At 33.4% G+C, this 135366-nt stretch overlaps 18 protein-coding genes across 22 annotated transcripts; 3 read left to right on the forward strand and 15 right to left on the reverse strand.

Moving 5' to 3' along the window:
- Positions 1-19206: 19206 nt before the first annotated feature.
- On the forward strand, positions 19207-23139 carry LOC121223528 (putative disease resistance RPP13-like protein 1). The gene has a single exon (XM_041105139.1). The coding sequence runs from the start codon at positions 19542-19544 to the stop codon at positions 23079-23081; it is 3540 nt and encodes a 1179-aa protein (XP_040961073.1). The 5' UTR covers positions 19207-19541; the 3' UTR covers positions 23082-23139.
- Positions 23140-35856: 12717 nt separating this feature from the next.
- Positions 35857-38594, forward strand: LOC107925805 (putative disease resistance RPP13-like protein 1). The gene is made up of 3 exons (XM_041104473.1): positions 35857-36719; positions 37191-38312; positions 38585-38594. The coding sequence occupies exons 1-3, from the start codon at positions 35908-35910 to the stop codon at positions 38592-38594; spliced, it is 1944 nt and encodes a 647-aa protein (XP_040960407.1). The 5' UTR covers positions 35857-35907.
- A 90-nt stretch (positions 38595-38684) lies between these two features.
- Positions 38685-43897, reverse strand: LOC107925866 (AP2-like ethylene-responsive transcription factor At1g16060). The gene is made up of 9 exons (XM_041105140.1): positions 43502-43897; positions 43168-43251; positions 42337-42401; positions 41769-41777; positions 41571-41659; positions 40930-41003; positions 40724-40774; positions 40414-40490; positions 38685-39699 (listed from the first exon to the last, which is right to left on the reverse strand). Exons 1-9 carry the CDS (start codon positions 43873-43875, stop codon positions 38894-38896), a joined length of 1629 nt encoding a protein of 542 aa, XP_040961074.1. The 5' UTR covers positions 43876-43897; the 3' UTR covers positions 38685-38893.
- A 4347-nt stretch (positions 43898-48244) lies between these two features.
- Positions 48245-49168, forward strand: LOC107925855 (protein DOG1-like 3). The gene has a single exon (XM_016856586.2). The coding sequence runs from the start codon at positions 48347-48349 to the stop codon at positions 49166-49168; it is 822 nt and encodes a 273-aa protein (XP_016712075.2). The 5' UTR covers positions 48245-48346.
- Positions 49169-50447: 1279 nt separating this feature from the next.
- Positions 50448-52713, reverse strand: LOC107925912 (zinc finger A20 and AN1 domain-containing stress-associated protein 8). 4 transcript variants are annotated; one of them, XM_016856666.2, is made up of 3 exons: positions 52539-52713; positions 52334-52384; positions 50448-51225 (listed from the first exon to the last, which is right to left on the reverse strand). In XM_016856666.2, the coding sequence occupies exon 3, from the start codon at positions 51210-51212 to the stop codon at positions 50694-50696; it is 519 nt and encodes a 172-aa protein (XP_016712155.1). In that variant the 5' UTR covers positions 51213-51225; positions 52334-52384; positions 52539-52713; the 3' UTR covers positions 50448-50693. The 4 variants fall into 4 exon arrangements, with proteins under 4 accessions (XP_016712155.1, XP_040961075.1, XP_016712156.1 ...); XM_041105141.1 differs by having other exon boundaries at positions 50448-51236; positions 52539-52696; XM_016856667.2 differs by lacking the exon at positions 52334-52384 and having other exon boundaries at positions 52539-52695.
- Positions 52714-53090: 377 nt separating this feature from the next.
- LOC107925853 (arabinogalactan protein 23) lies at positions 53091-53617 on the reverse strand. The gene has a single exon (XM_016856583.2). It carries the CDS (start codon positions 53501-53503, stop codon positions 53267-53269), a length of 237 nt encoding a protein of 78 aa, XP_016712072.1. The 5' UTR covers positions 53504-53617; the 3' UTR covers positions 53091-53266.
- A 1589-nt stretch (positions 53618-55206) lies between these two features.
- Positions 55207-55619, reverse strand: LOC107925757 (arabinogalactan protein 23). The gene has a single exon (XM_016856481.2). The coding sequence runs from the start codon at positions 55511-55513 to the stop codon at positions 55280-55282; it is 234 nt and encodes a 77-aa protein (XP_016711970.1). The 5' UTR covers positions 55514-55619; the 3' UTR covers positions 55207-55279.
- A 1672-nt stretch (positions 55620-57291) lies between these two features.
- Positions 57292-57749, reverse strand: LOC107925756 (arabinogalactan protein 23). The gene has a single exon (XM_016856480.2). The coding sequence runs from the start codon at positions 57623-57625 to the stop codon at positions 57389-57391; it is 237 nt and encodes a 78-aa protein (XP_016711969.2). The 5' UTR covers positions 57626-57749; the 3' UTR covers positions 57292-57388.
- Positions 57750-63581: 5832 nt separating this feature from the next.
- Positions 63582-64039, reverse strand: LOC121223529 (arabinogalactan protein 23). The gene has a single exon (XM_041105143.1). It carries the CDS (start codon positions 63927-63929, stop codon positions 63693-63695), a length of 237 nt encoding a protein of 78 aa, XP_040961077.1. The 5' UTR covers positions 63930-64039; the 3' UTR covers positions 63582-63692.
- Positions 64040-66323: 2284 nt separating this feature from the next.
- LOC107925743 (arabinogalactan protein 23) lies at positions 66324-66784 on the reverse strand. Its single transcript, XM_016856466.2, has one exon. It carries the CDS (start codon positions 66669-66671, stop codon positions 66435-66437), a length of 237 nt encoding a protein of 78 aa, XP_016711955.1. The 5' UTR covers positions 66672-66784; the 3' UTR covers positions 66324-66434.
- Positions 66785-68291: 1507 nt separating this feature from the next.
- Positions 68292-68751, reverse strand: LOC121223530 (arabinogalactan protein 23). Its single transcript, XM_041105144.1, has one exon. It carries the CDS (start codon positions 68631-68633, stop codon positions 68394-68396), a length of 240 nt encoding a protein of 79 aa, XP_040961078.1. The 5' UTR covers positions 68634-68751; the 3' UTR covers positions 68292-68393.
- A 1608-nt stretch (positions 68752-70359) lies between these two features.
- LOC107925745 (arabinogalactan protein 23) lies at positions 70360-70845 on the reverse strand. The gene has a single exon (XM_016856468.2). The coding sequence runs from the start codon at positions 70704-70706 to the stop codon at positions 70470-70472; it is 237 nt and encodes a 78-aa protein (XP_016711957.1). The 5' UTR covers positions 70707-70845; the 3' UTR covers positions 70360-70469.
- Positions 70846-77070: 6225 nt separating this feature from the next.
- On the reverse strand, positions 77071-77538 carry LOC107925744 (arabinogalactan protein 23). Its single transcript, XM_016856467.2, has one exon. It carries the CDS (start codon positions 77416-77418, stop codon positions 77182-77184), a length of 237 nt encoding a protein of 78 aa, XP_016711956.2. The 5' UTR covers positions 77419-77538; the 3' UTR covers positions 77071-77181.
- A 1712-nt stretch (positions 77539-79250) lies between these two features.
- LOC107925742 (arabinogalactan protein 23) lies at positions 79251-79712 on the reverse strand. The gene has a single exon (XM_016856465.2). It carries the CDS (start codon positions 79590-79592, stop codon positions 79353-79355), a length of 240 nt encoding a protein of 79 aa, XP_016711954.2. The 5' UTR covers positions 79593-79712; the 3' UTR covers positions 79251-79352.
- Positions 79713-82484: 2772 nt separating this feature from the next.
- On the reverse strand, positions 82485-82932 carry LOC107925741 (arabinogalactan protein 23). The gene has a single exon (XM_016856464.2). It carries the CDS (start codon positions 82819-82821, stop codon positions 82582-82584), a length of 240 nt encoding a protein of 79 aa, XP_016711953.1. The 5' UTR covers positions 82822-82932; the 3' UTR covers positions 82485-82581.
- Positions 82933-86464: 3532 nt separating this feature from the next.
- On the reverse strand, positions 86465-86913 carry LOC107925740 (arabinogalactan protein 23). Its single transcript, XM_016856462.2, has one exon. It carries the CDS (start codon positions 86798-86800, stop codon positions 86561-86563), a length of 240 nt encoding a protein of 79 aa, XP_016711951.1. The 5' UTR covers positions 86801-86913; the 3' UTR covers positions 86465-86560.
- Positions 86914-96682: 9769 nt separating this feature from the next.
- Positions 96683-97702, reverse strand: LOC107925847 (dehydration-responsive element-binding protein 2F). Its single transcript, XM_016856577.2, has one exon. It carries the CDS (start codon positions 97661-97663, stop codon positions 96812-96814), a length of 852 nt encoding a protein of 283 aa, XP_016712066.1. The 5' UTR covers positions 97664-97702; the 3' UTR covers positions 96683-96811.
- Positions 97703-110793: 13091 nt separating this feature from the next.
- LOC107925755 (uncharacterized) lies at positions 110794-113620 on the reverse strand. 2 transcript variants are annotated; one of them, XM_016856479.2, is made up of 3 exons: positions 113170-113620; positions 111150-111603; positions 110794-111021 (listed from the first exon to the last, which is right to left on the reverse strand). In XM_016856479.2, the coding sequence occupies exons 1-3, from the start codon at positions 113585-113587 to the stop codon at positions 111018-111020; spliced, it is 876 nt and encodes a 291-aa protein (XP_016711968.2). In that variant the 5' UTR covers positions 113588-113620; the 3' UTR covers positions 110794-111017. The 2 variants fall into 2 exon arrangements, with proteins under 2 accessions (XP_016711968.2, XP_016711967.2); XM_016856478.2 differs by having other exon boundaries at positions 110814-111603.
- Positions 113621-135366: the final 21746 nt, after the last annotated feature.

The following is a 135366-nucleotide window of genomic DNA, read 5'->3' on the forward strand; positions in this document are numbered from 1 at the left end:
CCCAATTGTGAAGCTTATGCCTTACCTTATCAACCACAAAACTCAAGGTATTTTTAGTTACTCTATGATAAGTTATAAAAGTAATATATTTTAATCTAATTCTTAGCATGTTTTTGGATGATTAATGATGTAAATTAGTGAATTTGATGCTCCTAATCCTTTAAATTCATGTTTCTATACTTAGGAGAGCATTGGGGAGTGAAAGGAGCAAAAAACGAGCCAAAATTGGACGAATAGTGCTATTTTCAGGATCCACATGGCCTGGCCACACGGTCTGGCCACATGCCCATGTGCTAGCCCGTGTCGATATTGCACCTTGTTTCCTAAACACGCGAAAAAACCCAATTTTTAAGTTTTCTAAGAATTCTAAATTCTATAATTATCAATTAGAAGAAAATCTAACGGGGCATTTAGAGAAGATTGAAGAAAAGACTCGAAGAATGCCATCAGAATCAACTCAGAAGCGAATCTCATTCAAGATTGAAGATCTCCAATTAATTTCCTTGAAGTTTTATTGAGTTTATTTATGTCTTGTTGTTATCCTAACTTTTAAATGTTTCTATTTAGGATTATGAACTAAATTCCCTAGATACCAAGGGAAGATGAAACCTATGATGAATCTTATTATTTAATTTTTATTTTTACGCGATAAATAATTGATTCTTTTTCTCAATTATGTATGCTTATTTCATGTTTTAATATTTTTAAGATATTAGTTCATGTTTAATGTGCTTATTTCAGTAGAGCAAAAGTCCCTTTTTAAGAGTAGATCTAGCGCAATTGAGTGGAATTGCATGCAATCCTAGAAATAGGATGACATAAATCTATCGGATTAGAGTCAAATCTAATAGGGAAATCCATAGATCGAGTTAATGTGACAATAGGGGTTTTAATTAGAAAGAGATTTCAATTAATCAACCTAGAGTTAGTTGTTCTTACTCTCAAAAGAGATATTAACATAATTTAGGAATTTCTACGGATCAAGACACGAGTGAATAAATCGTTTAAATTTAGATTCATAATAATAAGTGAAGCCTAGGTGGATTCTTTCCCGGGTATTGTCTATCTCATTGGTATCTTTGGTTATTTTCCTATTTTATTCTCTGTTGTGTTCTTAGTTAAATTAGTTTAGTAATTTTAGATTAAAAATAATCACTCTAATTTATCGACTAAACAATAGAAAAACAATAATTACTAGTACTTTTAGTCCTCGTGGATACAATATTCCTTACTCACCATAGCTATGCTATTGTTTGATAGGTGTGCTTGCCTTAGTCGTATTTATAGTTAGTTTAGTGACCATCACTCTATTATGAAGAAGAGAGACACCTAAATAAGTGCTAAGATTCTAACCTGAAATCTCGCAAAACCGATTTAGAATGTTCTTCAATAAACGCGCTTGATCAAATTGAGCTTTGCAAAAGATCATCAAATCATCGAGAAAGAACAGATAGGAGATTGTTGTACCTGTTCTTGAAAGCTGAATAGGTTCCCACCTACCAATATCAATATCCGACCGAATAATATGCTCCAACCAATCCATGCACAACATAAAAATATAAGGTGATAAATGATACCCTTGACGAATTCCTCTAGCTGGCTTAAACTTCTAGGTTGGCACGCCATTCCAAAGTATTTGCATAGAAGAGGAAGATATAGCAGACATTATCACTTTCCGCAAGAATTCAGGTATCCCAACAGCCATCAAAGAAGCACATATAAAGTTTCAACTAACTCTGTGATATGCTTTCTCCAAATCCAACTTAATAGCCATCCAAATTTTCCCATTTCACTTGTAGCGCATAGAATGTATGACTTCTTGGGCTAAAATGATATTATCAGATATGTTCCGACCAGCTATGAATCCAGCATGTTCCTAGAAAATAAGGTTGGGGAAAACCAACTTAAATCGGTTAGCAAACACTTTCACACCAATTTATACAGCACAAAACACAAACTAATAGCACGAAATTGACTGAAATCATCGGGGCAATCCTTTTTGGGGAATAGAACAATTAGAGTATTATTCAAATCCTACTCAACCGGTTGTCCAACAAAAACTCCCTTAACCCAATTGCAAATATCATTACCAAGAATATCCCATTGGCTTTGAAAGAAATGAGCATGATAGCCATCACTTTCGGGAGCTTTTAAAGGCACCATGTCAAATAAAGCCCTTTTGATCTCTTCATTTGTGATTGACTCCTTCAAGAAAGCAATCTCTGAAGGGTTCAAACGTGGAAAGCTACTATTTTCCGCTTTTAAAAGGTAAAAAGAACTGGTTAACACAACAGGTATATATATAATAAGCATATTTAATAAAAATTTATATAAGAAATTAAATAATAAAGTTTTAATTGAAATTATTAAAATTCCCTGTATCTTATGTTCAAGTCTCCTTATAAATTTTAATATAATGGAGGTATTAATACAATATATTTAATTAACACGAAAGTAAGGTAATAAATGCCCTATAAAATGTTTAAATATGAGATGAGTAGTAACACTTGTCTACTCGAGCACATAGAAAATAATCGACTGTCCATCTCTAATATGGTTATCATCAAGGGGCAATCTATGCAATCAACTTCAACATCTCAAAATTGAAAGGTGTTCGAAGCTAAGTGGCTTATTTTTAAAAGCCAAATTACCAGTAATGCTTGAACATCTAGTTATTTCGGGTTTTCCTGTGTTGGAGCCCAAGATTTCCATGGAACAGTTGATCTCAAAAGTATTAGAATTTCAAATGCTGAAAATATTAAATCATTACCAAGAGGATTGGACAAGCTCAGCCATCTTCAAGAGATTGAAGTTAATGGGTGCCCAAGTCTGGTTTCATTTGAAGAAAGTGGGTTGTCCACCACAAATCTCAAAGTTCTCTCAATCCAGTATGGTGAAAATTTTAGAGCCCTTCCCAAGTGCATCAACAACTTCACCTCCCTTGGAGAATTGAAGGTGGTTTATTGTTCGGATGACATATCCTTTCCAGAAGAGGGTTTCCCTACCAACCTCACATCACTTGAAATCTCAAACGCACCCAAAATTTATACATCACTTGTTGAATGGGGATTTAACAGACTCGCCTCTCTTCAACAACTGGATATCAGCGGTGAAGGATGCTCAAACGTGGTGTCATTTCCAGAAGAAAGCATAGGAATGACGCTGCCTCCTCCTCTCACATCTATCCGCATTCGAAATTTTAAGAATTTGGAATTCATGTGCTCCAAGGGCATTCAACACCTCACCGCTCTTCAAGATTTAGCGTTCATTAATTGTCCTAAGCTCACATCTCTTCCGGAAAAGGATATGCTTCTCTCGCTTGAGCGTCTATGTATTTGGGGTAGCCCGTTGCTAGAAGAAGGGTGCCCACATACCTTATGTTAAAATTGATTTTAAAGTAGTCATCCCGAGGGATTGAAATTTAAGCAGCAAAATCTGGCATCGATGTCTCCACACTCAAACCACAGGTGTGGAACCGTTTTAAACATTTATCAAATTTATAGTTTTTTTGTTCGATAATAGCAATCAGTCTTATATATTTTGTATTCAATTTTGACGGCATTGAAAGCTAATTGAGGGGAAACAGTGGAGAAACTCAATTTATTTAATAAAGCGGTTAGTTAATTCGCTGCAACATTTATTCAGCAAACTGAGTGTTCTGTTTTCATTTGCATCTTCTAATTTCTAAGTTTCTATATGTTTGCTCTCGTCCTCATCCTTAAGGATTTTAAGTTTGGAGCAATTGTTCAACTGCAATTGTATATGGGAATGGGATTTTATTTAAAACTATTTGACATTTCATTGTACTATTGAAGGATGTTAGGATGGCTTTCCTCTGTTTTCCTTCTTAAAAGGAAGTGGAGGAGCCAAATATGTTATTTATCCAGCCTTCTACATTCATTCAGCTTTGAGAACCATGGAATTTGCAGGGTCTTGGTTAAGGAGGCGCACCTTCGAGTGGCAAAATTTTATGGAGCCTGTGGACATCTAACGAGGACAATACCAACTTATGGGCACGACACAGGGTGGTGGCAAAAGGAATGGAGTGGTAAGTTAATTTTATATTGCTTTTAGTATCATTTGTTACTATCTACAATTCAAGATGTTGTTTCCAATTTCATCAGTGTCTCCACACTTTGTCTACATTTCATTACAGTGCATCACAAATAAAAAGTTCAGCCTCTCTTAAGTCTCCATTGATGATTTATAGTATGCTAGGATATTAATGCAGTATTGTTTTTGACATTTTAAGATAGAAAAAAAATGTTGGTCATTGATGACCATTTAGAACCTTCCTCAAAGTTTGTGGATAATTATTGTGACTAGATACTTTATTTTATGATGCAAGCCCATTGAAATCTCCATTCTTTAATAGTGAATGTCATTTTTGGTTCAACTCTTGGATGTAAGGAATATTCCCAAACCACGTATATCATTGTGTTCTCTTTTTCTACTTGCTTTTCTTGTTTAAATTTTGTTTTGTTTTTTTTTTTGCTAAATCCAAAACTTCTATACTTGTATGCTAAAGTAAACCCAAAAGAATCTTCCTCATGCTAGGGATGTCAATTGGGCGGGGCGAGTGCGGCATCCCCGTCCTGCAACCCGCTGCAGGTACAAAACCCAAAACCATCCCCGCTTTGCGACCCGCAAGACTAAAACCATCTCCGTCCCACCACCCATGCAGGTTCCTAGACCCACCTAATCCCTGCTATACCAGCCCCACAACCCTCTTCATATAATATATATAAGTATTAATTAAATAAATATAAACTAAATTTTTTCTGAAAAATGTATGAAATACCTATCCTCCGGACTCCCACAACATATGAAGCATTATTCCAATTGGGTGCAAAAGTGGGACGGGACCCAGCGAAACTTGTCCTACTTATGCTCCTACTGACACATGACACATATCCACCATGCTTTTTTTTTCTTCTTTTACATTTGATAAAAGTGATTAATTTTCAGTTTCAATCTTTATAATATATTTAAAGTTGACATTTAATTCTTATACTTTAATTTCTAACACAATTTAATCTTTATATTTTTATAATGTTATTAATTAGTTTAATATTTTTATAATGTAATTAATTAGTTCAAATAGTTAATATCGTTAACTTTTCAATTAAAATATTATGTGGTTATATATAATTTGAAAGTAGATTTATAAATCCAAATGTACGAAGCGTAGAGACGAATCATGATTGTTTGAACCGGACTGCAAACCAATATAGATTAGTTGAACCAAGCAAAAAGAAATCAATTGAGTTGTTTTTTTTGTTTTTTATTGATTTATTCAATCAAACAATACAAATTCTAATGGCTTGACCAATTCAACCACCAATCCGATTCTGAAAATCTTGCTTAAGATATATCTTAATTTTCAAAATTTTACTTTGCAATTTGATATAAACAAATCATCAATTTAATGCGAAGCGTGGAAAAACCATACTAGTAATTTTATTATTGAAAGGACCACAATTAGTGCATAACAAATCATAACAAACTCATTCTCCTTCATAATTAGATGAAAATTTGTAATTAAAAAGATCTGTCAAAAACCCTCAAATGGATAGATATTACACCTTTTAATGGATGATTCTTTTATATAAATAATTATTATATCATAAAAGTGTTCAAAATCATTTTAAAATACTTTTATGACTATAATTACAATTATTATGAGGTGCAGCATTAAAAAATCATTAGCAGAAAGATTAGATAATTATTATATTTAGCTTGTGATGAAGATCATAAACAGAAGATTCATACTTGTACATTATTAAGAAAAAAAAAAAACTTTATCCCACTTCAGTCCAATAAAAGCTGCATAAATTATGAACAAAATAAAATAAAATAAACGGTACACGTATAAATGCAGGCAGATGAGAAATGCGAGGGTGCTATAATTTCCTCATCAATATGATGCTAGCCTCCAACCACCACTTGGGGTCCGCCTCCAACCACCACTTGGGGTCCATCTTCTTCATCAATATTCATTGACTTCCAACTCATTGTCTCATAGTCTGAATAATTAGATGCTTAAAAGACAGTGCCAAGTTCTTCAACTTTCACTGATTATACAGTATTCCCATCTCCACTTCTTTCAGCTTTTTGGGCCCTGAATTCCATTTTGCTTGTCCTGTTGGGGATTTTGTAGGAGCAAAGGAAGAAAAACAGGACACAAGACAAGGCAACAAGATGCAATAAAATTTTTTTACTTGCTCACAAATGTGCAGCAAGAGAGCTTATGGCTGATAGCTTATTTTTGCTCACTTATTCAATAAGAAAACAATATCTTTATAATCAAAATGTTGAGCAATGGACTGCAATGCAACAAGTAACCAACATGACGCAGTTACAGCAAGCAGCTTTGGAGCAGAACCAGAAGCTGTCCATGTTAACACAATGGCAGCAACAACTAAACAAATGAAGCATCAAAGAGCATGAGCTCTCAAACAGCAAACAAAAACGAGAAAGAAAACAAAACAGAAAACTCAAAACAGCATGTAACCGAATGGAATACATTTACTTTTTCATTTCATTTGAAATATAAAGTGTTACAAAATTAGTATGACAGTTACCTAAACTTGTAACTGCTCCCATCAGTTTTGGCAAGTTGCAATACAAAATAATACAAATTGAAAAGCTGAATAATTCAGCCATTACATCTATCAAATTCAAATCCTAACAACTCTAAAAGTCTAGTTACATTTTAGCTTGGATAGCATTACAAAATGATCAAAAATAAGCAAAATGAATAAGCAACTTCTGGTCCTGCTCGAATGCTGGTATGCTACCGTTGCTGGTGTGCTTCATGGTCTTTTATTGCATTGCAGTCCATGCTCAACACTCCTCCTTGGACTGTAGGCAACAAACACCAATCGAATCCCTTAGGAATTCAAACCTGATAGTACCAAGAGGCTTTGTCAAAATGTCAGCCAATTGGTCTTGTGAGCTACAATGTGCAAGACTTATATCTTTGGATTGCACAGTCTCTCGAACAAAGAAAAATTTGAGCTTAAAATGTTTTGTTTTGCCATGAAAAACAAGATTTTTGGAAATAGCTATTGCTGACTGATTGTCCACCATGATTTCAGTAGGCTCAAGTTGTTCTTCATTTAAATCACATAACAACTTCCTAAGCCAAATAGCTTGACTTACTGCTCCAGCTGCTGCTATGTATTCAGCTTCAGCAGTTGATTGAGCAACTGTTTGTTGCTTCTTTGAGTTCCAACAAAAAATTCCAGAACCAAGTGTAAAACAATAACCTGAAGTACTTCTCATGTCATCGACCGATCCACCCCAGTCACTGTCTGAGTAGCTAGTTAATTTTAGCTCACTCCCTGACTTGAACATCACACCAAACTTCAAAGTTCCTTTGACATACCTGAGTATTCTTTTTGCTGCTTTCAAATGAGATGTATTGCAGCTGTGCATGAATCTAGACAATAGATTGACTGAATGCATAAGATCAGGCCTAGTTGCTGTTAAGTAAAGCAAATAGCCAATTAAACTTCTATACTCCCTTTCATCCACCTTTTCTTCATTTCCAAAACTGCTTAGTTTCTCTCCTATGACCAAAGGTGTGCTCACTGATTTGCAGTTTTCCATGTGGAATTTAGTGGGTATTTTCAAGGCAAATGCATGTTGACTGATGAAAATGCCCTGATCAAACTGGTTTATCTCCATACCAAGGAAATAAGTCATAATTCCCAAGTCTGTCATATCGAACATGACTTGCATTTTCTCTTTGAATTCTTGAATCAGCTCAAACTTGCTTTCAGTCACCAACATATCATCCACATATATTGACACGATCAGAAAAGTCTCATCTTTGGACTTCTTCACAAACAGAGTTGGCTCATTCAAACTCTTCTCGAAATTTAGCTTAGACAGATATTCATCTATTCTGTCATACCAGACTCGAGGAGCCTATTTTAGTCCATAAAATGCCTTCTTCAGCTTCTAAACCTTGTCCTCCTTCCCTTGAACTTTAAATCCATCAGGCTGTTCAACATAAATTTCCTCTTTAAGGAAACCATTGAGGAAAGCTGACTTGACATTAAGCTGGTGAACCTTCCACTGCTTCTGTACAGCAAGGCAAACAGAAACTTTATGGTGTCCAGCCTTGCTACTGGGGCAAATGTCTCTTCAAAGTCAATGCCAAACTATTGGCTATACCCTTTCACCACAAGCCTTGCCTTGTGCTTGCTCAGAGAGCCATCTGCATTGAATTTGACCTTGTAAACCTACTTGACACCAATTACTTTCTTCTGATCAGGTCTGTCCACTAGATCCCAAGTGTCATTCTAGTGGATCATGTCAATTTTAGCCTCCATGGCCTTCTTCCAACTCTTGCTTCTAGCAGCTTCTTCATAGCTTGAGGGTTTAACAATAGCTACATTGCATCTCTGGTAGATATCAGCAATGGACCTGGTCCCTCTCACAGGTGCATCATCAACATTGGCATTACTGACTTCATTTTCTGCCAATTCCAGATTGCTGTCAACTTGTTCTTCTTCAAACTGACTTGTGTTTGAGCCATATAGACTCCAAAACCTTGTTTCATCAAATTTAACATCCCTACTTACCAAAATCTTCTTGGTTGAGGGATCAAATATCTTGTAGCCCTTCTTACATTTACTGTAGCCAACAAATATGCTTGGTACAGACCTTTTCTCAAGCTTGGTTCTTCTTTCTGCTGGTACAAGAACATAACACATGCAACCAAATATTTTTAAGTGAAAAACAATAGGTTTTAGACCATACCAAACCTCAAAAGGGGTTTCTTGTCCTTCACAGTATGTGTTGGCAGCCTATTGAGCAAGTATACTGAGGTATTGACACCTTCAGCCCAAAAGATGCTTAGAAGCCTGCTTTGAAACAACAAACACCTGGCCATGTTCATCACTGTTCTATTCTTCCTCTCACTCACTCCATTTTGCTGAGGAGTGTACACTGTGGTCAACTGATGATGGATCCCAGCCTGCTCACATAGCTTCTGAAACCTTTCAAACAAATATTCAGAACCATTGTCTGTCCTTAAGGCCTTAATTCTGCAGCCTGTTTGATTTTTTGCCAAGGCCTTAAACTTTCCAAACACTTCTGACTTCTGTTTCATAAAATAAACCCAGAAAAATCTAGTCAGATCATCTATAAACAGTATAAAATACTTACTGCCATTCAATGAAGGGGTCTTCAATGGTCCACAGACATCTGAGTGCACCAGCTCAAGTCTGTCTCGAGCCCTCCATTCTTGGTTAGCTGGAAAAGGCAATCTAGCCTGTTTACCAAGTTGGCACACCTCACAAACTGACTCACTTGCTTTAACCTTAACCATGTCTTCTGTCATACTCATTTGTGCAGCAAATCGAGTGACCTGAGATTTACATGGCCAAACCTTTTATGCCAAAGATCAGTATTGTCAACTGAACTTGTATAGGCACTTTTCTCAAGCTGACTTACATCCAGTATGAAACATTTGTCTCCCATAGGTGCTGAGACAATCTCCCTACCATGAGCATCACTTATAACACAAGAATCATTCTTGAAAACCAGAGAATAACCTTTCTTGACTAACTGACCTACACTGAGTAGGTTCTGATCTATTTCAGGCACATAGAGAACATCTGAAATAACCTTGTTACCTGAATCAGTGTTGATCACAACATTTCATCTGCCCTTAGCTTCAATCAAATTTCCATTACCTATCCTGACCTTTGAGACATAACTTCTGTCAAGATCCTTGAATAAGCTCTCATCAGCAGCCATGTGGTGTGAGCAACCACTGTCCACAAGCTAACTACACTTGCTGTTGACTGCAAAACATGAAGTAGTGAATACATGCTCTTCCTGAGCTTGTAGATCCTTAGCAGTCTTGGCTTATATTGGTTGAGCTTGTGCCTTTTCATGATTTCTACAATTTTTCTCATGGTGGCCATACTACTTATAGCTTTTACATTGGATATCTGGTTTGTTCCAACAAAATTTCTCTAAGTGATTGGTCTTCTTGCAGTGAATGCATGGTGGAAACCTCCTTCTGCCTGCTTCTTTCTTTGCTTTGTCCATTCTTTCAAACCAAGGTTTCTTAGCTTTCTGATTTGAGCTAGAACCTTCTCTGACTTTTGCTTGAAAGGCTCCTTCAGGATTCTCCTCCTGTCTGCTAGCCCTCCTCTGTTCGAGTGCATAGAGAGAATTAACTAACTCAGACAAGAAAATGGTTGTGAGGTCCATCGAGTTCTCCAGTGAGGAGATTTTTTATTCAAATCTCTCTGGAAGAGTGGTAATCACCTTCTCAACCACTCTGTTGTCACTGAAATCCTCTCCTAGGAGTCTAATGTTGTTGACAGTAGCCATGATTCTATCAGAATACTGCTTGATAGTTTCTGACTCTTTCATTTTTAGATTTTCAAACTCCCTTCTCAGGTTGATGACTTGTTGCTGCCTAGTCTTGTCTGATCTCATGAGCTCCTCTTTTAGCCTGTCCCAAGATTACTTAGGAGAGTCACAGGCCATGATGCGAGTGAAGATCACATCAGGCACACCATTCTGTAGACAGGCCATGGCTTTGTACTTCTTGGCTCGTTCCTCACCATGCTGCCTAATATGAGTAATAGTAGGATTTGCTCTTAGTGGTGGTGGCTCGACATCATTTTCAACTGCACTCCCCAGATCAAGTGCTTGGAGATAAGTCTTCATTTTGACTACCCAAATGTGGTAGTTATCTCCAGCAAAAACTGGTGGTGGAGGAGGAGCAAAGCTCATGTTGCTGAAACTGGTTTTACAAACACGATTTTGAGTTTGTTTTAAAACAGAAACTTAAACAACAGAGGTCCTCAAAGACAAGAGGCTCTTATTACCATTTTTTAACACAATGACAGCAGCAACTAAACAAATGAAGCATCAAAGAGCATGAGCTCTCAAACAGCAAACAAAAACGAGAAAGAAAACAAAACAGAAAACTCAAAACAGCATGTAACCGAATGGAATACATTTACTTTTTCATTTCATTTGAAATATAAAGTGTTACAAAATTACCTAAACTTGTAACTGCTCCCATCAGTTTTGGCAAGTTGCAATACAAAATAATACAAATTGAAAAGCTGAATAATTCAACCATTACATCTATCAAATTCAAATCCTAACAACTCTAAAAGTCTAGTTACATTTTAGCTTGGATAACATTACAAAATGATCAAAAATAAGCAAAATGAATAAGCAACTTCTGGTCCTGCTCGAATGTTGGTCTGCTACCGCTGCTGGTGTGCTTCATGGTCTTTTGTTACATTGCAGTCCATGCTCAACAGTCCATTTCTTTTGTTTTCTTTTTGTTCTTTTGTAATGTGATCAAGTTGGTTTGTAACTTGATATCAAATTTTAGTAGATCTTTTAATTATGATGGATGTAATGGCTGCTGATTTTTAGCTTACTTTTATGTACTAATTAAGTTGAAATTTAGTCAATTAGTGGGAGTAGTTAATTGTTTAGGTAACTGTCAAGCAAGAATTGTAACTTCAATATATTTTTCAATTTGAATACAAGAAAGGAGATGAACTTTCAGTTACATTCTCTCCAATGTTTTTCTTTTGCTGTTCTTGCTCCTGCTTGTTTGTGTTTTGCTGCTTTATGTTTTGCCTGATATGCTGCCATTGTTCCAACAAACGGTAATCAGAGCCTCTTGTCTTTGAGGACCTCTGTTGTTGTTTAAGTTTTTCCTTTTATTTGAAACAAACTTAAAAAAAAGCATCCGAGTTTGTCAAACTTGTTTTTAGCAGCATGAGCTTTGCACCTCCTCCACCACCAGTGTTTGTTGGAGAAAACTACCACATTTAGGTAGTTAAAATGAAAAATTACCTCTAAGCACATGATCTGTAGAGTGCAGTTGAGAATGATGTTGAGCCACCACCATTGAGAGCAAATCCAACCATTGCTCAGATAAGGCAGCATGGTGAGGAGCGAGCCAAGAAGCACAAAGCCATGGCCTGCCTAAAGAATGGTGTGTCTGATGTGATTTTTACTCGCATCATGGCCTGTGACTCACCTAAGCAAGCATGGGACAGGCTAAAAGAGGAGTTCATGGGATCAGATAAGACTAGGCAGCAACAAGTTATCAACCTTAGAAGGGAATTTAAAAATCTAAAAATGAAGGAGTCAGAATCTATCAAGCAATATTCTGATAGAATCATGGCTACTGTCAACAACATCAGACTCCTTGGAGAGGATTTCAGTGATAGCAGGGTTGTTGAGAAGGTGATCACCACTCTTCCTGAGAGATTTGAATAAAAAATCTCCTCACTAGAGGACTCGAGGGGCCTCACAACCATTTTTTTTTGTCTGAGTTGGTCAACTCACTTTATGCACTCGAGAAAAGGAGGGCTAGCAGGCAGGGGGAGAATCTTGAAGGTGCTTTTCAAGTAAAGGTTAGAGAAGGCTCTAGCTCAAGTCAGAAAGCTAAGAAGCCTTGTTCTGAAAGGAGGGACAGAGCAAAGAAAAATGTAGGCAGAATGAGGTTTCCACCATGCACTCACTGCAAGAAGACTAATCATTTGGAGAAGTATTACTGGAACAGGCCAGACATCCAGTGCAAGAGTTGTAAACAGCATGGCCATAATGAGAAGATTTGCAGAAATCATGAAAAGGCACAAGCTCAGCCAATACAAGCCAAGACTGCCGATGATCTTCAAGCTCAAGAGGAGCATGTCTTCACAGCCTCTTGCTTTGCAGACACAAGTAAATGCAGTTGGCTTGTGGACAGTGGCTGCTCACATCACATGGCAGCTGATGAAAGCCTGTTCAAAGATCTTGACAGGAGCTTTACCTCGATAGTCAGGATAGACAATGGGAACCTGATTGAAGCAAAGGGCAGAGGTAATGTTGTGATCAACATTGGATCAGGTAACAAGGTTATCTCAGATGTGCTCTATGTGCCTGAAATTGATCAGAGCCTACTTAGTGTAGGTCAGTTGGTTAAGAAAGGCTACTCTCTAGTTTTCAAGAATGATTCTTGTGTTATTCATGATGTTCATGGCAGAGAGATTGTCTCAGCACCTATGGCAGATAAATGTTTCATGCTAGATGTAAGTAAGCTTGAGAAAAATGCCTACACAAGTTTAACTGACAGTACTGATCTATGGCATAAAAGGTTAGGCCATGTCAACTTCAAGTCACTTGATTTGTTGCACAAAATGAGTTTGACTGAGGACAAGATCCAAGTTGAGGCTAGTGAGTTTGTTTGTGAAGTGTGCCAGCTTGGTAAGCAGGCTAGGTTGCCCTTTCCAGTAAACCAAGTATGGAGGGCTTGAAAAAGGCTTGAGTTGGTGCACTCAGATGTCTGTGGACCAAGAAAGACCCCTTCTTTATATGGCAGTAAGTATTTTATACTATTTATTGATGATCTGACCAGATTTTGCTGGGTTTATTTCATGAAACAGAAGTCAGAAGTGTTTGAAGTCTTTGGAAAGTTCAAGGCTTTGGCAGAAAATCAAACAGGCTGCAGGATTAAGGCCTTGAGGACTGACAATGGTTCTGAATACTTGTCTGAAAGATTTCAGAAGCTATGTGACCAGGCTGGAATTCATCATTAATTGACCACTGTGTACACTCCTCAGCAAAATAGAGTGTGTGAGAGGAAGAACAGAATAGTGATGAATATGGTCAGGTGTTTGTTGTTTCAAAGCAACCTTCCAAGCATTTTTTGCGCTGAAGGTGTCAACACCTCAATCTACTTGCTCAATAGGCTGCCAACACATGCTGTGAAAGATAAAACTCCTTTTGAAGCATGGTATGATCTTAAACCAACTGTTTCCCATTTGAAAGTATTTGGCTGCATATGTTATATACTTGTACCTGCAGAAAGAAGAACCAAGCTCTAGAAGAGGTCAGTTCCAGGCATATTTGTTGGTTACAGTAGCAGCAAAAAGGGCTACAGAGTATCTGATCCCTCAACCAAGAAGATTTTGGTAAGTAGGGACGTCAAATTTGATGAAGAAATGTTTTGGAGTCTAATTGGCTCTCACTTAAGTCAGTTTGAAGAAGAGCATATTGACAGCAACTTAGAATTGGCAGAAAGTGAGCTCAGTAATGCCAATGTTGATGACTCTCCTATGAGAGGGACTAGGTCCATTGCTGACATCTACCAAAGATGTAATGTAGCCATTGTTGAGCCTTCAAACTATGAAGAAGCTGCAAGAAACAAGAGTTGGAAGAAGGCTATGGAGGTTGAAATTGATATGATCAACAAAAATGACACCTGGTCTCTAGTAGACAGACCTGATCAGAAGAAGGTCATAGGTGTCAAGTGGGTTTTCAGAGCCAAATTCAATGTTGATGGCTCTTTGAACAAACACAAGGCAAGGCTTGTGGTGAAAGGGTATAGCCAACAGTTTGGCATTGATTTTGAGGAGACATTTGCTTTAGTGGCAAGGCTGGATACCATAAAGCTTCTGCTTACCTTGGCTGCACAGAAGCAATAGAGGGTTTATCAACTTGATGTCAAGTCAGCTTTCTTGAATGGCCTTCTTAAGGAAGAAATATATGTTGAATAGCCTGATGGCTTTAGAGTCCAAGGAAAGGAGGACAAACTTTATAGGCTAAAGAAGGCTCTTTATGGACTGAAACAAGCACCTCGAGCCTGGTATGACAGGATAGATGCTTACCTGTCTAGGCTCAATTTTGACTAAAGTCTGAGTGAGCCAACTCTATTTGTAAAAAGGTCTAAAGATGAGACTTTACTGATTGTCTCAATCTATGTGGATGATCTATTGGTGACTGGTAGCAGGGTCGATTTGATTCAGGAGTTCAAAGAAAAATGCAAGACATGTTTGATATGATAGACTTGGGAATCATGACTTAATTCCTTGGTATGAAAGTAAACGAGTCTGATCAAGGCATTTTTATCAGCCAACATGCATTTGCTTTGAAAATTCTCACTAAATTTCATATGGAAAACTGCAAACCAGTGAGCACACCATTAGCTATGGGGGATAAACTGACCAGCTTTGGAAATTAAGAAAAGGTTGATGAAAGGGAGTATAGAAGCTTGACTGGTTGCTTGCTTTACCTAACAGCAACCAAACCTGACCTTATGCATGCTGTTAGCCTACTATCTAGATTCATGCACAGCTGCAATATAACTCATTTGAAGGCAGCTAAGAGGATACTCAGGTATGTCAAAGGCACTTTGAAGTTTGGAGTTATGTTCAAAAGAGGAAGTGAGCTGAAATTAACTGGTTACTCAGATAGTGACTGGGGTGGATCGATTGATGATATGAAAAGTACCTCGGGCTACTTCTTTCCACTTGGTTCGGGAGTTTTCTATTGGAGCTCAAAGAAGCAGCAGACAGCAGTCAACTACTGAAGCTGAATACATAGCAGCAGCTACAGCAGTGAGTCAAGCCATTTGGGTTAGAAAGTTACTTTGTGATTTGAATGAAGAGCAACTTGAGCCTACTGAGATTATGGTGGACAACTAATCAGCAATTGCCATTTCTAAAAATCCTGTTTTTCATGGCAAAACAAAACATTTTAAGCTTAAGTATCATTTTGTTCGAGAAGCTGTACAATCCAATGAAGTATTTCTTATACATTGCAGCTCACAAAACCAATTGGCTGATATTTTGACAAAGCTTTTTTGGTACAACAAGGTTTGAATTCTTGAGAAAATCAATTGGTGTTTATTGCCTACAGTCCAAGGAGAAGTGTTGAGCAATGGACTGCAATACAACAAGTAACCAACATGAAGTAGTTACAGCAAGCAGCTTTGGAGCAGAACCAGAAGCTGTCCATTTCTTTTGTTTTCTTTTTGTTCTTTTGTAATGTGACCAAGTTGGTTTGTAACTTGATATCAAATTTTAGTAGATCTTTTGATTATGATGGATGTAATGGCTGCTGATTTTTAGCTTACTTTTATGTACTAATTAAGTTCAAATTTAGTCAATTAGTGGGAGTAGTTAATTGTTTAGGTAACTGTCAAGCAAGCATTGTATCTTCAATATATTTTTCAATTTGAATACAAGAAAGGAGATGAACTTTTCAGTTACATTCTCTCCAACGTTTTTCTTTTGCTGTTCTTGCTCCTGCTTGTTTATGTTTTGTTGCTTTATGTTTTGCTTGAGATGCTGCCATTGTTCCAACACAAAATACATTACCAAATACTACCTGCTACCACTAAGGCTTAGTTTGGATAGACGGTGTGTTTAGCTTCGGTGATGTTAAAAACAGCGGTGGCGGTGAGATTAGTTACTGTAACGGTGAGATTGGATACTGTAGCAGTGAGATTAGAAACAATGGTGGAGTGTGTGTTTGGATTCAAACGCAGCTGTAGCAGTGATGTGAGAATAAAAAATGACTATTAAGGACATCATATTAGAATTGATATATAATAGAAGTTTTTAAATTATTTTACTTTTATAAAATTATTAAAATATGTGAATTTATAAATTAATTTAATAAAATATTAAAATATATCTTCCAATATTTTATTATAAATATTATAATAAATTATATAATAAATTTAAATTATTTAATAGATAAAATATATTAAAATTGTATTTATATTAAGAAATTGTTAAAAATTATATTTATATTGATTAATAAAACATATTAATATTAATATATGATTAAAATAATAATAAATTAAAATTAACATATATAATTTTTTTTAAAAGGATTGCAGGGGCAAAAAGGGGATTACCCCTTCCACTGGTTGCCCAGTTCACCCATTGCCCTAGTTAACTTCAGTTCAAAATTGAGGAGACAGTGTGGTGAGATGGTGGAGATGCACCTCACCATTAATAATCCAAACAACAAAAAGGGTACAGTGAAAAGGCATATGCTTTAAGATTCCATCTCACTGATGGTAGTTGTAAATCCAAATGGAGCCTAAGTAGGCTAGTAACTTGATAAACATTGCTTGTACTCATAAACAAGCCACTTAAACTAGTCATTCAACATCTAATGTATCAAGTTGTCATCAACTTGTTCATTTTCAACTAGTTTGATTACAATGAAACTAAAGAGAAAACCTTGCTGTTACAACAAGCATACATGCTGCAGCATGTTTACAAGCTGCATGCACTTCAACCAAAAATATTACAGTAGCATGGTTGGCCAATTTTCAACACTTCTCCTTGGACTCCATGTTGCAAATACCAATCATTCATCAAGTTTTTTTTGACTTGGTAGTCCTTAGATGCTTTATTTCAAGCTGAACCTGCGCAAGTAGTACATTTTCAACCTTGGCCTCATTTTCAACCAAATTTTGACTCACACAATTGACCATACAGTCTTTTGTGCCAAGGATTTGTTCATCAAAGGGAGTATTCTCCTCCTTCATAGCCTTAGTTGACAACACATCTTGCTTTGTTCCCTTGTTCATTACAATCCTATTTCTTTTTGCATATACAGTTTGAGTATAGTTTGCTTGCCTTTAGTCTGCCATTTTGGCTTGCACCCACTTGAGCTTGCATTTAGACCGTCTGCCATTTCGGCTTGCACCCATTCAGGTTAGCATTTAGACTGTCCGCCACTTCGGCTTGCAATTCGACAAGCTCAGACTTTGATAGGCTCGCACTTTGCTTACTGTCTTCAACAGGCTTGCAACTATACAAGGCTCTCACCTTTAGATGAGCTCGCACCATTTGCTGAGCTTATAGCTTGCACTTTTCGCTAAGCTCACAGCTTGAGCTTGCGGCTTGCACATTCTTGCTGAGCTTACACATTGGAAAGCTCACATACTTTCCTTGAAACTCCTCATTCAACTTATTTAAGCTTGTTTGGGAGTCTCACAGGGTTGAGCTGTTGTTTTCTTCTCCACAAGCAATCTTAAATCACATGCTTTGGCAACTTCTTTCTTTTTAACAAGCAACGAAAGAAAAATCAATGGCCCTCAAAGACTTAGGCTCTGATACCAATTATTAGAGATTTTGTAGGAACAGAGGAAGAAAAATAAGACACAAGACAAGGCAGCAAGATGTAAGAAAAAAATTTTACTTGCTCACAAATGTGCATCAAGGGAGCTTATGGCTGATAGCTTATTTTTGCTCACTTATTCAATAAGAAAACAATACATTTATAATCAAAATACATCACCAAATACTACCTACTACCACTGAGTATGCTAGTAACTTGATAAACATTGCTTGTACACATAAACAAGCCACCTAAACTAGTCATTCAACACCTAATGTATCAAGTTGTCACGAACTTGTTCATTTTCAACTACTTTGGTTACAATGAAACTAAAGAGAAAACCTTGCTGTTATAGCAAGCATACGTGCTGCAGCATGTTTACAAGCCGCATGCACTTCAACCAAAAATATCACAGCAGCATGGTTGGCTAATTTTTAACATATTTGTTTCTCTTTATCTTCTTTTACATAATTCCACCATGTCTACCATTGGGGAGGCTGCCCTTCATGGTTTTTGGAGCTGTTGTGGGGCAGGTTGCTCGACTCTGCACTCAAATTTGTTGCTGATCACAAGCAACTCCAGCAGCCAAGCCAGTGGCAGTCCATATTTCCTGATATCTAAGCAGTGATGGATGATGCCGAGGAGAAGTAGATCAAGAACAAGGGTGTGAAGAATTGGTTGGAGGATCTCCAAGACTTGGCTTACGATGTGGATGACATCATGGATGAATTCACTTATGAAGAGTTATATCTCAAGCTCCAAAAAACTCAAGCTCAAGCCAGCACTAGTAAGATACAGAAACTCATTCCTACCTGTTTTACTGGTACTATTTTCAATCCCAAGGTGAGTTCTTTTCTGTTTAAGAATACCATGATTCCTAAGGTGAAGTAGGTTTTGGTCTGGGTACCAAATTGAGCATTAAATCAAATTCAAGTACGTATTGATATATTAACCTTTTATATTTAACAAAGGCTTTCAAGCTTGAAGTGGCAATTGAAGGTTTAAGATACTGCTATTTCATGATAAAATCAAATTAGAATGGATTTTAATTTAAGTAAATTAGAAATTTATTTTCAAATTTGTATCAAAACTTCCGAATCTAGATATACCAAATAATATGAAAAATTTGAATTTTTTTTTAAAAAAATTGGGATGAATATGTTTTCATTCCCCATAACAAAGTAAGACATGTGATTGTTATATTTCCTGTCAATTAATCAAGATATTTACTTGGAATGTGTTACTTTGGTCACAAAGTTATGGGAAACGATATTTGTTTTATATTTAATTATATTGCAAATATGGGCATTGGATGCCATTGGCATGGAGCTCAACCTTCATTTACTTGGAAATTGGGATAATGGAGAAGAGAAGAGCATCAAAATTCATAAACAATATGGGTGGGTGGCTCAGCTTTTGTCTTTAATCGTTTCACATCAAAAGCAGCCACCCAACAACCACTTGGCCTCTATTTTCTTTATCAGACTTCCACCTCACTGCCTCCTTATCTGAATTAGTCAACATTCACTGTTATACACAATCTCCATCTCCGTTCCTTTCATTTTTGTTCCCTGAATTTCAAGTTTTGGCTTCTTCATTTCTCTCTTCTCCTTCCTTCTCATAATTTCACCATGTCTGTCATTGGAGAGGCTGCTCTGTCTGCGTTTTTGGAGCTGTTGGGGCGCAAGTTGCTCGACTCTGCGCTCAACTTTGTTGCTGATCATAAGCAACTCCACCCGCAGCTCAAGCAGTGGCAGTCCATATTGCCCGATATCCAAGCAGTGTTGGACGATGCAGAGGAGAAGCAGATCAAGAACGAGGGCGTGAAGAAATGGTTGGAGGATCTCCAGGACTTGGCTTACGATGTGGATGACACCTTGGATGAGTTCGCTTATGAAGAGTTACGTCTCAAGCTCAATAAATCGCAAGCACAAGCCAGCACTGGAAAGGTACGGAAACTCATTCCTACCTGCTTTACTGGTACTAGTTTGACTCCCACTTCTTTCCTGTTTAAGAATTCCATGATTCCCAAGGTCAAAGAGATCACTGATAGACTGAATAGTTTGACAACTCGAAGAAGCAGTTTGGGGTTGACTGAGATCTTGTCTCAAGCTCCAACCTCCAAGGGAAAGCAACCCAGGCTGCAACCAACTTCCATACTGGATGGAGTTATGGAGTATGTTGGTAGACACAAGGAGAAGACAGAAATGATTGAGTTGCTCAAAGGTGATAACTCCAGAGGAGTTTCAGTCCTTTCCATCGTGGGCATGGGAGGGATGGGTAAAACAACTCTTGCTCAGCTTGTTTACAATGATGCCACCATCAACCAGTCTTTTGACCACAAGGCCTGGGTATGCGTTTCTGATAATTTTGATGCAGTTAATATAACCAGGACAATTTTAAAATCCATCGATCCTAACTCTAGTGATGAGAATGACTTGAATTTACTTCAAGTTAAGTTGAAGGAGAAGTTGTCTGGGAAAAGATTCTTGCTTGTTTTAGATGACATTTGGAACGAGAATTACGATGATTGGACCATCTTACGGTCTCCGTTTGGAGCAAGGACCAAAATCATTGTAACCACTCGTCTTCAAATTGTTTCATCTATTGTGGATTCACTCAAAGTTTTTCATTTGGATAAACTATCGGATGATGATTGTTTATCCATATTTACACAACATGCATTAAAAGCAAGAAATTTCGGTGGACATCTCCCATTTAAAGAAATTGGAGGGAAAATTGTTAGAAGGTGCAATGGCTTACCTTTGGCCGCAAAAGCCGTTGGAAGCTTGCTACGCACAGTTAAGTATCATCAAGAATGGGAAAAAATATATGAGAGCGAGATATGGGACTTACCAGAAGACCGGTGTGGCATAATTCCAGCTTTGCGATTAAGCTACCATCACCTTCCATCGCATTTGAAACGATGCTTTGCATATTGCTCTATACTTCCTAAAGATTATGAATTTGAGGAAGAAGAAATGATCTTGCTATGGAGGGCAGAGGGTTTCTTGCAACAAGAAGTTAAACTTCGAACTAAAGATCTTGGAAATCAATATTTTCAAGATCTAGTGTCGAGGTCATTTTTTCAGATATCTAATAAAGATAAATCCCGATTTGTAATGCATGACCTTATCAATGATTTAGCTCAACTAGTTGCAGGAGAGGTATGCTCCAAATTGGAGGGTGACAGGAAATGGAAGTTCTCAATTCGCACTCGGCATTCTTCTTATGTTGCCAGCGAGTATGAGACAGTGAAAAAGTTTGAAGCATTTGATAAAGTGAATTCTTTACGCACTTTTCTACCTTTTGTGTTTTCAAGTTATTATCAGGAGTTTTATTTAACTGATGTTATGCTGGTTGATTTGTTGCCAAGACTTGGGTACTTAAGAGTGCTTTCTTTGTGTGGGTATCACATCACTGAATTGCCTGATGTTTTAGAAAAATTAAAGCAGCTTCGCTACTTAAATTTTTCTTACACCAAAATCAAATGTCTACCTGATTCTTTGTGTACTCTTTACCATTTGGAAACTTTATTATTAAAAAATTGTTACAAGCTTCAAACGCTACCCTCGAAGATGGAAAATCTTGTCAACTTGCAATATCTTGATATCAGCGGTGCTAGCTTAATAGAAAGGATGCCTGTTGGAATTGGTTCGCTAATTAATCTTCAAAGGTTATCTGATTTCGTTATAGGGGAAGGTGATGGACACCATATCGGAGAATTAAAATATTTGCTAAGCCTCGGAGGTAGTTTTCGTCTTTCTGGATTGGAGAACGTTAATGGTGAAGATGCAGTGGATGCCAAGTTAAATGAGAAACAAGGGATTGATCGGTTGGTACTGCAATGGGGTACAGACTTTAAGAAAGATACAAGGATCAATGAAATTGAAGAATGGGTGTTAAACTCTCTTTGTCCTTCGAAAAAGCTTGAGCATCTTGTAATTCAGAATTATGGTGGTGCAAAATTCTGTACTTGGATAACAGATTCTTCCTTCAAGAATATGTTGTCATTGGAGATTCGCAACTGTAAAAATTGCAAATCAGTACCAGCAATCGGAAGGTTGCCATTCTTGAAAGATCTTTTAATTGGTGGTTTGGATGAGGTAAACAATATTGGAGTTGAGTTGTTCGGAGAAAATCAATCGAATGCATTTCCATCATTAGAGACCCTGTGTTTTGAGGGTATGTCAAATTTGGAGGAGTGGGACCCATGTGAAGATGATGAGCAAGCTTCGAAATTCCCCAACCTTCATAAGCTTTCAATCAGAGAATGTCCTCAATTGTTGGGAAGGTTGCCAACCATTCTTCAATCCTTGCAGAAGCTTGAAATCCGTAAGTGCAGGAGACTGATTGTTTCGATTTCAAGTTTTCCTTTGCTGCTTGAATTAAGAGTTGAAGGGTGTGGAGAATTGATTGATGAAGGTTCTTCTACAGAGGAGGTTACCTCTTTAAAAAGTGTGTCTCTTTCAGACATTTCAAAGTTTAATATTTCAACAGAGAGGATGATGTTGAGATTTGCAAACTCAGAAGACTTTAACATCTTTGGTTGGAAGAAGCTGGAATCTTTATCACAAAATGGGTTAGGATTAGTGGGGCATCGTTTCATTGAAATTTATGATTGTCCCCAACTGGTCTGTCTGGAAACAGAGGATGAGAGATTGCAACTTGACAAGATACCGGATGTTGAATCTCTGAGCATAAGAAAATGTAAAAGGCTCAAGAGACTACCAAAAGTCTTGCATGCTTTCACATATCTTACAAGAATGAGACTTGAGAGGTGTTCAAGCTTTGTTTCTTTTGGAGAGAGTAACTTCCCCCCTGCTTTAAAAAAGCTAGAGATTTGGGGGTGCATGAATTTGCAATATTTAGTTGATAAAAAAGAAAATAATAAGAGTATGAGCAGTGACACTTGTCTTCTTGAGCACTTAGACATACTATTCTGCCCATCTCTGATATGGTTATCATCAAGGGGTGATATATGCAATCGGCTTCAACATCTGGAAGTTAGCAGTTGTTCAAAGCTAAGTAGCTTATTTTTTAATGCCAAGTTACCCGTTATGCTTAAACATTTACATATTTGGAAGTGTCCAATGTTGGAATGCATAGCCCAAGACTTCCATGAAACTACTGATCTCGAAAGCATTTTTATCTGGGGTGGTCAATGTTGAATATTGGCAATATCCCACATTAGGAAAAGATAGAAAGGGAGGGGGTTTGGTTTGTTATATATAGAACCCCTCCCCCTTTGGTTGTATCATCCCAAAATCTTCTCCTTTGTAATATTTCTAGAGGAAATATTAATTTGGTAGTGTCCGAGGACGTAAGCTAAATTGGCCGAACCTCGTTAAAACTCTGGTATTTTATTTCTTATTTGTTTGCTTTTATTTAATAGCTTTATGTTGGTTATATTTATTTAGTTATTATTGCTATAAATATCTAAGTGAGTTCTGTCTAGTTGTTGGGTTTTAAGCGGGACCATTGTGACCCCTCCAATTTAACTGGGAATTTTCTTAGTATAATTGTTGGCATAATAATTATCTAAATATTTCTGATAATATTGTTATTAATATTATCGTCGCTTCCGCAACAATTGGTATCAGAGCCAAGGTTTTGTAGTATGCTCTGTGTTTGCAGCTTAGTCTGATCTTACACATCAGAAACATTTCCTAAAGCTTGTGGGTATTCTGCATTTGGTGGCTATTAAGTAGAAGCTATGGCAAAAATGACAGAAGAAAAACCATCCATATCAACAACTTCCACTTCGTACATTTTGCCGAGGATTGGAACTGCAAATACGAGATTTGTAGTGGAAATTTTTGATGGAACAGGTCATTTCGGCATGTGGCAAAGTGAGCTTCTAGATGCCCTCTTTCAACAGGGTCTAGATATTGCCATTGAGGAAGAAAAACCAGAAGGGGTTGATGATAAAGAATGGAAGACCATCAACCGATTGGCATGTGGTACAATTCGATCATGTCTTTCCAGAGAGCAGAAGTATACATTCAGTAAAGAGACTTCTGCAAGTAAATTGTGGAAAGCATTGGAGGAGAAATTTCTGAAGAAGAACAGTCAAAATAAGTTACATATGAAGAAAAGACTGTTTCGTTTCAGTTATGTTCCTGGTACCACGATGAACGAGCACATTACCAATTTTAATCAGCTGGTGGCTGATTTGTTGAATTTGGATGTGACTTTTGAAGACGAAGACTTGGCGTTAATGTTGTTGGGATCGCTTCCTGAGAAGTTTGAGTACCTTGAAACTACTCTACTTCATGGAAAATCGGAAGTAACTTTCAATGAAGTAACTGCTGCATTGTATAGCTATGAACTACGCCGAAAGGATAAGTTGAAAGGTTCAGGTGAAGCAGCAGTGGAAGCATTGGTAACAAGAGGTCGTCAGCAAAGTCAGTCTAAGGGGAAGAGAAGAAAGTCCAAAGGTCGAGCTGTTGCCAAAGATGAATGTTCTTTTTGCAAAGAAAAAGGACATTGGAAGAAAGATTGTCCAAAATTGAAGAAAAAAGGGAAGACTCCGCAAGATGCAAATGTTGCAGAATGCAATAGTGAAGCAGAGTCAGACTTTTCTCTTAGTATGACATCTTCAACATTATATGCAGATGAGTGGATCATGGATTCTGGTTGTTCCTATCATATGTGTCCCATTCGGGAATGGTTCTTTGAATTTCAAAAACTAGATGAAGGGGTTGTTTACATGGGTAATGATAACACATGTAAAATAGCCGGGATAGGTTCAATTAAACTGAGGAGTCATGATGGATCTACTAGAATTTTGCGGGATGTACGATATGTCCCAAAGTTGAAGAAGAATCTCATCTCTTTGGGGTCGTTAGAATCTAAAGGCCTAGTTGTGACAATACGAGATGGAGTTCTTAAAGCAACTTCAGGAGCATTGGTGATGTTGAACGGCATAAGAAAGAACAATCTGTATTACTACCAAGGTAGTACAGTGGTCGGGACAACAGCAGCAGCAATTACGAGTACCAAGAAGGACGCTGAGGCAACACAGCTGTGGCATATGCGTTTGGGCCATGCTGGTGAAAAATCCTTGCAAACTCTAGCCAAGCAAGGATTATTGAAAGGTACAAAGACTTGCAAACTTGAATTTTGCGAGCATTGTGTTCTGGGAAAACAACGAAGGGTGAAATTTGGCATTGGGATTCACAATACTAAAGGTATTCTGGATTATGTGCATTCTGATGTATGGGGACCGTCCAAGACTCCATCACTTGGAGGAAGACGTTATTTTGTCACCTTTATTGATGATTTTTCCAGACGAGTTTGGGTGTTCCCTATGAAGAACAAAGATGAGGTGCTTGAAGTTTTCCTTAAGTGGAAAACTAAAGTTGAAAATCAGACAGGAAGGAAGATTAAGGTTCTCCGATCAGACAACGGTGGAGAATATAAAAGCGATCCTTTCCTGAAGATATGCCAAGATTGTGGCATAGTAAGGCACTTCACCGTAGGTGGAACACCGCAACAGAATGGGGTGGCAGAGCGTATGAATCGAACGCTTGTGGAGAAAGTTCGATGTATGTTATCTAATGCTGGATTAGATAGAAAGTTTTGGGCTGAGGCTGTGACGTACGCTCAACATCTCATCAATCATTTGCCATCATCTGCTATAAATGGCAAGACTCCTTTGGAGAAATGGTATGGAAAACCTGCTACTGATTATGACACCTTGCGCATTTTTGGTTCTATTGCATATTATCATGTGAAAGAATCAAAGTTAGATCCAAGAGCAAAGAAGGCTCTATTCATGGGCTTCAATGCTGGTGTTAAGGGATATCGTTTGTGGTGTCTAGAGGCAAAGAAGACGATAATCAGTAGGGATGTTACCTTTCATGAATCTGCCATGTTGAATAAGGTAAATCCAGAAGGAGTGAGTAGTACTTCACAGCAGGTGGAGTGTACTCCGCAGCAGGTGGAGTTTGAGCAGAGTGTGGTAATTCCAGCAAAAGGTACCACTAGTGATTCTTCATTGGCAGATGCAGAGTCAGATGAGGAAGAGGTTTCTACCCAAGAACCTCAACAGCAATCAGAGCCAATTGCAGTCAGAAGGCAGAGACGAGAAATTCAGAAACCTGCTCGTTTCACTGACATGGTAGCTTATGCACTTCCAGTTGTTGATAATATTCCATCCACTTACACCGAAGCCATTCAGAGTTTAGAGAATAATAGATGGTTAGGTGCAATGGAAGAGGAAATGCAATCTCTAGAGAAAAACAAGACGTGGAAGCTGGCACAACTACCAAAAGGGAAGAAGGCGATTGGTTGCAAATTTGAAGACACTATTGAAGTTTGTGTTATGAGAAGATGTTCGAAGATGTGGAATATCGCCAAGGTGGAGATTTGTTGAATATTGGCAATATCCCACATTAGGAAAAGATAGAAAGGGAGGGGGTTTGGTTTGTTATATATAGAACCCCTCCCCCTTTGGTTGTATCATCCCAAAATCTTCTCCTTTGTAATATTTCTAGAGGAAATATTAATTTGGTAGTGTCCGAGGACGTAAGCTAAATTGGCCGAACCTCGTTAAAACTCTGGTATTTTATTTCTTATTTGTTTGCTTTTATTTAATAGCTTTATGTTGGTTATATTTATTTAGTTATTATTGCTATAAATATCTAAGTGAGTTCTGTCTAGTTGTTGGGTTTTAAGCGGGACCATTGTGACCCCTCCAATTTAACTGGGAATTTTCTTAGTATAATTGTTGGCATAATAATTATCTAAATATTTCTGATAATATTGTTATTAATATTATCGTCGCTTCCGCAACAGTCAAAATATTAAATCTTTACCGCAAGGATTAGACAAGCTCACCCATCTTGAGAAGATTCAACTTGATGGTTTTTCAAGTCTGGTTTCATTTGAAGAAAGTGGGTTGCCCACCACAAATCTCAAAGCTTTCTCGATTTCCAATTGTGAAAATTTTAAAGCACTTCCCGACTGCATCAATAATTTCCCCTTCCTTCAGAAATTAAAGGTGTGTGAGTGTTCGGCTGACATACCCTTTCCAGAAAAGGGTTTCCCTACTAACCTCACATCACTTGAAATCTCAAACGCACCCAAAATTTTTACATCACTTGTTGGATGGGGATTAAATAGACTCTCCTCTCTTCAACAACTCACCATCAGTGGTGCTGGATGCCCAAATGTGGTATCATTTCCAGAGGAAGGGATGGGAAAGGCGCTGCCTCCTTCTCTCACCTTTATCTGCATCCGCGAGTTTGAGAATCTGGAATTCATGTGCTCCGAGGGATTTCACCACCTCACCTCTCTTCAAGAATTACAGTTCAGTAATTGTCCTAAGCTCGCATCTCTTCCGGAAAAAGATAAGCTTCTCTCTCTTGAGCGGCTGTATATTTGGGGTTGCCCGTTGCTAGAAGAAGGGTGCGGTAGGGGTAAAGGACGAGAGTGGTCCAAGATTTCCCACATACCTTTTGTGTTTATTCAGTATAAAACAGTCATCCCAAGGCAATTAGATTGAAATTTCAGCAGCAAAATCCGGCACTGATTTCTCCACTTTCATACAAAAGGTGTGGAACCATTTTAAACATTGATCAATATCATAGCTTTTTTAGTTTGATTTATGTGATTGTCCTCAGGTGCAAGATGATAAAAGCAACCAGACTTGTACATATTTTGTATTCAATTTTTGCAGGCATTTAAAGCTAAATTGGCGAAAAATAGTGGATAAATGCAACTGACATGCTTTAGCAACCATTATTCAGCAAATTGAATGTTCTGTTTTCATCCGCATGTTCTAATTTCTAAGCTTCCTTTGTAAATTTGTTTGAACTGGTCTACGCAGATTATATATATATATTCAATTTTTGTATCTCTTAATTATGCAAGGCTTTCCCCATGCATGAGATACCAATATAACGAAGGAAGTTCCATCTTATTTACTGCATCGTACAAAGAAAGTACGCTGTTTTTCTATCACTCTTTATATGAAGTTCCACTACTTTGAAAAGCTTCACCTTCCCACTCCTCCTGCACTTACAGTGATGTTATCAATGTTTATGATAGATCGATACATAAAAGGGCTATAGGATGTAAGGAGAATTTGTTCTTCTGGTATTCCTTTCCACACTCAAACCACAGGTATGAAACCGTTGTAAACATTGAGCAATTTCATAGCTTTTTAGTTTGATATACGTGATTGTCTTTAGGAACGTGATGACAATAGCTATCAGTATGATAAATTTTGTATTGATTTTTGTAGGCATTGGAAGCAAAATTGGTGACACAGTGTTCCCTTCAAAAGATTCTTTCATGAAAGATAGTGGAGAAATTCAACTGATCCTTCGATTGAAAAAGCTTGAGGAGTTGATTGGGCATCCAAAGTGGACAATGCCAACTTATTGGCACCACAAAGTATTTGCCACATTTTGCCTATATTACATTAAAGGTGCATCTCCATTGGTGATTGATAGATGCTAGGATTTCAATGCACTATTGCTTTTGACATTTTGAGATTGAGACATGTCATTTATTATGGCCATGAATTTCATTTCTAGTTCATAGATGTAGAGAATATTCTTAAACCTGTTAAAGATTTGACACTAAATTTCAAACCTTATAATTTATTAGATTAAATTGGATCGGTTATGGTTTGTGGGGTTGGGGCTGGCTGCAGCAGATCCAGTTACTATATCCATAGGAAGAAGCAACAGATCAAATACCATTACTGCAAGCCTAGGAAGTATGCTTAATTCTGGAAATAAGAAAAAAAAAAGGAATTAATATAAAGGGTCATTTCTTTTGGAAGAAAAATGCTTCCTCTGTTGGACTCTTCCTTGACCACTTGGAGGTTATTTAAGATTTCTGGAAATACAGATATTTCATTAGGTTTTCTGATTCACTGCTTTTGGTAATTGCAGCTAATATTAATCTTTGGTATGGTGGCAAAAGACTGCAACCTAAATTTTTATACTTGCAACAAAATGTTCTTACCACTAAATCAAGATGATGTTGAATTAACACTACACTTGGATTGCATTAAATCTTTAGAGTTTAATTTTCGTTGTTTTCCCTTTTAAGTTGTTTGGTTTGGGGGAAAAGTTAGGTGAAAAAAGTGATATTACTTTTAAGATGTGAAGTTACATTGTTATCTTATTAATATTTTTACTTAAGTTATTTTACAACAGGGCATAATTGGAGGGGTAGCTAGGGGACTTGTAGGGCCACTGAACCTCCCTAAAATAGAAAATTTTTTATTTAGGTCCTTTAAAAATTTAAATTAATAAAAGTAAAATTTCACTTTAACCCCATAAAATGATAAAAAATTAATTTAACCCTTTAAAAATTATAAATATATAGACTATTAAAAATGATGAAATTGTATTTTTATTATCGTAAAAATTATAATTTAATTTCGACCACCTAAATATTTTCTGGCTTCGCTACTTGGCTGGAAAAAAAATCATTATAATCAATCATTTTCTTTACTTTTCACAATTTAACCAAACAAAGATAATTCCTTTATTTTACTTTCATTTACTATTTTTATCTATCTAAACAAAATAAATATTTATACTATAATAAAATATGTGATTAAGTTTGGTACCTCAAGTCAAGTGCACTATAATATGAAGTTATTGTTTTGTAATTTATATAAAATTAAATTAAATATATAATGTTATAATGTAAAAATAAAAAGATACATTTAAAATTTAATAAAGAAATTCACAAAAAAATAATAAAAGAAAATATTAAATTAAAAACAATATATATTTTAAAAAGAATTAAAATTTCTTTGTATCAATAATTAATCATTTAATTTTTTTTTGGGTTTTTTTATTGAATCAAATTAGTTCATATTTTAATTCAAGTGGCTTAGGAATTTGTTTTCAAATTTGCATCCCAACTCACAAATTTAGATAACCAAATAACATGAAAATTTGGAATTTTTTTGTTTTCATTCCCAAAAACAAAGACTGACATTTTATTTTGGAAATATTAAATTGAGCCAAAACTGCAATAGGTTATTTTGGCTATGGGAAATAATATTATTGATCTTAAATTGAATTACAAATATGGGCATTGGATGCCATTGGCATGGAGCTCAACCTTCATTTACTTGGAAATTGGGATAATGGAGAAAAGCAAGAGAAGAGGAGCATCAAAATTCATAAACAATATGGGTGGGTGGCTCAGCCTTTGTCTTTTTTCCGCCTTCTTTATTCGTTTCACATCAAAAGCGGCCTCCCGAAGACCACTTGGTCTTTATTTTATTTATCAGACTTCCATCTCACTGCCTCGTACTCTGAATTAGTCAACTTTCACTGATTAAACGCAATCTCCATCTCCGTTACTTTCATTTTTGTTCCATTTTGGCTTCTTCATTTCTCTCTTCTGCTTCCTTCTCATAATTTCACAATGTCTGTCATTGGAGAGGCTGCTCTATCTGTGTTTTTGGAGCTGTTGGGGGCAAGTTGCTCAACTCTGCGCTGAACTTTGTTGCTGGTCATAAGCAACTCCACCCGCAGCTCAAGCAGTGGCAGTCCATATTGCCCGATATCCAAGCAGTTTTGGACGATGCAGAGGAGAAGCAGATCAAGAACGAGGGCGTGAAGAAATGGTTGGAGGATCTCCAGGACTTGGCTTACGATGTGGACGACATCTTTGATGCGTTCGCTTATCAAGAGTTACGTCTGAAGCTCTAAAAATCTCATACTCAAGCCAGCACAAGCAAGGTACTGAAACTGATGAAGTTGGTTCAGCATGCAGCAAACTCGACAGCATGCAGGCCATGAAGACCAAGTCATGTAGGAGCTGCTGATGCAAGCTTATTTTGTTTATTTTGTAATTCCTAGTCAATGAAATGTAATCTTAGTTCATTTCTAACTAAGTTAGATTGTTGACTGATGTAATTAGCTTATGTATGAGCTGTAAACACAACTTTGTGTAAGTTTACAAGCCAAAATTTCAAGTTTCCATGTCATTAGTGGAGGTAGGTGATGTTTAGGTAATTACTTACTGTTTTTGACAAGCTTAGTGCCTGTTTTATGTATTGGCATTGTGCCATTATGCATTTTATGAATGAAGTTCAGTTTGTTCATCAATTTCTCTCTTCATTTTTCTTAGCTTTTCTTCCTTTCTCTTGCTCGAATTCTCTTGTTTGCTCAGCAAGTCTCGAGACTTGTTTAACAAGTCTGCACTGAATCTGTTAGTTTCAGTTACAGCACCAACAATTGGTATCTAGAGCCTATTTCTTAAGGGATCTGTTACACAAATCCATGGCTTCATCAAGCTTTTCACCAGCTGCACCTCAAGTCTTCAATGGAGAAGGCTATCACATATGGGTGGTCAAAATGAAGACCTACGTGCAGGCTTTCGATCTGTGGGAGGTGGTCAACTCTGATGTTGAACCAGAGCCACTTAGAGCTAATCCAACAGTGGCTCAGATCAGGCAGCATGCTGATGAAAGGACCAAGAGGCACAAGGCTATGTCTTGCATCCAAAACTCAGTGTCTGATGTGATTTTCACAAGGATTATGGCCTGTGAATCACCAAAACAGGCCTGTGACAAGTTGCAGGAAGAGTTTTAAGGGACAGAGAGGACAAGGCAGCAACAGTTGTTAAACTTGAGGAGAGATTTCGAGAATTTGAAGATGAAGGAAGAAGAAACTGTCAAGCAATATTCTGACAGGATTATGGCTGTGGTTAACAGCATCAGGCTCATTGGAGAGCAGTTCAATGAAGCTAGGATAGTGGAGAAGGTTATAGCAACTCTGCCTGAGAGGTATGAGGCAAAAATCTCATCTCTCGAGGACTCAAGGGACCTGTCCACCATCTCCCTGACAGAGTTGATCAATGCTCTATATGCTCAAGAGCAGAGGAGAGCAAGCAGACTGGAGGAGCACCAAGAAGGTGCCTTTCAGGCAAGAACAAATACTGCCTACAAAGGCAAGAAGGCCTGGAGAGACAAGCCAAAGAATGATGCTGCAAGGAAAGAAGGTCAGACTTGCAAGCACTGCAGAAAGGCTAGTCATTCAGAAGAAAAATGCTGGTTCAATCCAGATGCTGTGTGTCAGCATTGTAAGAAGAAGGGTCATGTTGAGAGAGTCTGTAAGAGCAAGGCCAAATCAAGGCACAATCAGTCTCAACAGATGAAAGCTGAGGCTCGAGTAGCTAAGGAGGACAGTGACTAAGAGGAGCAAGTTTTTGCTGTGTCATGCTCAGCTGCTCAGGAAAGGTCCTCATCTGGTTGGCTCCTAGACAGTGGATGCACCAACCACATGACACCTGATGCTGCAATCTTCAAGTCTTTAGACAGAAGCTGCAGAACTAAAGTCAAGATAGGAAATGGTCATTTTATTCAAGCTGAAGGCAAGGGTGATGTGCTGATATGCACCCTTACAGGTACCAAAGTGATTTCAAATGTGCTGTTGGTGCCTGAAATTGACAGAAACCTGCTCAGCATAGCTCAGTTGCTGGAAAAAGGTTATTCAGTTGTGTTTAAAGACCACTAGTGCCAAATCAGTGATCCAAGTGGATCCAAACTGATGGCAGTCCCCATGGCTGATAAGAGCTTTGTGGTTGACTGGACAAAGAAGTCAGACATTGCCTACACAGCCACTTCAGATGAATCCAAGCTGTGGCATCAAAGATTGGGACATGCCAACTTCATATCGATGGCCCGAATGATCAGAGAAAACCTGGCTGAAAACTTCATCAACTCAGTGGACCATGATGATGTATGTGAAGTATGTCAGCTAGGAAAGCAGGCCAGACTCCCATTTCCCTCGAATCAAGCCTGGAGAGCCTCTGAAAAACTCCAACTGGTGCATACTGATGTGTGTGGCCCTATGAAGACTGAGTCATTAAGTGGAAACAGGTATTTCATATTGTTCATTGATGATTTCTCGAGATATTGCTGGATTTACTTCTTAAAACAGAAATCAGAGGTGGCCACTGTGTTTTGGAAGTTCAAAACTGCTGCTGAGACTGAAACAGGCTGCAAGGTGAAGACCATAAAGTCTGATAATGGGACTGAGTACACCTCAGCTCAGTTCCAAGCCTTCTGTGATAAGGCAAGCATCAAACATCAACTTACCAACACATATACACCTCAGCAGAATGGGGTAAGTGAAAGGAAGAATAGGAGTTTGATGGATATGGCCAGGTGCTTGATGATTCAGAAGAATCTGCCTAAAGCACTATGGGCAGAAGCAGTTAACACTGCAACATACATTCAAAATAGACTTCCAACCAAGGCTTTGGATCAAAAGACCCCATTCGAGGCCTGGTTTAGCTTCAAGCCATCACTGGCTCATCTGAAGGTCTTTGGATGCATCTGTTATGCACATGTACCTGCTGTTAAAAGGGACAAATTGTCTGAAAGGGCTCGACCTGGTGTTTTGGTGGGCTATAGCACTGTTAAGAAGGGCTATAGGATTTTAGATCCTTCAACAAACAAAGTGTCAGTAAGTAGGGATGTGGTATTTGATGAGAGGTCATGTTGGAACTGGGAAAGACATGAACCTGAAGAAGTTTCTGAAGAACTTGCAGCAGACCAAGCTGAGCCAGACCAAAATGTCCCTGAAATGGATATTGATGATGAACCAGTCAGAGGAACAAGGCCATTGGCTGAAATTTATGAAAGGGCTCATGTAGCCATAGCTGAACCAAGCAACTTTGAAGAGGCTGAGGCTCAGCAAGGGTGGAAGCAGGCAATGGCTGAGGAGATCAGCATGATTGAGAAAAACCAGACCTGGGAATTGGTTGAAAGGCCAGTCAAAAGGAAGGTGATTGGGGTGAAAAGGGTGTACAAAGCCAAGCAGAATGCTGATGGTACCTTGAACAAGCTGGAAACAAGGCTAGTTGTCAAGGGGTTCAGTCAGAGGTATGGCTTGGACTACCTGGAGACCTTTGCACCAGTGGCCAGACTCGACACCATCAGACTGCTGATTGCCTTAGCAGCACAGCTCGAATGGAAGATCCATCAACTTGATGTGAAATCAGCCTTTCTGAATAGTTTCTTAGATGAAGACATCTATGTTGAACAACCACAAGGGTTTGAAATAGCTGGCAGAGAGCATATGGTCTACAAACTGAAGAAGGCCCTATATGGATTAAAACAGGCTCCAAGGGCTTGGTATAGCAGAATCGATGGCTACTTGACTGATCTGGGATTCGATCGAAGCAAGAGTGAGCCAACACTGTATGTCAAGAAACAAGGGACACAAATACAACTCATTGTGTCCCTGTATGTTGATGATCTTCTGGTGACAGGAGGAGATCGAGTAGTGCTAGCTGATTTCAAGACCAAGATGCAGGAAGTGTTTGAAATGTCTGATCTTGGGGAGATGTCATACTTTCTTGGAATGGAAGTGTCTCAAGTACAGAATGAGATATTTCTAAGCCAGAGAAGCTTTGCCACAAAGATTCTGACCAAGTTCTCCATGCAAAACAGCAAGGCAACTAAAACACCTGTTGCTGTTGGAGAAAAACTATCGAGCCAAGGTGATTTTAAGAAAGTTTGTGAAACAACCTACAGGAGTCTAGTTGGTTGCTTGCTATACTTGACTGCCACTAGACCAGACATCATGTATGCTGTAGGATTGCTCTCAAGGTTCTTGCATTGCTACAATGAGAAGCATTTCCAAGCTGCAAAGAGAGTGCTGAGATATGTCAAAGGCACTTTAAACTATGGTTTGAAGTACAGCAAAGAAGGAAATTTGAAGCTGGTTGGCTACACTGATAGTGACTGGGCTGGCTCGATAGATGACATGAAAAGCACCTCAGGGTATGCTTTTAACCTTGGTTCAGCCATGTTTTGCTAGAGCTCAAAGAAGCAAAGTCTAGTAGCTCAATCTACTGCTGAAGCAGAGTATGTGGCAACAGCAAGTGCTGTCAACCAAGTCATATGGCTAAGGAAAATATTGGCTGACTTGAATGTGCATCAAGAGGAAGCTACTGAGATCTTCTGTGACAACCAATCTGCAGTAGCAATTGCTAAAAATCCAGTGTTCCATGGAAGAACAAAACATTTCAGCATCAAGTTGCATGTTGTTCGAGAAATGGAGTAAGCTTAGGAAGTAAAGCTGATCCACTGTAATTCAGAGGATCAACTTGCAGACATTTTAACCAAAGCCCTTAGTGTCACAAGGTTCGAATGTCTAAGAAAGAAGCTAGGTGTTTGCTCTATGCAAACCAAGGAGGAGTGATGAAGTTGGTTCAGCATGCAGCAAACTCGACAGCATGCAGGCCATGAAGACCAAGTCATGCAGGAGCTGCTGATGCAAGCTTATTTTGTTTATTTTGTAATTCCTAGTCAATGAAATGTAATCTTAGTTCATTTCTAACTAAGTTAGATTGTTGACTGATGTAATTAGCTTATGTATGAGCTGTAAACACAACTTTGTGTAAGTTTACAAGCCAAAATTTCAAGTTTCCATGTCATTAGTGGAGGTAGGTGATGTTTAGGTAATTACTTACTGTTTTTGACAAGCTTAGTGCCTGTTTTATGTATTGGCATTGTGCCATTATGCATTTTATGAATGAAGTTCAGTTTGTTCATCAATTTCTCTCTTCATTTTTCTTAGCTTTTCTTCCTTTCTCTTGCTCGAATTCTCTTGTTTGCTCAGCAAGTCTCGAGACTTGCTTAACAAGTCTGCACTGAATCTGTTAGTTTCAGTTACAGCACCAACAGAAACTCATTCCTACCTGCTTACTGGTACTAGTTTCACTCCCACTTCTCTTCTGTTTAAGAATTCCATGATTCCCAAGGTCAAAAAGATCACTGATAGACTGAATAGTTTGACTACTCGAAGGAGTTGTTTGGGGTTAAGTGAGATATTGTCTCAAGCTCCAACCTCCAAGGGAAAGCAGCCCAGGCTGCAGCCAACTTTCGTAATGGATGAAGCTGTGGAGTATTTTGGTAGACACAAGGAGAAGCAAGAAATGATTGAGTTGCTCAAAGGTAATAACTCCAATGGAGTTTCAGTCCTTTCCATCGTCGGCATGGGAGGGATGGGTAAAACAACTCTTGCTCAGCTTGTTTACAATGACGCCACCATCAACGAGTCTTTTGATCTCAAGGCTTGGGTATGTGTTTCTGATTACTTTGATGCAATTGCTATAACAAAGGCAATTTTACAGTCCATCACTTCTGAGTCATGTGATTACAGTAACTTGGATTTACTTCAAGTTAAGTTGAAGGAGAAGTTGTCTGGGAAAAGATTCTTGCTTGTTTTAGATGACATTTGGAACGAGAATTATAATGATTGGACCATCTTACGGTCTCCGTTTGGAGCAGGGACCCATATCATTGTAACCACTCGTCTTCAAATTGTTTCATCTATTGTGGATCCGCTCAAAGCTTTTCATTTGGATAAACTATCGGATGATGATTGTTTATCCATATTTACACAGCATGCATTAAAAGCAAGAAATTTCGATGGACATCTCCAGTTTAAAGAAATTGGAGAGAAAATTGTTAGAAGGTGCAATGGCTTACCTTTGGCTGCAAAAGCCATTGGAAGCTTGCTTCGCACTGTTACGTATCATGGAAAATGGGAAAGAATATGTGAGAGTGAGATATGGAACTTACCAGAAGAGCAGTGTGGCATAATTCCAGCTTTGCGATTAAGCTACCATCATCTTCCGTCATACTTGAAACGATGTTTTGCATATTGCTCCATACTTCCTAAAGATTATGAATTTGTGGAAGAAGAAATTATCTTGTTATGGAGAGCAGAAGGTCTCTTGCAACAACAGGCTATGCCTCAAATTAAAGATCTCAGAAATCAATATTTTCAAGATCTAGTGTCCAGGTCATTTTTTCAGACATCCGGTAAAGATAAGTCCCGATTCATTTTTCAAATCCTACTAACTATGATATCAAGTTACATATCAACTTGTTTCATTTACAAAAAAGATTACAAAATAACCAAACAAAAGAGCTGCTTCTGGTCCTGCTCGAATGCTGGTCTGCTATGTTGGTCAGCATCATGGTTGACTGTTGCATTACAGTCCATGCTCAACAGTACTTTTCTAGCTTTACGGTCGTCATGTTTTTTGGGGTCTTATTTAATTAATGCTGTTTTGGTTGATTTGTTGCCAAGACTCGGCTGCTTAAGGGTTCTTTCTTTGAGTGGGTGTTGGATCACTGAGTTGCCTGATGGTTTTGAAAATTTAAAACATCTTCGCTACTTAAATTTTTCTTACTCCAGCATCGAATGTCTACCTAATTCTTTGTGTACTCTCTACAATTTGGAAACTTTATTATTAAAAATGTGTTCCAGGCTTCATAAGTTACCCTCAAAGATGGAAAATCTTGTTAACTTGCAATATCTTGATATCAGAGATACGTACTTAGTACACGAGATGCCTTTTGGAATAGATAAGCTAACCAATCTTCAAAGGTTATTTGATTTTATCATAGGGGAAGGTGATGGACATCGTATGAGAGAATTGAAATATTTGTCAAACCTCAAAGGTGATTTTTGTCTTTCTTGGTTGGACAATGTTAATTGTCAAGATGCAAGGGAAGCCAAGTTAAATGAGAAGCTGGGGATTGATCGATTGGCATTGCATTGGAGTATAAACTTGAAGAAAGATACAAGGAATAAAGAAGTTGAAGAATGCGTGTTGGACTCTCTTCGTCCTCCAAAAAAGCTTGAGCATCTCGTCATTCAGAATTATGGTGGTGCGAAATTCTCTACTTGGATAGCAGATTCTTCCTTCAAAAATCTGTTGTCATTGGAGCTTCACAGCTGTGAAAATGGCAAATCCCTCCCATCGATTGCAAGGTTACCATTGTTAAAAAACCTTTCAATTTGTTTTTTGCATGAGGTACATAAGATTGGTGTTGAGTTGTTCGGAGTAAATCAATCGAATGCATTTGCATCATTAGAGACTCTACGTTTTGAGAATGTGAGAAACTGGAAGGAGTGGGACCCATGTGAAGATGATGAGCAAGCTTCGAAATTCCCTAACCTTCTTGAGCTTTCAATCATAGGATGTCCTCAATTGTTGGGAAGGTTGCCAACCCTTCAATCCTTGCAGAAACTTGAAATCGATGCGTGTAGAAGGTTGGTAGTTTCAATTTCAAGCTTTTCGTCTCTACGTGAATTGAGCATTGACTGGTGTGAAGAATTGGTGGATGGAGGCTCTTCTTCTGCAGAGGAGGTTACCTCTTTGAAATATGTGTCTCTTAAAAACATTTCAAAGTTTGATATTTCAGCAGAGAAGGAAACGTTAGACATCTCTGGTTGGAATGAGTTGGAATCTTTATCGCAAAATGGGTTAGGATTAGTTGGGCATCGTTTCAATAAAATTACAGATTGTCCTCAATTGGTCTCTTTGGAAACAGAGGAGATATTGCAACTTGACAAGACTCCAGTTGTTGAATCTCTGGAAATAAGGTATTGTGAAAGGTTCAATAGACTACCAGAAATCTTACATGCTTTCCCATTCATTACAAGAATAAAACTTGAAAAGTGTCCAGGCTTGGTTTGTTTTGCAAAGAGGAACATAGTTTTTGGTATCCATCTCTATTTTACTTGTAATAATACCTTAGTCCAATTGCAATTTACCATATATCTAGATTTATATCTTTATCAACCAAAATGAACAAACTTTTAGAGTCGTTGGAATGATAAATACTAATACTTTCCTCCATTTTTGTATGCTGAAGCTCAACTTAAAATTTGAGAATTGTATAATTATTTCATGAAATGACATTACCCAAGACAGACTTCAGCCATGATGAAAGGTTCAAAAAGCATGTTCTCATAGATGAGTTCATTTCTTTTATTTTAAGCTTTAACCATGCAATTATTTGGCACGGCAATTGTATGAGAAAAAACTCAGCAGTTATTTGAATTCCATTGTTAGGTTCAACCATACCATAAACATTACCAGATTTACAAGCACAATGGTCCAAGTTCATTAAGTAGCTCAAAGCACCTTGAAAGATTGTCCATTTCACTGTCTTCACACAAATTCACCCCATTTTCTTGGACTGGGTTTTCCACCATGGCTGCTCCATTGTCTGAAAATTTATCACTTCCATGGAACCTCCATTAGCATTATTCTCAATCTCCAATGAACTTGGAACACCCTGGAGAACCCCATTCCATGAAACATCTCCATTGTAGCATCCACTCGATGGATTGACAGGTATGGGATTTGTCTGAAAATTATTAGGATCTTGGTTGGCAACAACATCCTCGATCTGGTTCATGTTAAAACAATCTTGTCCCTCAAGACCTAACAGACTCTGAAAGTTGTCAAAATTTGTCTGAAAATCATCAGTTTCAACATCCCCATTACCTGGAAAAGATATTCCTCCATTGAAGATCCCAGAAGAATTTCCCTGGAACTCAACTGGGTTTTGGCAACCATTAATAACAGGGAAAAAGCTTGAATTTTGATGCTGGCTATTATTATCCATGCCTGATAAGTCCATTGGGAATCCAACAGGTTCCATTGCTTGAATCCCATTGAAATCAATGTTCATATCATTTCCAAAGCTGTTGAATCCTTGAGCAATTTCAGGGTTGGCTGAACCATCATCATCTTCAAAACAAGCAAATGAGGTTTTCCCAATGAGATTCTTTTTCTTTCTAATGACATCTTCCATTGAAGACTTCATCAAAAGCTTGGAAGCTCCTTTTCCAATGGGTAGCTTTGAGCTTTGAAGAATATTCATCAAATCATATTCAAAGATATCAAAGTTGGTGATGGCGTTTGCACCTTTCAGCCTAATGGCTGCTACATCATAAGCCCTTGCTGCTTCCTCTTCAGTATCTGGTTTTGGTTAAATCAAAGCAGCTTAGTTCCACAATTGTTGAATGGAATCATACATACATACATACATACATACATACATACATACATACATACATACACTGTTAATTATTTTAATAGAAATATATACTGTTAATTTTAGTTTTATTATTCTCATGAATTTCTTAGTAGTGTAAGACTTGATTGTAATTAATAAATTTGGGATGACACTATTTTAATAAATCTTATAAATGAAGACAAAACAACCTATTATGTATACTTTTCATTTGGGTAAATCGAGTTGATTTTGAAGTGGGTCAATTTAGGTTGGATTTATTCAGGTTTTAAAATTTTTAAATCACTTGAATTTAAGGTTATTACTGTTTATGTCAATTTTGAATTCAAGTTGTTTCATGTTTAAGCTATTTTGGGTTAGGGATATTTGAGTTTGTCGTTCAAGTTTTTCAAATAGAATCATCTCAAATTCATATCATTTTGAGTTTGAATCATTTCGAGTACCAGCCATTTTCGAATTTGGAACAAAATTAACATATCAACATAATAGAACCTAAGCTCTAATATCATGTAAACCTGTATCATAAAACTAATTGCTTTGGTATAGAGTCCCAACTTGAATATTAATATCCTTAATAATTCAAGATTTAACTCAAATTAATTAATTCCTTATATGCATATAGAGAGAGAGGAAATAATTAGGCTTGAATTAGTACTTACCAAATGTTCCTAAGTAAATTCCTTTCATCTCTTTCCCTTTTCCAATTCTTGCTTGCCATTTCTTGAAATCTGAGTTCCTACTCCATTATTTATCATTACATGGTATCAAAATAGAATTAGTGATACATATATACATTCATAAATTTAAGAGTTTAAACGAACCGGTGAAACTTATCAATTAGGTTCTAACGAGACATCATAGCTTTCATTATCTCAACTTACCATTTCAATCAAAACTACCATTAATTCTTATATCAATTTTTTTAATAAATTTATTACATAATATTTTATATATATACATATAAATTACCTAGAGACTCCACGATAGTTTGAAGCACCCTTTGAAAAGCCTTTACTTTTTCTGAAATTTTATGAAATTTTAAATCATGAAACGAAAACAATTAATAATTTTAAAGTATCACAATGAGAAAAAAAAGAGTAAAATGTACCTGAAAAATACCAAAAAAAAATCACAATGAGCAATTTGATTAATTCTTAAGTAAATATTAAGCTTACCTTCTTAAGTAGTGAAGATATTCACTTTTTGAATAAGATTTCATTTCTTCCAATTCCTTCTCATAGTTACTTATCTAGAAAGATACATAAAGAATATTTAGCTGCAAATTAACCTTTCATTCATTCATATAATTTTATATGAGGTTAATTATAGCAGACATCCTCAAATAAAACCTAAACTTTAAATTTAAAGTATTAATATCATGTTAATCAAGTCATTACATCAGCTTAGTTATTGGCTTAGGTGTTAAATGCCTACTCAAATATGACGTAGAGCATATTTAAAAACACGTAAGTTAAATTGTAAACACACATGCACCTATTGCATGGACAATTTGAATCTACCATATTAAAAATAACCCTTCTAAATTTAATTAATTATCAACAGATTCAAACATCATTAAGTATCACTAAATAAATTTAATTAAAGTGTTTTAAATATGCTCGACCTCAAATTTGAACCAATATTTATCCTTTAATTTGTCGGTTAAGTTAATAAAAAGACGTGTTTAATAAAATATTTATACTTTAAAGACTTGATTAAAATGTTTTTTTTACTTTAAAGACCAATTTAAAATCTAAAATATAAAACAGACATTTGATGCAATTAACCATATATATCATGTTAAAGGAAGCATTACTGGGAAATTTAATGGTGCAGCTTCACCCCATAATTTCAGAGCAGCTATATCATAAGCCCTTGCTGCAGATTCTTCGTCATCATATCCACCTGTTACACCAAATAAAGTTTCATAAAAGCAAATCATAAGCTCTTTATGGTTTTCTGTAACATTAGTTAAATTAGTTTGAAGGGGGGCATTGAACGATTCATCACTCACCTATGTAAACTGCAAGCATTGAAGAAAAAAATTAAAAAAAGAAACAGAAGGGTTAGTGATGAAAAGATGATGATAACCAAGAAAAACTAGGTAAAAACACCTATTCGGTCTCTCAAAAAATAAATTTAGAGTAATTTAATTATTGTCAATTTCGAAAGTGAGCAACTAAGAATAATTAATCACAACATTAATGTTTTCCATCAATTGTACATAATTTTGATAATAAATTTGGACCTCGATGTTTATATATTCTACGTAAATGTTGATAGAATGTGTAAATGTTTCATGCTAAATTTGTTAAATCAATATAAAATTGACAGAATGTATAAATTTTTAGGGCTAAATTTTTATTATACTAATAAAAAATGTACAATTGATGGAAAAACATTAACGTTGCGATTAATTGTCTTTAGTTGTTCAATTTCTAAATTGAAGGGATTAGATTACTCTAATTTTTTAGAGATACCAATTTTCTCATTATTGAAATCGAGAAGGATCAGAGAGTTCTTATTACCAAAATAAGAAGAAGTAAAAAATGTAGAAATGCAAAACAAAAAAACTAAGATACCTGTCCTTGATTTTTGTCCCTGGTCGCTATTATCCCACAAAAATGCCTCATATCGACAAGTGTATCTACATCAAATTCGATTTCATTTATAAAACACCATGCATTACTTGCATGATAGGAAGCATTGATACATATATGTGATACGAATACAATACAATATAGATATGGTAATACAAAATTTCTATAAAAGTAAAATTAAAAAAGAAATACATATTCGTAAAATTAATCGTATCCAAACATTTCTTAATAATATTTTAAATTTTTTATATTATTTAGAGGACGAATCCAAAGGAGCAGGCAAGGGTGACTCCAGTCAGGTAAAATGGGTATATTTCAATTTTAGACCCTCTTATTGTTAAGTAATACAATTTAATCTTTTTTATAAAATTTTTAAATTTATTGAGTTTTTTTGTGTGAATATCCTTCAAAACGGTTAAATTCTCTATTTACATGATACAATTATTGTTCAGGGATGTGACGTAGTAGGTAGGTCCCCATGCATGCCAACATGTATTCTATTCAAGGATTAACACGGGTTTTCTATGTGTGGGTTCGCCTGCATGGTGGTAAAAGGACGTGAATACCTCACGTGCAAACTTAAAGTACGGACCACGTAATCTACAGGTCGAAACCCAATCAAGTAACCGAGTAGCGAATCGGTAATGACGAATTACCATAATAAAAGTTTAACCCCTAAACATTTAAATGTTTATCTTGCCCCAACTAAAATTTCTTGGCTTCCCCCCTTGACTGTTGATGTTTCATTTCCATACAAGTGTAATTAAAGTTCTTAATTAAGCTAAATAAAGATATGGGATTATAGGATGAGACCTGCTTACACCTCGGTAAATTGAGCTTGTCTCACCAAAAGTCCTCGGCTCCTGTCTTGCCTGACGCTTTCTCTTACAATTACTCCTATTTTCATTACTTCCACAAATGGTTCACATAACTTTTATTGCAAATGTAATAATGGCAATGCTAAAAAAAATATGGTTTCACAATAAAGTATGAAAAAAAGAGAATAAATTTTTTACAATTTAAAAGCCAACTTTTTAATAAAATAATTTTATTATTAAAATTCTTTTTGAAATTTAATGACAAAATCCGTCATCGACTGAATGTGACCTCAACTAAAAAAATTTAAAAGGAATGAATAATGTTATACCTTGCATCTTCAGCACCTTGTTCTTGCTTCTTTGAAGTACTTCTAGGCTTCCTTTTGGATTTTTCCTTGCTTGTTTCACCTTCACCATTTGCCTCCAAAGGGATCAAAGAGTCCATCATTTCTTGCATCACATTATAAGGCAACTCAGCGGGATTTTGTACTACAGATGTGGGATCTGGAATTTGGTTCCCGAAGCTATTTCCTTCACCATTAGGGCCATAATTTGGTTGTGACATATTTGGGGATACACCATTGTTTTGCAGGCATAAGTTATCTAAGCCACCATTGTCAATGGGTGCTATATTTACATCTTCAAGTGAAGGAACTAATTGAGGTGACCATGGAAAGGGTATTGGACTCAAGGGAAAATCCATGTTTTCATCAAAATTTGGTGAAATCATAGTAATAGGTGGGTAAATTGTCCTACAAAATATAAATAATCAGAGAGAAATTTATTAAAATATAAATATATTAGCATATAGGTGGACTTGTTTAACTTTCCAAATAGAATGTATCAAATATATATAATAATTATTTGATACATTGAGGTAGAGTTTTATCATGTTAGAGGAGAGTTACTCTGTCTATGCATATGTGTCGATGAGTGACGAAATTGTAAGAATTATTTAAGAAAACTGAATAAAAAATTGAAATGTCTATATAGACAAATACGGTGATTGTAGAGTACAATATCTGTTGAATAATTTTTCAATATTCTCCTAACAATGCCATTTCTATTTTATTTCATTTTTTTCTATATTTCCAAATAATTATTCTTTCTATGCAAATTAATATCTATACGTAATCTAGGATTTGCATTATATAGAAAAAAAAGAGTCAATTAAGTACAATTGAAAAATAAGATAATCTATCCACTTAATATATTAAAATAAATTTTAATAAAATGGTAAAAACAATAAAAAAAATTTAATAAAATCAAAGGATAATACGTGTCATTCGTTCGCATGTTATGAAGACTATCATCTAGAGATCGAATGTCAGAAAAATATAATAACGAACTATTTTATCCATATTCGTAAAACTGTTAGATTTCAATTTTCAAATCTCAAATTTTTTAACTCTAACTTATTATTTAAAAAATTTAGACTTAAAATGAAATAATTTTCATTTAAAGTGAGAACAACAACAAAGAAATCTAATAAAATCAAGTGACAATCAATATCCACAATTAACAAAATTGAAGCAACTTGGTCACGATTTTACCTAAAGTCATGATACAAACATATACACACACATCTATAGAATACAGTTGAAATCTCCCTCTTTTTCCCCATTGGTTAAGTATATAATATATTTTATCTATATCATATTTTCCCTAATCAAATTATGTGGAAGAATTCTTCATAGATTGGTGATTTTCACACAAATTTTTTTTAAAAAAAATATTAAAGAATGGGGCTTTGAGAAATAAAACAAGACATCTAAAGTTACCTGATTATATCTTGAATGGAGATAACTTCAAAATCCAAAAATTCCCAAATTGAAATAATCTTTTCCTTACAACATTTGAGAGCACAAAACAAGAACAAAAGAAAAGAACAGAAAAGAAAAAAAGGTAAAAGAGCACGTAATTTAGTGAGTGTGGGTGGGATTCCTTTTATTTGTCAACTTACGTTTCAGTTTAAGTCAAATTATGAATTACTATGTGTAAAAAAATAAATACAGTAAAAGTTAGACCAATCATTTTTTTATTGCACTTAATTTTTTTGTATTTTTTACCCAAAAAAGTTATTTAAATTTCTATTTGGGGTTAGTTTTTTTTAGGTATAAATATTTGGGGGGTTTGCTGACATCATTATGTAAAAATGTTGGCAATAAATGTATTGTGTTATCAGTTGCATGTTTACATTTGTATGCCATTGACAAAATTCCCTTGTTGGGGCATGTAAAAGTCATGTGGGTTATTTCATTCATATCATATTTTAGTAAGTTACTTATTTATATTCTATATTATATAAATTTTAGATTTTATGTTTTTTTAGCATTCCAGCTATTACATAATAATTAATCTAGAAATAGATAAAACGGTAAGGTCTTCATGCAGCACAATTAAAGCAAAATCAAGGGTTGAGACTAAGGTGAAATCCAATATACATTCCTTCCACAGCCTTTGCTAAACAATTAGCCAGCCTATTGCATTCACGATACACATGAGTTAAACTAGTATTCCAATCACATCTTAACAAATCTTGAATCACATTTATGTTTTATATTGTAGTTAGTGTTAAGATTCTTGTGAAAAGTTAAGTTGCACACACACAAAAAAAAAACAGTAACAGTTGAAAGAAGAAAATATTAATGATGTAGATTGAATTAAGAAAAAGTTTTATAGAGAAAAATTTTTAGAGATTTTTTTTACAACTTGACCCAAAAGTTTAGAGAAATGACAAAATTTCTCCACTAGTAATTTTTGTGAATTTTTTTTATTCGAAGTGAGCCCACACTAGGCAGACGTGAGCTTAAAGATAGCGGAGAAGACTACTCGATCGAAGCGTTCATCCTAGACAAATTGAAAAGGTACAATTTTGATCAAATGTATCACAACTAAGTTCTTGTTTTTGGAAAAAAAAATTAAATCTTTTATTTTTCCTCAAATCTATTTTCCGCTATATTTTTCAAACTCTATTTCCAACAAATAATATCCTTTAATGACAAAATAGGTAATCTTTCTAATTCATCATTTAACAAACAAACAAGCCTCTTTTATGTAGGCAATTGTAGACTTGTAATTCCTGCTAGAATGATCAACCTATGCCCTTCAAATGTCATCCAATTAAGCCTTCAAATAGGCCTGAAATAAGAAGAGATTTTTAGTACTTAAACCTCTTCAAAAACAGTACTTTTTTAAACATGGTAATTAGTGTTCAAAAATCTTCACCAATCATAACTCGATGAAAATCATTAAGAAGATATACTTAAACATCAATCAAAATGGTAATATAATTAATCTATAATATATATAAGTACAAATTTAAAAAAATTTGTGAACGGGTGAAAATTCCTTTTTCTTTTCTTCATATTACTAAATTCACATTTAAAAATAATAATTATGTTATTATTATCATTATTATTATTATTATTATTGGGTTACAAAATCATCATAAGCTTTAAGCATTTGGACTCCCTGCATAGGTCAAGCTTTGGGCTCTCCTTTTTTAATATTTTTCTACTATTTATTTAACTAATATGTAAATAATTTATATGTTTGTTTTTTATATATATATTTTTAAGGAAATTATTTGGTGTATTGCGAGTAGAGTGCAATTTTTAAACTTCACAAATTAGGAGAAAGAATTGACAAGTGTCTTATAAGGTATAGTCAAATATTTAAAAAAAACTCAAATCAATTTTTTAAGACTACTTGTGAAATAAATAAATAAAAATTCCTATCAATATAGTAAATACTCACTATTTTATTAATCCTTATTATAATAGATATTAATACTGAGCTCATATTGACTAATATTATTTTATGCCTCTTTCTTGTAGTGTGTGCTTATATCTATATTGTAATATGTATATTATTTTTATCCTTGATATTTATTTATAAAAATACCATAAAACAAAGCATGGGCCAAAATCCCCAAAAATGGACCAGGTTCTTTCAGACAGATTTGGTGGCGCAGGGGAATCAGATTGCAAGTTACAAGCTACAAGCTACAAGCAATTTGTTTCTTGTATTTTTCTGTCTACATGGCTCTTCAATGTAGTGAAGTTTTCAGTCAAGGCACATGTACACTTCCACCATTGCTGCCACCCAATGATATCTCCCATCTTTGTGCTTTCTTCTTTTCTTTATTCCTATCTAATAATTTGATGACAATGGCGAAACAAACAATGTTGGGTTACCTGCATCCGGTCTGATGTCTAGTTTCAAGACATTCGAATTTCAATGAGATTTTTCGGTCAATCTATCTATCAGTTTTGGTGTTAAATGCTTGCTTAAGATTTTTCTAAACAAGTATAGGTTAATATATATTTTTAAATGAAAAAAATTATATAAAATACGTTTTAGTGCACTCGAACCCATAGCTCTTTCTCAACCCATAAATAGGAGGATAAAATGTGTTTCGACGCTCTTGAACCCATGTCCTCCTACATTGGCAATAATGTCCATGTTAATCAAACTAAAACTCAATCAGCAAGATTTTGGGATTTTAAATTAGTATTTTAGGATTTAAGGCAAGAACAAAGACAATAGAGTAGGTAGGCCGGCCTTGGTCTCCCCAAAAATGATAGAGTTGTCATTAATATTTTAAATTTTTATGAAATTACACATTAGTATAATGATAAAATTGTCACTAGCGAAGTGAGGGGGCTGGCAGGGGTCCTGACCCCCCTAAAACAGAAAATTTTCTATTTAAATCATTTATAATTTATAAAATTTTAAATTAATAATAGTAAAATTACCCTTTAGTCTAAAAATAATATTTAAAAATCATAAAAATATAGATTATTGAAATGGTGAAATCGTATTTTTTACTATCGTAAAATATACAATTTAATTCTACCCAAAAAAAGCTTTTTTTTGACTCACTGAAAATTACACTGTAACCCCAATATTTGGCTTGGTGTTCAAAATTTAAAAATAAATTGTTGTTGTAATTAATTATATAAATTATAAATAAAATAATAAAACAGATTATTCATAGTTCCCGTGGGATTTTTCTTTTAAAATATATAAGATTTGTACAAGAATTTATTGCAAAGGACCTCATGACCTAGTCAGCCTATAAATTAAACCTTCGGGTACATTGAACCAGACCTCAAATCTTTATTTCCAAAAATATCAAACCCATATAGTCTTCCACAAATTTGGCACCCATGTCTATACTTCCAAGTAGTTCCGGTGCCAGTACCGGTACCAAACAGAAGTCGAACTCTGGACCTACAACATTTAAAACCTTCTTCGAATGTTGGCTAGTAGAACAAAACCAACACCTACAAGACCTAGTTGCCATATCCCAAACCAGAACAGAAGAGCAAAGCTGGTGTCCTGTCCAAAAGGTATTAGACCATTACGAGCACTATTACAAAGCCAAAGCCGAATGGAGTAAACAAGACGTATTGGCCATCTTATCACCTTCATCCTGGACCAGTACATTCGAAGCTGCTTTCCTTTGGATCGGTGGTTGGCGACCCACAATGGCTTTTCAGCTACTTTATTCAAAATCAGGGATTCAATTAGAAAACCAACTTTACCAACTCATCCATGGATTAGGTAAAGGTGATTTAGGTGACTTATCGCCGAGCCAAATCGTGAGAATCGATAAGTTGCAGGCAAAGACTGTTAAAGAAGAGAAAAACATAAGTGAGAAGCTGGCTAAACACGAAGGAACATTGGCTGATTCGTGTATGGTTAAGTTAACTCATATGGTATCTGAAATGATGAGGAGAGGAGATGGATATGAAGAAGGTGTTGGTGTTGAAGTTGAAGTTGAATTAGCTATGGAATTAAAGAAAGAAGGGTTGAAGGAGATGTTGCGAAGAGCTGATCATCTTAGGTTGAAGACATTGAAAGCTCTGATTGATATCATGACACCAAGTCAAGGCGTCCATTATTTGATTGCTGCTGCTGAACTCCATCTTAGGATTCATGAATGGGGTAAAGTGAGAGATGGTAAACGATTATCGAGTTTCACTTGACTTGATTCCAGAGTTAATTAAGACTTTTGTCACTATAGAACACCGAGGTTTTTTTTTTTTTTTCTGTTCTTATTTAGTTGTTTGGGTTTTTATGTTATAATATTATGTATTTAATTTTTATGTGATGTAAATTATATAATATGAATAAAATAATTAACTTTGTATGTATTAAAAAAAATTATTGTAATTTTATTGTTGGACATTTTTTTTTAGTTATCAAGTATCAAATTTCTAATAACGGTTAACTGTAAATGTTACAATATGTTTGCACTTTCATTCTGGTCATCTAATTTTTAAGATGTTTTCATTTTAGTTAGTTAAGGGTTAAATCTCTAATGATGGTTAACTATACACGCCACATCATGTTTATACTTTCATTTTGGTCACCCTACTTTTAGGTCACTTCCATTTTGGTCACCTAAAAAATAATTCTTTTTAGTATTGATTGGGATAAAAAAAATCAAGGATTAAAGTAAAAAGGTAATAGAACTAAAAAAAAATTACACGACAATTGTCAAATTGTACTTATTTATCTCATTGCCGAAAATTCTAAAGTTGGGTTTCAAAATATTATTTCTTACACATTAAGATTCAAAATTACCGGTAGCAAATTGATTGGTATTATTAATGGATAAAAAAATTTTCAACAATTTATTCAATTTATTTTGATGTTTTGAATTTAAATTTTCAATGTTAAAAAAATTAGAATTTTGACAGCTGGAAAAACAAATTCAATTTGACAATTTTGTGTATTATTTTAATTTCTACTATTTTTTAAATTTAATCCTTAAATTTTTTTATCCTAATCTATACTTAAAAAATTATCTTTTTGTTATCAAAATAAAAGTGTAAACATGATGTGAGATGTAAAATTAACCGTAATTAAAGATTTAACATTTAGGTAACTAAAATGAAAACACCCTATAAATTGAATAACCAAATTGCAAGAATTTCATCTTAAATGACCAAAATAAAACCCCCTAAAAATTAAAATGAATCAATCTCTTTGTGCATAAATTTGGATCAGCCCAAATCCATAAACACTCAAAACCTCCTGTATTCGTCGTCAGCATTCATCCTACACATGAATATAAAGAGATGACTTACAAAATCCGACCACCCATATATCTATTCGTATTTAACCATACCCATATTAGACACGTACCTCCGAATTCGAATGACATTTGCAATTCTCTTCATGCCCAAATTTATTTTCCCAAAGTGGACTTCAATAGTTTTCAAACTTAAAAGGCAACTTAAAAAGTAGAAAAAAAATGCATACCACAAAGAAGAAGCATTACAAGTTGATCATATCAATGTCCATCAAACAAGCACAAATAAAAACACTTACAAACAGGGGAAAATATAGACTTACAATGCAAATCATGTCCCTCCCTATGATGGACTCCCAACATTCCCTATGATGGACTCCCAACATTTAATATCAATCAAGGGGACACTTGATGAGACAAGTAACCAACTTACATAAACCATCCACATATCTTCATCTTGATCCGGGTTGTTCTCAGATTTTATCGAGCTTCTCTGCCCGAACAACTGGGTTGGCTTTAGCAATAGCATCGCGAGCAGCAGCTCGGTAATCGAAAGGGCAGTCATGTTTGTCGGAGTAACGATGAGCTGCACAGAAGAGGTTTCCACACCTGCAGTTAAATCCTGTCAGACCAACACGTTTACAGCATTTGGTACACCTGTTAGGACCCTCTTTCGTTTTCATCCCACATGAAGTCTTTCCGGATGGGTCAATGGGTAGCTCTGTTGAGACCATTTTGGTGTCGGCGTTTCCAGATTGTACATCCAAAGCAGTAGCCACGGCTGGTTCCTTACTGTTCCCAGTTGAGCTGCCATTCACGATGCTTCCGATTGATGATGCTGCAAGTTGCGCCTGTTCCTGCTTCAGGATCATTGCTTTGTGACACTTGGAGCACATATTCATGGTAGCTGCACTGCCGAAGAAGCCACAGTTGTTGATACAAAGAATGGGGCCTTCTGGGGCTTGGCACCCTGTCTCATCGTGAGACTCCATCTTCTCTAATCCCCTGCTAGGAAACTACCTTACTATGAGTAATCAGAAACAAAAGAGGAACTGAAAAGAAAAGAGTGAAAGGACCGAAACTGATTCAACTCTTCAAGGCATGCCAATTTATCTACCTAAAGGACACACATGCTAAGCATGTAATTATCCATCATGATTCATAAATCAACATAATATCAGTCACTGTGTATAAATATCATTGCTAATTGTAGGAATCATAGGTGATGCAGATAAATCGATTATATACAGTGGAGCTGTAGAGGCAAAACCTGACAATGATACCATACAATAGAAAAAAGAAAAGATGATGAAAAGGAACAGGTACAAGCAGCACACGAGGATGTGTGGAAATCAATGTCCCAAGAAGGTAAGGGAACGGGAATGAGAATGAACATCAAGAAGCAGCCAATACCAATAATACATACATATGTCTAATACATAGCATCCTTAAACCAGTTTAGCAGTATCACAGACTGGTATCATTGGGAAGACGGGTTTCCCATTGACCAAAAGTTCCAAACTGAACTCCCATAAACCATACACTCGCAACCATGTCCGTTGTATCTATTTTATACAGCGTACATGCTGAACAATCAGAGGATAGGATATGGATTTGCTACCGGTCTACCATCAAGTCGTAGAATAAAAGCATCTTTGCCATTGTTAAAAGGCAATAATTCACCAAGTAATGAAAATTAGTTATTTTAAAGCATAATTAATCTAGGACTCTGACCCTATTATCTTCCCTAGTAAAAATTTCTCAAATTTGTTTTCATTTTTATGGGTAATATTAGTCTCAGAAGTAAGCATAATTAAAAGATATCAAATGATCTTAATTGAAAATTAAAATTCTTAACAAGCTAAAACCAACAATAGCTAACAATTTTTTTTTTCACTTTAAAAATCAAAAAGAAGAAAAAAAAAGTTACGGGTTCAAAAAATTTAGCAAAAACCCTAAACACCCAATTGATCCAAGAAATTTCATAATACAAATCAATTATAATCAGCCCAAAAGAAACATAAATTATCAAAATAAAAAATATTCGGAGAATTAACCCTTTTTTTGAAAAAGAAGAAGAAGGAGAAAACACTTAATTAAGAAAACCCCTTACCTGAAATTCTAATCGGCCGATCTTGTCTAACAAAATCGAAAACAGTGATCTCTGTTTCATGAAAATTAAATAAAAAATTCAATTTTTAAGATAAAAATAAATAAATCATGCCTTTCTTCATATCTAATATCAACCAAACCACAAAAAAATCACAAAAAAAGACAAAAAAAAGTTAAGAAAATTAGGGAAAAAGAGAAACCCATACCTTAATCGAAGAGTTTTATGTATGATAATCGGAGAAATCCAGACGAGAAAGACGATCTTTGATCGTATGATTTTTCTTTTTGGATTTTTTTTTTATACTCTCTTTTTATTTTTCTTTTATTTATAATAATACAACTTTTTTCGCTGCCAACGATAGCTTTCCACTAAGTCATTGATGCCTGACTCACTGCCCTTGGAATCTTTTTTATTTACAGTTCTACCATTAAATTTTTTATATTACGTGGCTCTTTTTTATTAGGTTAGAAATTAATCCGGCCTCCAAATTGGTTCAATAATTGATTTAATTTTTAAAAAATAATTAAATAATAATATTTTATATTAATATTTATGTGTTTTTATAATTAATTTTTTTATAAAATTTATTCCTAAATCAAATATCTTTCTGAAAGAAAATCATTTTTTTCTTTTATTATTTTATATAATATTTAAATCTTGACAAAATAAATTAATTCCTTTAGATTTAAGTACATGATTATTACTTAAATTTCATTGATTTAATTAATTATCGAATATTTAAAAAAACTCAGAAATATATAAAAACAATTTCTCAAGCAAAATTTTAACAAGGAATTGAAAAAGAGCCCCAAAATGATTACATATATAAATATAACTTATATATATATAGTAACCAGTTTACAGTATAAATATAAAGCTCCATGTTCTTCATCTTCAACCTCCGATTATGCACTTCTTCATCCATTTATCAGCTTACTGGAGAATGTAAGAAAACAAAGAAACAAGGGAAGCCCCGACCAATGATCCAAGAACAGGCAAGGCAGCAGCAGCGACGCTGGAGTCTGGTCCAGGTGCTGGACCAGAATCAGGAGAGGAGATATGCTCAGCACCACCGGCGGAAGGTGAAGTAGCTGGTGCACTGGCGGCCATGACGGCGCTCATTGAGGCAGCGGCAACAATGATGGCGGTGGAGATCTTCTTCATGTCCATGGTGTTATGAAGGGATTATTAAACGTAAAGGAAATGAAAGAGACCTGCGTTTAATTACAGGTGAATGGGGTTTCCCCGGTGATTGTTGTTATTTGCTTTGTTATTGCAGGTCTGAAGAAAAAGGATGGTGGGGAAGGTGATTTTATAGGTGGAATTTCATGGCTATTTTTAGCGACGGCTCCGTTTTCGTCGGCGAAAATAGTTGCAAAATTTTGAATTTGTTTTTTTAAATGATTTGACCGGGTTTTTAGATGATAGGTTTTAAATAGAAAGGATATTTTTTATTTTTTTAATTTTAATTATTAAACTATAAAAATATTAAAATGTTTTTTATTCGAATTTTAATTTCCTTTTAATTATTAAATCATGTGTCTCATATATTTGATTTATTGATTTTTTAATAATATCATTTGAGAGCATAGTTTCTTAATCTCATTGAAATTTTTTTAATATTTAAAATTATTTTTTTATTTACTCTTAAAATTATATCTCTTTCCGAAGTAATATTTTTGGTTCGTTTTATATTTTTCTTTTCATCTATTTAATTTGTCGCATTTAGAACCAAATTTTAGCATTAAAAAAATTATAATTTAAGAGTTACAATTTTTTTCCTTTACAAAATCTCATTGAATTTTTTTAATATTTTTATTTACTCAGAAATTATATCTCGTACAAAATCCTCTTTTTGAAACAATACCAAAAATTATGAGAAAGTACCTTAAAATATGAGACAATACAAAAAATTATGAGGCAATACTAAAAAAATGAAGAAATACAAAAAAAATTATAAGAAAATACGAAAAAAAACATGAGATAGTACCAAAAAAATATGATGGGATACCAATTGTGGTTCGTCTTAGTAAATTTGTTTTATTTATTAAATTATTCATATTTTTTTCTTGCCAAAATTTTTCTGAAAATATGATAATTTAAAAGTTATCACTTCTTCGTTACAAAATCTCATTGAATTTTCTTAATATTTAAAAATAATATTCTTTTTACTCCAAATGTTTATCTCTTATCAAATCTTTATTTTGAAACTATACTACAAATTACGAGGGAATACCCAAAATTATGAGAATATACCAAGAGGAAATACAAAAAAGTTTAAGTTTTATCAAACACATTAATGTTTAAATTGTAGTTTGAATCGTTTGAGATGATAATTTTTTTGTAGTCCCTTAAAATTTTATAAACTGATAAAATTATACTTTAATCTCTCATAAAAAATAATTTAATTTTGATTCTCTAAATAAATATTTGGCATTAAACAAAAACAAAATAAAATTTTTATAATATAGGGATGATAGGATTTCAACCCATATCATTTGGGTGTTAAATGAAAGCTTTAATAATTGCTCGAAGCAAGTCTTAACCCTATTATTTGATTAATTTCAACATTAATTAACAAATAGACCAACAACATCTCGAACCAAACCCTAATACAATGTTATTCATCATGAGAGATTAGAGAGTCACACATATTCAATCACCAACTTAAGTGATTGTCTCCATTTAGAAGCAAAGAAAATAATAAGATGATGATTAGATTGTGGTCGCAGATACAATTGAGACCGTCATTGATATAATACATTTAATATATTAATTATATTTTCTTTTGTAGTTATTCGAATCTATTAATTATAATACATTTATTTGTGAATATTTTGCTCTCATAATTGTGAACACATAAACATGAAATATTCATCAAAGCTCCATTTTATTCATTTCCAATATTTTCAATATTCATCGCATGGTTTTCATACATTTAGATGATTACAGAAAGTAAGAAACGAAAGAAACAAGGGAAGCCCCAACCAAGGATCCAAGAACAGGCAAGGTGGCGGCAGCGACGCTGGAATCCGCTCCCGGTGCTGCAGCAGAAGCAGGAGAGGAGCTAGGGCCAGAACCACCTTCGGAAGGGGCAGGAGCTGGGACACCGGCGGCCATGACGGCGCTCATTGAGGCGGCAGCAACAATGATGGCGGTGGAGACCTTCTTCATGTCCATGGCGTAGAAAGGGATTATTAAACGCACCGGAAATGAATGAGACCTACTGGTGAATGGGGATCCGCCGGTGATTGTTATTATTTGCTTTGTTATTGTAGGCCTGAAGAAAAAGGGTGGTGGGGAAGGTGATTTTATAGGTGCAAATTCATGGCTATTTTTAGTAACGGTTTTAGTATTCGTTGGCAAAAATAAAGCTATTTTACGTGTTTGGTTTTGCATGGTTTGTGCAAAATTTTGAATACCATTTTAACGATTTAATAGGGTATTCTCTCTGATAAGAGATTTTAAATTTTAAAATTAATTATTAAATTATACCAATTAATTGTTTAAACTCAATATTAATTCAATTATAAATTTTTTATATAATTATAAAAAAATGATAAAGATTTATGATTTGGGTGTAAATTTTATGTAAATAATATTTATTAAAATTTATATATCTATAAAAAAATATTATATAAGAACTTTTTGGTTAAAATGGTAGAGCATGGGCATAGCCAGAGAGGGTTGGTCCCCTCACAATGGAAAATTTTCATCTAATTTTTTTAAATTTTAAAAAATTTAAATTATTAAAGATAAAATTATACTTTGACCCCCTTAAAAATGATAAAAATTTGATTAATCCTTTCAAAACTATAAAGATATAGCTATTCAAATATTAAAATTGTATTTTTATTATAATAAAAATTAAAATTTAATTTCAAACCCCTTAAAAATGTTTACTGTGTTCGCCCCTGTGGTAAAATTAAAAATTTAAAAATAATAAATTTTTAGTCATTTATCAACAGAATTGATGTCGAATTATTTCATGACATTATAATTCAACTAAAGATTTTAAGTGTAGATTTGAATTAAAAGAAAGGGTAATTGAATATTCTTACTTCAATTTTTTTACCTTAATTTTTAACTTTTTAATATAATATCTAATTTTAATTATGATTCTCTAAACTCTTAAATTAGTTGAAAATGCATGCTTAAACACCTTCAAATCTACGTCTTTTTAATTTTTACAATGACAATAATGTCAACTGAACTAAAACTTAATCAAATTTTTTTAAAGGAATAACAACATATTATTTATTCCCTTTAGATTTTAACATAAAATACTTAAAGGGAGGGTTATAATAGAAAACTCATGACAATAATCATCTTTCCTTTTTGTTCTTATTATCGTTTATTTAAAAATGTGTTAATATCATACTTAAGTCTGTAAATTCTAGTTATATATATAAAAAAAAAGAACTAGTTTTCTTATTTGGTGATACACAATTTTGATTGTATGTATCAATTAAAAAATATTAAAATTAATAATTTTATACGAATGTAATTTAATTATCGATATTATAAATAAATTTAATTTTATTGCAGGTAAAACTATATTTTAGAGTTATTTTTTTAATGTTTTTATAGAGTTTTTTAATTCTTAAATAGGGGGACTATTATAAATATTTTTATTCTTAAAATGCATTTTATTTATTAATATTTTTATATTTTACATATTATCTTTCAAAATAGTATATTTTTATTTGGTGTCTCAAAATTTTAAAATTTCTTAATTACTTTATATAATTTAGAGTCTATTAACATTTGATCCCTTTTTAATCTATTTTTGTAAAAATTATAAAAATATAATTAAATACATATTTTAATTCTCATAAAAATTTATATTTTAATTTCGATTTTTTAAAAAAATTCGAGTTAAATAATTCATTGTTATTTTCATGTTATTCATTGTTATCAGTTCAATAAATCGAAAAGTAAAACATTAACACAAAATATTCAAAGCTCCATTTTATTCAATATTTTCAATATTCATCACATGTTTCTTTCAAAAAAAAAAAAATCGTTCACATGTTGATTTTTCGTACATGTAGCTTACTGCAGCATGTAAGAAAACAAAGAAACAATGGAAGCCCCAACCAATGATCCAAGAACAGGCAAGGTAGCGGCAGCCATGCTGGAATCCGGTCCTGATGCTGGAGCGGAACCAGGAGAGGAGCTAGGACTAGAACCACCGGCTGAAGGGGCAGGAGATGGTGCACCGGCAGCCATGACGGCGCTCATTGAGGCGGCAGCAACAATGATGGCGGTGGAGACCTTCTTCATGTCCATGGCGTATAAAGTGATTATTAAACGCACCGGAAATGAGAGGGACCTGCGTTTAATTACCGGTGAATGGGGATCCGCCGATGATTGTTATTATTTGCTTTGTTATTGCAGGTCTGAAGAACAATGATGGTAGGGAGGATCATTTATAGGTGAAAATTCATGGCTATTTTTAGTGACGAAATTTTTTTAAAAAAATTACGTGTTCGGTTTTCGCATGGTTTGCGGGATAGACATGCAATTTTTTAAAATATTTTTTTAACGATTTTGACTGGTTTTTAGATAAGGAGATTTTTGATAAATTATAATAAGAAGGGAATTTTTTTTGGGGTAACAAGAAAAGGATTAAAAAACTAACAAGAAATATATAACGGGATTCGAACATACAGACATGCTATCCATCCTTACAAGATGACTGACTAAAGAAGGGGCACTATGAAATATCTGTGTGCCAACCGGTGCTTCCTTCATCATATCAGCCAACGAGTGTGCTATAGAGTTAACTTCTCTTGGGATCTATTTGAAGACAACATTTAAATCACAACTTATTAACTCTTGAATTATAAGAACCAAATCTCTCTGAACACACCCTCTCAATTCGCCAGTAATTCCTTTAAAGGCAAGTACACAATCTGTTTCCACTAAAATATCTAGCCATTGGGCATCCCATGCCATAATAAGCCCATTATAGATCGCCTAAAGCTCCGCTTGCTCCACACCACACCTACCAATATTTCTACTTACTCCATGAGTCCAATTGCCAAATTCATCTCTCACCACTGCTGCCGAAGCTGCCAAACTCAATACTGGATCATGGGCCCTATCAGTATTCAGTTTAATGGTACCCGTCGGAAGAGGGATCCATCGGGTACACCTAGTTTGTCTTCTGGAACAATCATCCGGTCTTCCAGCTGTGCACTTAGAGCATTAACCTAATTCCATGAAGAGTGAAAGATAAAATCTTTACTGAACGGAACATCCTGGAACACATACAAACATCTATGTTTCCAAATCTTCCAACAGAGCATACCAAACAGAGACCTTCAATCAAGTTCATGAAAAACTAAGCCAAATACATTCCTCAATTTAACCCTTAGCCAGTCTTTAGCGAGTAAGAGAAGAAACGATGCAATAATCTCGGAGGAATAACCTGCTCCCAAATATCTCTTACCTTACAACAATCCTTTAAGGAATGAATAATAGATTCATTTTTACATCTGCAAAACTTACAAGAAGAAGAATCTGACATACCTCTTCTACAATGTTCCACATTAGTTAATAAGCGTTCCTTGAAAACCATCCAAAGAAATTGTCTTACACGTTGTGGCCTTGCAAAAGACCAGACGATTTTCCAACTATCTTACGAAGGATTCAAGGCATCTTTATTGAGAAAATTATAGGTAGACTTAACTGATAAACTCCCATTAAAATATCATTGTGACATCATTGAATCGGGACCAACTAGGCAATTAGGAACTGGAATAGCTGCAATGTAAGATAAAATAATATCATCTAAGAAACATCTTAGGTACTGCCGGTTCCAATCCTCGTCCATCGACACCATTTCCCTAAAAGAAATGGATTCATTAATAAGCGAGATGTTATGGCAAAAATTAATCAAAGGTCCAACCTCAATGACCCAATTATCAGTCCAAAATTTGATACGATTACCATCACCCCCAAACCATGCAACACATTTACGCAAAAGTGGCCAAATCTTAGCAAGTTATCTCCAAAGAAAGGAACAACAATTCTTTGTAATGTCAACCAGGAAATCATCAACTATTTTGTATTTAGCTCTCAGGAAAATAACCCATAAAGCTTTTTTATTTGTGAGGAAATTAAACCCCAATTTATTATCTCAGCCCTTAAACCATATCCCTAAATCCAATATATATACTCCTAATCAATTATAATAATAACCTTAAAATAGTAACCCCTAAATTAACTGACCTAAAATCTTAAATTAATAATATCATATATATATATACCCCTAAAACCTAAAACTCTAAATTAACTATAGTGATGATACGCTTAATTCAATATTTTAAATTTAAATTAATACTATCTCTTTTAATTACGATAATAATTTCAAATTTTTTAATATATAAATTAAAAACAATTAGTAATCATGTACCCAACAAACTTTAAAATTATTTTAAATAATAGTATTTTAATTTTTCCATGTGTTTTATTTCAAATTATTTATACCTGTTATTTTTTCTTGAAGATTTTACATATTCTATTAGAAATAAGTTTAATTTCATTTAAATAATATAAATAATAGTTCAATTAAGATAAATTATTTTTGCGGCGCTTCAACGAAAACGCCGCTAAAACACTTAGATTAGCGACGATTTACAAAAAACGCCACTAAAAATCTTAGCATTAGCGTGCTATATTAAAAGCGCCGCTAAAAACACTGACCATTAGCGGCGCTGTTTAAAAAACACAGCTAATAACCAGAGCATTAGCGGCGCTTTACTAAAAACGCCACTCATTTGTCCGAAAGGCCAGCAAACGACGCCGTTTGCTTTTATTATTTGTGGTGTTTTCCAAGAAAGTGCCACTATTTGTTATTTTTTGCGGCGATTTTCCTAAAATGCCGCTATTTCTCGATTATTAGCGGCGTTTTTGGTCTAAACACCGCTAAAAGTGCTGCTAAAAGCCTATTTTGGTGTAGTGTAACATGAGTAGAAAAGAGTCGTTCTGGACTGCCTCCATTAGAAAGTGGTTGGCAACAATCATTCCACCTAACTAAAGAAGGCTGTTGATTTGTATTGGAACTCCCCCAAATAAAACCTTGAGCTCTATTTTCAATCTCATTACAGACAGAAATAGGAATCTTAACAGATTGCATGAAGTAGTTAGGGATTGATAGCAAGACTGATCGTGCCAAAATGACTCGACCTACCATTGAAAGTGGCTTAGCATCCCAACTATCCAACTTCCTCCAGATCTTGTCAATAACAAAATGGAAAGTGTTCATTGTAACTCGTCGATGAAATAACGGTACACCCAAATAAAAATCCAAATCACCAGTCATGCTAAATCCCAATGTACTACAAATTTAGCAGAAACATTAACCTCAATAATCTTTGAAAAGAAAATGTTAGTTTTTGGCCCATTGACTTTATGCCCCGACGCTGCTCCAAAAAGCCTTAGAACATTCCGAATTCTTATAGCTTGATTCATATATGTGACACTGGCGGCCCATTTTTACCAACTGAAAAAGTTTCCACGTCTTATCCTTAACCTCTTTATGAGTAAGCAGTCCCAGTCTCTCCATACATAGAACGAAAATATACGAAGATAATGGGCATCCCTACCGGATACTTCTCGTTGGTTGGAATTCCTCCGTAGTATTACCATTCCACATGATCTGCATAGACAGAGTAGAAACACAGTTCATAATAACATTTGATAAGGACGAAGGAATACCTGTATCCAATAAAGTGTTTGCAATAAAGTCCCACCGAATCCTGTCATAGGCTTTCTCGAGATCCACCTTAATAGCCATCCAACTCTTCTTGCCTTTCTTAGTTCGTATAGAGTGAACTATCTCTTGGGCAATGATAATGTTGTCAGTTATCTATCTTCCTGCAACAAAACTTACTTGATTCTGAGCAATGAGAAGAGGGAAAACAAGTTTGAATCGATTGGCTATTACCTTTGTTACAATCTTATACTAGACATTACAGAGGCTAATTGGCCGGTATTGGGATAAGGACTCCGGATTATAAGTTTTCGGAATAAGGACCAACAATGTCTTGTCTATCGAATGATCGAGAGGAGACCCTGAGAACTCACTTCGAACCCAACTGCAAACATGAAAACCAACAATACTCCATTGACTCTAATAGAATAACGCATGAAGCTCATTCGGTCCCGAGGCATTCAAGGGACCCATGCTAAAAAGAGCATTGCAAATTTCCTCATCTGACACATCCATAGTCAATGGATCAATAGAATTTTGCACCAACTTTGGAAACCGACCCCGCAACGGAAACAAGAAATGAGCTTGATCATCCAACGAGTAAAGAGATGAAGAATAACGAATTGCTTCCTCCTACAAGATCACATCATCATAACACCAAGAGTCTCCCACTTTCAAAGTTAAAATCTTATTGAAATTACGCATTCGGATCGTTTTATTATGGAAATATTTAGTGTTTCGATCACCAAACTAGGCCTAATCCACTCTCGACTTTTGTCTCCTTAGGCTTTCTTCTTCATCCAAGACCGTTTCATACTCAATCCACAAGTCGTGTTCCCGATTCAAAAGGAAAATAGAAGACCTCCTATCTGGAGCAGCTTGAACCTTAGCAATACGATTAGCTAGAAGCCTTTTCCTATGACCAATGTGACCATAAATCTCAAAGTTCCACTTTCTGAAAACCTCCATCAAAGAGGCAAGATTGTATGCAATATTTGGCCCAAACCTCCATTTTTCTCGAACAAGTTGATCAAAATTCGGATGATTAATCCAAGAAGCCAAGAAATGGAATGGCCTTACACACAGAACTAGGACTAGTCATAGAAATGAGAATAGGCATATGATCTGATTTCAGCCGTGGAAGGTGAAACACCAAGGCATCAGAAAAGGTATGACACCACTCACCATTACCAATGGCCCGATCCAATCGAATATGTTTTAATATTGAATGATAATGAATTTTTATTTAAATTTAATTAAATTATTTGAATATGTTTTATTTTTTTCATTATTATTTTTAAAATCGTAAAATTTGATTTGGACGGATATGATTTTTTTTACGAAACAGGTTGTGAGGTGGAATTAATGTGTATTAATTCCATAGATTTTATATTTATTTATTTTGAATGGATATTTTTTAATTAAAACCTAAAGTAAAGTGAGACAATTCTAATCATTTATATGTAAATATTATATAATAAGATGTACTAAAAAAATATTATGTACTATGATAAATGTAGATTTATTCATGGATCGAACTATTCGGCCCGGTCCAAAAGCCCACCTAAAAATTGGGAAGGTTTAGATAAAAATATAGATCCAAAAAATGGGCTTAGTAAAAAAATATATATACGTCATTCTGCATTGACAACAATGTCTATGACAATTGAGCTAAGACTCAATCGACTAATTTCATAAATTTTATATTTATTAATTTTGAATAGATATTTTTTAAAACTAAAACCGTAATGCTAAAGTAAAGCGAGATGATTCTGATAATTTATATGTAAATATTATATTTATATAATATTATATAATAAGATGTACTAAAAAATATTATATACCATGATAAATGGTCGGTAAGTTTTTGTTGAGATGAATATAAGACTATAAAGGTAAAATTCTTAGTTAAGCTCCTGTACATAGGGGAAGATTGCATTTCGGCCCTTTTATTGAAAAAATGAGCAAATTAATCTTTATATATTTCGAAATATACAAATTAACTTATCCGTTAAATTTTATCTATTAAATGATTATGTGAAAAAGAATCCGTTTGAATTTAAGTTTACCTTTAATGTGACATGATTTGGACACTTTATTGCCCAATCGTGTCACGATCAATAGCTTGGATGCATAATGGGATTCAATTTCATCGCACTGAGGCCTTACTTTTTCATGGGAGGATTTCTTCTTCTTCTTTTTTCCTTTTGATCGAGACTTAATCATAGACGGGGTCATTCGGTCCAACTTAAAGGCACGTCCAAAAAGTTACTCTTCAAAATTAATAAAAGCACAAGTTAAATATAGGATAAAGTTATAATTTAACCCCAAAATTGTTAAAATTTCAATTTAATCATTTTAAATACCATAAAATATAATTAACTATTTTAACTCTCGTGAAAATATATATTTTTTAATCTCGCCCTGCATTTATCTAATTACATACTAGTTATTAGTTTGTTATTTTCATGTTATTCATTGCTATTAGTTGAAGAAATCGAAAAGTAAACGCATAAACACAAAATATTATTCAAAGCTCCATTTTATTCAATTTTTTTTTCAGTATTCATCACATGTTTCTTTCAAAAAGAATAAAATAAAACATTCGTTCACATGTTCATTTTTCATATATGTAGCTTATTGTAGCATGTAAGAAAACAAAGAAACAATGGAGGCCCCAACCAATGATCCAAGAACAGGCAAGGTAGCGGCAGCCATGCTGGAATCCGGTCCTGATGCTGGAGCGGAACCAGGAGAGGAGCTAGGACTAGAACCACCGGCTGAAGGGGCAGGAGATGGTGCATCGGCGGCCATGACGGCGCTCATTGAGGCGGCAGCAACAATGATGGCGGTGGAGACCTTCTTCATGTCCATGGCGTATAAAAGGATTATTAAACGCACCGGAAATGAATGAGACCTGCGTTTAATTACGGGGATCCGCCGGTGATTGTTATTATTTGCTTTGTTATTGCAGGTCTGAAGAACAATGATGGTGGGGGAGGATCTTTTATAGGTGAAAATTCATGACTATTTTTAGTGACGAAATTTTTTTTAAAAAAAATTACGTGTTTGGTTCTCGCATGGTTTGCGGGATAGACATGCAATTTTTTTAAATATTTTTTTAACGATTTTGACTGGATTTTTTAGATAGGGGGATTTTAATATTTTTTTTAAGAGAAAGAGAGTAGTAAATTAGCTGTAATTACATCAACATCATCTTGCAAATTATTTAGAATGGAAGTATCAATTGTTGGGGAGAAAAAATAAAAATAATGGAGACCCAATTATAGTCAAACATCATTTCAGCTAAGGCATTAGTCACTGCGTTAGTTTTCCTTAAATATGCTTGATGTGAACTGCGCAAAGCTCTTTTATTCTGTATACTAGTTCCCTTTTCACTACACCTTTATAGTCACCATTAATTGCTTCAACTATAGTTAAACAATCACATTCTAAAATAATCAATTTCCACCCTTCAGACCAAAGCAATTTAAGTCCACCATAGCTTGGCCAAGGTTCTGCTTGTTCAACACTACATTTCCCAATATTATGATCATAGCCAAATATCCATCTACCATGGTTGTCTCTAGCAAACTCAGCTGAGCAGACAAGTTTGATATAAGGTTTCGCTGCACCGTCTGTGTTCATTTTGACGCAATCAATTATTGGTTGCTGTCAGGTGTTTGGTTTGATTCAATTTTTAACCTTAATCATTGGTTCCCTATTATGTTTAACATTCACAACTCAACTCCAAGCCGGTCTTACAAGCATACTAAAATTATGAGTAACATTTTCAAAAACAAAAGAATTCTTTTGTTTCCATACAAACTAGCATAGTATACCTCACAGGTGATTCAATTAACATCTTTGAAATGTAAATTTAGTTTATTAGAAAGGTTGACATTCACCCAAGATAAAAGTGACGGACATAAGAACTTGGAGTAAAATGAAATCGGAATGAACTATCCTCAGCTTTGGAACAATCATGAAGTACATGAAATAAATTTCTTCTACAAATCCACAAATGCATCCGTCAATCCGCGTCTTTCCATACTATTATATTTTAATAGTAAAATAGACCACAAAATTAACATGAGTCAAATTTGAAGTTTTTTCTAAATTCAGGAAGTACAAAGAAAATGCAATTATAAAACAACTATATTGTCCAATCAATTATAATATAAAATTCAATTAATTACAACTATAAAATAAATACAAATATATTTAAACACCCTCTTTGTCTTCATTCCTATCTTCACCCTCTTTAGTGGTAGGAGGCAAAAGGAGGGGGTTGATAAGGGCTTTACACCCTCTCTTAAATGGGTTTAGACTCTCCAAAATTCATAAAAACATAAGTTAAATATAAGGTAAACTGTAAAAATAATCACTTTTGTTTGTATTAGATTATATTTTAGTCATTTATATTTGAAATGTTATGTTTTAATCATTTACATTATCATTTTGTTATGAAGTAGTCACTTTTCCGTTCAGCTCCATTACCTCCCTAACGACAATCCTATGTGGGATAGTCACTTTTGTTTGTCTTATAATACATTTTAGTCACTTCTATTTGAAATGTTATGTTTTAGTCACTTGTCTTATCGTTTTGTTACGAAATAGTCACATTGTCATTCATCTCTGTTACCTCCCTAACAACAACCCTAGATGGCAGTCTAAATGGGTTTTAAATGCCAACTTGGATGTCCAACTGGGATGAGAATAGTTTTTGTTAAGACGAACGGTTTTTGTTTTCCAATTCAAGGTGTAATTAATTTAAAATTTACAATTAATTAAATTTAGTTAATTAAAAACCTATTCTCGTACCAATTAGGCATCCAAGTTGGCATTTAAAATCGATTTGGACTACCACTTAGGATTGCCGTTAGAGAGGTAACGGAGTTTAATGGCGCAGAGTGACCACTTTCTAACAAACGATAACGTAATATTTCAAATATAAGTGACTAAAATGTAACCTAAGGCAAATAAAAGTGACTATTTTTATAATTTACCCTTAAATATATGATAAATTATAAGTTAACACCAAAATTGCTAAATTTTCAATTTAATCATTTTAAATACCATAAAATATAATTAAATACGTATTTTAACTCTAATAAAATATATACTTTAACCTTTATTTCCCTAAAAAAAAATTTCCAACTTCCCCCTGCATTTATCTATTTACATACCATTTATTAGTTCAATAATTCATTGTTATTTTCATGTTATTAGTTGAATAAATCGAAAAGTAAAAGCATAAAAACAAAATACTTTTCAAAGCTCCATTTCAATTTTTTCAATATTCATCACATGTTTCTTACAAAAAATAATAAATAAAATAAAATATGCGTTCACATGTTCATTTTTGATACATGTAGCTTACTGCAGCATGTAAGAAAACAAAGAAACAATGGAAGCCCCAACCAATGATCCAAGAACAGGCAAGGTTGCGGCAGCCACGCTGGAATCTGGTGCTGATGCTGTGACGGAAGCAGGAGAGGAGCTAGGACTAGAACCACCGGCGGAAGGGGAAGGAGCAGGTGCACCGGCAGCCATGACGGCGCTCATTGAGGCAGCAGCAACAATGATGGCGGTGGAGACCTTCTTCATGTCCATGGCGTATAAAGGGATTATTAAACGCACCGGAAATGAACGAGACCTGCGTTTAATTTCTGGAGAATGGGGATCCGCCGGTGATTGTTATTATTTGCTTTGTTATTGCAGGTCTGAAGAAGAATGGTGTTGGGGAGGATCATTTATAGGTGAAAATTCATGGCTATTTTTAGTGACGAAATTTTTAAAAAAAATTTACGTGTTTGGTTTTTGCATGGTTTGCGGGATGGACATGCAAATTTTTTAATTTGTTTTAGCGATTTTGACTGGATTTTAAGGTAAGGGGATTTTATTTTTATTATTATTATTATTATTATTATTTTTTGGTAAGAGAAACAGGAGTAGTAAATTACAGAAGAATAATTACCTCCATCAATATCATTTTGTAAATTATTCAGAATGAAAATATCAATTTGTCGAGGGAGAAAGAATAAATTCATGAAGATCCAATTGATAGTTAAACATCATTGTCAATACAGGAGAATGTGGGTTCGAGAGGGTTTATCCTCCTACTAAAAAGCTTGGATGAGTTATGAGTAGTTCTAAGCATTGTATCAACTTAAAAAGTTTCAGATACTTTCACGGTTGAATTAAATTATAAAAAAAAGTACTAAGTAAGCTCCTGTATTTAGGGTGTATTGCATTTCAGCCCTTTTGCTAAAAAGGTGGCTAAATTAGCCTTTATATATTTCGAAACGTACAACTAGATCATCCTTTAAATTTTATCTATTAAATGATGATGTGGAACGTTAAATCTATGCTGAAAATTATTTTTTATAAGTAAACTATAAAAATGATCAGTTAACTATGTCTTTCGTTGTATTCTATTTTGGTCACCCACTTATTATTTTTTGTTTTGTTCATATCAAATTAATTAATTTTTTATTTCTTGATTCAACCTAAAACTATATGGTTCTACATTTTAAAAACATTGATTAATAATGACTAAGAATTTTTCATAAATAAGACATATAAAATAAATTTTTAAAAATTTTATATTTACAAAGATGAAAATCAATCAAAACATAGGAAAAAAAACCCAATTTCTTGTTTAAAAAATCCAATAAAAATTTTAAATATATATTTAGAGAAATATGTTTTTATTTAATTTTAAATAATTTTTTTACAGCTTTTGTCTTGTTAGCTATTATTAAATAATCGAATCAATTTACTATTTAATCAATTCAACCAACTAATCTAATGAAAGTTGAAGAATTTGGTTTCTCAAGGTGGATATACACTTCAGTTCAATTACTATTTAATCAATTGGGTCCTTATTGGCTAAAAATGAATTTCTTTTATAAAAACATATATTTAAATTTTTAGAGGTAGGACTAAATTGATAGATTTTATAAATATTGAGGGTCAAATTTATTATTTTTTTAAAATTATAATTAAAAAAATAAATTTTGTAAATATTGAGGGCTAAATTTGTTTAATTTTTATATTTAAGATCAAATCGATAAAATGTATAAATATTAGAGAGCTAATTTTATTACTAGACCAATAAAACAAGCCCACATTTATCTGATTACATACTAATTAGTTCAATAATTCATTGTTATTTTCATGTTATTCATTGTTTTGAATAAATGGAAAAGTAAAAGCATAAACACAACATACTTTCCAAAGCTCCATTTCAATTTTTTCATTATTCATCACATGTTTCTTTCAAAAAATAAAAAATATAATATAAAATATAATATTCGTTCACATGTTGATTTTTCATACATGTAGCATGTAAGAAAACAAAGAAACAATGGAAGCCCCAACCAATGATCCAAGGACCGGCAAGGCTGCGGCAGCCACGCTGGAATCTGGTCCTGATGCTGGGGCGGAACCGGGAGAGGAGCTAGGAATAGAACCACCGGCGGAAGGGGAGGGAGCAGGTGCATCGGCAGCCATGACGACGCTAATTGAGGCGGCAGCAACAATGATGGCGGTGGAGACCTTCTTCATGTCCATGGCGTATAAAGGGATTATTAAACGCACCAGAAATGAACGAGACCTGCGTTTAATTGCTGGAGAATGGGGATCCGCCGGTGATTGTTATTATTTGCTTTGTTATTGCAGGTCTGAAGAACAATGATGTTGGGGAGGATCTTTTATAGGTGAAAATTCATGGCTATTTTTAGTGATGATTTTTTTTTTTTAAATTACGTGTTTGGTTCTCGCATGATTTGCGGGATAGACATGCAAATTTTTTAATATTTTTAACGATTTTTAGATAATGAGATTTTAAAATTTAAGATTAAATGATAATGAATTTTTATTTAAATTTAATTAAATTATTTGAATATGTTTTTTTTCATTATTATTTTTAAAATTATAAATTTGATTTCGACGGATATGATTCTTTTACGAAACCTTAATGGTAAAGTAAAGTGAGAGATTCTAAAAATTTATATGTAAATAATATATAATAAGATGTACAATGATAAATGGTCGGATGGTAAGTTTTTATTGAGATGAATATAAGACTATGAAGGTAAAATTATTAGTTAAGTTTCCGTATTTGGGGAAGATTGCATTTTGGTATTTTTATTAAAAAAATGAGTATATTAATCTTTATATATTTCAAAATGTACAAATTAGCTCATTATGTTGAAAATTATCTTTTATGGGTATATAAAAATTGTCACCCAATCATGTCTATTGTTCTATTTTGGTTACCCAACTAAAAATTCATTTGGATTTAAGTTTACCTTGAACGTGGCACGATTTGGCACTTTATTGCCCAATCATGCTCAACTCAATCACTTGGATGTATAAATGGGATTCAACTTCATTGCACAGAGGCTTTACTTTTTCATTGGAGGATTACAACCCCACCAACTTTTTCTTTCCTTTTGTATCTAAACCTAATCATGGGTCGAGTCACCTGGCCCGAAGATCCACTCAAAAAGTGAAAGGATTTGTGCAAAAATATAGGCTCGAAAAATGAGTTTAGGCAAAAAAAATGAGGCCTGATTTCTAAACGAGTCAGGCATTGGGTAAACTTTTTTTGGCCTGGTCGAATTTGTAAAAAAAAACCTACTGCTTTTTGCTGCTATTTTCACTGTTTTTGTTGTTGTTTTGCCACTATTTTTGTGGCGTTTTGCTATTATATTGCTATTATTTTGTTGTTATTATAACTCTTATTTTATTGTATTTGATGTATTATTCTTTTTGAATTTATTTTTATATAAAAATAATAATATAAAAAAATTTTAATACAGACAGGCCGCGCCAGACTCGGGTTTTAGCATTTTTATTCAGGTCAAATTTGGGTAAAATTTTAGGCCCAGTTTTCAGGTCGGGTTGAATCCAAGCACATACTCAATTGTTATTTTTAACCCCATCGGAGCTAAACAAACTAAACCTTGTCAGATACATAAATCATACAGGGTTAGCAAGGCCTCGGCCTCCCCTAAAATGAAAACTTTTTCATTTAGGCCCCTTTGTAATTTATAAAATTTTAAAATAGTGAAATTACAGTTTTACTATCATAAAAATATAAAACAATTTTATTTGTTGGTCTAAAATTTTATACATATTAGAATTACAAAAGGATGAAATTGTTACATGCTGGTTATTAGTTCAATAATTTAATGTTATTTTCATGTTTAAAACTTAAAAAGTTAATTCAATTACTTTAATTTATCGTAATTTTAATTTCGGAAATCAAAACGTAAAACATAAACACAAAATATTATTCAAAGCTCCATTTTATTCAATTTTATTCAATATTCATCACATGTTTCTTTCAAAAAAAATAAAATAATATATTCTGTTGACATGCTCAGTTTTGATACATGTAGCTTACTGCAGCATGTAAGAAAACAAAGAAACAATGGAAGCCCCAACCAATGATCCAAGAACAGGCAAGGTTGCGGCAGCTACGCTGGAATCCGGTCCTGATGCTGGGGTGGAACCAGGAGAGAAGCTAGGACTAGAACCACCGGCGGAAGGGGCAGGAGATGGTGCACCAGCGGCCATGACGGCGCTCATTGAGGCAGCGGCAACAATGATGGCGGTGGAGATCTTCTTCATGTCCATGGTGTTATAAAAAATGGGATTATTAAACGCACCGGAAATGAATGAGACCTGCGTTTAATTACTAGAGAATGGGGATCCGCCGGTGATTGTTATTATTTGCTCTGCTATTGCAGGTCTGAAGAAGAATGATGTTGGGGAGGATCATTATGGTGAAAATTCATGGCTATTTTTAGTGACGAAATTTAAAAAAAAAAAATACGTGTTTGGTTTTCGCATGGTTTGCGGGATAGACATGCAAAATTTTGAATTTTCTTTAACGATTTTGACTGGATTTTTAGGCTAGGGAATTTAAAACTATTTTTTAAGAGAGAAGAGTACTAAATTAGAGAACAATAATTAAATAATATCATCTTGTAAATTATTCTGAATGGAAGTATCAATTTGTTGGGGAGAAGAAGCAAATTCATGGAGACTCAATTAATGGTCAAACATCATGCCAACTAAGGCATTAGTCGCTCCATTAGATTCCTTATAAATATGCTCGATTCAAACATCTATGTTCGAGCGTAAAGCTCTTTTATTCTGCATACTAGTGCCTTGTTCAATACGCCTCAACTGAGCAGGCAAGTCCGGTATGAGGTTTCCTTGCACCATTTGTGTTCATTTTGACACAACTAACTATTAGTGAGTGCCAGGTGCTTGGTCTGATTCGGTTTTTAACCTTAATTTTTGGTTCCCTATTATGTTTAACATTCACAACCCCACTCCTACAACCATACCAGAATTACGAGGAACATTTTCAAAAACAAAAGAATTCCTTTGTTTCCATACAAACCGACATAGGATACCGAATAGGGTGTTCCAATTAACATCTTTGAATTGTAAATTCGGTTCATTAGAAAGATTGACATTCACTCAAGATAAAAGTGACGGAGATAAGAACCTGGAGTAGAATGAATTCAGAATGAACTGCTTCCATACTTCTTGAGCTTAGAATATTTTCTTCTGCAGATCCAAAATGCAGCAACTAGTGTCATCCGTCAGTCTGCGTCTGCATCTTTCCACGTTTGAGAGGAGTCGCTCTTATAAAATTAGCCATAAAAACTGTCGAACACATTGCGAACCACCATAGGACCAAGAAAGTTCCCATTTATTGTCCGAACTATTCCAGGAATCATGAGATAAGAAAGTATAGGCTATTTTAACAGTTAAGTCTCCATTCATAGACCATTTAGATACTAATGAATTCGATCCAGCAAGTGCACGAGGGGGTAGAACACCAGCTTTTTTGTCAAAAAAAGGTTCGTCCAAATGATTTCTAATATACCTCCAATTCCATTCACCGTCATTTCTAACCAAATCTTAGAGGATGGGATTATCATCTCGAGCCATATTATTCGGATCATGAAGTATCAAAGGACCTACCTCAGGAATCCAATCATCAACCCAAAATTTGACTGAATTCCCATCTACTATGGACCAACAGAGGCTATCTCGTAAGAGAGGTCAAACTTTTGCAATGGACTTCCATACAAAAGAGCTTATGTTGCACGTAATTACCAATGGACATACCTCCTGAAATTTGTATTTATCTCTGATCACTTGAACCCATAAAGCATTCTTGTTAGTACTGAAATTAAAGCCCAACTTTAAGAGGAAAGACTCATTTTACTGCCTTAAATGTCGAAGACCCAGTCCTCCATTAGCCCGAGGTTGGTAATAGTTATCCCATTGCACTAATGTTGGTTTAGATCTTAAGGAAGAAGTCCCCCAAATAAAACTCATTGCAATACTAGGTATCAAAGTTGTTTTGTAACAACCCATTTTCAATGGTACAAAAAATGATAGTTTTAAAATTCCATTTTCTGAGGACTAAGTCAGCAAATATTATTTAATAATATTTATGAATGGTTTATATTATTATAATGGTTATTAGTTCGGAAATTTTATTGATTGATTAGTAATTAAGGTATAGAGACTAAATGTAAAAACTGTAAAAGTTGAATTTAAGTGGATTGTTTAATTAGTTGAGTATGATTTAATTATTGGAGGATTTGTTTGACAATAAGCCAATTTTGGACATAATGGCTTGCCATGGAATTAGTTTAGTTGAAATTTTATATTGATTTTTAGTTAAAAAAACATAAAAATTAGAAGGTTTAAAATAATAAAACATGGAAAGTGCCATCATCTTCCTCATTTTTCTTATTCTCCTACGAAAACAACATTTTTGGAGCTAGGAGAGTTCAGCCGTTTCACAACTTTCCATGTAGGTATATTTGAGCTTGATTTTTTGTAAATTTTATATTTTTGTAATCGTTGTAACTTAAATCTAGCTATATTGTACCTCCGTTTTTAAATATGTTAAAGATTTTAAATGTCACCGTTAGAGATAATTGAAGCTTTTGGTTGTTAAAATGATGCTTTAAAAACTTAGGAATGGAAAAAGGATTAAATTGTGAAACTAATTGTTAGTTTTGAGTTTAGGGACTAAATTATGAATAATTTGAAATTGTTATATTTTTTTGTAAATTGTGATAATAGGAGGCTGTATAGGGACATATTTGAAGTGGGTTTAAATTTTGGAGTTCAAATTCGGAAGATATGATAAGTTTGGTTTTAGGGACTAAATTGATTAAAATGCAAAACTTTAGGGGCATTCGAATAATAAAATTGAGCTGATATATGTTTATAATAGGGTGAAATAAGAGGATTGAAATTGATAAATTGAATTGAAAAATTGTATAGCTAAAAAATTAAACCAAATCAGAAGTAATCGTGGAAAAAAAGGTAAAATTATTGATTAGTCCTTAGAGACTTGACCGTTTTCTATTTGTCCAGTTAAATTCATATGGTAGGATTATACTTAATTTTCTATATATTTGAATTATGATTTTGAGTATCTTGATAGTAAATTAAATTGTTTGCAATTTGGTGCAAAGAGGTGAGGTATGAACTAAATAGTAAGGAATTGAACAGTTAATTGAAAATTGAAATAATTAAGGAAATAACCTTAAATTGGACTGAAATAGGATATATTATGTGATAAAGTGATTATTTGAGGAAATGAGCTAAATTGATTCGATTTAGATCGGTTGAAAGTGATAATGACCGAATTGAATATATGTGAAAATATTATATAATTTTATAAATGTGAAATTGAATCAGTATTGTTATATGTTATGCTACCATATTTGAGAATTGATGATCGGTTAATGAAATTATGTAATGAAATTGAGAAATTGTTATTCTTATTAATTGTTTGGGTAGAGTCAGATATAGTTGGAGTGTCGATGAGGCACTGGGTGCCAAATTACTTCAGTTATACCGATGAGGCACTGGGTGTCAAACACATTGATGAGCACTGGGCGCAAACTATATATTTACTTTGACATTGTCTGATAATGCACTAGGTGTCAAATTGGTATGATAGGTGGGATTCATATATCCATTCAAGTCTGAGTCAGATTAATAGGGGTATAAAATGAAATTTTGATAAATGATATTTAAATTGGGTTGATATAATGATTTGATGATTTGTATACATAATGCGATCTATAAATATCGATGGTATGTGAAAAATTATACGAAACAGTTATATAAACCTAGAGGGCCGATATAGAAATGTAATAAATCAAAGAATTCGGTTCGAAATTCAAATAAGGAAATGAAATGGTAATTGACATTAGATTGAAATTGAATGTATAATAGTTAAATAGATGGAATGATCTGATATTATGAGAATGATGTTCATATGGTTAAATGTTGATTTGGTTTTTAGTATGGTATTGAAATGTGATTCTAAGTGATTTGGTTTATTTCATATTGAAATGTTATATGATGAGGTTAAATGTTAACTCACCTTTTTTATTTTTGATTTGTCATGTTACTAAGCATTGTATATGTTTACCTCATTTGTTTTCTCTTTCCTTGTAGATTGTCAATTTGTAGAACACATCAAGCGAATCATCCAAAGCTCACATTATCCTGGTATTTGTTCGGTAGTCTTTAGACCGCATTAAGGCCCGATTATGTAAGGCATGTACTTAGGACTTGTTTTGGTTTACTTGCAAAGTGATATGGCTTGAAATCTATGTTGATAGAATTATGACAAAGATAATGCTTAATGGAAAACATATGCAATAGTAAATGGATTGAATTGTGCATTTGACATTTGAAATGGCATTTGGGTATGCGATTACATAGGTAATATAATGTTATGAAATGGTTAAAAGGCTTGGCTGATTAGGTTGAGTTTATATAAGCTAATTTGATATGTTATGATGCCAAATTGTGGAAATATTGAATTAGTTTATTTGGAATGGTGATATATGATGTTTTGACAATGGTATGAATTATGTGTTTATAATATGTTGTGATGTTTTTAGTGGTTAATGAGTAAGAGATAACATAATAGGTTGATAAAGAGTATTGAATGATTTTGATACCTTGTGTGAAAATCATGATGGCAGTTACATGATGATGAATAAATAGGTCTAGTAGGTGACTTAATTTGAAGGATGAGTAGTAATGGATTGTTATAGTTGCATGATAATTGAATTTGCACTAGTAAAATGGAATAAGCCTAGATATTGTCTAGTTGATTTGGTTAGTATATGTTTTAATGTTAGAATAGGGAATGAGTTGGATGTAATGGACCATCATTCACTTTTGGTTGATGTTACGTCTATGATGTAGTACCCTTGATGTTTGTGGTTAAATTAGTATATTTAAATTTAATTTTTTATGTTATATGACAGATTTTGGAGTGCTTATTGATACTACTTGTATTGGTTAAGTTCAAGCATAGGCATTTTTAAAAGTGGTATTTGACAATTCTGTGCAAAAGTACCGATACTCTGGTATTAATTATCGATACTTGATCATATGAACAATTTTCTTAAAACAAATAGTTTTATGATACCAAATAAAGTATCGACACCAAGCAATCAAGTATGGATACTAACTCTAATATTTTGAAAATTTACAATTCAACCCTATTCATGCTCAAACTTCACAATTAAACCATTGTATGTTCTAATTATGGGAATTGGAACGCATTCGTATTTGTAATTGTATGTTTTGAATTTTTATACGAATTATTTATCGACAGTTGCCCTATCAATGAATGTGACATCACGTTTTTCGGGTTTGACTTAATAGGGTGTTACATGTTTGCATAAAATAATTGGGGATTGACATAAGAATAGATTGTACCAAAGTAACATGACCCGCCATCGAAATAAGTTTAGCATCCCAACTATCAAGTAATCTATAGACCCTATCAAGGACAAACTTAAAGGTACTAATAGTGACACACTGTGAAAGGCGATATTAGCAGGAGTATCCTTTGAAAAGAAAAACATTGGTCTTTTGGGCATTAACTTTGTGATCCGAGAAAAGTCAAAAAGTTCTAAATTATTTTAACAACTTTTACTTGTTCTATATCAGCTTCAATAAACAGGAACAAACCATCCGCCTCTAGGGCATGCTTGCAATAAAAAATTAGTTTCCAAACCCTCTCTCCAACCAATTTATGAATATATTGTCCCAATCTTTCCATACATAGAATAAATAAATATGGAGATAAATGGAACCCCTACCTAATACCTCTCAAAGGTTGGAACTCATCCGATAAAACACCATTCCACAGAGTTTGCATACAATCTGAAGAAATGCATTCCATAATAACTTGAGATATTCCATGAGGAATGAAACGTAGTTGGTGCTAGACCAAGAGTGTTAAAATGCATGACGAGAGAATCCCGCAATTTAAAAAGGTTTCAAGAGATGGGCGGGCATTGGGCTCCACCTCTTGGATCAAACTCAATATAGATGGTGGCATGGTGCTTTAAAGACATGGGTTGGTCTTGCTTCAGTAGGAGGTGTTGTATGTAATTGTAGAGGCGAATGGATGCTAGGATATTTGCATAAGCCTTGGGTAGTGTAATGTCCTTGATGTGGAGCTTTGATGTCTTTTTGATGGCTTACAGTTAATGTGAGAAAGGGGTTCGAAAATGTACTAGTTGAATGTGGTAGCTTGGAAGCGATCTCGGTTATATTGAGCAGTAAGTCTAAATCTTGTGGATCGACTCTAGTGTGGCAAATACGCAAATTGGTGGAACAACATTGGGTGGTACCACTAGAAAACTTGTGGTGCAAGAAACAAAATAAAGTAAAATAAGAGATTTGAGATGTGAATTACTTTAAAGAAAGTTTAATTTTACCTCTAGAATACAACAATTTAGGAGTAACATAATTTGAGTTTTTATGTAGGCACAGGATGATTCAAAGATATATTTTTGTCAAGGGTAAATTATCCAGATGGTCATCCAACTTTTCAAATGCTTTCATTTTAGTTACCTCCATTACGACAATCTTCCATTTTGCGTCTGACAACACGTAAGAAAACATAAACACAATATTATTCAAAGCTCCATTTTATTCATTTTTTTCAATATTCATCACATGTTTCTTTCAAAAATAATAAAATAATAAAATATTCGTTGACATGTTGATTTTTCATACATGTAGCTTACTGCAGCATGTAAGAAAACAAAGAAACAATGGAAGCCCCAACCAATGATCCAAGAACAGGCAAGGTAGCGGCAGCCACGCTGGAATCCGGTCCTGATGCTGGAGCGGAACCAGGAGAGGAGCTAGGACTAGAACCACCGGCTGAAGGGGCAGGAGATGGTGCACCGGCAGCCATGACGACGCTCATTGAGGCGGCAGCAACAATGATGGCGGTGGAGACCTTCTTCATGTCCATGGCGTATAAAGTGATTATTAAACGCACCGGAAATGAGAGGGACCCGCGTTTAATTACCGGTGAATGGGGATCCGCCGATGATTGTTATTATTTGCTTTGTTATTGCAGGTCTGAAGAACAATGATGGTGGGGAGGATCTTTTATAGGTGAAAATTCATGGCTATTTTTAGTGACGAAGTTTAAAGGAAAAATTACGTGTTTGGTTTTCACATGGTTTGCGGGATAGACATGCAAAATTTTGAATTTTTTTTAACGATTTTTAGGTAAGGGGATTTTAAATTTTAAGATTGAATGATAATTTATTTCTATTTAATTTTTTTTAAATCGTAAAATTTGATTTGCACGGATATGAGAGATGCAATTAAGGTCTATTAATTCCATAGATTTTATATTTATTAATTTTGAATGGATTTTTTTTAACTAAAATTTAAATGATAGAAGTAAAGTGAGATGATTTAATCATTTATATGTAAATATTATATAACAAGATGTACTAAAAAAATGTTATATACTATGATAAATGTGGAGTTGTCCATGGATTGGGCTATTTGGCTCGGTCTAAAGGTTCGCCTAAAAAATAGAAGAGTTTAGACAACAATATAGACTTGAAAAATGAACTTAGGCAACAAATATACATACGTCCTCCTATATTGACAACAATATCTACACTAATTGAACTAATGCTAATTCCATCGATTTTATATTTATTAATTTTGAATGGATTTTTTTTAACTAAAACCTTAATGGTAAAGTAAAGCGACGCGATTCTAATCACTTATATGTAAATATTATATAATAAGATGTACTAAAAAATATTATATACTGTGACAAATGGTCGGATGGTAAGTTTTTATTTTGATGAATAAAAGACTATAACGGTAAAATTATTAGTTAAGCTCCTGTATTAATTAGGAGAAGGCTGCAATTTGGTAATTTTTTTAAAAAAAATGAGTAAATTAACCTTTATATATTTTGAAATATACAAATTAACTCTTCCGTTAAATTTTATCTATTAAATGATGACATGAAACGTTAAATCTATATGTTGAAAATTATTTTTTATGGGTATATAAAAATAGTCACCCAACTATATCTTTTATTCTATTTTAATTGCCGGACTAAGGATTCGTTTTGATTTAAGTTTACCTTCAATCTGACATGATTTGGACACTCTATTGCCCAATCATGCCGCAATAGATCGCTTGGATGTATAACGGAATTCAATTTCATCGCACTGAGGTCTTGCTTTTTCATTGGAGGATTACAACTCCATTGACTTTCTTTTTTTTCTTTTTGTATCTAGACTTGATCATGGGACAGACCATCTCGATTCAACCCAAAAGTCCATCCAAAAAGTGAGTGGGTTTGAACTAAAATATAAGCTCAAAAACTAGAATTGAGCTAGAAAACAAAATTTGTTTTCTAAATAGATCGAGCTTCGAGTAAGCTTTGTCATTGTTCCTATCCTCACCCTCGTTAGTGGCAAGGAAAGGGACTGACAAGGGCTTTGCAACGGCTTTACACCCTCTCCTAAAACGGGTTGAGACTCTCCAAAATTCATAAAAGCATAAGTTAAATATATAATAAATTTATAATTTAACCCAAAAATTATTAAAATTTTAATTTAATCGTTTTAAATACCATAAAATATAATTAAATACCTATTTTAACACTCATAAAAAATTATTTTAATCTCGATTTCTATAAAAGATTTTCCAACTTCACCCCACATTTATCTAATTACATACTAGTTAGTTCAATAATTCATTGGTATTTTCATGTTATTCTTTGTTTTGAATAAATCGAAAAGTAACAGCGTAAACACAACATCCTTTCCAAAGCTCCATTTCAATTTTTTCATTATTCATCACATGTTTCTTACAAAAAATAAAAAATAAAATTTAAAATATAATATTCGTTCACATGTTGATTTTTCATACATGTAGCATGTAAGAAAACAAAGAAACAATGGAAGCCCCAACCAATGATCCAAGAACCGGCAAGGCTGCGGCAGCCACGCTGGAATCTGGTCCTGATGCTGGGGCGGAACCGGGAGAGGAGCTAGGAATAGAACCACCGGCGGAAGGGGAGGGAGCAGGTGCATCGGCAGCCATGACGGCGCTCATTGAGGCAGCAGCAACAATGATGGCGGTGGAGACCTTCTTCATGTCCATGGCGTATAAAGGGATTATTAAACGCACCAGAAATGAACGAGACCTGCGTTTAATTGCTGGAGAATGGGGATCCGCCGGTGATAGTTATTATTTGCTTTGTTATTGCAGGTCTGAAGAAGAATGGTGTTGGGGAGGATCATTTATAGGTGAAAATTCATGGCTATTTTTAGTGACGAAATTTAAAAAAAAATTTACGTGTTTGGTTTTTGCATGGTTTGCGGGATAGACATGCAAATTTTTTAATTTGTTTTAGCGATTTAGACTGGATTTTAAGGTGGGGATTTTTTTTGGTAAGAGAAACAAGAGTAGTAAATTACAGAAGAATAATTACCTAAATCAATATCATTTTGTAAATTATTCAGAAGAACAATCGAATCAATTTACTATTTAATCAATTCAACCAATCAATCTAATGAAATTTGAAGAATTTGGTTTCTCAATGTGGATATACACTTCAGTTCAATTACTATTTAATCAATTGGGTCCTTATTGGCTAAAATTGAATTCTTTTAGAAAAATATATATTTAAAATTTTAGAGTTAAGACTAAATTGATAGATTTTGTACATATTGAGGGTCAAATTTATTATTATTTTTAGAATTATAATTAAAATGACAAATTTTGTAAACATTGAGGGCTAAATTTGTTGATTTTTTTATATTTAGTATCAAATCGATAGAATGTAAAAATATTAGAGAGCTAATTTTGTTACTAGACTAATAAAACAAGCCCACATCAGCTCAGAGTAACTAAATCGAAAAAATTAATAGTTGGGTAACCAAATAGAACAAAAGACATAGTTGAGTGACTATTTTTATAGTTTACCCATAAAAATCATTTTTAGCAAGGATTTAACGTGTCACATCATCATTTTACATATAAATTTAACGGCAGTCTAATTTGCACGTTTTGAAATATATATAAGGGCTAATTTGTTCATTTTTCAATAAAGGAACCGAAATGCAATCTACCACTAAGTTCAGTGGCTTCCCTAGTACTTTTACTGACTATAAATGAATTGAACTTGAATAAATATGTCTTTATTTATGTTCATTTATTTATTTTTTAAAGCTTATTTGTGTTTAATTTGTGTTCGTTAAGTAAAATTATTTTCGTGTTCATTTATTTATAACTGTGTGTTGATCTTTGCTCGTTTAAACTTAGTGAGGATTATAGAAGAGGTTGGCAAGAGAGGGGGATGGTTGTTTAAACGGTGGTGAGGTGCTGGAAGAGAGAGGTTGAAGAAGAAATCTATCAAGGGAGGGGTATTTATAGGCAAGGATGATCACCCCTTGGCATTAGGCCCTAACACGTGCCTTCACTGGTCTTGTCATGTTTGGTCCCTTAGAAAACATTGTAGAACTTCTAAATAAGCAATAATGGGATCAATATGGACATAGTAAAGCCCTACGTGGGTCTTACTTGTGTTCCATGAAAAAGAATGACTCAACACCTATCATTGGCAAGGTAGATTAGAGGTGAGCCACGTGTAAACCATACATACGTTTGCGAGGGCCATGGCTGGTGAAGTGTTGCCTATGGGCGAAGTTATAGTCGAGAAGGTTGTGTGTGACACCCCACACCCAATTTGATCATCAAGTCCGAATGTGTGACATCACATTACGTCATCGAAACAACTCAAACTAACTTGACATAAATTTGCAAAATTAAATTCTTATTCATCATTCAGAACAATAAGCCTATTCATAAGAATCAATTCCATCTACATACATAAGAATCAATTCCATCTACATACATGGGGTTATAATGAGTTAATATATTAGAATTAGGGCTTGAATCCAAACTCAAATGTCATATTTCAAGTTATGTCTCCAGACATGGAGAATCTCGAGACAGGTTATAAATTATTTTGGAAATTTTAGCTTCAAAGTTAACATGTCTCAAGTTGAGTCTCGAGGCAAGGTCCTTTATGTCTCAAGATTGACCTCTCATGTTTTCCTACTTTTGGTTCGATGTTTGAATGCCTTGAGACAAGAGCTCTTGTATTGAGACTTGGAATAGGCAAAAAATTTAATTTAGCTTCGATGTACTTCTATCTTGAGACAAAGACCACTTGTCCCGAGACCTAAGAGCAATTGTCTCGAGACTAATTAGTTATGTATTGAGGCATCGGGCTTTTGAATGCAAAAATTAAGAGAAATTCTTTTTAACAGTATTGAGGCATGTTCTCCTTGTATCTAGACTTAATGACCAAATGAACAAAATTTCCCACTTCTAACTAGCCAAAACCTTACGCAATTGAACTCAAGCTGACCTAAAGCTTACCTTAAACCATAATCTCAAATTAACCCATCTAAACACATTCAACCATCACTAAATTATAAATCTTCCATGCATAAACACTTAATAAATCAATTCAAAAATCAAACCAACATAAACAAGCATAATTAACTAATAGTCAAAAGATAAAATCTAACCTATTAAGCATTATGGGTCACTTACTTAAAGTGGTAAAACTAAATTAGGCATCAAACCAACCAACTTAGGTACATGTTATATGACTTCAAAACTGTTAAAAATAATTTCTCGTAATTTTTGCATACAAAACATAATTGTAATGGCTTTTTGAGTTGAGTTGGAGAGTTGGATGCTTGACCACGAAATATTTATAGCTTTTATCCACAACTTACGCATGGAAACAAATAACTATGTACGCTGAGTAATGATTACTCAATGTTGCTAATATAACTTGAATTATCAATTATAAACATAACAAATGTAATAAAAATAAGTAACAAGAAAACCCAAGTTAACCAACCAACATTTCACATTTATCTAATTACATACTAGTTAGTTCAATAATTCATTGTTATTTTCATGTTAATCATTGTTTTGAATAATTCGAAAAGTAAAGGCATAAACACAACATACTTTCCAAAGCTCCATTTCAATTTTTTCATTATTCATCACATGTTTCTTACAAATAAAATAAAAAATAAAATAAAATATTCGTTCACATGTTGATTTTTCATACATGTAGCATGTAAGAAAACAAAGAAACAATGGAAGCCCCAACCAATGATCCAAGAACAGGCAAAGTGGCGGCAGCGACGCTGGAATCCGGGCCTGCTGCTGGGGCGAAAGCGGGAGAGGAGCTAGGGCTAGAACCACCTGCGGAAGGGGAAGGAGCAGGTGCATCTGCGGCCATGACGGCGCTCATTGAGGCGGCGGCAACAATGATGGCGGTGGAGACCTTCTTCATGTCCATGGCGTATAAAGGGATTATTAAACGCACCGGAAATGAATGAGACCTGCGTTTAATAACTGGTGAATGGGGATCCGCCGGTGATTGTTATTATTTGCTTTGTTATTGCAGGTCTGAAGAAAAAGGGTGGTGGGGAAGGTGATTTTATAGGTGCAAATTCATGGCTATTTTTAGTGACGAAGTTTAAAAGAAAAATTACGTGTTTGGTTTTCACATGGTTTGCGGGATAGACATGCAAAATTTTGAATTTGTTTTAGCGATTTTGACTGGATTTTAAGGTAAGGGGATTTTATTTTATTTTATTTGGTAAGAGAAACAAAAGTAGTAAATTACAGAAGAATAATTACCTCAATCAATATCATTTTGTAAATTATTCAGAATAGAAATATCAATTTGTTTGGGGAGAAAAAACAAATTCATGGAGATCCAATTGATAGTCAAGCATCATTGTCAATGCAGGAGAATGTGGGTTCGAGTGGGTTTATCCTCCTATAGAAAAGTTAGGATGAGTTATAGGTAGTTCTAAGCATTGTATCAACTTAGAAAGTTTCAGATACTTTCACGGTTGAATTAGATTCTAAAAAAAATGTACTAAGTAAGCTCATGTATTTAGGATGAATTGTATTTCAGCCCTTTTACTGAATCAGTGGCTAAATTAGCCTTTATGTATTTCGAAATGTACAAATTAGATCATCCTTTAAATTTTATCAATTAAATGATGATCTAGAACATTAAATCTATGCTGAAAATTATTTTTTTATAGGTAAATTACAAAAATGATCACTTAACTATGTCTTTCGTTGCATTCTATTTTGGCCACCCAATAATTATTTTTTGTTTTGTTCATATCAAATTAATTAATTTTTTATTTCTTGATTAATCCTAAAACTACATGGTCTAAATTTTAAAAACATTGATTAATAATGACTAAGAATTTTTCATAAATAAGACATATAAAATAAATTTTTAAAAATTTTCTATTTACAAAGATGAAAATCAATCAAAACGTAGGGAAAAAACCCAATTTCTTGTTTAAAAAATCCAATAAAAATATTAAATATATATATTTAGAGAAATATGTTTTTATTTAATTTTAAATAATTTTTTACAGCTTTTGTTTTGTTAGCTAAATTTTGAATTCAAATTTCTACTATTCAATAATCGAATCAATTTACTATTTAATCAATTCAACCAACCAATCTAATGAAATTTGAAGAAGTTGTTTTCTCAAGGTGGATATACACTTCAGTTCAATTACTATTTAATCAATTGGGTCCTTATGGGCTAAAAATGAATTTCTTTTAGAAAAATATATATTTAAAATTTTAAAGTTAGGACTAAATTGATAGATTTTGTAAATATTGAGGGTCAAATTTATTATTTTTTAGAATTATATGACAAATTTTGTAAACATTGAGGGATAAATTTGTTGATTTTTTATATTTAGGATCAAATCGATAGAATGTATAAATATTAGAGAGCTAATTTTGTTACTAGACCAATAAAACAAGCCCACATCAGCTCAGAGTGACTAAATCGAAAAAAAATAATAGTAGGGTAAGCAAAATAGAACAAAAAACATTGTTGGGTGACTATTTTTATAGTTAACCATGAAAATTATTTTCAGCAAAGATTTAACGTGCCACATCATCATCTTAAAGATAAATTTAACGGCGGTCTAATTTGCAAGTTTTGAAAGAGATATAAGGGCTAATTTGTTCATTTTTCAATAAAAGGACCGAAATGCAATCTACCGCTAAGCACAAGGGCTTCCCTAGTACTTTTACTGACTATAAATGAATTGAACTTGAATAAATATGTCTTTATTTATGTTCATTTATTTATTTTTTTAAAGCTTATTTGTGTTTAATTTGTGTTCGTTAAGTAAAATCATTTTCGTGTTCATTTATTTATAACTATGTGTGTTGATCTTTGTTCGCTTAAACTTAGTGATGATTATAGAAGAGGTTGGCAATAGAGGGGGATGGTGGTTTAAACGGTGGTGAGGTGCTCGTAGAGAGAGGTTGGAGAAGAAATATATCAAGGCTAGGGAGGGGTATTTATAGGCAAGGATGATCACCCATTGGCATTAGGCCCTAACACGTGCCTTCATTGGTCTTGTCTTGTTTGGTCCCTTAGAAAACATTGTAGAACTTCTAAATAAGCAATAATGGGATCAATGTGGACATAGTAAAGCTCTATGTGGGTCTTACTTATGTTCCATGGAAAAGAATGACTCAACACATATCATTAGCAAGGTAGATTAGAGGTGAGCCACGTGTAGAGCATACATACGTTTGCGAGGGTCATGGCTGGTGAAGTGTTGCCTATGGGCGAAGTCATAGTCAAGAAGGTTGTGTGTGACACCCCACACCCAACTCGATCGTCGGGTCCGACTGTGTGACATCACATTACGTCATTGAAACAACTCAAACTAACTTGACATAAATTTGCAAAATTAAATTCTTATTCATCGTTCAAAACACTAAGCCTATTCATTATGATCAACAAATAACATTTGATGTACATAAGAATCAATTTCATCTACATACAAGGGGTTATCATAAGTTAATATTAGAGTTAGGACTTGAATCCAAACTCAAATGTCATATTTCAAGTTATGTCTCCAGACATGGAGAATCTCGAGACAGGTCATAAATTATTTTGGAAATTTTAGCTTCAAAGTTAACATGTCTCGAGTTGCGTCTAGAGGCAAGGTCATTTATGCCTCGAGATTGACCTCTCATGTTTTCCTATTTTTGGTTCGATGTTTGAATGTCTTGAGGCAAGAGCTCTTGTATCAAGACTTGGAATAAGGGAAAAAAAATTAATTTAGCTTCGATGTACTTCTATCTTGAGACAAAGACCACTTGTCCCGAAACCTAGGAGCAATTGTCTCGAGACTAATTAGTTATGTATCGAGGCATCGGGCTCTTGAATGCAAAAATTAAGAGAAATTCTTTTTAACAGTATTGAGGCATGTTTGCCTTATATCGAGACTTAATGACCAAATGAACAAAATTTCCCACTTCTAACTTGCCAAAACCTTAGACAGTTGAACTCAAACTGACCTAAAGCTTACCTTAAACCATAATCTCAAATTAACCCATCTAAACACATTCAACCATCACTAAATTATAATCTTCCATGCATAAACACTTAATAAACCAATTCAAACAATCAAACCAACATAAACAAGCATAATTAACTAATAGTCAAAAGATAAAATCTAACCTCTTAAGCATTATGGGTCACTTACTTAAAGTGGCAAAACTAAATTAGGAATCCAACCAACCAACCTAGGTACATGTAATATGACTTCAAAATTGTTAAAAAGAATTTCTCTTAATTTTTGCATACAAAACATGATTGTAATGGCTTTTTGAGCTGAGTTGGAGAGTTGGATGCTTGACCGCGAAATATTTATAGCTTTTATCCACAACTTACGCATTTATCTAATAAAAATAACCAACCAACCAACCAACATAACTTGAATTCAATTATAAACCTAACAAATCTAATAAAAATAAGTAAGAAGAAAACCCAAGTTAACCAACCAACATTTCACATTTATCTAATTACATACTAGTTAGTTCAATAATTCATTGTTATTTTCATGTTAATCATTAGCATAAACACAACATACTTTCCAAAGCTCCATTTCAATTTTTCATTATTCATCACATATTTCTTACAAATAAAATAAAAAATAAAATAAAATATTCGTTCACATGTTGATTTTTCATACATGTAGCATGTAAGAAAACAAAGAAACAATGGAAGCCCCAACCAATGATCCAAGAACAGGCAAAGTGGCGGCAGCGACGCTGGAATCCGGGCCTGCTGCTGGGGCGAAAGCGGGAGAGGAGCTAGGGCTAGAACCACCTGCGGAAGGGGAAGGAGCAGGTGCATCTGCGGCCATGACGGCGCTCATTGAGGCGGCAGCAACAATGATGGCGGTGGAGACCTTCTTCATGTCCATGGCGTATAAAGGGATTATTAAACGCACCGGAAATGAATGAGACCTGCGTTTAATAACTGGTGAATGGGGATCCGCCGGTGATTGTTATTATTTGCTTTGTTATTGCAGGTCTGAAGAAGAATGGTGTTGGGGAGGATCATTTATAGGTGAAAATTCATGGCTATTTTTAGTGACGAAATTTTTTAAAAAAATTACGTGTTTGGTTTTTGCATGGTTTGCGGGATAGACATGCAAATTTTTGAATTTGTTTTAGCGATTTTGACTGGATTTTAAGGTAAGGGGATTTTATTTTATTTTATTTGGTAAGAGAAACAAGAGTAGTAAATTACAGAAGACTAATTACCTCAATCAATATCATTTTGTAAATTATTCAGAATAGAAATGTCAATTTGTTGGGGGAGAAAAAACAAATTCATGGATATCCAAGTGATAGTCAAACATGATTATCAATGCAGGAGAATGTGAGTTCAAGCGGATTTATTCTCCCATTGAAAAGCTAGGATGAGTTATGAATAGTTTTAAGCATTGTTTCAACTTAGAAAGTTTCAGATACTTTCACGGTTGAATTAGATTATCAAAAAAAAAGTACTAAATAAGCTCTTGTATTTAGGGTGAATTGCATTTCAACCCTTTTACTAAAATAGTGGCTAAATTTACCTTTATGTATTTCGAAACTTACAAATTAGATCATACTTTAAATTTTATCTATTAACTATGTCTTTCGTTATATTTTATTTTAGTCACACACTTATCATTTTTTGTTTTGTTCATATCAAATTAATTAATTTTTTTATTTCTTGATTCAACCTAAAACTATATGGTTATACATTTTAAAAATATTGATTAATAATGACTAAGAATTTTTCATAAATAAGACATATAAAAAAATTTAAAAATTTTATATTTACAAAGATGAAAATCGATCAAAACATAGGGGGGAAAACCCAATTTATTGTTTAAAAATTCTAATAAAAATTTTAAATATATATATTTAGAGAAATATGTTTTTATTTAATTTTAAATATTTTTTTACCGCTTTTGTCTTGTTAGCTAAATTTTGAATTCGAATTTCTATTATTGAATAATCGAATCAATGTACTATTTAATCAATTCAACCAACTAATCTAATGAAATTTGAAGAAATTGTTTTCTCAAGGTGGATATACACTTCAGTTCAATTACTATTTAATCAATTGGGTCCTTATGGGCTAAAAATGAATTTCTTTTAGAAAAATATATATTTAAATTTTTAGAGTTAGGACTAAATTGATAGATTTTATAAATATTGAGGGTCAAATTTGTTTTTTTAGAATTATAATTAAAATGACAAATTTTGTAAACATTGAGGGTTAAATCTGTTGATGTTTTTATATTTAGGATCAAATTGATAGAATGTATAAATATTAGAGAGCTAATTTTGTTACTAGACCAATAAAACAAGCCCACATCAGCTCAGAGTGACTAAATCGAAAAAATTAATAATTGGGTAACCAAAATAGAACAAAAGACATAGTTGGGTGACTATTTTTATAGTTTACCCATGAAAATCATTTTCAGCAAGGATTTAACGGGCCACATCATCATTTTACAAATAAATTTAACGGCGGTCTAATTTGCAAGTTTTGAAATATATATAAGGGCTAATTTGTTTATTTTTCAATAAAGGGATCGAAATGCAATCTACAGCGAAGTACAAGGGCTTCCGTAGTACTTTTACTGACTATAAATGAATTAAACTTGAATAAATATGTCTTTATTTAACGTTTGTTGTAACACCCTTAACCCGTATCCGTCGTCGGACTAGGGTTAAGAGGCGTTACCAAACAATTCACATCATTATACAAACATTTCATATACATTGATCATATATCATCATATCACATTCATTCATAATCACATTGTCCTTCAACTAGGTCTACGAGATCTAAAACATGCTTTTAAGAAGGTTCGAGACTAAATTAGTTACACATAAAAATTTCTGAAACTTTAAAAAATTTATAAGTAGCAGACATCTCACGCCCGTTTGAACAGCCGCGTGGACGAATATAGGTTATTTGCAAGGCCAATTCGCCAACCATAAGGGTCAACCCTATACAAGCACATAATATAGCATTATCCATTAATCGTGAATATCAATTTTGAACACTTCGACTAATGCATCAATAACTTTACTAAAGCTTACCACATAACCACAATCACATTCCTATTATAAGGCCATCTACATATCAAACCTCACATTATAAACAAGCCAAATCTCATGGCTCAATACACTTCAAACATAAAGGCACCAATAACCAAAATCACTTATACACTTAACAAACCAACTAGCCTATACATGCCACATAACCAAAATTTCAAACCTTTTAAGTACCGAAACCATAGCTAGATAGTGTGATGGGATCTCTGACGATTTCCATCCCGAACGAGCCTTCGGAACACTATAAAAGTAGAAAAATAACACAAAGTAAGCTATAAAGCTTAGTAAGTTGATATGTAAATAATAAGAAATCAGTTAACCTGCTTTTACCAATCCTCACAACATGTTCTCAAGATAATACGATCAAAATTGCACATAGCTCCACTATTTACTCATGTTCACATCAAGTTGTCTACTCGAGTCATAGTCACTAAATTCTTTATATCTTGTGCTACGGAACTCCAAATTAAGATCCTCTTGATTTTTCCGAAACTAGACTCACATATCTTCTTACCATAAAATTTTTAGAATTTTTTGGTTTAACCAATAAGTACAGTTAGTTCTTCAAAGTTGTCCCTATTCTGCTGTCTGACAGTTCCGACCCTTCTTCTCTAAAAATTAATTATCTCTTAGTACGGGATTCGGATGATATTCCCATTTGTTTCTCTTGAAAATAGACTCATTATAATTTTAATCATATAAATTCTAACCCATTATTCTTTTTATACAATTTTTAATGATTTTTCAAATTCTAACACATATCATATTTCATCTATACAAGTCACATAGATCATATTTCATTTCATTCTCAATCATATAATCATTTACATAGCTAACCTTAGCTTTCACAAGTTTAATCAATTTAATTCTTATATAACATTCAATTCATACTTCCATATAGCCAAATGAGCACATTTAGGTATACAACATATTTAAACACATATCTTTCTCATTTCATATACATGATACGGTATGAACTCACCAATTCACTTTCATTCGATTCTCACATAGGTTATGTACATACCTGTCTTGCTTAACTCGATCATACTTCCATTCTAAACTTTCACTTACTTGTTGATTTCTGTCACGAATACTTCGCTTTCGTTGTACCATCACTTATAACCATGTTTCATCTACTTTTCCCATTGAACCATTTGGAATACTAAAGGATACTCGGGGATCTCGTACACATAGTAACGTAACAATGCCATATCCTAGATATAGTCTTACATATAATCACATATCGATGCCAATAGCCCAGCCATGGTCTTGCACGAAATCACATATCGATGCCAATGTCCCAAACATGGTCTTACATGATGTCTAATATTGATGCCATATCCCAGATATGATCTTACTCGTAATTTCGGTAACCCTAATGTCATGACATTTGTATCATATCTATTCCTAAGGTTCAACCGGGACTTTTACTTTGTCGAATCTCCATCGAACATTTCCAAAGCATTGTAATCACAACTAAATTCAATATTTAAGCATTCACCATAATTATCTCAATTAAGCATTTAAACATGTATAATTTAATGCTTATTAAACATACGAACTTACCTCATTCGCTGAATCTATGAATTTAGGTCGACTAATCCGATACTTTGATTTTCCCTCGATCTAGATAATATCAAAATTAATTTATTTAATTATCTCCCTATTCAATTTAATCCAAAATTTTCTTTAAAGTACATTTACACTTTTCCCCCATAATTTCACATTTTTGCAATTTAGTCATTATCAAATAAAATCACAATTTCATGAAATTAAACACAAACCCAAGCTAGCCGAATTTTCCATATATTACTATCATCCCATATTTTCAATTTATTTCATATTTTAACCACTAAATTTCCACATTTCACAATTTAGTCCAAAATTGACATTTTTCTCAAAAAAATCACTTTATAAAAGATGAAAATCTAACATCAAATATTCATAATCTATCATAAATCATCAATTTACTCAAGCATTCAACAATGACAACATGTTAAATCTTTAACAATTTCGAATTCAGAAGCAAGGGCTAGCTACATTACAAAGCAACGATCACAAAAACGTTGAAATAATTAAAAATGGGACAAAAATACATACCACACAAGCTATGAAATAGTTGCCGAATGTAAAAGCTCTCAAATGGCTTTCTTGCCCTAAAATGCAGTTGAAGATGGAGAAGAAAAGATGATACCTTTACTTTATTTTACTTAATTTATCATTATTAATTAATTTACTTTTATAACCTTTAAAACATTTAAAATTTACACAAATCCCAAGCCCTCACATTCCACTATCAACATTAATGGTCTAATTACCATATAAAGACTTTCACTTTAAATCCCTATAGTTATTTAATACCTTTAGCTATTAGAACTCAACTTTTACGCTTTACGCAATTTAGTCCTTTTTACTAAATTAAACACTTAAACGATAAAATTTCTTTACGAAAATTTCACACAACTCTAATATCATGCTGTAAATATTAAAATAATAATAAAATTTTACAACCTCAGATTTGTGGTTCTAAAACCACTGTTCCGATTTAGCTAAAATCGATTTGTTACATTTGCGAGGGCCATGGCTGGTGAAGTGTTGCCTATGGGCAAAGTCATAGTCGAGAAGGTTGTGTGTGACACCCCACACCCAAGTTGATTGTCGGGTCTGAATGTGTGACATCACATTACGTCGTCGAAACAACTCAAACTAACTTGACATAAATTTGCAAAATTAAATTCTTATTCATCATTCAAAACAATAAGCCTATTCACTATGATCAACAAATAACATTTGATGTACATAAGAATCAATTTCATCTACATACAAGGGGTTATAATAAGTTAATATTAGAGTTAGGACTTGAAACCAAACTCAAATGTCATATTTCAAGTTGTCTCCAGACATGGAGAATCTCGAGACAGGTCATAAATTATTTTGTAAATTTTAGCTTCAAAGTTAACATGTCTCGAGTTGAGTCTCGAGGCAAGGTCCTTTATGTCTCGAGATTGACCTCTCATGTTTTCCTATTTTTGGTTCGATGTTTGAATGTCTTGAGACAAGAGCTCTTGTATCAATACTTGGAATAAGGAAAAAAAATTAATTTAGCTTCAATGTACTTCTATCTTGAGACAAAGACCACTTGTCCCGAGACCTAAGAGCAATTGTCTCGAGACTAATTAGTTATGTATCGAGGCATCGGGCTCTTGAATGCAAAAATTAAGAGAATTTTTTAATAGTATTGAGGCATGTTCTCCTTGTATCGAGACTTAAAGACCAAATGAACAAAATTTCCCACTTCTAACTTGCCAAAACCTTAGACAGTTGAACTCAAACTGACCTAAAGCTTACCTTAAACCATAATCTCAAATTAACCCATCTAAACACATTCAACCATCACTAAATTATAATCTTCCATTCATAAACACTTAATAAACCAATTCAAACAATCAAACCAACATAAACAAGCATAATTAACTAATAGTCAAAAGATAAAATCTAACCTCTTAAGCATTATGGGTCACTTACTTAAAGTGGCAAAACTAAATTAGGCATCAAACCAACCAACCTAGGTACATGTCATATGACTTCAAAACTGTTAAAAAAAATTTCTCTTAATTTTTGCATACAAAACATGATTGTAATGGCTTTTTGAGTTGAGTTGGAGAGTTGGATGCTTGACCGCAAAATATTTATAGCTTTTATCCACAACTTGCGCATGAAAACAAATAAATATGTACGCTGAGTTATGATTACTCAATGTTGCTAACATAACTTGAATTCAATTACAAACATAACAAATCTGATAAAAATAAGTAACAAGAAAACCCATGTTAACCAACCAACATTTCACATTAACATCAAGGATGCATATATACTAATAGATCACTCAATTTCTCGATATGATTTCCGATGCACTCTCAAGATATTTGCATCTAGTTTAACATATCAAACATGAATCATTTCAACATTTTATCTCATCTCAGCTACACATATGCATACAATAAGCAATATTACATTTTTATTTTTTTCGAAGATTAAAGTAACTCTATTCGATTAAAATTAGATTTTGAAGTGATTGATTCACAATGATGTATTATGTTTTAATTCTGTTACATTATATTTTTAATTTCAATTTATCTAATAATTTATTAATTTATATTAAATTAATTCCAAATTTATTTTCATAAAATATTAAACATATAAAATAGTATTTTAATTGAAAAATATTTAGTATAATTAAAATTTTTTAAATTGAAGGAATATTATTTTTAAAAATTTAAATGGAATAATTGAAGTGATGATGTGGCAGCTGGTAGATAACCAAATTATATATAAACGTTAAGTGAACGTTTCACACAATTTCAATTTATTTTCTTTTGTCGGCCTAATTTATTAGCCGTTATATGAACGTTACCCAGCTGTACGTAGGTCCCACGCGCCACTCTCTCCGCCTATAAATATTCTCCTTCCCCCTCACCGAACCCTAAATCAAACCAAACCCCAAACAAAGCAAACAAATTTCTGTCTCCCAAAGAAATTTTTTTGCTCCTCTCCGCTTCAGAAAAATGGCTCAAGTTAGCATCATGAAGGCTCTTTTGGTCGCTTTATTCATGGCATTCTTAACCGCCGCCACGGCACAAGTTAGTGAGGCGCCTTCTCCGTCTCCAGACGCCGGTGCCGGTTTCTCCGTGGGCGTTTCCACCGCTGCTGTTGGGTTTTCTTTGGTTGTGTCTCTTCTTGCTTTGTTGAAAGCTTAAATTTATGGGATTTTTTTTTGGGTGGTCTTTTTGTACCATTGATTTATTTTTGGGTTTTGTTTTTAATTTCATTCTTTGTTACTTCATGGGATTGATTGTAATGAAGTTGATTCATTGAGTATTATTATTATATTTGAGCATTTTTTTCTTACAGTATTCATTGCCCAAAACAATCGATTTGGTATTTCAGTATTAAATTGAAAATAATTCGATTGGATCCAATTCTCCTGTCTTTCACTGTTAATTCGATTGGATCCTTTTTATCATAATTTTAACTTTGAATTTCTTTTATTTATGTTTTTCGTCAGTACAGTATGCTGATTGTGTTGAATTGAAATAATTTAAAAAACAATCAAGTTTTTGTTGTAGGAATTTACTTTCAGTACGACTTTTAAAAGTTAATAAAGAAATGCAAGGTCGGAAACTGCTGTTAAATTAGAATTAATTTTTTTAATAATTTATATTTATTTTTAAGATTTTTTAAAAAAAATTAGAATTATTTTTAAAATTAAAATGATATTTTAGTTATAGTTTAGGGAATAAATTAATGTTCTCCATTATTATATTTAACAGAAAAAAAATTAAAGGAAGGTTAATATACAATTTTAAAATATTAAACATTTAGGTTGGGTTTAGATGGGCGATTGACCGCGGTGCAGTGAGTTTAGTTTACTTTTTGTCTCACGCTACAGTATATAATAAATAAATAATAAATAAATAAATAATTCAATCTAATTTAAACATAATTCAGTCTAATTTAATTATAATAAATAAATAATTCGTACCAATTTAAATTGAATCTGAATTGATCTTAACTCATAACAACATGAACAAATAGTCGAAAATGATTTAAACTTAAAGTAATCAAAACTCGTAATGATTCAACTCAAAAAACTCAATCTTCAAATTTAAATGATTCAAAAACTTGTTCAATTGAATTTTTTTTAAGTCCAGATCATATCTGTTATTTTTTTATACAATACTTAGAATACTCATAGTACTTCTCCAACCATTAAATATGAGAATTATGCATTTTAACACACTCAAACTTATATATATAAACATTTTTTTTGTCTCACGCTCTTCATATAATTATATAAACATAACTATCCAAATTGATAATCACATTTTTTTAAGTGACAAAAGACATAACTCAGCACTATGACTAGTTACAACTGCTAATAAATAACCAAGTAACGTAACTTTTGGATTACTTATAATCTTTCAATTATAACAAAAATTTTCTATACTTTCTTGAAGTTGATAATCTATTCTAGCTTCGACCTTATCTTTCAACAAATGACAACCTGATTTGGCAATGTACTCCCCATATACATTAGTTAGCCATATAATTCTATAATCTCTTCTACCTTGGTATATAGGGATACTTCATTCTCAAAACCATTTTCCCCATTCAAAACATACCATTGCACCTTTCCACCTTTCTTGGCTTCAAGGAAAATAAATCCCCTTCAACATATTTACCCAAAATGCATTGTTAAAAACATTGAGAATATCTTTGAACCCAATTCCCCCTTTTTCTTTTCTCTTTCTAGGATTCAACCAGCTCACCCAATGCATCTTTTTTTCTTCCTTACCTTGACCCACAGGAAATCTGGCAGAGCTAAATTTATCTCATTACACAACTTCATTGGTATCTTGAAACATTGAATTGTGTAAACAAGTATTGTTGTTGCTATTGTCTTCATTATCAGCGGATTTTGTTTCTATGATTGCACCTTCCTTAACACTTTTTTCCTTCACATATCCCACTCTACACATTTTGCTTCAAACTTCCTGGATCGTTGGCCTCTTGAATATGCAACTTTCCAACAACTGCAAGATTAACATATTGTGGCACATTTGTACTGAAATTTATACTTGGTTTGTTAAAGTTGATCCTCTGCCTAGAGGCCTCACTAAATTCAGTCAAAACGGCAGTTTATAATCTCACAATTCTCCATATTTTCTGCCATAAAAAATTAAGGAACCATCTTCAGATAATAGGCAAGACAAATGTGGACAATGTTTGCTCATTTTAATTCCTTTATTTATCATTCTAGACATGACATCCACAAGAAGAAGCAATAAGAGGATGGAGAATCCCCTTGCCTAAGACCTCTAGTTGGGAAAATTGTGTTAATTTTCTTGCCGATGACAACTATATTATAAGAAAATAATTTAAGAACTTCATCATCAACTTTATCCATTTTGTATCAAAACCAAATCTCTCTCACACACCTTCTAAAAGATTCCACTCCACCTTATTATAGACAGTCTTCAAATCCCTCATTATCCTATTATTTCTTATGGAAAATACTAGAGTACCCATCAGGCCCAATTAGAACCCTACTTCCATAATTTCCTATTCTCTCACTTTCTCCATTAGCTTCAAATTCATTTCTTCTGTAACCAAGGAAGGCACAATATCCAAAACATGACCCCATTGTTTATGTCCAGTTGAAGTGAACAAATCCCTATAATAATCTTCAAAGTTTATCTCATTAGTGTTTTTACTTTTTTGAAGCTAAGCACATCCAATTGGAGCCTTAATTGAAGCTTCAAGACGTCTTTGATATTGAACGCCATCACATGTATGGCTTGTTGGAATTTGTGACCCATCATGAACACATAAAAAGTTCATAATCAACTATTTAAGTATATTGGTAAAAGCCATTTACAAGGTGCATTGAATATTAGTAGATACATTGATTAAAGTAATGTGTTGTTAATGTTCAAAGTATAATCTAAATATATGGATTGAATTTTTATAGATATATACATTGACGCTTCTCCCATCACTTAAAGTTATAGGTAATGTCATATTTTCTTACTTATATCTAAATATATATATATGGAATATGACTATCAACTTTCAATAACATAATTTCTATTATAGATGCTAATGCAACAATTAAGAATATAAAAAAACCAAAACCCACAAAACTCTTTACCATTATTCCAAATAGCATCACAATTTACAACCTCCAAAACTAGTATCATCGATCATATTCCAAGCTCAAAGATCCACTAAAGATCAAAAGATAAATCATATATTTAAAAGTTCCAAATAGTAGGAAAAGCTAGATCTTCTTCATAACCATGATCATGAACTTGGAAACTAGCTTCAACTCCATGGAAACCATCAACACCACCATGCATCTCAATCATGGCATCCCAATTGAAGCTACTATTCTCACCAAATGGAACCAACTCATCATAATAATCTTTCATCGTTGAATCCATTGCTGTTAAAGTACTCTCAGCATCATCATTGTTATTAACAACAGCTTCTTCTTCACATTGCTTTTTTTCATCTTTTTTAATCCCCAATTGTTGAAGAAACTCATGCAAATCAATCTGTGGCTTATCTGATGAAACCCCAACAACATCTTTCTCTTTCATTTGAACATCATCAGCTATGTTTTTGCTTTGGGTATCTGTTTTTGTTTTCAAAACCCCATTGTTTTTAAGTTCTTGAAGCCTCTGGTGAATAACATGAACACTAGGCTGAGCATTTATGTTGAGCAAACCAGGGGAAGAAGAAGGGAACATGGAGACGAAGTTGTTTGATGGGATCCATTTGAACTTTTGTGTCGACGATTTGTTGGATAAGTTGGTGGTGGTAGTGGTGGGGATTCGTTGAAGGTGAGGGAGGTTGAGGTAAGCTTCCGGGCCGTACAACCTCCTAGCGGCGTCATCGTAAGCCATGGCGGCTTCTTCGGCGGTGGCGAATGAGCCTAACCATAGCCTGGTTCGTTTCTTGGGTTCCCTTATTTCGGCAACCCATTTGCCCCACGTACGTTGACGGACACCACGGTACTGGCACGATGCGTTCTGTGGACCACCTTTGCCTCGTGTTGGACCTTTCTTCCATGGCTTCAATGGCGATCGTTTGTAGCTGTCCATAGAAGGAGATGAGTGAGTGAGTGAGTGAGCGAGTGAAGATGTGGAACCATGGGAGTGAATGGCGCGGGGATTTGTAGTGGGAAGTGTAGTTTGGTTTTAAATGTTTTCACGTTATGCGAAAAACAATTCAAGCTCCTGTAACCGTTACCAGGGAGCTACAGTATTTTTTCAACATACCCAACTTAAATATCTAGCCAAAAACTTAAATACCAAAAATATTTCTTAATTGGATAAATCTCAAGATCGGACTGATTTGGGATCGGATTATTTAAGGTGTTCTATTCAAAATTTGAATCATTTTGAGTTACTTGTCTGCTTGTAGATTCTTTCGAGTTCAGGTCATTAAGAGTTTAAACTATTGACTTTTTATTATTAAATTGAGTTAGGTTGAACTAGAATTGACCAAGTTGGATTTTCACATTGATGTTATTTTAAATTTAATTTAGACGAAGCTGAATGATTAACTTTTTTATTATCGAATTGAATCGAGTTTAGATTGAATTTTCGAATTCAAAGCCACATCAATAAATCTAATTTAATTGATTCGTATAGATATAAATGACTAATTTAAGATTCAAAGTATACGTGGCCATGGACTAAATATTCACTTACCCACATTTGTTTTTCAATATCTTTAATAAAGTCAAGCTCTAATTAATATTAAAACTAGTTTTATATTTATATTAAATTTAAATTTAAATATAATATTTTAGCCCTTCATTAGAAATTCAGATTGACCCGAAATAAAAAAGATTATCCAAAGTCCTATGATCTTAATTTTTGATAGATTTAGGGTTTATGGTTTCCTTAAATTTAAAAATAATTCTTATTAAAGTTAAATTTTAAAGATAATTCTTGTAATTATCGGTTTGCATTAATTTAATTAGTCCCCATTTTTATTTGCTCAAAAAAATTATTTTTAACTTTTCAAATCAGCCCTTTTCAATTCTTGAGATAACCTTTTCCGTAAATTTCATTTAAAAATCAAGCAAATTTACAGGTTCAGATCTCAACTTTTATAGTTTTTTTATCAATTTATCCCTTACTTTTCCTTAACCTTTTATTTATCATGAAATTGGACAAACTCTATTACGATTTAACTAGAAATTACATTAGATGCTAACATGATAATCTATGTGACGGTCTACATATATTTTAGTTGAAATATCACTATCTTGTATTATATGTTATGTCAATAAATATTTTATACTTCAAATTTAACAATAAAATATGAAAAGGAAAAAAATTCAAGATTAAAACTCAAAAAGTACATAAAATTGATCCCTCTACTATTCAAATTTCACTTTTTCAGTCCTTTCGGTAACTCTTTTTTGTTAACATCATTTAAATATGATGTGTTTTTTTTTTGTATTTTACATGTCATTATTTGACTAGTATATATATTTGTATATGCATATACAAATAATTTGATTTTAAAAAGTAAAAAAGAAAAATTATGTGCTCGTTACATTTTTACTACTTTTATAAATTTGAAGAGATTTTATTTTCTATTTGTAATTTTGGGAAATTTTTATAAAATTTTTATTTTTTTAGATTTTTGTTTTTATAAATTTTAATTATTTGCTTATGTGATATATAAGATAAAGTAGTGACACGTCAACTATGAAATACAGGTGAAGTATCATATAAGCTGTCATGTGCAACATTTGCTGCAATTTATAATGGTTCCTTCAAATTGTAATGGAATTTGTTCAATTTGAGAAAAAGAAAAGGAGTAAGGGCTAATTTAAGAGAAAAAAATAATGAGTATGGGTCAAATTGAAAAGATTATAAAAGTTTAGTACTAAATTTGTAATTATACCTAATTTTTAAACTAAAGAAATCTATTTCGAGCAAATAAAAACACAAAGATTAAATCCATATAAAACAATAAGTAGATGAACGATCAGTGGCGAAATTAAGGGAGCTGGCAAGGGCCCAGCCCCCCTATAATGAAAAAATTTCTATATGGTCCCTCTAAAATTTTTAAAATTTTAAATTAGTAAAGGTAAAATTGTACTTTGCCCCCCCTAAAAATATAAAAATTTGATTTAATTCTTTAAAAATGATAAAGATATAGTCTATTAAAATGGTGGAATTGCATTTTTTCTCTCGTAAAAATTACAATTTACTTTCAGCCCCTAAAAAATTTTCTGGTTTCGTCCTTGTGAACTATCCTTAAATTTTAACATAGTCCCAAACCAAGACAATAAGCAAACATATACTACCTATCTTGTCTTTCACGGGTTAATCATGATTATACAGTCGATTATACCATGTCAAACGTAATAAATATTATCATAATCAATTACAATAAACATCAACAAAAATAGAAAATTGATGTAAAATTTTCATGGATGGATGGGGGACCAGCAATTAATATATATCATCTCCCTAGGATTCTTCTAAAAGGATTGTATTGTAGTAAATAAGTATGTGCTGGTGTAAAAGTAAAACATGTGGAATAAATCCACCTCACAACATTGTAGGCAATCACGAGCCCATTCCCCGCCCAAGCCAGCAGCACTACTACTACTACTACTACTTCACATGTTTTGCTGCCATTATCGACCTGTGATTCTCGAGGACTTCACCTTTTTCCCATGCTACCATCCCTCTCTCTCTATTTCTCTCTCTTTAACGTCTCTATATTCCTAATGAATGTCACATGTTGAATTGGTTTTTGCTATTAGTATTCATGCACTATACTGTGTTTTTTTTTACTGCTAGCTCTATGCATGTATGCATTTACCAGGTCAAGAGCTTTGTATCGGGGATTGGTAGGGGTGAAAAGAGAAATTCGGCTTTCCGGGGGGGGGATGAAAACTTTTAAAAGTTTGGAGGGGTTGAAGGTAAAAATTTTATTTAAGGCTTAAATTGAATGTTTTATAATTGGGAGGGACTAAAGTTGCTATTAATACATTTAATCAAAGGAGCCCAAGACCCTGCCCCTTTCTAGGCCTTTGGGGCGAAGCCAAAATTTGGTTTTGAGGGGGGCAAAATAAAATTTTTAAAAGTTTGGAGGGGCTGAAGGTAAAATTTTTATTTAAGTAGGGTTTAAATTGAATGTTTTGTAATCGGGAGTGTACATGTTTATGGGTTGGATCACTTATCTAAATTTAAAGGTCTGCCTGAAATTTAAGAAGATTTTGACAAAAATATTAGATTTGAAAAATGGGTATTGGCAAAAAGATTAAGCTCGTTTAAAATATGGATAAGGCTTGGGTTTGAACATTCAAAACTTGCCCCAACTCATTTTCAATTTTTATAATGTAATATATATAATTTTTTTGAACAATTTCATTATAAATTCTGATCATATCTGTCTTTTTTTACACAAATAATACCTAAAATACAAAAATTAAATCTATAATAATATATAATACTATATTATAAGTGGTGTTTGCTATTAGTATTCATGCACTACATTGTTTTTTTACCGCGAACTATACGCGTGTTACAAAGTCAAGAATTTTACAAAGATGTTGGCAGGGTGAGATTAGAAAATTGATTTTCTGGGAGGAAAAATGAAAATTTTAAAGTTTGAAAGGTTGAAAGTAAAATGTATTTTGAATAAAGTTTAAATTGAATAGTTTATAATTGGGAGGGACTAAAGTTGCTATTAGTCCATTTAATCGAAGGAGCACAAGCCCCTTCCCCTTTGCTACGCCCTTGGGGATTGGAATAAAAATAAATCACATTTAAATTTTGGGCAAGTATTTGGTACATTAGCAGTATTTTTTTTATTTCACAAGTAATTTTATAAAATTAGCATGTGTCTAAAATTTATAAGATACTTGTCAACCGTTTAACGCTGCTTGTAGAGTTTAAAAACTTTGCAATGTACCAACTATTTTTCCTAAATCTTTTAGAGGGTTAAAATATTTTTTTACCTTTCCTGTATATAGGATTATTATGAGGTAAATTCATGGTAAAAATTAAAAAAAATTCAATAAATTGTCATATTATTTTTATGTTTAATATAGTATAAGGATACCTACAAGTCATGGTTAGAAATAGAAAATATCTAATTATAATTTTTGGAGGTTTTTTATCAAAATTCTTAATGCAATTAAGTATTAAAATATTAATAAATTTTGTAATTATAATATTTTTATTTATTATAATATATTTTAATTAATTTAATTAAAACTTAAATTATATTAGAGCTTGATATAAATGTAAGCTAAAATATTTTGTCATTCGAGTTTGATACTAATACGAGGAAGTTGGGCCATTAAGTAGGTGTCTTCCATGTGTTGAGTTGTGAGCAATTTATTTGGGCTTTAATTTCTTTGGGCCTAACAAATTCACAAGCTTGGAATTTTATTTATTTATTTAATTTTTTTATACATAATTCTAGAACATCTAAATGTTTTTTTTTCTAAATACAATGCTTAGCAATTAGTTATAGTTCCTTCCCAACGCATTTTAATGCCTCAAATCTACATCCTTCCACATTGATAACAATACCGATACCAATTTAACTAAGACTCAATCAGGCATATTAATGTTATCGTTTGCTATAAAAACTTACAACATTCATTTTTATTGGCTAGAAAAAATAGAACAATGTGTGGATTCTCTCTAAATTTATTATAGTTAATTAATTTGAGTTGAGTTATTATTCAATTTGGTAGGTCTAATAATTAATCTCGACCGAATATTAATTACCTTAGAGGCGGCATTAGAGGGGAGCTAGTGGGGGTTTTGGCCCCATAAAAATGAAAATTTTGTGTTTTAGTCTTTCTAAAATTTAAAAAATTATAAGTTAATACACGATAAAAATTAAATTTTGACCTCAAAAATGATAAAATTATGATTTAAATTTTTTAGAAAATATAAGTTATAAGCTTAAAGAAAATTTACATTTCTTCTTCCATAAAATTTCTTTTTGTAATGAATTAGTAAACTTCCATAAATTTTATAAAAAAAAAACAAAATAAAATCCATCTTATAAAAGGATTTACAAAAAAGAGGATATTCGATAGTGAAATATATATAGTAAACAAACAATATTTCCTTGCCCAATTTAGGACTAGTTGTTAAAAATAAAATTAAAAAATTATATTAATATCCTTATATTTTATAATCAATTTTAAATAAAAAATATTTTTACTATCAAATATGATTTGGATCAAACCATTTAATCATATATGAATTAATAAAATCCATAATTAAGATTTGATCCATGTCGAGTCGAGTGAGTAACTTGACATTATATAATCGACTAGCTGGTTATGAATTAACGAAATCTCAATCTATATCGAATTGAGTGAGTAATTTATACATATATTTAATAAGCAGATTATGAATTAATGAAATCTAAATCTAAAATTTGATTCATCAATTGCATAACCTGATACTATTATATGTAAAATGGGAAAGTTGGATATGAATTAAGGAAATTAGTAAATAAGATTTGGTCCATATGGAGCTGAATGAGATTAGACATTTATCAATCTTCATCAAACCGTGTTTCCAACCATATCAAAAAGATTTGGTAGAGTTTTGGAATAAACTTTTAATTTTTCATTTCGGTGGTAGTAGTTAATTGCTGCTGTAAGATTTCATTGGATTTTACTTGAGAAAAAAATATAGTTTGAAAACTTTTTCCCTAAATAACCCAAATTGTTAAATCAAAACCCTTTCCAACTTGCTATATATCGAAGCAAATCCCTTCATTCATTCACAATTCACCATCTTCATCAAGTTTACCAACATACACATCCCATTTTAGCACCTGAAATGGCTCGAACAAGAAAGCTGAGAAGATGGCACCGACGACGACAAAGGCAAGAGCTCGAAAGAGGTAGCGATTCGGGGTCGTCCACGGATAACACTGGGGTTCGAGTTTTGCAAAGTGGTCATGGATGTTGTACTCCAAAGGGACAAAGATTCAAAATACCAGAGATATTGGCTTGTCCGCCAGCTCCAATGAAACCCAAAGTTGCACCAAAGTTATCATCCAATAGGACTTTCTTCGCTTCACAAGATATGGAGAGTTTCTTCTTTCTTGCATTTCAAAAATGTCATTAGTTCTTCACTTGTTTAAATCCCAAAGTCATCAGGTTTTAGTGTACTGGTTCAGCTTGTTAAAAAAGTGCTAAATCTTTCACGTAATGTTATATATTTTGCTCTCCGGAGTTTAACTTACATTAGAACAATCTTTGAATATCAAGATTTAAGCGTATAATAAAATTAACTATTTCATAGTTTATTCATGAAATACTCAAATTCAAAATCTTAAGTTTCAACTCCAATCCAAAACTTGAAACCCTAAAGTTTTTTAATCTCTTTGATTCGTAATTCCAATCCTAAACCCTAACTCTAACCCTAAACTTTGAGTATTACTTTATTATTATTGATTAATTTTTATTTAATTAATTAAAAATAAAAAAATAAAATATTCTTTTGAAAAAAATAAAATAAAATAATTAAGGATAAAATATTATCATGGAGAATTGATTTGGTGATATAAAATATTTGACATCAAATAATAATCTTTTAAAAATATATGAAATGTAAAATATTATTGGGAGGAATTGGTTTGGTGATATAGGATATATGATATTAATTAATAAACATTTGCAAATATATGATTAAAAATTTGCCTTTTATGGTCATCTTACATCAGATTTTATTATTAGTGCATAAGTTGTGGATCTAGTCTCTATATCTTAATCTAATCAATGTTAGTCTATATTCTTTTCGAATTAGTCAATTTTAGTCTCTGCGCTTTTCAAAATTTGAAATTTCAATTTTAATCAAATGGTAGCAGTCAAATCCATTTCGTTAAATTTTGCCATCAATCTTTTATCATGCCTAAAATTGTGAATTTAATCCATTTTCTTCAATTAGATCATTCTTAGCCTCTATATTTTCGAATTTAAAATTTTTAATCTTGATGCAAACGACAAAAGTTAATCAATAAATTTTTCGTGAGTAATACATGTAGAAATAGCAAGCTAATATGGTATTACATATGTGGTAATATGTTTACCATATCAAATTTTAGAAATAGCAGAATTTAACTTAATAAATTTAATAGTTACTGTTTAGTCATGATTGAAATTTTAAATTTTAAAAAGCACAAGGACTAAGAATGACCAAATTAAAGTGTAGGGATTGAATCCACAACTTACATATAGCATAAGGACTAATGGAAGAATTTAACCTAATATAATTTAAACTAATTCAAATTTTGTTATTAGTCCATGTACTGTGCATAAGTTGCAAATTTAGCCCATGTACTCAATTTTGATATTTTTTTATATTTTTTATATTTGAAATTTCAGTCCTAACCCGAATAATAGCAATTAAATTTGTTACATCAAATTCTGCTATTAGCTCGTACTATGTGTACGTTGTCGATTTAGTCTTTGTTCTTTAATTTGATCATTTTTATACTTATACTTTTCAATACTTGACATTTTAGTCCCAATTCAAATAATAATCATTAAACCCATTAACTAAAATAATATGACCTTTCTATGACTATTATTTGGAGATAGAAAGCTATTATGGAATCACAAATGTGATAATATGTTTATCAAATAATATTTTGGAAACAGAAGAATTTCACTTAACAAATTTAACTGCTATTATTAGATGATGACTAAAAGAGATATCAAATCTACAACTTATACATAATACAGGGACTAATGACAAAAATCGACCTTTAAATTATTTTCCATCCAATGGGTTTTTCTCTCACATCATGTTTACTTTTTTTCTTTAAACAATTTTATTATAGGTTTTAATCATGTCTATTCTTTTTGACACAATGCCTAGAATTACCCATAGTCCCTCCCCAACCCATAAGTAGGAGAATAATGTGCTTCAGCGCACTCGAACTCACATTTTCCTATACACTGGAATTAAAGTATTTAGTGATACCAAATAATTTACAATGTGTTGCATGTTAAGGATGGATTGCTATCACGTAAATTCAAAAAAGGAAAAAATGAAAATAAAAAATGAAAGTAGTTGTTTAGCTGTTGCTTTCTTGTAGAGCAAATTTAAAATTATTGAGTTTTAGTTAGGGTCAACTATATAAAGAAACATAATGGAAGAAAAGAAAGCTACTTTTGAATGTGAGGAGCTTACATTTTGATTCAATATTCTTTACCTTTTTCGCCACTTTCCTTCATACCCTTTTTCCTCTTTGATTGGGACATTCATCATCATCTAACCTAATCTTGCTGCTAGCTTTCATGCACATGTAATTAAGCAACCTAGATTCCTTTGCTTGTGTTGTTTCACATTGTTTCGGTTAAATTCGATTTGGTTTATTTAATTGTGAAAATTTATTATGAAAAGATAAAATCAATCCGATCTGGTATCATTCTATAAACCAAAAATAAATGAGGGGCCTAGTTTTTGAACCAAGTTATAATCATTGGCAAGGCCCGGTCCCCCTCTAAAATGGAAAATTTTTCATTTAGGCTATTTATAATTTATAAAATTTTGATTTAATCCTCTAAAAATTATAAATATATAGGCTATTTAAATGCAAAAATTATATTTTTACTATCATAAAAATATATAATTTAATTCCGCCCCTAAAAAAATTTTATGACTTTGCCCCTGCCCTCCTAAGTTATATTTTTAGATCCGCCACTAACCACAGGTATTATCCTTAGGGACAACGCCAGAAAATTCATTTCAAGGGCCAAAATTAAGTTATAAATTTTGATAAGAGTTAAAATGTAATTTCACCATTGTAAACTAATATATTTACCATCTCTAAATGACTAAATTAAAATTTTATCTTTTGGGGGCCAAAATATAATTTTACCATTACTATTTTGTAATTTTATACATTTAATGGATAAAAATGTAAATTTCTAATTTTTGGGAGGGTTAGGGCTCCTGTCTCCCCCCTTCCACGGTCCCTAATTATCCTTTCATCGAGGAGGCTTCTCTTGAATCTCACAAGCTTTGGCTGCCAGAATATTAGAACTTTCGAGGCCATCTCACCTTTAGATAGAAAACATAACCAATATTTTTAATTTTATTTTATATAAAAATTTAAACTATCCAATAATATAAATATAAAATAATATAATAAATCATATAAAATAATTTTAGTATATTTGTATAAATAATTTATTTTTTAATTAAAATCAATATGTTAATTTTATTTTTAAAAAATTTAGAATAGAGTCTACCAAATACTTACCTAACCCTAATTCCTTCATTTGGGGAAAAAATTCCCCCATTTTCCATCATAATTCTATTGTTTTCTACCCTAAAAAAATGTTCTACTGTTTTCTTAATCTTTCTATGTTGTTTCTATTTTTAAGATATTATATAGCATTGAAATTCTTGAAACAATGTGATTTTTTTTTAAAGATAATGAAAATTTAGATTAATTCTTTCTTTTTAATAAATTTTCTTAATGCAAAGTGTACTTTGTTTATGTCTATCGGTTCGGATGTAGTTCAAGTAAAATTGATAGTTATTTGAGAGGGTTTGAATAAAAATATTAGATTAAAAAAATTATTTGTGTAAAAATAATAATAATCAAAGTTTGTGTAAAATGTAGTCCGAGCTTAAATTTCAATTTTCAAATCAAATCTCAAGGTTGGTCTCACACAACTCATTTTTCAAGTTTATATTATGTCAACTTTTTTTTTAAAGGAAACAACATAAAAGTAATTACATTAAAATAGTCTACTATTAAGTGATATCAGCTAAGTAGCCAATATCCGACTTGAGTAACACTTCTGTCGAAATCAAGGCTTCAGTATAAATTTGCATCTCATTGTAATTTGAACTTGCAATTTAGTCATATGATCAGCAGTTTTATTGTGGTCCCTAGAAATGTGTCGAGAACATACTCCCCAATTACGACTCAAGAAATGATGAACCAGCCGTAGCTCCAACATCCAACTATTTACCACACCATCAGCTACAATAGTTTCCAATTAAAATAGTTTGTTTAATTGGTGTAGGCAATGAGAATAGAGTTGAATGGCTTTAAATAGTTCAACGACTATCTTGTAACTTTTGAAAAATTGAATGACTAAAACGTAACTTAGTAATAATTTAATGGGCTTAAATGTAATTAAAAAAGAAAGATTGAAGAATATGATATCTTTTCGACACTTTGTTCATTGAGATGGAGATATAGATGGGCATTAATGGTTTAGGTATAGTGTGTGTGTCAGAGAAAGTGACAAGGGGAATCCAATGTAATGAATACTTCCAACTTCATAGAACATTTTGTCTTCTCACGTTAATTTATTTATTTGTTTAACTCATTCTTTTAATATTTTATTGAATATTATTTTATTTTTTATTTTAGTTATTTTTTAAATGTACTTCTCTTTTTCTATATATCACCTTGACTCATGTTAAAAGATATTGTTTAATATTTTTTATTGGTCAATTTATTTGAGAGGTCCCTCTAATGTAGATATCTGATCAAATTAATCTCTCTACTATTGAATGGATCAATTTAATCTTTGTATTATTAAAAAGAATCAAATAGGGCCAAGTTGGAATAGAGTTAACATTTATTAGTTTAAAAAATATCATTTATTATTTAGCAGAGTTAATATTTTTAAGTTTTTATGGTTCTATAAATGAAATCTTTTGTTTGGAATTGAACTGTGACTGAAAAAATAATTCTTAACACATTTTTTTATAGTAAATGTTTAATCTATTATAATTTGGACTCATTTGATTTTTTTTTAATAGTATAGGGACTAGATTGATTCATTTAACAACAGAGGGACTAATTTGATATAATCCCTATGATACATGGATCTCAAGTATTGGTTGCAGAAAAAATTTTGAATTTGAAACTATAATAATAATAATAATAATAATAATAATAATAATAATAATAATTAAGAGTTTTAAGTATGGTGAAAATTTGTTAAAAAAAAGTATGGTGAAAAAAATAGGGTAGATTATAAAAATCGTCACCCAATTATGATTATATTCCTGTTTTGGTCACCCAACTTTAAGAAATTTAAACCGGAGGTTGAGATTTTAATTTAATTAGTTGATTTTTTTTCGTTTTGTGGAAAATTAAAAGGAGATTTCAGAATTTCACAATTAAATCTTTGATTTTATTAGTATTTATAAGTATCAATTACAATCTTCACTTAAAATATATATTTGAAATTAAAATCAAGTAATAAAAATATGAGATATCAATAAGCTACAATTTCATCATTTTACAAAATATTTTTAATAATTGTTAATAAAATATTACCAAAAATCTGTTCAAATATCGTGAATATTATAATACATCGAATAAATTAAACCGTTTTCATCTTATATTTATTTGTTTACTATTAAATATAAATGTAAGAAAATCAATATAAACTCGACCCAAGAAGGGTTCTAATTTTTAATTTAATACTTATATTTAAATACTTTACTGTGTTGGTGTCATTCTTAGCCGAGTTACCAGTTCAATTATGAAATTACAGAAATGCTGATTCTTTTAAATTATAATTAATATTATTTTGATAACAATTTTATCTTTTTATACTTTAATGTCATATTTAAATAAGAGATTTAAAAATTATAAATTCAAAGATCGAACACCTGTTCAGTAGTATTAAAATATAAATTCATTATCACTCCACCTATCATCATTATTGAATAAATTTTAATAGGAAATATTTTGACATTATTATTGATTTCGTGTTAATGTGCTTCACTAAAATAATTAATATTTTTTAAAATATTTTCGAAGGAACAATGTAATAATAATTTGAATGTAAGAATTATTTTAAATGCTAGGGCTCAAAATAAGCCCAATATTAATAAGAAATACATTAGAGCACGTGCACAAAGGCCCAATTCACATACGAATAAAAATATCGCTTTAATGAAATTTAATTGCTTAAATACTCCTTGAGAATTTAATAATTCTTGAAATTTTTTCTATATATAAATTTAAATATTTTTTTATTTTTAAATTTTCTAAGTTAAATTTTTATTATTTTAAACAATACAAGCAATTCAATCTTATTTGCAAGGAAAAGTAGATCAATTGGTCGAGTTGGATTGATTTTGGGACGAGTTAATCTAGTTCTAGTTAATTCGAACTTTGAAACTTTTGGGTACTTTTGATTCGGGTTGCTTTAAGTTTTGGTCATTTGGATTTGAGAGTCTGATTTTTCAAGTCAGGTTATTATGAGTTCAAAATTCATTTTGGGTTCTAATATGGTAGGTTGGGATCATTTTTGGTTAGTTGTTCATACTAAATTGAGACTATTTTTAGATCTTTCGAATTGGTAAAATAATAAATTTAATCTTTAACGTTTATATCTTTCGTCAATTTTGTCTTTATTCTTTTTTTTTAGCTAAATTTGGCCATTAACCATTAAAAAAGAGTCAAATTGTCTTTTTTAACAAAAATGCTAACTAAAATATTAATGTTTTAATGAAGTTGGCACGACAGCCTACATGATAATCCACGTGTACTTCATGCTAACATGACATTATTTGTCTTATATGTCACGTAAATAAAAATTATAAAAATATTTTTAAAATAAAAAATTCAAAATTCAAAATAAATATAAAAAGTTTATAAAATTTAGAAAAAATTAACATAAAGCAAACATGGATTACCATGCAAGCTGGCATGTTTAAAATTTTAACGTTTTAGTCAATATTTATATTAAAAAAGTAGCAAGTCTACTCTTTTTGAAAGGTTGATGGTCAAATTAGACTCTTTCTAAAAGGTTAAGGGTCAAATTTAACTAAAAAACAAGGGCCAAATCGACAAAAAAATATAAAAACATTAAAGCTAAATTTGTTATTATGCTTTTCAATTTTTTTTAACATAATCTCATTATAGGTTCTTATCATACTTGTTCTTTTTGATACAAGGTTTATAACTACCCATAGCCTCTCCCCAACCCTTAAATAGGAGGATAATGCGTTTCAGTGCACTCAAACCCACGTTCTCCTACCAATTACCAATATCAATCAAGCTAAAACTAAATCGATAATTATGTGTGATTTGCTCAATTAATTAATTTGTTTAAGCCAAATTAATTGTTGAATTAATTATTTAATTTATTAGCTATAATGATTGGTTTTAATTGTAATAATATTTGTTATATGATCTCTTATTCCAAATTCCCTTCCAAAATTATAAAATAATAATATAAAAATTGCACATAAATTCAAAATTCTAGATAATTATCAACAATACTTAGAAAATATTTTCCCAATCAACAATACTTAATTACATTGAATATACAAAATAATTAACAAAAGAAACATACTTTCAATATTGTGAGAATTCTTGACACAATCAAATCATATATGAATAGCTGCAACACTTCCCCATCTTCAAACTATAAACCCCAAGCTCCCATCATCTGTTAAACAAAACATAAAAATAAAAATCCAACATGTCAAAGAAATTTAAATTAATAAATACTATATAGTCTTAATTAATTAATTAGGAGCATTTTATGTAGCCCTAGATGATCTATTACTGTTGCACCTTCCTCGGACCGCGGTTTGAATCAACACTTGCCCAACACCTTCGCCGAGCCCTTCAATCAGCCCTCCGATAAACTCGATCACCACTTGAGATGCGACCCTCACCGCGGTCCCAAACTTGCTCGACTTGGCCATGCCCTTGATACCATTGGCTTCAAGCCCATTCACCATGTTCTTGGCACAAACTGCATGGAGATGGTAATCGCACGTGGTGCAATGGTAAACCCTCCCCGACCTCTTGCGGTTACACTCACCGCACGAGAAACTAAAAGGGTCAGCGGTTGATGGTGAGGGGAGGAGCCGTAACATGTGTGGATGAACCGAGATGTTAATTTCAGTTGATAACATGGCACAACATGGGTGCATTTGGAAACTACAAGCATTGCATTTGAAAACGCATCCTTTAGTGGTCTTGGCACAAATATCGCACCTCGATTTCAATAGTCCACTTCTAACTGAAACATTGAATAGTTTTATCATAAAGTTATTAATTATATTACTATCAAAATAAGACATATTGAAAAAAAATGTAATTAATTTAGCAGATTTCAATATTCGATTTGATTGAGTTTAAATAAACAACTTGACAAAAGTTCGAGTCCTCATATTTAAATTAACCATTTTTAGTCTTTATATTTTTCAGTTTTTGAAATTTCAATTCTAATCAAACAACAGTTACTATTTTCATTAAGTTTTGAGATTTCCAAAATCTTATGCGACAAACATATGATTACATGCTATATCAACTTGTTATTTCCATATATTATTTACAAAAGAGTTCATTAACAAATTTAACGGTTGTCGTTTGTGTCAAAATTAAAATTTTAAAAATTATATGGAATAAAATCGATCAAATTGAATAAATTAACTGAATCTATAACTTTATGCATAGTTTAGGACTAGTAGTAAAAGTTAACCAAATGAATTTAACTGTTACCATTTGCATCAAAACTGAAATTTTAAAATTCGAAAAATACAAAAACTAAAATTGATAAATTCAAAAAATACAAAAACTAAAATTGATCAAATTAAAATACAATAACTAAATAAACAAATACAAAAATTAATAATTCACCATTCATAAAAGTAGATTAAAAAAAAAAGGGCATCTTTCCATAGGCAATGTATTTTTATGTATATTTGGAAATCCATTAGCCTTTACTAGTTAGCTAAACTATTGCATTATTTTCTCTCAAACCTTCGTTGCATTTAAGTGTAAAGTTTATTAATTTGAACTAGAATTTAGTGGATATTCTGTTAATTAATCTAGAAATTTTGGTGACATTTAAGCTATAAAGTGCGATGTTACGGTTTATATTTGGGGTTTATGATTATTCCTTCCAATAATATTCTTTAATGTTTGAAAATATGCTCTTCTTTTAGAAATACAATGTGCCTTACCCCTGTACCCAACACTTGTTAATATTAAATATTTACAATAATTATAAACAAAATTTCAAAAATTTAAATTTCAACTAGAATTTATCACTCCCACTACTATATATAGGATAGTTTAAATATTTTTGGCAAGTAATTTCTTAAATTAGTGGGAAGGTCTTTTAGAATGTAAATAATTTTTTAAGACATAATATAAAAAATTATAATAAAAGTATTATTCTTATTCTTGTTTTAATGTTTTTTTAGTTGTATTAATCTTTTGGAGCTTTCGCTAATAGAATTGGTGTGACTCACTAAACTCATTTAGGCACTTTTTTTTTTTGAATTTCAAGAGGAAGGTAAAGTCCTAATCGACTGACGCGATTCGAATACAAGTCACATTTAGGGCAGTGAACACCCTAATCATCAAACCAATACACGAGGTTCTCAATTAAGCACATTGACATAGATAATTGGAGAGTAAGATATTAAACTAATTTTTTATGGCTGATTAAGGTGATTATATTGATATATGAAAGACATAATTAACCCTTTTTTTTAAAATTTCTTTAAAGTAATGTATTAAATGAAAAAGAAATCTAAAATGATAATAAATATACTAGTAATGAAGGAAAGAAAATTACCAGGTTTACGATTCAAAATGATGTTGTGAAGAGGGTGGATTGGATGTCTCTTAAGACTATCAGGAGCTAAAGCACAAAAATCGTGGAGTTGATAATCACATTCCGAACAAGTGAACCGTTCACCGGCACCGTACTCCTTGCAAGCGCCACAGGTGAAGAGGTCCGAGAGCCGCGTTTGCGATAACGGATGTTGCGGGTGAGCCGCAAGGTAGATTGCATCCCCTATAGGCGGAACGTCGGGTGACGTTGGGAATAAATCTGCCCCATGAGGTGACCTCCGGCTCCCCCTTCGGCTAACAAAGCCACCGCTTTGATGATGATGATGATGATGATGGGGTTGATCCATGGGACTATGGGACTGATTTTTGAAGAGGAATGAATTGGTTTTGGCATTGACCATCATCATGTTTTTGCTCATGTAGGGATGTGAGTGGTGCAATATTTTGGACAATTGATGGGGGGAATATTTATGATGGAAATTAAAGTATTGATACTATTTTGCATTGGTTTTTTTTATTATTTTTAATTTTTGAAAGAAAAAAAAAAGGGACCAAAAAAAGATAAATGGAGAAAAATAAAGCCAAAAGGCATTTAATTAAAGAATTGTTACTCAAAAGTTGATATATTCTTTGTTTTGTTTCATTTTTTTGTATTAGGGTTTAAGTTAACTTAATATCTCACAAATATCAAATCGTTAATTCTCTTATAAAAAAGATGAGAATCATTTAGGGATTCAAACTTTTATGTTGATCTTGTTAAGAAAAAATCAAGCAAAACAATTCCTAATTGTTTGTATAAATAATATTGTTGTTATTGTTCCAAAAGTGGTATATGTTATAGTAAAAGTTATTTCTTTTATAAGTTACGAGTGGTTGATAGAATAGTATTAAAAGTCGTTGATAATGTAGAAACTGATATTATGAAGAGTATTTTTTAAGAAGAGGAGTCTTCTTCTTAATTTCGATATATAAAGGGTTGGTATAAAATGACATAGAGTCGAGCGATTACCCTGCCAAATGAGTACCCTACTAAATAGAAACAAAGGTAGAGTCATGGACGGCTTTTGATAAGGTGCAACTAAATGTGATAGGATGGTACTTAGTGGTGAATCCAGACGGAATTGAATAATAAATTTTTAAGAGATCAAAACACAATTTTGTAATGTATTAATTTCTGATTTCATCATTTTTGAAGTGGTTAAACATAATTTCCTTTATTTTGAGAGGTTAAATAGCAAATTTTCTATCTAAGGGGACCAAAGCACCTACCTAACACTAACCCTAGATTTGCCTTTGGTTGCACTCCATCCCGGAGAGTTGGTGTTGGAGCTTTACGATGTGATTGAATTTGACACGAGCATGTTTTGGGTAAATTTCCTTAAGATTTGACAGTGATTATGTGGCTTCTGAGTTGAGCGAACTCCTACTTAAGGCTAGTTCTTCATTGCTTTTGAAAAGTGCTGTGGAAAAGTGCTTTTAAGAAGTGCTTTTGAAAAGTTTGGTTTAAAATTTGAATGTTTAGTATTACTGTCAAAAAGTGCTTTTGAGAAATAAAATGTCAATTTTAGACATGTTTTTATCAAGTAACAAATATGCATTTAAATAATATTTAAATTAGTTAATATTATTATATTTTAGTAAGAATATAAAAAAAATTATTATAACTTGTTGTTAATATTTTAATATATGAAATATAAATTTTAAATATTTTCAAGCAATAAATATTAATTATTTATAAAAATGTAATTAAAATATATAAACTATTTTAAATATTTAAATATAACCATTAAATATTTGTAAATAGTATTTTTTTTAAAAAAATACTATGTTATTGGAGGGGTGAAAAAGTAATTAAGCACCAAAAATGCTTTTGGGAGAAGAAAAGCTAAAATTTTTAGCTTCTCCTTTTCAGAAGTGCTTTTGAAAAACACTTCTGAAAAAGCTAAAAATTTCAGCCAAAAGCAGCTTGTTCTTCACAGTTTTTCTTCCAAAAATATTTTTAGAGTCAGAAGTATTTTTTTTAAGCAATGAAGAACTGACCCTTAAACAACTCCATTTATTTGGATAATTATCCTAACATGTACAAGCCTTTCCAAGACGAGGTGAATTAGATATAGTTGGATTATTTTTGTTCGATTTTTTAAATTAATCACGTTTCCTACATGAGCATACTATTAATTTATAAACCTTAGATTAAATTCAAAGAATTGAATTACTAATTAATGCATTATCTTTCTTTCTTTCTTTTTTTTAAAAAAAAGTTAGGTTATGTCCCTAAAAAGCTAACATGAAATTTTCAAAGAAGGGCCCCATGCAACAATTTTGATTCTTGATGAGGAGGACAACTCCAAAATTGAAAAGACTAGACTTTTAGTTTAAGGGTCATGGCCAACCAGATATTTTCTTTATTTCTCTTTTTTTTTCGAATTTTTTCGAATTTCAGAATATTTACAAAATATTAAAATGACTTTTTTTAAACTTCCACTATTACAATTACAATATATTTACAAGTATGGTATAAATATAAATATATATCCGATCAATTATAATGCAGAACCAAATCAATACAAAACACAACAGATGAAAGACCCAAAAGAACCGGACTAAACTGGGAAGAATCAAACTAACATACAAATATATGCTCGACTAACTCCAACGTAGAATCAAACCAGTACAAACCACAACAGATGAAGAACCAAAATGTACTAGACCAAACCTGGAAAAATCAGACAAAACCCACATATAACGTACGCACATGATAGAACTAAAGATTTACAAATCACAATTGCACATAGTAAACCCAAACCTGAATACTCAAATATCAAAATCAACACGTAACCAACAGACCAAAACCTTATTTATTGAAAATTACTATTTTATTTTGTATATAATAAAATCCTCTTTAAACATTCTATCTTTACAAGTTAGACTTATCAAACCAAGTGAATAACCCATCTTTCAAGTAAGAATTCGTATATAGTCTTTATATTGTTTTTATTAATATTATTATTAAATATAACTAATTACATAAATAGTTTCTATTAAATTAATCATTATAATTATTAAATTAAATAATTTATGTAAATTAAATTAATTCTTATTAATTACTCTAAAATTATTATTATTATTATTATTATTATTATTATTAACTGTTTTTGGATACCATTGGCAACAAAGTCAAGGGTTTTTCTTTTCTCTTGTTTTTTAGATTCATTGTAGAAATTTAAAAAAACGTGTTGGGACACTAGTGTTGTGTTGCATGTCGTGCAAAGATTCACTTTACGTGTCCCGTAGACGACCATATAAATGTGTTCAAATATATTTCTAAGTCCTTATACTTTTTATAAGTTTGACATTTATTTTCTTATACTTTTTGTATTTTAAAATTCAAGTGCAATCCTTAACTTATCTTAAAATTCTTCAGTCAAATTCGTAGCTATGATATTTTGAAAGTAAAAAATACTTACTCGAATAACATTATAATAAACTTGAATTTAACATAAAAAAAACTAACAGAATTTAAGGACTTATAGCACAATTTAACCATATATATTATGTATGTATAGAAGAAAAGAATCCAAATCCTTTTTAAGAGTTGTCAATATTCGATATGTATATATATAAAGTTAGCAAAGAAAGAAAAAGAAAAAAAAAACATGGCAGCCTTTTTGTTATTTTATTTTATTGAATCAAAATGGTAATAAATAGCTGCAGAATCATGGAAAATTTAGAGCAGTCATCATCTCCCATATCTTGAAGTCTCCATCTCTTATTTAAAATGTTTATTTTAGAATTTGGGGAATCTTTTGTGCAGCAAATTTAATAGGTTGCTTTTTCTCTATCACCTTGACTAAGTGTCACATTTGATTCCTCAATTATTTGTTTGAGATTGCTAAGTAATTCTCCAACTTTATATCTCCTAAATTCATCACATTTAACTAATTATTGAGTTTAATATTAATTGTAATGTTCAATGAATTTCTTTTGATAGAATTTTAGGTTCATGATTAATTTAAGGTCTATGTATGGTGAAGTTGAAGTGTTAAAAGATGTAATGATCTTAGTTTACTAATGACATTGAAACACTTTAATTTAATTTGATATAATTTGTTTTTATATTTGTTATAAACATGATGGTTTAATTTTTGTTTTTGAAGAATATAGATTTATTATTGACTTAGCTGCGATTATCCAAATATTAATGTTTCTGTTTTTAGTCATTTAACTAGATTTGTTCATGGGTTGGGCAACCTAACTCGACCTGAAGACCTGCCCGAAAAGTGGAAGGGTTTCGAAAAAGTATAAATCCAAAAATGGGCTTGGGCAAATAATAATAAGGCTTGTTTTACGGGCCGGATCTCAAGTAAGATTTTTGGTCTGAACCCAACTCAGCCCAAATTTGAAAACAGAAAAAAAAATATGTTGTTTTGCTGCTGTTTTGCCACCATTTTGTTGTCATTTGACTATTTTGTTGTTATTGTTTAAATACTATATAACTCTTATTTTATTGTTAATTTTACTACTATTTTAGATACATTTGTTTGTTAAGTTGCACTCATCTTAGCGTTATTTAAGTATAAATACTTTTTTTAATTTATTTTCAATTTATTGGGAAACATTTATTTTAAAATTTTTAGTGTTTTTTTATATATTATATTTTTTAAATATATATAAAAATTTAATACGACTGAGCTAGGATTGAGTTTTAGCATTTTTATCCAAGTCGAGTTTGGGCAAAATTTTAGGCCCATTTTTTAGCCGAACCTAGCTATGGACACCTTTACAACTATAAATATCTCAATTTCATCACCAACCTTGTCAACATTGAATTTTTTATCACTCCTCCGTTAAATCATTAACAGCAAGATGATGTGACCTTTTTTAATTAGCATAATAAGAAATTTATCCCTCCATATTTCAACATTTTAAATTTGGTCCTAATCGTAAAAAATTAGCCCTCAATGTTTAGACAATTTTCAATTTAGTCCTAATTCTAAAATATCAAGAAAATAAATAAGAATTCAAAAAAAGGGGGCTTAAATGTCAAAAAAAGCACTCGTAAAATAATTAAAATGTCACTTAAGCCCCTAATCGGAAACTTTAATCAATTGAGCCTTTGAAATATAGTTTTTCATCGAAGCCCCTAACAAGCCATTAAGTGATGATGTAGTGCTTGATGCAAAAAAAAATATTGATGTGAAGGGATTAATTGATTTTTTTATTATTTTACGTGGACGTAATTACTTTTTAAAAATTATATATGTAACAGCCCGATTTTCAGTGATGTTGGAAACAGTGGTTCGAGGCCACCAAATTCGGTGAGAAAACTCGTAAATTTTATTATTTAATATTTACGAGTCAAATATGTTTTAAAAAAATTTTGAATTAGTAATTTATGTCTTATAATGAATTATTAGATTCGAGTGATGAAACTCTAGTTTAAATGGTTTTAGAAAACGAGGTATCGGAACCTCATTTCTATAAACCGAGCCGTAAATATTTTTATAAATATTTACAGAGTGTTAATAAGGTAGTATTAAAGTTTCGTTGAAAAATTTTAACGTTTCGACAGTTAATTAATTAAAAAGGACTAAACTGAAAAAAGTGCAAAATTTACTAATTACAATAATAAAATGACAAATGGCTTGACTAATAAATAAAGGACCTAAATAGAATTTATGCCTAAATGAAAATATTTGGCGGCATAACATGGAAAAAAATAATAAAATAAAGCCATTAATGGCAAAATTGTAATTAAATTGTAATTAAAATAAAATAAAAGTGAAATTAGAAAGTTTCTAGGCAATTCTTTATTCTTCTCCCAATTTTCGGTTCAAAAACAGACATGGGAGAGCTCCTTGAGCTGGTTCTTAAATTTTGCTTCATGTGAGTTCAATTCTTACTCGTTTCTTGTAAATTTTATGTTTTTGAGATTGTTATAATCAGGTCCAACTAAATCTTACTGTAGTTTTTTATTTTGTTAAATATTTTGAATGTTAAAATTGATGAATACATATGATTTTAGTTATTAAATGATGAATTTGATATGTTTTTTGATATTTAAAAGTATTTTATTAAGTAATTTTGATGAATTTTTCGATTAGGGACTAATTTATTGAAATAGTAAAAATACAAGGTTTTGTTGTGAAATTATTGAAAGATTGGGCTGTATTGAATGCCATGAATATTATTATAGCATGGTTTTGCATTAAAAATGGTTAATTTGCATGATTTGGGCTCAAGGACTAAATTGAATAAAAGTAAAATTTAGGGGCAATTTTGTAAAAATCTCAAAAAAAAACCAAATTGCATGAAATGAATTGTTTTATTATTTAAATTAATAACTTGAATGAAATATTAATGTAGATCAAGATCGAGTAGAAAATCGAGGGAAATGGAAAATTACCAAAATGCCCATGTATCTTGGTATTTCTCCAATTTAGCCTGGTAAGTTCGTATGAACTATATTCTGTATAATTTTGATTAAAGTGAATGTTATTTGGTGATGGATATTATATATATATGTGTGTGTTCTATTATTGGAATTGAATTATTATTGGAAATAGATTATCGAATTTAATACTTAGTTTGGATTGAACGCGGGATTGTGTACAATCTTCTGTGGCAAATGATGAATTCACGGATAATACAATAACTGGGTTATGGCACTATGAACTTAAGACCATGGTTGGACCATGGCAGTGTTTATATGTAAGACCATAGTTGGGCTATGGCATTCTGATGATAAGACCATAACTAGGTTATGGCACTATAAACGTAAGACCATGGTTGGACCATGGCAATGTTTATATGTAAGACCATAGCTGGGATATAGAATTTTGATGAAAAGACCATAACTGGGTTATGACACTACGAATGTAAAGGATGAATTGACGGAAAATGTAAAGGATGAATTGACGGCAAATTACCTAAGTAAACCGAGTTTCAGCATTTGTTATGAACTTTTGTGTTTACTTTCTATTTAGCTTTCATGAGCTATTCAGCCTTCGGGCTTCTGAAAACGATGTACTCATATCAGTAAGTCGTTCTTCGAATGGTAAAATGACAAGAGTTGTTTTTTGGATGATATATGTATATGAAGAAACAGTAAGAGAATGATATGTGTCATGATATGTATATGTATATATATCAATATCTTGATATGTTGATACATGGAAATTATGTAAGTTGTGATGAGTAATAAACTCAAGTGTGATATGTTGATAAAATAAGTTAATCAATGTTGAATTTATATGAAATATATTAAAGTATGCTAACAATTGTTGTTGTTGATGCTTAGACAAGTGTCAAGTTACTGGTTAAATGGTAATATGTTTATTATACAATACATTGAAAGGGTAAGTGCTCAAATGAAAATATACTTGTGCTCATGAAAGAGTGGTAAGTTTTTAGTTATGCAATTTCTTACAAAATGAGTTATAGTGTGATTAATTCGAAAAAGGTCTATGTTTAAAAGCACTAGCTTGTATCTATGGTTGAATGATATGCCTATGACTAGTGTGTTATGCATATGGAATGAGTGTGGAAAGTAAAGAAACGCAAATGAAAATAAAGAAATTTTGGAAGAGTTAAAGTTGTTTAAAATCCTATTATGCTAGGAATATTATGTATAAATGATACTGTAGATTTATTCACTTAGTGAGTTGTTAAATATAACTTCATGAGTATTGTGGTAGCAACATTAGATTATTATTGATAACTATAAATTTTATATTTGAAAAGGAAATATTATGATTAAAGTTTATACGAGCTTACTAAGCATTCATTGCTTATGTATTTGTTTTCTTCTACTTTTCAGATTATTGGAAGCTCGATTGGGTTGGAAGCTTGTTGGCGATATATCACACTATCCATTGGTTCTATCAGTATTTTTGAATGTTTTGATTTTGGTTATAATGGCATGTATATGTATTTTTTTTAGTGATGGCTTATATATAGTGTGTTGAGTTTAGCCACTTATTTTGGCTTATTTTGAATGTCTAATTATGGCTTGTTGATATATGTAATGTTGATTGTAGATAGACACAAAATTGGGTGAGAAATATGGCTTGTAAAATGACCTATTTTCGTTCACACGGGCAGAGACACGGGCATGTGTCCCCTACTTCTAAGAAAACTTTTGAAATTTTGGGAAAAATTCTCTGAATACCCAGTTTAGTCCCGATTCACTTCTAAGATGAATATTGGGCTTCAGAGGTCCATCTAAGGGACAATATGAGTGTTATATAATTGATTCTTAATATGTGTAATAAAAGTTGGGAAATGTCCGTATTTAATTCGTAAGTTTGGTAATGATCCGTAACCCTGTTCCAATAACGGACGAGGGTTAGGGGTGTTACAATATAAATAGAAAATAGAAAAATTTCTAAAATTTTTAATATTATTTAATAATTTTTATATTTTTTTATATTTTATGTTTCCATAAGAATTTAATAATTTTCAATATTTTAAAAATAATAATAAGTATTACTTTTTTTATCACGTCGCACCACATCATACCTCAATCCATCCTTATCAACTTTTCTCACGGCTGTTTATTCTCAATCAAAATCATTACTCATCCCTCAATATACCAAAAACTAAATTCATTGTCAATTAAACTCCTCTCGCAGCATCCCATACAAATTCAATCACCTCCATATTTCAAACTTCTCGTTTTCTTATTATCGAAACCAAAAACTACAAGCCTTAAAAATAAATTTTTTTCTTATAATTTTAATTATTTTATTTTATTTTTTATTTTGTAGACACACAATTTGGTGGGGGTGAAAATTATATTAAGGTGGACCACGAGACCCATGGATTTAACCTTAGTTGAGTGTATGTTTTAAGCCAATTTTGCCTACAGTCCACATTGGGGGACTTTTAACGTGGGCTAGACCCATTCTTGCTTGAGCTTACTTTAATTTTAATAATATATAATTAGAAATTCCATTTAAAAATATAAATATATGTTTAAAATTATTATAAATAAAGTGTGCATAATATAAATATATAATTTGACGTATGTTTGAGCACCACAGTATGCATATTTTTATTGATTTTTTAAATAAAATGATTAAAGTGTGTTGACACCATTTTTTTTGATGAAAACGGGGTCGACTTGGATTTAAAAAAAAATGAAAACGGGAGTCGCCACCAACCCTTTTTTGACGAGGTGTGATCGGGTCACCTCAAAAAGTGGTTGTTTTTAATAAATGATTTAATTTTATTAAAACAACGATTTTGGTCTACGAAATTCAGAAAGATGAGTTCGGGAGCCGGTTACGCACAAGGAAGGATTAGCACCCTCGATACGCCCAAAATTGGTACCTAGTTGATTAATTAGTGTCTTAGTGTCGAAAATTGAAAATTTGGAGAGCTTTTAAAAATGCGATCCTTAAAAGAAAATCTGATACCATGAATTGAAACATAAGATTCTCTTGTTCCGAAGGAATATCACATCCAGCACGTTAGGACACGATACTCTAACCATTGAAACCAAGATCACCTTATAGTTTAATGAAACCATACTTTGAAGCTTTAAGAGGATATTTGGCTATTTAGTCAAACGAGAAATCGAAACCCAGCACGTTAGGGCACGTTTTCTCGAGTTCCCAAACGCGAAATATTGCCTTATTTAGAAAAATTTTCCTTTTGGTGTTTAGTGTCAATACTTGACAAAACAATAACGAATGCGACAAGGTGAGCAAAGTAAAATGAGTAATAACAATGCAGTAGGCAAAATGAAATGACGAGGCGATTACATAAACAAAGCATGCAAATAAATAAATAGAACTAACATTGTAGAAAAAGCACAAGTGTTCATGGATAAATAAGCAAACACCAAATAACAATGATGACAATAAACACAATTATGTAAAATGTATATATGCATGTATAATTTTAAAACCATAAAATAAGAAATATATAAATTACAGAATATGAAAACATAGATAAGTATGTACACATATATGAAATCGGTAAATACTATAAAAAATGTAAATGTGTATTTATATATTTACAAATCATGATAATATAAAATATATGTATGGGAATTATAAAATATGTGAAATATACAAAAAGCATTTTTAAGAGTATAAAATATATAAGTATGTATATGATGTAAAATATGCATAAATATATGTAAGTGTATAAAAATTATGAAGTGTGAAAATATGTTTAAGTAGGTATAAGTACGTATATCTACGTATATATGTAAAAAATATAATATTAAAAGGGGGTATATATATACGTAATATATATAAATACATATATAATATAATGTTAAAATATTCACATAATATACATAATGATAATGTTGAAAACATCTATTAATAATAAATATATACTTATATGTATTAAAGATATATTCATAAATATAAAAACATATACTAATAATCACAATAGTAAAGATAAAAATGTATATGGAACATAATGCGAAAATATATAAATGTTGTGATATCTAAAACATATACATGAAAATGAAAGAAATGTATGACGAATAATGCAAAGATATTTGTATGAGATAATGGGAAACATACGAATAGCACGATATTTACAAGTGTATGCTTAATATAATTATTAAAAAATGATATAAGTAAATGGATACATGAAAATAATGCCATATACACAAAAATACCTATATATATATATGTGATGAAATATGTGAACAAATATTAATAATAATGAATATAATATATGTATATAATAATAGAAACGAAACAAAATATATATATTTAACTATAATACAATAATAATAAAACAACAGTGATAATAATATTGTATATAACAATTAATATTTAAAATTGAATTAAACAGCAAAAATATTATGAAATTTAAGGTAAAAAAAAATAGATGAAAAAGGGATGAGATTGGATTAAAAACCAAATCTCTGGGGCGGATTTTGAAAGAAATTAAAGGAGAATGGTCTTATTAGAACGCGCGTTAAACTATGGGGGATCAAATAAGTAATTTATCCAAACACTTGAAACGACGCCGTTGGAAGGGGGACTAAATCGCAAAGTGTAACGGATTTCGGGGTCAATTTATAAACAACGAATAACTTAATTGCGAAAAATAAAAAATGCGGAAGGGCCAATTGCGCAAATAGCCCTTCCGCTCAAAAACACGCGGATCCTGCCCTGGTGCGGGTCGGGTCGACCCGCCCCACGTCCGAAACGACGTCGTTTTATCATTAAACAGGGGGGGTCAAAACGGTGCGTTTTGACCCCCTATAAAAGTCAAAAAATTTTCAAAAAAATCATTTGTAAGGCTGAGGGAGAAAAAAAAAGAAAAGGGAGAGAGGAGAGGGGAGCCCGGAGCGATTTCCGGCGAAGGGGGGGTCACCGGACGGCCGCCGGAGGCTCGCCGGCGCCGGCGCCGGCCACCGCACGCGGTGGCCGGAAAGGTAAAATTTTATTTTTTTTTGCTGTTTCCTTTTTATAAACCTATGCTATGTAAAAAAAAAATCTAATAGATGAGTTTTTGGAATAAAAAAAAGGACCTTAGATCTCGGCCTTTTCTGTTTTTGGTCTTTCTTACTTCGATCTGCTTTTATTACTTGTATTCTTAAGCAATACTACAATTGAAAAATGAAAGGAAAAACTCCCGAAGAGAGAAAAAAAAGAAAAAAGATCCCTCTGTTGTTCTTGATTTTGGCTTTTTAAAGCCGATTCATTTCTCTTGTTTTTCGTTTCTGTTTTGTTTATTCTTTGCCCCCATTCCTCGCATGCTGCTTTTGCTGTTGTCTCTGTCTCTGTTGCAGGTCGTGGGCGCGGTGGACGAGGGGGTAAGGGGCCACCATAGTGGAGCAGGGTATGGGCAACGGCGCCAGAAACCTTAGGGTTTCTGGCTTTCCAAAAAAATTTGGAGACTTGGGCTTATCGGGCTAGGCTATTTCGGGCTGGTGTTGGTTTGCTGGTATGGGCCCGGGCAAAATGGGCTTGTACAGCTGCCCCTCTTTGCTCATTGTCGTGTAACGGGAATGGAGCAAAGACATAATGCAAGGCCAATTTTGCCTGGTCTTGCTGGGTCTTGACTTCATTGGTGTTCTTCTGGTTCAGATAATCTTCTTCCAATCCACTGCATCTTGTAGCTTTAGATTCAATCTACTACATTTTCTGACATATGCCTTGTAGCTTCGATCTACTCCAATGTAACTTCATAAAGATAAGATCTAAGCTTCAATCTGCTCTGTTACGACTCTATGGGGATGAGATTTGTGTTTTTAGTCTGCTCCACTACTGCTTAGGGAGATAAGACTTGTGCTCTTCACTCTATTCCACTGTTGAATGCAGGGAGATAGAGTTATTGGCTTCAATGTACTCCACTGTAGTCAGGGAGGTAAAATCCGCCATTGTCGATCTGCTTTCTTCGATCTACTTCACCACCAGTATGGGAAGACAAGATCTGCATCGTCAATCCACTTCCTACCAATATAGGAAGACCGGATCTGCTACCTTTGATCTACTTCACGCCAATACATGAAGACAAGATCTGCTTTCTGCAATCTACTTCGCCACCAATATGGGAAGACAATATCTACTTTCTTCGATCTACTTCGCCACCAATATGGGAAGACAATATCTACTTTCTTCGATCTACTTCGCCACCAATATGGGAAGACAAGATCTGCATCTTCGATCCACTTCCTACCAATATAGGAAGATAATATCTACTTTCTTCGATCTACTTCGCCACCAATATGGGAAGACAAGATCTGCATCTTCGATCCACTTCCTACCAATATAGGAAGATAGGATCTGATATCTTCGATCTACTTCACGCCAATACATGAAGACAAGATCTGCTTTCTTCGATCTGCTTCGCCACCAATATGGGAAGACAAGATCTGCATCTTCGATCCACTTCCTACCAATATAGGAAGATAGGATCTGATATCTTCGATCTACTTCACGCCAATACATGAAGACAAGATCTGCTTTCTTCGATCTGCTTCGCCACCAATATGGGAAGACAAGATCTGCATCTTCGATCCACTTTCTACCAATATAGGAAGATAGGACCTGCTATCTTCGATCTACTTCACGCCAATACATGAAGACAAGATCTGTTTTCTGCGATCTACTTCGCCACCAGTATGGGAAGACAAGATCTGCATCCTCGATCCACTTTCTACCAATATAGGAAGATAGGACCTACTATCTTCGATCTACTTCACGCCAATACATGAAGACAAGATCTGTTTTCTGCGATCTACTTCGCCACCAGTATGGGAAGACAAGATCTGCGTCGTCGATCTACTTCCTACCAATATAGGAAGATAAGATCTGCTACCTTCGATCTACTTCACGCCAATACATGAAGACAAGATCTGCTTTAATGACTTCAATCTATCCCACTGTAACTTCAGGGGTATAGGATTTGTTTCTTTGATCTGTTCTCTGGGGAACATGACCTGCAAAATCCATTTCATGGACCTATTTATGCCTAGTGTTTAAGATGACATGATCAGAATGAATCAAATGCTCCTAACTAGATGTGTATGTATTATATTTGTAGAATGTCATGAGAATGATCCATTTTTAATGCTTAGGTTATCATTCCTCATTGTTCATCAAGGTTCTATCATTGATGTCTTCTTGTTCAGCCAGCTTGACAGAAAACCCAAAGAAATAGACGCTATTTAGACTATCATTTCTCAAATGTTTCCAACCCTTAGGTTTGGTTAGTTCTAAACAATAGTCCTGTTTCAGGTCCTTGTATTATTTAGAAACTTTCAGAGTAATACGCAGAACTCCTTCTGCATGTGTATCGTCAATCCATTAATCGTTATTTCAAGGAAAAATGCTTGAAAGATTATCAAAATGGACAAAATAAAATTTTGCTGAGAGCAAAGCTCGAAATGAATAAATCAATCAAGATAGCAAACTTTGCTGAGATATGATGAAAAAGATTATCACAATGAATAAGATGGAATTTTATTGGGAGCAGAGCTCTAAATGAACAAATAGCAAATTTTGCTAAGATAAGATAAAAAAGGTGCTCCAGATATCGCAGCATGAGCTCCTCTGCACAAACTCTGTGTTTAGAAATCCTAAAAGACTTTGTTGATGCCCCAAGATGTAGCATCTCTCCTTCTTGTTAATTCGGAGAAGACAAAACTACTCTATGCCTCAACTTTGATCGAAAATTCGAATTGCCCATTCCTGGGTTTTCAATTCAAAGCCCCTTTGGTCTCAAGGTGCCCTTTGCGGGTTTTCGCCTTGGCCTCTCCCCTTTTTTTTTTTTTTTTTTTTTTTTAGGCAAAGTACCTCTTCACTGAATCCGAATTCACAGGATTGGGCAAGCTTTTGCCATCCATCCCAGTTAAAATTAATGCCCCTCCTGAAAAGGCCTTTTTTACTACATAAGGTCCCTCCCAGTTTGGCATCCACTTTCCTCTGAAGTCCTTTTGTATGGGAAGGATCTTCTTCAGTACCAAGTCCCCTTCATGGAAGTTTCTAGGACGAACTTTCTTATTGTAAGCTCGCATCATTCGTTTCTGGTACATTTGACCATGACGGATAGCTCTTAACCTCCTTTCCTCAATCAAGTTCAGCTGATCATATCGGGCTTGGACCCATTCTGCTTCATCTAACTTTAGTTCTGAAAAAACTCGGAGAGAGGGAATTTCAACCTCAATTGGTAGCACTGCCTCCATCCCATAAACCAAAGAGAATGGTGTTGCCCCGGTAGAAGTCCTGACGGACGTTCGATAAGCATAGAGGGCGAATGGCAACTTCTCATGCCAATCTCTATAGGTCTCAGTCATTTTCCCCACAATCCTTTTGATATTTTTATTGGCTGCCTCCACCGCACCATTCATCTTCGGACGATATGGCGATGAGTTGTGGTGCTTGATCTTGAATTGATTACAAACCTCTGCTATCGTGCTATTATTCAAATTTAATGCGTTGTCTGATATGATCCTTTCAGGCATTCCATACCGACATATGATTTCCTTCTTTAAAAACTTGCTGACAGCTGTCTTTGTGACGTTGGCGTAAGAAGTAGCCTTTACCCACTTAGTAAAGTAGTCAATCACTACAAAGATGAAACGATGTCCGTTTGAAGCCTTTGGCGATATCGGCCCAATGACGTCCATGCCCCACATGGAGAAAGGCCATGGGGAAGTCATGACGTGAAGAGGTGATGGAGGCACATGAATTTTGTCTCCGTAAATCTGGCATTTATGGCACTTCTTAGCATACTTGATGCAGTCTCCTTCCATGGTAGACCAATAATATCCAAATCTCATGATCTGTCTGGCCATTGTGAAACCGTTAGCGTGTGTTCCACAAATACCATCATGGACTTCTTCCAAGATCTGCTTGGCCTCCACAGCGTCTACGCATCTTAACAGCACCTGATCTTTTCCTCTTTTGTACAGGATTTCCCCATCTAAGACGTAACCACTGGCCAGCCTCCTCAATATTCTCTTGTCATTCTCAGTTGCTTGGTTCGGGTATTCACAATTTTTCACGTATCGCAATATGTCCTGATACCAAGGGTTGTCGTCCTTTTCTTCTTCCTCGTCAATATTACAACAGTGGGCTGGAGCATCATAAATGCTCATTTGGATAGGCTTCACATCCTCTGGTCTATTTACTTTGATCATGGAAGCCAATGTAGCTAAAGCGTCGGCCATCTGATTCTCGTCTCGTGGGAGATAACAAAAAGTGATGTCGTCAAACTCCTCAATCAATTCTAGGACTATCCTTCGGTAACTAATCAATTTAGGGTCTCTTGTTTCCCATTCGCCTTTGAGCTGATAAATTACCAATGCCGAATCCCTATATACCTCAAGTACCTTGATTTTGCGTTCCATAGCCGCGCGGATTCCCATGATACATGCTTCATATTCTGCCATGTTATTTGTGCAATCAAAATCTAGTTTACTGGTGAAAGGATAATGATCACCGTTTGGAGATACCAAGACTGCCTCAATCTCGTTGCCCATGGCATTTGAGGCTCCGTCAAAATTTAATTTCCAAGTATTGCCTTCTTGTGTGCCCGCTTCAGTAGTTGCCACATACATCAGATCCTCATTTGGGAAGTCAAAGTTCAAAGGCTCATAATCGTCCAGGGCTCTACTTGCTAGAAAATCTGCTATCGCGCTCCCTTTTACAGCCTTTTGATTCACATAGGTTATGTCGAATTCAGATAGTAGAATTTGCCATCGGGCCATCCTTCCGTTTAGAGCAGTTGACTCCATCATGTATTTCAGAGGGTCTAACTTTGAGATTAACCAAGTCGTATGGTACAACATGTATTGTCTCAATCTCCTAGTAGTCCAAACCAATGCGCAACATAATTTTTCAATTGGCGAATATCTCGTTTCGCATTCAGTGAACTTCTTACTGAGATAATAGATCGCTCTTTCTTTTCGTCCTGACTCATCATGTTGGCCGAGCACGCACCCCATGGAATTCTCAAATACTGCCAAGTATAGTATCAGTGGTTTGTCAGGGCTAGGTGGCATCAGTACTGGGGCATTGGACAAGTAATGTTTAACTCTTTCGAAAGTTTCCTGGCACTCCTCATCCCATACACCTGGATTGTGTTTCCTAAGAAGGCGGAATATGGGGTCATATTTCTCAGTTAATTGTGAAATGAATCGAGCGATGTAATTCAGTCTTCCTAAGAAACCCCGAACTTCTTTTTGAGTACTTGGCGGAGGTAATTCTTGTATGGCCTTAACTTTGTCTGGGTCAATTTCAATTCCCTTTTCGCTGACTAAGAATCCTAGCAGTTTTCCTGATCTAGCCCCGAAAGTACACTTGGCTGGGTTAAGTTTTAGCTGGAACTTCCTCAACCTCAGAAACAGTCTTCTCAGAACTTGCACGTGTTCTTTTTCAGTTCTGGATTTTGCGATCATGTCATCGACATAAACTTCTATCTCTTTATGCATCATATCATGGAATAATGCTACCATGGCTCTCTGATACGTTGCTCCCGCATTTTTCAATCCAAAAGGCATCATTTTATAACAAAACGTCCCCCACATCGTTATGAATATGGTCTTTTCCTTGTCTTCAGAAAGCATCTTAATTTGGTTGTACCCGGAGAAACCATCCATGAAAGAGAACAGTGAGTATCCGGCCGTGTTGTCTACCAAGGTATCGATATGAGGCAGTGGGAAATTATCTTTTGGGCTGGCTTTGTTCAAGTCTCTATAGTCCACACACATTCGCACCTTCCCATCTTTCTTAGGAACAGGGACTATATTGGCTACCCATTCTGAGTACTTGACCACCTGTAAGAAACCAGCGTCGAATTGCTTCTTGACTTCTTCCTTTATTTTTAGCAAGACATCAGGCCTCATCCTTCGAAGCTTTTGTTGGACTGGTTTGCATTCTTCCTTTATAGGCAATCGGTGCACCACGATGTCAGTACTTAAACCTGGCATATCTTGGTAGGACCATGCGAAGACATCTTTAAACTCTTGAAGCAACTCAACAAGGTCTCGCCTTGTTTCCTTGGCAATGCAAGCGCCAACTTTTACCTCTCTGCCCTCTTCTAAGATCACAACTTCTACTGACTCCTTATAGGGTAGAATTTGTTTTTCTTCTTCTTCCATCATTCTTAACAAATCCGGAGATAAAACGCTGTCTTGGTCACCTTCAAAATCTTGAGGATTATCTATACTCATGTCTTGCTCAAATAGAGACTCTGAATTAGTAACAGAGTCGCTCATCTCGTTGATATCTGAAGACCTGTTATTGGAACAAATGGAGGCCCAAATAAAAGAATCTAAGAATACTTGTATGCATACTATGATTATAAAGGGAATGAAAAGAATGAAAGAATATTTGCTCAAGATGAAACTGAATGATAAGTTTTCACTGAAATTAGATTTTGGACATGTGCCTTTTACAAAAGATTCTTATCACCCCCAGGCTTAGGGCAACAAGTGTTCTGAATATTACTCTGAATTAGTTCTAAATGTTACAGGGATCTCTTCTGCAGTCCAGTTATTCAAAACACTTCCAGGTTCGTAAGGACGAATGCCCGATAAATTCCTTTCCACCCTTTCCTCCGCGGATATGGCATTGATGTCCAACCTCTCAATCCTTCCTTCTGTAACCTCCTCCTTCTCTTCAGGGTGGACAATTCCCCTTGAAACAAAAGTCTTAGATATATGGGGAAAGGTCATCGGTCCCCACTTGACTTCTATCCCGCCCAAATGTGCTCTTCTCTTTTCCTGCTTTTTCTCCATCTCTTTCCTCCTTTCCCTCGCATTAGGTTTATATCCCAAACCATAACGGTCCTGTTTGTTAATTAGGATCGGTACTCCGACCCTTCCCTGGAGGTATTTCCCAATCCTCTTCCAGGCAATGCTCCCTTTCCCATCGTTAGCTGTAAGCTCATTGACGTAGCTTTGGATATCTTAGGCTCTGGGATTTTGCTCATCTCGATGACAAATGTGGCATTTACGAATTCCAATGATCGGAATGAACATTCTATCGCTTCACTATCGGCCTCTATGTATGGCATATCATCGGTGACTGATGCAATGATGTCTTCTTCTGCATCTATAGTCACTAATCGACCCTCCATCACCAATTTTAACTTTTGGTGAAGTGACGATGGTACAGCTCCTGCAGAATGGATCCAAGGCCTCCCAATAGGCAATTGTAAGATGGTTTAATATCCATTACCAAAAAATCCACCTCGTATGTATTTGGACCAATCAATAGAGGTATCTCGATTCTTCCCATCACTTTCCTCTGAGTGCCATCAAATGCTCTCACTATATTTGGCATGATTTCATGTGAGAACTATCCACAGGTAGCCTGTTTAATGTGGACAGGGGCAGAACATTTAGGGCCGATCCATTGTCAACAAGTACCGCCGGTAGTATACACCCTTTGCAACGGGCAGTGATGTGCAAGGCCTTAGTGGATCCCATACCGCCTGGCGGGATCTCATCATCGTTGAAGAAGATGAAGTTATCGGTATTTATATTGTTAACCAGGCGATCCAATTTGTTCACTGAGATATCTTTAGCGACATAAGTCTCATTTAGCACTTTTACCAACGCATTACGATGTATCTCTGAACTTAGAAGTAACTCGAGCACTGAGATGCGAGCGGGTTGCTTATGCAATTGTTCCACCACGCTATACTCGCTATGCTTCAAGAATTTTAGGAATTCTCTAGCCTCATTTTCAGTCACCGGTGTGTTAATTTGCGGTTCAATTCCGGTCGTCTTCGTTTTATTTTGTTCAACCGCCAAGGCTTTTCCTTTATAAGTTCCCTTTTTGTATTTCCCAGGTCGTAACGTTTTCCACTACGCGTATAGAAACCTGCGTCATTAGCCTCTTCTGAAGCATTTATCGGGTTCTCCTCTCCCGTGATCATCACATTGCAGTCGTAATTCCAAGGAACCTTTTTGCTATCCTTGTAAGGAAAGGCTACAGGTTTTTGGATTACGACCCTTGGCACCAGTTGTATTCCAAATCCTGTACTCGTTGGCCTTGAAATAATCACCACTGGGTGATTTGGGCCTTTCCCATAAACCCTCCTCCGAGGCATAAACTTCTCCATTTTCAAGTCCTTTGATCTCTTCATAAAATTCTAGCTCTTTGTTGTCCATCAGATTTTGCACCAAGGCCTGAATTTAGTGCAGTTTCGAATGTCATGGTCTTCTTCAGCATGAAACTCGCAGTACGTCTTCGTTCCTTCGGGCCTTTCTTTTGAATCTTGTTTGATGAGACCTCCTTCTATCATTTGTCTCCAGACCAACTCAATGGGTTCTTATCTCTGCAATGTCGGTTTGACTCTCTTTTTCTCACCTTCGATTATTGTGTTTACCCCTTTATCAGCATGGTTGGGTAACGGATTCGCTGCTACGTTGGGTCCTAATGGGTCGTCAAACTTCACAATCCCCATCTTAATGAACCTTTCCACCGCCTTTTTAAACCCAGTACAGTTCTCAATTGAGTGTCCTGGTATCCCTGCATGGTATTCACATTGGGCGTTCGTGTCATACCATTTGGGATATGGAGGTTGCATGGGCTCGAGATAAAATGGAGATACTATGTGTGCATCAAATAACTTCTGATACAGTTCCCTGTATGTTATTGGAATGGGCGTGAACTGAAGTCTCTCTGTGTTAGTCCTTGTATTGGGCCTTGTGTTGGGTTCCTGCCTCGAGGGGGCTTGGTGACTAGTGGTTATCATTTTTGGAGGGCCAACAGTAATCGGTTTTGAATGGCTCTTGCTATATGTGCTTACGTTGTTTACTTCACCCTCTTTTTCCTTGGGGCTGGTCTTTTGAAGTTTTCCCCCGTGTCAATTTTACCGCTCCTTACCGCGTTCTCAATCATTTCACCGGACATTACCATGTCCGAGAAGCTCTTGGTAGCACTCCCCAACATGTGGTTGATGAACGGAGCTTTCAAAGTGTTGATAAACAACATGGTGACCTCTTTTCCAAAAGGGGTGGCTGGACTTGTGTTGCACTTCTCTCCATCGTTGGGCGTACTGCCTGAAATTCTCGCTAGGCTTTTTCTCCATGTTTGTAACGTAATTCGATCGGGTGTTATATCCGTTACATGACTGTATTGCTTCATAAAGCTTGCGCCAAGTCTCTCCATGAACTAACTTTAGCACGACTCAGTTGGTTGTACATTTGGCTGCAGATCCGATCAAACTGTCCTGGAAGCAGTGGATAAAAGCTGATCGTTGTTGACGTATCCTGTCATTCTTCGACAGAACATAGTTATATGAGCTTCAGGACAACTAGTCCATTATATTTTCGAATTCCGGCATTTTGAACTTAGGTGGGAGTACTAAATCAGGGACCAAACTCAGATCCTTGGCGTCAACCCCGCGATGATAGTCGATGTTCTCCATGACTCTAAATTTTTCCTCTAACCATCTACATCGGTCCTCCAGCTGTTTTGGCAGGTTCATTCTTGTTTTTTCTGTTTCTACCACGTCATCGAGGTCTGGGACCACAGGATTAGTGGGATTATCCCCGGGATTAGAACCCGAGCCATTTGAAAATGCACTGGTACCGAGGCACTAGCCAGACATTGAGGTCTAATGGTAACCGGTATCCTCTGTGGTACACCTCTGGTTGTGCTTGGATGTTAGTTGGGGTAAAACCGGAGGATAAACAGGTCATCGTACCTCCCAGCATCAACTACGGGTCTTTCCTTGTTATTCCCTCCAGCCATAACGCTTTAATGGTTCATCACAGTGTTCTGGGATCTAACATGTCCTGCTGGATTTTTCCAGTCGTTCATGCATCTGATCTTGCATCTCTCGTTGCAACTGTTCCAATCTTTCCATCCTTTGATCCATTACTTTTGTTTGGCGACGAGTACCGTAGTGATATTGATTAGATTTTGTTGGTTCCAGGGTAACTGTCATAATTTAATTTTATTAGGGTCATTTTATGAAACTTACTGCATATGATGTAATGCAAATGTATGAAATGAATGCAAAAAGAGGCATTGATTCGAATTCAATTTCATTAGAAAACTCAACTAGAAAGCAAATTTCTTTACATAAAATAATTACATATACGACTTCGCCTTTATACCCAAGGCCTAACCTCCTAAAAGCCAAGCTAAATCTCGACCTCGCTTGATTCTGACTCATATTTTAAACTCAATACATTGGCCTGAACTGCTAATGTTTGCAGATGATCACCACTTCCCGCACTGAGTCACAGCTTCGCCATACGTAATTCTGTCCTAATCTGCTTGAGAATGATGGAATTGCTCTTGCATGATCATTACTCCTCTCAAGAAGCTCCATTCGTAACTCAGAATTGTGTAATGCGTCCTCAAGCTCCTCTACCTTTTCCTTCAGTTCTTCGATCTTATTTAAGCTTGCTCTTAATTCGATCATGGAGTTGCGACTACGGTACGAGTGAAGTGACTTTTCTAGCTCTGTCACCTTGGCCTTTAATCCTGCCTTCTCATTTCGGCACTCTAACAAACTCCTTTCCAAAGCGTTTTCTCGAGCTCGAACATCTTGAAATTTCTTTTCCCACTGATCGGCCCTATTCTTTTCCTCATTGATCTTGTCGCACTGCTCTGACTTTTGCCAGACCGACAGTTCTCATCGACACGCAGCTTCTTGTAATCTGTTTTTAGACTATCCAAATCCTCTTCAGCTTTGTTCTTTCCCTTCTTATTTCGCTTCACTGTGGATCATTCTATCTGACTTCTTCTTG

Source organism: Gossypium hirsutum, chromosome D11, assembly GCF_007990345.1.
Source record: "Gossypium hirsutum isolate 1008001.06 chromosome D11, Gossypium_hirsutum_v2.1, whole genome shotgun sequence".
NCBI classification, from domain to species: Eukaryota; Viridiplantae; Streptophyta; class Magnoliopsida; order Malvales; family Malvaceae; genus Gossypium; species Gossypium hirsutum.

What these genes read in the sequence shown, in the direction of transcription:
- LOC121223528 (XM_041105139.1), top strand. Translation starts at nt 19,542, where the DNA reads ATGTCTGTCATTGGAGAGGCTGCTCTGTCTGCGTTTTTGGAGCTGTTG.
- LOC107925855 (XM_016856586.2), top strand. Translation starts at nt 48,347, where the DNA reads ATGTCTATACTTCCAAGTAGTTCCGGTGCCAGTACCGGTACCAAACAG.
- LOC107925805 (XM_041104473.1), top strand. Translation starts at nt 35,908, where the DNA reads ATGGGAGGGATGGGTAAAACAACTCTTGCTCAGCTTGTTTACAATGAC. An exon ending in TTTCAAGATCTAGTGTCCAG is followed by an intron (nt 36,720 to 37,190) that starts GTCATTTTTTCA and finishes AATGTGTTCCAG; the next exon opens with GCTTCATAAGTTACCCTCAA.
- LOC107925847 (XM_016856577.2), bottom strand. Translation starts at nt 97,663, where the DNA reads ATGGACAGCTACAAACGATCGCCATTGAAGCCATGGAAGAAAGGTCCA.
- LOC121223530 (XM_041105144.1), bottom strand. Translation starts at nt 68,633, where the DNA reads ATGGACATGAAGAAGGTCTCCACCGCCATCATTGTTGCTGCCGCCTCA.
- LOC107925741 (XM_016856464.2), bottom strand. Translation starts at nt 82,821, where the DNA reads ATGGACATGAAGAAGGTCTCCACCGCCATCATTGTTGCCGCCGCCTCA.
- LOC107925757 (XM_016856481.2), bottom strand. Translation starts at nt 55,513, where the DNA reads ATGGACATGAAGAAGGTCTCCACCGCCATCATTGTTGCTGCCGCCTCA.
- LOC107925742 (XM_016856465.2), bottom strand. Translation starts at nt 79,592, where the DNA reads ATGGACATGAAGAAGGTCTCCACCGCCATCATTGTTGCTGCTGCCTCA.
- LOC121223529 (XM_041105143.1), bottom strand. Translation starts at nt 63,929, where the DNA reads ATGGACATGAAGAAGGTCTCCACCGCCATCATTGTTGCTGCCGCCTCA.
- LOC107925866 (XM_041105140.1), bottom strand. Translation starts at nt 43,875, where the DNA reads ATGGATTTTCCCTTGAGTCCAATACCCTTTCCATGGTCACCTCAATTA. An exon ending in ATTTACCGAGGTGTAAGCAG is followed by an intron (nt 42,402 to 43,167) that starts GTCTCATCCTAT and finishes AATTTGATGTAG; the next exon opens with ATACACTTGTCGATATGAGG. An exon ending in CTGCACCATTAAATTTCCCA is followed by an intron (nt 41,004 to 41,570) that starts GTAATGCTTCCT and finishes GTATCTTTCTAG; the next exon opens with ATAAGTAACTATGAGAAGGA.
- LOC107925743 (XM_016856466.2), bottom strand. Translation starts at nt 66,671, where the DNA reads ATGGACATGAAGAAGGTCTCCACCGCCATCATTGTTGCTGCTGCCTCA.
- LOC107925745 (XM_016856468.2), bottom strand. Translation starts at nt 70,706, where the DNA reads ATGGACATGAAGAAGATCTCCACCGCCATCATTGTTGCCGCTGCCTCA.
- LOC107925853 (XM_016856583.2), bottom strand. Translation starts at nt 53,503, where the DNA reads ATGGACATGAAGAAGATCTCCACCGCCATCATTGTTGCCGCTGCCTCA.
- LOC107925756 (XM_016856480.2), bottom strand. Translation starts at nt 57,625, where the DNA reads ATGGACATGAAGAAGGTCTCCACCGCCATCATTGTTGCTGCCGCCTCA.
- LOC107925755 (XM_016856478.2), bottom strand. Translation starts at nt 113,587, where the DNA reads ATGAGCAAAAACATGATGATGGTCAATGCCAAAACCAATTCATTCCTC. An exon ending in CATTTTGAATCGTAAACCTG is followed by an intron (nt 111,604 to 113,169) that starts GTAATTTTCTTT and finishes TCAATGTTTCAG; the next exon opens with TTAGAAGTGGACTATTGAAA.
- LOC107925912 (XM_016856666.2), bottom strand. Translation starts at nt 51,212, where the DNA reads ATGGAGTCTCACGATGAGACAGGGTGCCAAGCCCCAGAAGGCCCCATT.
- LOC107925740 (XM_016856462.2), bottom strand. Translation starts at nt 86,800, where the DNA reads ATGGACATGAAGAAGGTCTCCACCGCCATCATTGTTGCTGCCGCCTCA.
- LOC107925744 (XM_016856467.2), bottom strand. Translation starts at nt 77,418, where the DNA reads ATGGACATGAAGAAGGTCTCCACCGCCATCATTGTTGCTGCCGCCTCA.